Below are 144,179 nucleotides of genomic sequence, written 5' to 3'. Positions count from 1 at the left end.
CGTGGACCTCTCACTGTTGTGGCCTCTCCCGTTGTGAAGCACAGGCTCCGGACGTGCAGGCTCAACGGCCATGGCTCACGGACCCAGCAGCTCCGCAGCACGTGGGATCTTCCCAGACCAGGGCACGAACCTGCATACCCTGCATCGGCAGGCGGACTCTCAACCACTGCGCCACCAGGGAAGCCCCGCACACTATCTTGATTACTGTAGCTTTGTACTAAATATTGAAATTGGAAAGTGTGAGCTGTTCAACTTTGTTCTTCTTTTCAAGATTGTTTTTGGCAAATCTCAGTAGTTGGCATTCCCACATACATTTTAGGATCAGTTTGTCACTTTCTTTAAATTGTGTAGAAATTGTGTAGAATCTATGGACCATTTGGGGGATTATTACCCTCTTAACAACATTTAGTCTTCCTATCCATGGACATGGGATATTATTTAACTTATTTAGGCCTTTGTTTTCTTTCAATATTGTTTTATAATTTTCAGAGTACAAAATCTGCACTTTTCTTGTTAAATTTGCTCCCAATTATTTTATTCATTTTGAAATTTTTATTAAAAGTGTATAAAATACATTTTTATACTCACCCTTTATCATGCAATTTTATTGAATTCATTTACTAGTTCTGAGGGATTTTTGTTTGTATTTTAAAGTTTTTCTCTATATGAGAATATTTCATCTGCAAACAGATATAATTGTATATCTTCCTTTACAATCTGGGTGGTTTTTTATTTCTTTTTCCTTGCCTAATTACCCATGTTTGAACTTTCAGTACAATAGTAAGCATAAACGGCAAGAGCAGGTACCTTTGTCTGTTCCTAACCTTAGGGGAAAAGCAATCAATCTTTCACGATTAAGTATGATGTTAGCTATTGGTTTTTAATAGATGCTCCTTATCAGGATGAAGAAGTTTCTTTCTATTCCTAGTTTTTTTTAGTGTTTTTATCATGAAAACGTGTTGAAATTTGTCAAATGCTCTTCCTGCATCATTTCTGGGATAAATATTTCTCCATTTATTGCATGTTCTTAAGACAATTTCCAGAGGGGTGTGTGTGTATGTGTGTTGTGTGTATGTTTAAATTTTTCATCTGTTATGATTGATTTCTGGGGAGAAGATCCAGGAAGTTCATCACATCACCATTCAGAGTCTCTCCCTCCTTGTATGCCACTTCTTTTTATGTTATCATTATACATTTCTTTGCATAATTATCTAAATCTTTCATTAAGGTATGCCTTCTTTTACAGGTAGGTCAACATTATGGATCTACCAAGTTACATTGCATTTGACCTTGAATAGTGAGTTAGTTTCTTTGAACATTCATTATTTGATCAACAAAGTTGATAATTACACTATTTCCTGAACAGAGATTTTACTAGAATTAAATCACTTCGTTCTCCTCCTCTATAATCCACTGGCTTTTCCCAGCTTACACTATTTTTCAATAGTGTAACTTGGTAGATCCATAATGTTGACCTACCTGTAAAAGAAGGCATACATTAATGAAAGATTTAGATAATTATGCAAAGATATGCATAATGATATCATAAAAAGAAGTGGCATACAAGGAGGGAGAGACTCTGAATGGTGATGTGATGAACATCCTGGATCTTCTTGTAAAGTTCATACTTCTTGGTTTAGAATATAATTGTAAATGATCTCTGGTCCAGGCCTGTATCTTCAGTGGCATTTTTAGCCTCTAGCTTTCTTTTTTGAATGTATGTGCAATTTTTCATAGTTTAGTGCTTCTGGAGATTTCATCCCTTGCCAGTAATGCATATCCTCTATGTATCTTTAATCCCCATCAACTTTCAGACTTCAGCATAAGTATAAACTTCCTGGAAGCCTGACTAAGACTTCCAGTCTATCATAATCTGATTAACTTTCTCTCCTCTGAAATTTTACATTATGCTATTGAGGAATAGCTCCATCACTTTTCATAGTTTATCAAAATCTTTTATTCATTTTGTGTCTCATTACTAGACTATAGTCAAGAACATTTTAATCTTCCAACTCTATAACTCTTCCTTCAACCTCAGAGTTTGGGTCATTGTAGGTGCAAAAAACAAACAGACAAACAAAAAAAAAAACAAACCTTATTCTCCCCACCAAACCCTTCTATACACAGAGCGCCTAATGGCTCTCAGTGCTTATTTTAGTGCAGTACTTTTCCTTCAGTACAGGAAATCAGATACTGAAAAGTTATGGAAACATAATTCCTTTCTTTTTGGTTGTTCAAGCTGATCCCTGGTTCCTCTGCATCTGCAGATTTAACTAACCATGGACTGTGTAGTAATGTATTTATTCTTGAAAAATATCTGCTTATAAGTGGATCCATGCAATTCAAACCCGTGTTGTTCAACTGTCAACTATATAAGTATAGAGTTTTATAATTTATAAATAAATTTATCTTAAGCCACCTAATTTGATCCTGCACTAGACCTGAAGGGTTATTGTTATGGTCTAAATATTTGTGTCCTCCCAAAATACATATGTTGCAATCCTTACCCCCCAAGGTGATGGTATTAGTAGGTGAGGCCTTTGGGCAGTGTTAAAGTCATTAGAGTAGAACTCCCTTGATAGGAATTAATACCTTATAAAGGAGTCACCAGAGAAATCCCCAGCTCCCTCCACCACATGAAGATACAAGGAGAATTCAGCAAACCAGAAGAGGTCCCTCACCTGACCATGCTGACACCCTGATCTCGAACTTACATTCTCCAGAACTGTGAGAAATAAATTTTCATTTATAAATTGCTTATAAGCTACCCAGTTTTTGTTGTTTTGTTATAGCAGCCCAAATGGACTAAGACAGTTATAATTTTTAGTAATTATTAACCAATTTTATATGTAAGGATATCAACAATGTTAGGGATTAAATGCCTTTTCTAAAGTTTATGATACCACCTGACACAGTACTACTCCATTATACTCATATGCACCAAGCATATCCCAATCTTTCTTCTCCAATATTGAAAATACCTATTTTCTTCAAGCTGTATCTTTTACATTGCAAAACAAGATAACAGGGAGAAATGACAAATTAGAGCAGTGGTTAACTGATAATAAATCTTATTTTTCACCTAAAGGGCTTTCTAGCATGGAGAGAGTCCACTTGATTTAGGTTTGTTTGACACACTATGTCATCTTTACATCTTTCAAAAGCCAGCAAGAGTCTGTTAGCATCTCCCCTTCACAGCAAGAGACATTCTTTTAGATAATCCTTAGAACAAACTAATGCTGAAAAACCTGAAGGCATGAGGGAAGAGACCCATGTTGGAAAGGGAATAGGGGTTGTTTACTAAGGGAAGAAATGCCAGTATCATGTGCAACACTCATCTAACAGTAGGGATACTTGTTATATTAGCAAGATTTACTGACAGACTACATCTGTGTCTTCTCACCAAACAAGGTCACTCAGTCAGGTACTATGGAGCCTAATGAGGAAAATGCCAAGTCTCTGGAGTGATAATGGAGGTTCGCTCTGACTTACGCCTCAGGCACTGGCAATATTTTTAGGTCTAGAAAATAAAATAAGGTACAGAAAAAGGTCATAATTTTTATCGAGCTGACCCACCTTGAAAAATAGCTGTGCATGTAACTGAGTATGTTTAGTATTTTCTTTTTCTCTTTCCTGAGACTCAAGGTTACTTTTCTATTCTTCTTCAAAGAGGTCCTTAAGGGTTTTAATACTTTACCTGAACATTAAATTTATATATGTTATTGGGTTAAAGGGTCTCTTCCACAGTTTTAAAAATTTTTTATGTCTAAGAAAGGGAACTATCTACAAAATGCTAAGGGGCTGGTTGTGTTCTGGGAGGGTTCTATTTTGGGGGGGGGGAGTACATATAAAATATTATTACCTCTTTTTTTTGCAGAAAAATTCTCAAAAAAAATTTTGTGCTTTGGATATCACAATATTTTTTAAACTTGGGAATTAGATACGTGGATTCATGTCATAGCAATGGCTTTTAAATAGGTTTTTGACTTGGGCAAATAGCTTATCCTCCCAGAGCCTTCATGTCCTTAATGGAAAAATAATGGATTTAGGATAAACAATAGTGGAGGTCCCTTCCAATGTCAATATTCTCCAGACTCATTAGGTATACATGACTTTATGTACTCTCAAAAGAATTTCACTTCACCTCTCCAAATATACATTTTATTTAGCCCTGGTTTGTTCACAATAACTTCATGATGTTAGGACATAACCAACTTCTTGATCTGTTTTTATCATCCTTGCACTGTATCCCCATGCCACTTACTAATTTATTGTTTCATATATATTTATAAAACCTTGAAGCATTTACTTCAACTTTCTTCATTATTTCCAAATTTCATTATAAAAATAAAGATAAATACAACTTTTCTTGATCTGCCATCTATTTCAACTCCTCTCATATAAGAGTCCTTCATTGAAAGCAAACCAAATAAGCAGAAACCCACTGTGATATTACTGTCACAAAGCAATCAATTGCTTCATTTGCTATGTATCTGATCTTACACTTAATGGAAAGAAAGAATTTTCACGAAGACTAGGTTATAGATGATCCAGATTGCTCAAAAACAAATCTAGACTCATGAATTTGCTGACCTACAGCAGTTTAACTGTGTAGAGAGCTTCCTAGAACAATTTGAAACTTTTTTATTCAGCCAATATTTCTGAGAAGCTACTGTATGTCAGATGTTGTGTCAGGGGAATCAAAAGACAATTATTGGTTTGGTCAAAAAGTTTGTTCATTTTTATCCGTAAGATGGCTCTAGTAGTGCTTATTTGTCTTTAACTTCATTCAAATAATTTTGTTAGATTGTATTGTGACAGCTGTCATATCAGCATACACTTTAAAAAACTTATCAAAATTGGTGAATTTTTGTGTAGCACTTTTAATATTGATGATGGAAGAAAAAAAGCAACATTTTTGGCATATTATGCTTTATTATTTCAAGAAAGGTAAAAACGCAAAAAAAGATTTGTGCAGTGTATGGAGAAGGTGCTGTGACTGATCGAACGTGTCAAAAGTGGTTTGCAAAGTTTCATGCTGGAGATTTCTCACTGGACGATGCTCCACAGTCAGGTAGACCCGTTGAAGTTGATAGCAATCAAATGGAGACATTAATTGATAACAATCAATGTTATACCATGCGGGTGATAACCGACATACTCAAAATAACCAAATCAAGCATTGAAAACCGTTTGCACCAGTTTGGTTAGGTCAATTGCTTTGATGTTTGTGTTCCACATAAATTAAGTGAGAAAAACCTTCTTGACCATATTTCCTCATGCGATTCTCTATTTAAACATAAAAAAAAACCTTTCCATTTTTAAAACAGATTGTGATGGGCAATGAAAAGTGGATACTGTACAATAATGTGGAATGGAAGAGATCGTGGGGCAAGCGAAATGAACCACCACCAACCACACCAAAGGCCGGTCTTCATCCAAAGAAGATGATGTTGTGTCTATGGTGGGATTGGAAGGGAGTCCTGTATTATGAGTTCCTTCCAGAAAAGAAAACAATTAACTCCAACAAGTGCTGCTCCCAGTTAGACCAACTGAAAGCAGCACTTGACAAAAAGCATTCAGAATTAGTCAACAGAAAATGCACAATCTTCCATCAGGATAACGCAAGACCACATGTTTCTTTGATGACCAGGCAAAAACTGTTACAGCTTAGCTGGAAAGTTCTGATTCATCCACCGTATTCACCGGACATTGCATCTTCGGATTTCCATTGATTTCAGTCTTTACAAATTCTCTTAATGGAAAAAAAATTTCAATTCCTTGGAAGACTGTAAAAGGCACCTGGAAGAGTCCTTTGCTCAAAAAGGTAAAACGTTTTGGGAAATTGCCTGAAAAATGGCAGAAGGTACTGGAATAAAAGGGTGAATACGTTCTTCAATAAAGTTCTTGATGAAAATGAAAAATGTGTCTTTTATTTTTACTTAAAAACCAAAGGAACGTTTTGACCAGCCCAATAATTTAAGACATATTGAATCTGAATTATCTTTGATCTAGAAGACACCACAGAGTTTGAATGAGAAGTGATAGATTAATTGTATTTTTAATTTTTTTGGACCATTTCCTTGAAATTGTGGAGCTAATAATGTTGGCTAAAGAAACAATATGCCTGAAGATAAAATATGAAAATACTTATTAACTGTTAAATGTTATGAAGGAAACAAAATGATCAGTGATAGAGAATAAGTGGATAATGAGAGGGGACAGGCATTAGGCCCTACTGACAGAGGGTGGTCAGAAAAGCCTGCCTAAATAGGTGAGAATATACCAAAACATAAAGGTTGAGTAGGAGTTAGTCATGTGAAAAATAGTGAGAAGTAACCTCTGCAGAAGTGAATGTGAAGGTCTAGGTCAGGAAATAGTAGAGTGTGACTCTTTTTCATCTCAAGGACTTTTTAAAAATGTCACATAACAAATTAATCATTTTGATAGAATGAATTTAGAATTTCTTTAATTTGTGAAAATTCTCTCTGAATATCTCCAATTGTGTCATATAAAAGTTAAACTGTATTTCTTATGTCCATAAAAATTATTATTCTTACAAGAAGCATCTCAAAAGTCAGTATTTTGGGACAGATTTTCATGGACTTCTTTTTTGTCACCATGCCTTAGGCAAAAATATTGTATTCTCTGTACTCTTCAGATTTCATGATGCAGTTATCTGATATTTTATTAATTTTCTCCAACCTTCCCACTCCCAGCTTCTCCATATATAGACTCACATATTTTAAGCTATTATCGTCTTCAAGGAATGACTATTTCTGGAATATGCTCTTAATTTCAAGGCTCTATCCTACCCTTGTTTTCTAAAGAGTACATTCTTCATTCCACTCTTGATTCTTTATCCTTCAACACTAAAATAGGGTCAGTCCCTCCTTTCTCTTAGCATGTTGACAATAATTCTATTGTCCACAACACATTTTGTCATAATTATTTTCCAAAAATAATTTGCCCAATATTGAGCAAACCATGCATGACCCAAATATCAACCTGTAAAATGAGGGAACCACAGAATCATAAAGTATCTCATTCACATTTTTCCACCTAGTATTTATTCCATTCATCTCTTTATTCTAGAACCTCATCAATAGAGGTTGTTAGTAAAAGCTTGTTGAGTGAATGAATTTATCTAAAAATGTGAAGAAATATGAGATAAATATTTTGTTTACTGTTTATGTGTCATTTTGATTTGACCATGCTTTCTGAAAATGAAGCATTCAAATCACCCTAGATGGCTCAGAAGTCATTATATTCTTATAAAGCTCAAGGAGAAAGAATGTCTAATCCTACGTAGAGAATTTTAAAAATTTCTGTTTAGTCACAAAGTATTTCAAATTTAATGAAGAAATTTCTTCAAAAAACAATCCCTCACTAGGGAAATATGATTAATGCATAAAGTACAAAAGCACTAACACCCACATAGAGTATAAGTATAAAATATTTAGGGATCAGATTTAGCTTTTAAAATTCTAAGGTCACTTTTAACTGTAACACTATTTCCTCAAATACGTGGCTGTCACTTCAAATCTTTTTCTCCAACTGCAAATGCACACAATTAATTAAGAAAAGCTTAGAATAAAATAACAGGAACTGATACCAAACTTAAGTATAAATAATTATAAACATATATACGATCATAGAAAGCTGTTTGGTCACACATACATGTTTGTGTTTGGTGACACATTATACACACATACATGTATATAATGTCATGCAATTCATTTTTAATAATCAGAGTTCATTTAACCTAAGATAATTCTTATACCATACACATTCTGTTAAAACAAACAAACAAAACTCCAGGAAGCCAGTTTTTGAGAAAGGAGGAGCAAGGAAGTGCAAAATAACACCTGTCACAATAAGACTGCATTAGAAGATTTGTAGATTTGCTGGTTTATAAACTCTACACCACTTAAAATCTGTAAATAAAAAAAATTCACTTTGATTCTTAATTCTCATTTATAAAAGCACAATACACAGAGTAAGCTTTGACCTGGCCATACAGAATCTTAACAGGATGGCTCTTCCTCAAGCCAACTAATTTTGGAAATCAAGTTAGTCAACCTCTTGGTGCAATTAGCAGAGTGTTGATTATATTTATATATTTTAGGCCTCTCCAGGTTTGTATGTATGGTTTCCCACTTGTGATATCCCTAGTCAAGGATATTGATGTAAGCAATTGATATCTCTAATTCATCATGAGAACTATATTGAAAATAAAACTATTTTAAACTGTAAGATGCATGCTCATAATGAGGCAGCTCAATGTCTTTACTAACACACACTTATAATTGTGTGTATAAATGTAATATATATTTTATTTGAGACAGAATTATTATTAGTGTGAGATTGGAAATACTCTTATTAAGATGCACTGTAATCGTGTCAAGGCACGGTCCTAGACCTTGCAAAGAAGTCTTAAACCAGCAACATGTTTTGTGATGGAATTAGTGATTAAGTTACTCAGCTCTGCTTTTCTCCCTTGATTCCTCTTGTTTAGCTCTGATGATTCTTAAATTTGGCTTTCACTCCAAACCTTAATTCTTGAACTGGCCACATCAGATTTGGCAGATTTGCCCTACAAGGGCAGAGTTGAGGAGCAAAGCTTATTAGCAAAACCCATTCACACAATTATGTTCTCTCAAGTCATTTAAATAGCATTTCATGCTTGATATTCAAAGCACTAAGTATTACACCTAGTAATTGCATCGTTAAGTACAATAAAAGTCTTATGCCTGGGTTAAATGTCATAATAGTATATAATGATTAGGGCAGCTCATTGTCTCTATAATCACATTCCATTTGTATTGTTAAAAACTATACCCTTCCAACAGTCCCCCATGGTCATATTTTAATACTACGTCAAATTTTTTGTGTTATTTTCACTCAAATCTATTTGTTATTGTCCTAATGACCTCAGTCTTGGCCTGAATCATCTATGATCCTGACCTCAGTACTCCATGTGAGTTTACCCAGGGTCATCATAATTATTTATACAGCAATTACATACTGTCAGTGCATTTTTTTCATGACAGCCATTTTTTTCATGTAACTCAATAACCATGAACACTGTGAGACTCACTAAACAAAAGTTAAGGTAGACCATTTTGATTATGTAGGGTTTTAATGATTTATTTCTACTTATGGTAATAATATGTATTTTAAACATATAACATTTAGAAAAGTATAAAAAGTAGGCAAAGATGATTCTTCTGGATATTTTTGTCTATTTCTTTTAAGGGAAATGATAAAAATTAGCCAATACTAGTACTATAATAACTATGTCTATCATTTAATGAGAAATTTTGTATGTCTGGCACTTTTCGCAGTTTTCTATATATTTACTTCTTTAAACTTCCAAACAATACTACAGTTAGGTATTGTTTATCTCATTTTACAGATAAGCTAATGATCAGAAAATTTAATCAAATTATCATAGGGCACAGAATTATTTAATATAGTGGTCAAGATTCAAACTAATATCTCTTCGACTCCCCAAATGAATATGTTGATAACTATATTTTAGCAAAATAATGGAATGATTAATGATATACACTTTTTAAAAATTATTATAAAGAAGTGAGGAAAGTTGGAATGAGGATTTAAAAAAGACAACAAAGAGTACTGCTTTAGGCAAATGAGATTAAACCTGCGGAGGACTTTCTGGGCACATATGTAAGCACGAAGTGGCTTAGGACACAAGTTGGTTGATATGCAAGGAACAAGTCATCCAGTATACAACTACCCCTTCTGTAAGGGAGGCTTTCTGATGAACATTGATATGAGTCTCCAGTTAACTAAATACTCTGTGCTCAGTAAAATAGGAATAGCCATATGGATGGTAGACAGAATAATAGCTCCCCCAAAGAGGTTCAAGTTCTAATTCCTAGATCCTGTGAATATGTTAGGTTATACATCAAAGGAGAATTAAGGTTGCTCTTCAGAAGACCTTGAGGTGAGGAGGTTATCCTGGATTATCTGGGTGGGCCCAATGTAATCACAGGGTCCATATATAAGTAGAAGAAGAAGGCAGGAGAGATTTGTAAGAGTGAAGCAATGTGGGAAAGACTGGAATGGCTGTTGCTGGTTTTGAAGATGGAAGGGGGCAACAAGCCAAGGAATGGAGGCAGTCTCTAGCAGTAGAAGAGTCAAGAAAAACAATTCTCCTTTAGAGCCTCTAGAAGGGAAGGTAGCCCTGCTAATAATTTGATTTTAGACCAGTCATATCCATTTCAGACATCTGACCTCCAAAAAATGTGATACTTTTGTGTTGTATTAAGCCACAGTTTGTGTACTTTAATAGAGCAACAACAGAAAACTAATACAGTGTGACTTTCCCTCAGATCTCCTTTTTTCCCAATTATCTAATCATATTTCCTTTAGACTCTTGACACACATCTAAGCTATCAGCCAATTCCCAAGCAGACCACAATTTCCTCCATACCAAGGAGATAACCACATGCATTACTCCACAACTATTTTGGACTACTCTTGGATTAGACTGTAGTGAGGCAACAGTCTATATTCAACTCAGCATCGTATCAAGGTGAATCCATGAACTGGGTTTGATTTTTGCCTTCTTCTACCGACATGCCATAGGAAAATTCTCCACAAGGGCATAGGTTTGAGCTGAGTAAAAAGGGTTAGTGCAATAGAAGCAAATGGCATGATATTGGAACCACTTGTTTGTATAATTTATTTAAACCCTCTGGACCTGCTCAGGCCAAATCCTGAATAAGCTTTTGCCATCATATTATGAACTTTTGACTTGACTGATTTAAAAAATCCAGCTCACGATTGTTAGTTCCTATTATGTGGTCATCCGAAGTTTCATGATTAGCTACTCTCTCTGTCTGGGCCTAGTATCCCAGGAGAAACTTTTCTAGTTCTAAGTAGTTCACTGCTGTTCAAGGAATTTGTCATGAACTCCATAAACATCTGTATCTAGAATCGTGGGATCAGCGTGGCCTGAGTGGCAAAGCAGATTGTGGGAGAGTCCCAACCTGCTACAGAGCCCTCTCTTCTAAGGGCACAACTCAAAATTGCAAGCCTTTTAGGCCATTATATATACATATATATATATATATATATATATATATATATATATATATATACATACAAGGACATCCAAAGTACCTGCCCTTTTCTGCACATTAGGTCCAGCAAGCAGAATGTCATCAAAAGAGTGATGTTTGCAGAATGTCAATCAAGTCAATCAAGGTCCCTTTAGACTTTACTGTAACAGCAGAATTAACATAGCTCTGGGATAACCTACAGAATATGAACTGTTCCCTTTCCCATGTGAATGCAAACTATATTGATCTTTCCTGATGGGGATTAACAAAATGTGTTCACCAGATCAGCAGTCACATACCAAGTTCCAAAGGAGGTGACAGTTTGTTCCAGTGTAGAAATTACATCAGCACGGCAACTATGATTAGAATTATCACTTGATTACATTTTTAGGAGTCAACAGTCATTCTCTATTAACCATCTAAGTTTTCCAACGGTCATCCTGGTGAACTAAACAGACTATTACGAGGACCACAGAGCTTGGTAGGGTGTCAATTGTTTCTGCAGTTCCAACCAGGATGCAGTGTTACTTTTGACTTAACTTGTTTAATGCTGGACATGGGAGGGGGATTGTGAACATTTTCAAGAGCTTGCATTTGACCTTTCTACCAAGGTGACTTTTGCTCTATAGACCAGAAAACTAATGGGAGTGTTCTACATATCCATTCTGATTATGCTCTCAGGACCAGGAAACTAATCATAGGGTGGTCCTTAGCTCCATTGGACCATTAGTAAAATTTTTTTAAACCAGAAATCAATTTAGTATCTTATTATCTCCGACTCTGTATCCAATAGCTCTGAAAGGGTCTGAATATCCTTTTTTATTCCCTGTATACAGTTACTCTAGCAAATTGCCATGGGTCCATTTGAGAAATGAGAGAGAAATGCAGCAACTTTTCAGAGTCCTTGCTCAAAGGTAAAGGGGTTTCTCTTCATTCGATGTCCTCTATGTCTAAAAAATGGCTCAGATCTAGAAAATTAGGTGAGAAATTTTCCATTTTGGTGGCTGACACCAGCCTTCTGTTCAACAGATTTTGATAGATTTTAGTCATATAAATCAAGGAATAAAATTATTTGCTGTTAACATATCCTGTCTTTTGAACATCATGGTCTATAAGCCATTGTTACAGATTTCTGCAGGTCAGTGATCTCTGGTTGCCATTCTGGCCTTACTAGCTATTAGGGTAAATAGGTCACTTTCTCACTCAGGTTTAAATCATGCTTACTAGACTTTGCTCTTTCAGATTCCTATACCATTATTAAATTTAAAGAACCCTTTTCATGGCAACAACACCTAAATTCAACCCTGACAGAAAAGATGGTCATCACTGAGATTCTCAATGATGCCATTAATTCTTCAGTAGTACATACCTTAATGCTTTACTTAAAGAAGTATCCTTGGGTCATTTCTAGGAACCAGTCAAAAAAAAATAATAATAATCTACTCTAATACATTCACATCCACCTCTCACAGGCACCAGACTTCTTTTTCAAAACTTTGTCAAAGTGGTTCTGACAAGTCCTTCTTATTTCCTCTAAGCCACTGTTATGTCCAAGCTTCAAGATACCATACCCACCGACTCATGGGAAAGAGTCCCCTTGCCATAGCAACTGTATCTAGCCTATATTTTTTTTCTCCCCAGTGTATCATCCTCAAGATCAACCCTCTTATTGTTTCTCTTGTTCTCACTATACATATTAGCCAGGTACTGCAGCTCTTTTGTTGAATAAGTTATTTCTGTAGAGGGACTGGACTTCTCTACTCACATTATATTGTGACAACTATAGTTATTAGAGGCAAGAAATGTAAGCATGAGTGGAACTTGAGGGAAACAAACATCATCTTGTGAGGCTTTTATCTCACAAAGCCTTCTTTGAATCGTCTCCAAATAATGGGAGGCTGTTAAAATCTTATGAGATGGAAGCAGCAACTTTTACTGGTCTGGAGGGAACAATAATTTGGGGTCTCAAGTTTATCAGGTACATCTATCCAAATGCCCTTAACCTCTTTCTCTGGGACCCACTCCTTTTCCCAAGGCCTTAGTTTAACACAGAAGACCATCTAAGTTTGTACCTTCAGTACCGTTTATAACTCTGTAACTCTTAAAACCAAATTTTGGTTCTGATTTATCATACAGTCTTCAGGTAGTCTGAACCTGGCTGGTGAAGTAGACCTATATTGTCATACTGGATGTTCAAAATCAGAAATTAATGAAGCCAAGTGCTTACATCACAAATTCCCTTAAACCTGTTCCAGATGGCCTGTAGGTACCTCTTAGTGAGCACACCATGTAACTTAGATTTCAGGACATTTCTAACAGGTGACTGACATCTTTTCCCCCAGTCTTTTGCCTGACTCCATCCACTTTGTTCTCAATCCAAATGTCAACCACGCAAGGACACATTTCCTGACCTTTCCATCTAGAGAAGGACTCCTAAGTCTCCCTTTCTCTCTTTCACATTTAGTGCTTTTTTCGAATAAAACTTTTCATTAATTGAAATCTCCCTGTTTATATCGTATTTGCTTATATTAGTCTTCTTTCAATGAAGAATGATTTCACAAGATCAGTGATTTTTCCAGGTTTTTTTTCCTTTCTGCATCTTGAATTCCTAGAACAGACTACAACATACTAGAACATGTCACTTGCTAAAAACAATTTAAAAATGCATCTCTCTGAGACTCAGAAAATCTGATTTCCCTGAAGGTTGCAGTTTTGTTAGTCATAACTTTATCTATAGAAGAAGAGATGGTCAGCTGGAGATAAAAATATCAACATTAGTCATGATTAGCTGACTGGAGGATATGCAGACAAAGGGTTTGCTAACATTCCCTGATTTAGAAAGACTCATCCACTAAGTCTCAGGAGCAACTGGACAAGCACAAAATTCCCCTCAGGTGCAAGCTTTTAATTTTGTAGCATAGAGAAGTCTAGAATGAGCCCTCTTTATCTATAGGCTGAACTTAAGAATAAAAGAGAGACCAGAGGACCTTAGTCTTTCCTGATCACTTCTATGAGAACAAACAATTATATATGCTAATCTTCATCCAGTGCAGAGGTGAGAAAAAGGATAAGGAACTTCTACTTCAGTGTCCCCCATATGGAAACCTGATATCAAATAGATGACATTCTGCCTCTTGTCATCCCCAGGACTGGTTTTGGCAAAGCTGTATATTTCATATTTTATTAAAGACTCTCAAAATTTGAGTAAAAGTATATTGGAGGGAGAGATAAATTAGGAGTTTGGGATTAACATATACACACTACTATATATAAAATAGATAAACAACAAGGACCTACTATATAGCACAGGGAACTATATTCAATATCTTGTAATAACCTATAATGGAAAATAATCTGAAAAAGAATATATATGTGTGTGTGTGTGTGTATATATACATATATATATAATCTGAATCACTTTGCTGTACACCTGAAACTAACTCATTATAAATTAACTATACTTCAATTAAAAATGGTTAAAAGTAAAAGTATATTTGGAAGTCGTTAGAGGAATGAGAATTCTAATCAAATTATAGTTTTAGAACAGCGAAGACTTCATAATAAATTGAACACTGAAATGCTTTATTGAATCCCCAGTATACTAATCACAATTATATTGTAAATTGAACAGGTTCAGTAATATTAGTCCTGACTGATTTTTCTTATGATAAAACCCCCATTTTTCTACCTCTAACTGCTGCTTCTTGATTTCCTTCTGCCAGAAAAAAATATCTGACATTCCATTCCTCCCCTACAACCTCACCCAGCTTCTTTGGTCAAATCAAAACTGAGCTCAAAGATGACTTTCTGTACTCAAACTCTCTTAACCTCACTTGTGTTAGATTATTCCTGTGTATTGCCCTTATTTTGTATAAGAGCATTATACATTTTTGCCTGGGACCTTGTGATTTGCAGTGATGCACATGTGGGAGTATACTTCCACTCCTCATTCCCCTTGGGCTTAGCTATTTGCTTTGGCCAGTAGGATATGAGCAGACCTGATGTAAGCCATGTTTTAGCAGATACTTGGAGCTACTATATGGTTGGCTTTTGCTCTCTTTCCCTCTGTTTAGTGAAAATCATGTCTTAAATAGGGGATGCTTCTTATCCTGGGTCTTAGAATGAGAAAACTTATGGAGTAAATCTATATTAGCTGATCCACAGCCCCTCACATACAATGTGTCAAGAAATAAATGTGTGTTGTTGTAAACTACTGAAATTTGAAGTTTTTTGATCCCATAGTAAAGCTGGCTAATAAAATTGCATATGGATATGTTTCATTTTATTTAAGCCTTAGAACAATCTGTTTGTGGATATGATAAATCATATATTCTGTATGATTTACCTATTTTCATCTGTTTGTGTATGATCAATGTATTTATCCCAAATCCTTTGGGATATGGCTTCAGAAAAAGAGAAAACACACATATCTCTATTATGTCACCCTTTTTTTTTTTTTTTTTTTTTTTGCGGTACGCAGGCCTCTCACTGTTGTGGCCTCTCCCGTTGTGGAGCACAGGCTCTGGACGCGCAGGCTCAGTGTCCATGGCTCACGGGCCCAGCCACTCCGCAGCATGTGGGATCTTCCCGGACCGGGGCACGAACCCGTGTCCCCTGCATTGGCAGGTGGACTCTCAACCACTGTGCCACCAGAGAAGCCTAAGTCACCCATTTTTTAAATAAAGATTTGAAAATCAGTCCTAAAAGAAGGCTCACATAAGCAAGTCCAGATGTAATGTATCTTTATGTGGCATTTTCCTATGCCTCTGTATTTCCTATGAAACTTGCTGCTGCTAAAGAAACTCTATTTACAGGTAAGGTGTTGGGAAGCTGATAAAAAAAAAAATTCTTCCTTGCTGTTGTTTTTAGTTCTCAAGCTTACATTTTCAATCAAGAAAGACACACTAACAAACAAGCAATGGTATAAGGAAATGTTTGATATTAGGCCTTTCTTGTTCTTGGGTCAAATTTAACATCAGCAAAAGCGCATCATTATCCAAGAAAAAGGATAAAAGGAAAAGTCAGTTTTCTAACATCCCTGAATATTCCTGCCTTTTACCTTTAATTGGCCCAGAAAACCTGTATTCCTACAAAGACTATTTCATAAAAAGATTTGACCCAGCATAATATGCATTGTCTTAACCATTTCTGAATTTATATACTCCTTGAGGGGAAGAATCAAATCTTACTCTTCTCAGAATATCTACCTAGTGCCTAACTTGTTACGCCTAAAGCAGTGGGCATTTGGAAAATGCATGTGAAATAAATATATAATGTTAGTTTAATATTGTTTGTAAGCATAGTTAATATTTTGTAAGGAGGGCAATACTAACTAATATTTTACATATACCAAACTAAAAGGATGGTTAATGGAACAAAATTCTGTACTATGACGTATATTAGTAAATGCTGCTTGAGTAGCCAAAAGGATGGGTCTAGAAATTATACAAAAATTATAGAATGGAATTTTTTTCCAAATAATAACTATGAACTTTTAGAAAATATTCCAATGGCGAATCAATACAGCATGCTGACATGCAACAATTTTGTGGAACTACCTATGCAGACAAATCTTCAGCAAAGAAAACACTTTCCTGCAGTTCAAAATTGCTGCCCTTAATCATGAATATTTCTCTCAATAGGGATATGGGTCATAAATTGGTTTTGTGGCCCTTGTGCAAATGTGCATTCAAACATTGTCAAGCTGACATAGAGGGGTGGGATGGGGAGGGTGGGAGGGAGGCTCAAGAGGGAGGGGATATGGGGATATATGTATGGATGTGGCTGATTCACTCTGTTGTACAACAGAAACTAACACAGCATTGTGTAGCAATTATACTCCAATAAAGATGTATAAAAACAAAAACAAAAATAAACATTGCCAAGCATGAAAGTCATCAACAGAGTGACATTTGGATAAAGGAATATGTCTTTAGAAATCCTGTGTTCTCTATGATGAAATGGTGCTAAATTGTCATAAAAAAAACTAATAATATTTTCTTCAGTAACAGGATGATAGAAGGGAAAAGAAAGGCTTTCTTATTAGAAATGAGAAAGGATGGGCTGGATAGTTTTAAAATTAATACAAGAGCTGTTCATATTTTTAACCAAATGTAGAAGCCAAGGAAAGGTAAGTTAGAACTTTTTTGAATTTTTTTCCACAGATAACTCCATTGATACTATCCTTATTAAAGGAGTGTAAATTGCATGTCCCCAGACATTTTTGATTAAATAACCAATAAAACTGAGATTATTGGCCACTTCTCTGAGGCATTGGAATACTACTAACAGACTGAAAATTAACTCCCCAGTGGCAAGGATATTTTTGTTTTATTAAAGCTTTATATAAAATATTGCTGCCTGATATTTTATTTATTCATCTTTAGAGTCAACTTTATAATATTTTTAAATGCTAAAACAGAAATCTGAATTGCCATGGCATGTGGTAGAAAGTTTTGTTTATCACACACTGTAAAAATATTATTCTATTTTTTAATATGTGGTAGTACTAACTTCTGTTTTATTTAATTGTATCCTTTCTAGTATGCTTGCTTACAAACAGATTTGCCATTAGATAATGATTAATTTATGATGATAAACAGAAATTTAGTATACTTTGAAGGGAATACAAACTATTGAATATCACATAATCTAATATTAACATCACTGTTATTAGAAAGGGAAAATATGACTGAGAACCTCAAGTTACTTAAAGATAAGTTGCACTTACTCTGCTGTTATCACTACAATATATTGTAATATATAAAGAGATAGAAGGATACATAGATATAGATAGATAATTGCAATTTCTAAAAGTGTGTATGAAAACTACCTTATTTTTACTTTTATCTTTGATACCTTTTCATTGCTGTTATATTGTATTTTCAAAGATAACATCCAACCCCAAATAATTTAATGAATATTTAGAATTCTTTATAGAGGCCAATTATTATTTATATATTTTATACTTCTATATTTGAATTCAAGTGTAAGGGAATAAAGTATGTCAACTTTCACAGCGTAGTCTAAAACAGTGAATTTGGAGCCGATAAGAAAGAAATAGATAGCTGGCATATATGCCTCTTTAATATTAAGAACGAATATTCATTTGTACTTTGATCACTTTTTGAAAGTATATTTTGGTGTGACATACTTAATATTGGTATAAAATGAAAACACCTTAAGATGGCATGAATGACTACATAACATGACCCTCTTTTTTACAAACTTTTGTTTCTATTTTAATTTTTATTGTTTTATCAAATAAGCTACAGGGAACACAAGAAAACAAACATTCAGAATATTCCTATTTTACCATTCTCTTGTCTGCTACAGTGGATCACTAGAATTTAGAAAAACTAAGCATATTTTAAGTACATACCAAGGCAAGTACCTTTATTATGTCCATGATAAAATGGCCCAGTCACATGTCTATTTTGCTCTTTTCTAAAAGGAAAGCTATTACCTCACCACTATAACTTCATCACCTTCAGCTTGTGTTTAATTTAATATTCTCCCTAATGATCTGTAAGGCAATATCTGCAGCACTTTATTCAAAAATCTTTAGTTATACAATTATGCAGATATAGAACTTTTTTAGAAAGGTTAATATTATGAATAATGATTTCAAATTTAATAAAGGAAATAAACAACTACTTCCCTATAATCTGTGTGGGTTGCTTCTCTCTTTTTGTTTTTTTGAATAAGAGAGAAAATCATTCGGTGATTTCAATGTATCCTGTGAAAGTGAGTAGACAAAATTACACTATATTACTTCCCTAAAGTAGTTAATTAAAGTAGGTTGCTCAGTGACTCATTTTTGCAAAATGATGTTTTATTTAAATGTGAATGAGCAAGAACCTTTAAACTACAGAAACCAAATGAATTCAGCCTAAGGACTTGAACTGTGATTTGATTCCTTCCAGGAGACTTATAAAAGAGTGGGCAAGATAAGACATTTTGGAAAAACTCAAATCTTAATAACGTCTATTACACTAGATGACTAAAAATATATAATCCTCTTTTCATCAATAGAAGACAAGATTTGGGTACTAGGGTTTCATTGATTAAGATGTGGCAGTTTTGATCTGTCATTGGTGGTGATTGTGTGTGAGGGTCGGGAATTTGATGGGATTTGAAAATTCTAAAACTTCATATATCAAAGCTACTGTCATTCAGAGAAAAAATATATTTTTCACAGGCCCCTCTCACTACATCAGAAGCCAGGGCAGATATATTTTAAAATAATTCCCTACAACAAAAATAGTGACAAAGGATAGATGTTTAATTCTCACTTAAGAAAAAGGCATATTCAGTATTCTTTATTGGTGGGTGGCTCTCGTACTCTCTTACAAGTGGTGATTCTGGGAACAAGACCACTGCTATCATCGTCAGCATATGAATTCCAAAATCTCAGTTTGTCTGCAGTGAACCAATGGAAGAAGGAAAGAGCATGGAGGATTGTAAGTGGGAGATTTATTTTTACAAGACCACAGCTGGATATAGTGCATTCTATTTCACATGGCTCCCAATGACTACAAAGGAGACTGGGAAAATGCAGCCGTGTGCCAAGAAGAACAAGAAATGTGTTTGTTGTACAGTTACTCTCAACCTATGAGGATTTATATCATATTGCCTAAATCCTCGTAAACTAAAATTTAAAAAGTAAAAGTCTGACTACTAATTGCTCAATTATTTTTCTATTTATTAAGGAAATAAATTTAAAAAATGAAAATGTTCCTTGTTTATTTACCACTAACAAACTATTCTCCTTTTTTATATATTTAGAGCCAAATTATACTTATTAAATAACTTTATGTCTCATTACATCCTTTGTTACTATTTTTATAAGATGAGAAATACATGAATAGCTAATTACTTCTACAAAGCTTACTATGTGTCAGACACTGTTCTAAGTGTTCTACAGGACTTAGATATTTAATCTTAACAGCAATACTCTGATGTAACATCTATGCCATCCCCAGTATACAGATGTGACAATGGCCCCAGAGAAGTTAAGTGATATCTAGTAAGTGGAAAATCTTGTAGCTGAAGCCAGGATGTTTTGCTCCAGGGCCTATACTTTTAACCGCCTTATTATAAGTTCAGGAAACTAACATTTTTCTTTTTTCTTTTTTCATTCCGACTTCCAAGATAGTAATTGTTCATAGATTGTTTCAAGTAGGAGACTTGTGAGCCACTTAGAGACCACATTAGCTTCAAACACTACTACTTGTTAAATATACTCATGTTAAAAATGCTTAGAAGTAATTTGTAGATCGTTTCCCTATATATTTGTGGAACTAAATGCAAACTTTATCTTAAGATTGCTATTTGACTTCTTTACACAGTAGCGTTTTGTCATGTCCTGGAAGATAACACATCATCAGCACAGCTGCGTGATCCCAGGAAGTTTTAGATGCATGAGCAATGTTAGCATATTGTACGACCACACAGCTGGCAGGCCTCTCTGGACTGAGGAACCCACGGTTATTCATATCCAGGGTGCTAGTCCTATCATCTCTCCTGTTGTCAGGGAAAGACACTTTGGAAGAAACAAGAGATGATCACTAATCTTATTTTCAGGAATTGCAGAGGGAATTTTGTCAAGCTTCTTGTCTCATAAGAAATAAATACATTTTTCAGAGTGTTTTCCTGTTTGTTTGTTTTGGCTGCATTGGGTCTTCATTGCTGCGCACAGGCTTTCTCTAGTGGCGGCGAGCAGGAGGAGCTATTCGTTGTTGTGGTGCACAGGCTTCCCACTGCAGTGTTTTCTCTTGTTGCAGAGCATGGGCTCTAGGTGCTCCGGCTTCAGTAGTTGTGCCACCAGGGCTCAGTAGTTGTGGCGCGTGGGTTTAGTTGCTCCACGGCACGCGGGATATTCCCAGGCCAGGGATCGAACCCGTGTCCCCTTCATTAGCAGGAAGATTCATAACCACTGTGCCACCAGGGAAGTCCTTTCACAGTGTTTTCATTCAGTCCCTGGTAAGTTTTCTGTGATTTATATTGACACATACATTTTCTTGCCAAGTTTTACATGATATATATATATATATATATATACACACATATATATATACACATATGTATATATATTCTTTATATATATATATATATATATATATATATATATATATATATATATATATATATATATGTAAATCCTTTCATTTCTGGCATTAAAGGTGAAAATTACTCTTGCTCTGCATAACGGCTACTTGAAAATAACTTACTTTGAAAATATTTACTCCTGCCATTGAGGACATTCATGGTAATAAGCAAATTTTGAAAGAACAAATTACTATGTGTTCTTTAACTGTAGGCACCATAAATTGGTGATTCTCATACACCATCAGACAAAGTTGTAAAAACATTGTTTCTTTCCAAAAACATGAAGAGGGGACAGCGAGAGATGTTATTAGAGTTTACTACATAATTGTACACCTGCATATGACCTTACACAGTATGTGTATGTGTTCCTGTAACTGTAAGTGTCTGTGTTAACAGAAATTATTAGCCTTGAGGATATGGCCAAATGACAGAAAAAGGGTAGGTTTTTATTTTCATAACAATCTATTTGGCTACACGTCATCATCTTGCACTTTTATTTCTTAACTCAAAAGAAGGAAGAAAACATAACCATTGCTTACAACTTTGAAAAGAAGCATATTTTATTTTAAAATATGCAAAAAATATTTTATTCAACTCAGTTCATTGTCATTAGAGGCCTAAATAAACTTACAAAAATAACAGAACTAATGGTTCAGAGTGAAAATCTAAGAATGTCTCCTAGTGTGCATGATGAATTCAAATCATTTAATTTTAAATATGAGAGAAGATACTTATATGAGTTAGTGGGAAGGAACTGCTGCAAGACTTACTCTAAACAATACTGTCCTCATACATTTTCAGTATTTAGTCATAATGAGACCATTTCTATGGAAATGAGGCTATCACTTAGTAGTTTCTTACAATTGATTCATTCATAATAGTTCTTCTAGATCAATGATATATTTTAGCGCAAATTCCCAGGAACTTCCTTTGTCATAAGAACCAAAGGCAGCAAAGAAATATTTTATAGACATATTATTCACCATGCTCACAAACCACCTTCACATTTTCAGATCGCATTAGAAAGTTTAAAGATGGAATTTTATGTAACTATTATAAGAATTAATAATAGTAAATACCTCTTGGGACTCAACATGTTTCTATCATAACTCTATATAGAGGGTATTCCATACGGTCTGGGTATCAAAATCAGAGCAATAACAACATATGGATGAACTTCATCAACCTGATACTACAGTTATGAAGTCATTTACAATTAAATTGACAGGCAGACTCTTTTAAATTAATATTTTGTTTATGTGTTTCTGTCAGTATCAGTACAGAAAAATGTTAATAAAATGGGTTTTTTTTAATTTTTATTTTATTTTATTTTATTTTTTTGTGGTACGCGGGCCTCCCACTGTTGTGGCCTCTCCCTTTGCACAGCACAGGATCCAGATGCACAGGTTTAGCAGCCATGGCTCACGGGCCTAGCCGCTCCGCGGCATGTGGGATCTTCCCGGACCGGGGCATGAACCCGTGTCCCCTGCATCGGCAGGCGGACTCTCAACTACTGCACCACCAGGGAAGCCCTAAAATGGGTTTTAATCAGATAGAATTGGATTTGAATTTGGCTTTATCTCTTCACAGGAAAAAATTCTGAATGTCCTTTTACCTTATTTTTTTTATTTATTTATTTTTTTTGCGTTATGTGGGCCTCTCACTGTTGTGGCCTCTCCCGTTGCGGAGCACAGGCTCCGGACGAGCAGGCTCAGCAGCCATGGCTCACGGGCGCAGCCGCTCCGCGGCACGTGGGATCCCCCCAGACCGGGGCACGAACCCGTGTCCCCTGCATCGGCAGGCGGACTCTCAGCCACTGCGCCACCAGGGAAGCCCCCTTTTACTTTATTATCATTATTATTATTATTGCCTTTACCAATGTGTTATTTATTTATTTATTTGTTTTTGTGGTAAGCGGGCCTCTCACTGTTGTGGTCTCTCCCGTTGTGGAGCACAGGCTCCGGACGCGCAGGCTCAGCAGCCATAGTTCACAGGCTTAGCCGCTCCGCAGCATGTGGGACCTTCCCAGACTGGGGCACGAACCCGTGTCCCCTGCATCGGCAGGCGGGCTCTCAACCACTATGCCACCAGGGAAGTCCCTATTTTTTACAGCTTTAATGACATAATCAGCCTATAACATAAGGTGTATAACATAAGGTGTAAATTTAAGGTATAGAACATGTATTTGATAAACATATATTGCAAAATGATTGCCACCACAGTGTTAGCTAATACCTCCATCATGTCACATAATTATCACTTTTTGGTCATGGCAGTATTTAAGATCTATTTATTTAGCAACTTTCAACTATATAATACAGTGTTATTAGCTATAATAACCATGCTTTAAAATAGATCTATAGAACTTAGTCATCTTAACACTAGAAGTTTGCAATCTTTGACCAACATCTCCCCATTTCCCCTACCTCTCAGATGTTGGTAACCACCACTCTACTCTCTGTTTCTATGAGTTCACCTTCCCTAGATTCCATATATAAGTGATATCATACAGTATTTGTCTTTCTCTGAGTTATTTCACTTAGCGTAATGCCCTCAAGTATTATACAAGTTATCACAAATGGCGGGACATGATTCTTTCTCATGACTCAATGATATTGCATTATATATACATACCAGATCTTCTTTGTCAATTAATCAATTGAGGGAAACTTAGGCTTTGTATCGGGTTGCTTTTTATTTTCATATATTTTCATGTTACAGTTAGTGTGCTTTATTTTCAGCTTGAAGAACTCCTTTCAGCAATTTTGTCAGGCAGGGCTCATGGTGATAAAATCTCAGTTTTTGTTCTGGAAAGTCTTACATATTTATTTATTTATTTATTTATTTATTTATTTATTTATTTATTTATTTATATCCTTTTACCTTATTAACCTTTGTTTCACATGTAAAATATGGTTGATAACACTCCCCCCATAGGTTTATTTATGGTAATATATGCCTGAAAATTCAATGAGATAATGAGTCCAAAGTACATACCAGAATGCCTAGAATATATTAAGTGCTTGATAAATAATGTTTTTATTAGTATTTATTAGTATACTAAGATGGTATATGTATTCCTGTTTTCAATCCAGAAAAATATTATAAAAATAAGAAAATTGTCACTCAATTCAAATTGTCTTTTTTGTTCTAAAATAAAATTTCATTAAGGAAAAATATATAAATCATCTAATTCTCCTATCAATAAAAAATACTTTCAAGGAACATGTTAACAAAATTAATTATTTAGCAAAATCCTGGGAGGGACCTTTTTACATGCAGCAATACATTCTCACCTTCTTATTATCCACATCCTCTAATCATTGCAGGCCCTTTAGCCATAGAAAAACTGATTTCAATGAGCATATCAAGTCATTTCTTTCTCATAGCATTTGGAATTAAAATATAAAAAGAAAATAAAAATATCCAGTTTATGTTAATACTCTATATCAATTTAATAAAATTGAAAAATGCATTTATTAAAATTGTTTAATGAAATTGCATGAAGGTTTTCAAAAGGTATACCCTTCCAGTCACAAGGTAAATAAGTGCTAGGGATGTAATATACAACTTGATAAATATAATTAACACTGTTGCATATTAAATATGAAAGTGGTTAAGAGAGTAATTCCTAGGAGTTCTAATTACAAGGAAAAAATATTTCTTTTTATTTTTCTTTTATTTTGCCTCTTTATGAGATGATGGATGTTCACTAAACCTATTGTGGTAATCGTTTCATGATGTATGTAAGTCAAATCATTATGCTGTACAACTTAAGTTTCTACAGTGTATATGTGAATTATATCTCAATAAAACTGGAAGGAAAATTAATTAATTAATTAATTAAGGCCAGTTAACATCTATTTAAGAAGATAGTTTATTATCAAATTTAGTCAAGAATTTATTAATCCATTTAACCATAGTATTAGAGGTATTTTTCTATATTTTGCATTAAATTATTTCACATTAAATTTATATCCAATATTTACATTAATTAACTCAGAGTAATATAGAAAATAAATGTTAAGCTGTAATACTGTGGAGCAAAATACTCCAAATCTAGAATTTGCAAAAAAATTTATATTATTATGAATAAGGTTTTGCAGAATTGGTATGGTATTGGGTAGCATGACCTACAATCACAGCAAGATCTTTTTGATACACCTCCTAGAGTAATGGAAATAAAAACAAAAATAAACAAATGGGACCTAATGAAACTTCAAAGCTTTTGCACAGCAAAGGAAATCATAAACAAGAATGAAAAGACAACCGTCAGAATGGGAGAAAATATTGGCAAACGAATCAACGGACAAAGGATTAATCTCCAAAATATATAAACAGCTCATGCAGCTCAATATTAAAGAAACAAACAACCCAATCTAAAAATGGGCAGAAGACCTAAATAGACATTTCTCTAAAGAAGACATACAGATGGCAAAGAAGTACATGAAAAGCTGCTCAACATCACTAATTATTAGAGAAATGCAAATCAAAACTACAAAGAGATATCACCTCACACCAGTTAGAATGGGCATCATCAGAAAATCTACAAACAACAAATGCTGGAGTGGGTTTGGAGAAAAGGGAACCCTCTTGCACTGTTGGTAGGAATTTAAATTGATACAGCCACTATGAAGAACAGTATAGAGGTTCCTTAAAAAATGAAAAATAGAATTACCATATGACCCAGCAATCCCACTACTGGGTATATACCCACAGAAAACCATAATTCAAATAGATGCATGTGGGCTTCCCTGGTGGCGCAGTGGTTGAGAGTCCGCCTGCCGATGCAGGGGACGTGGGTTCGTGTCCTGGTCTGGGAAGATCCCACATGCTGAGGAGCAGCTGGGACCATGAGCCATGGCTGCTGAGCCTGCATGTCTGGAGCCTGTGCTCCACAATCGGAGAAGCCACAGCAGTGAGAGACCCCCATACTGCAAACAAAAAAAGAAAAAAAAAATAGATGCATGCACCCCAATGTTCATTGCAGCACTACTTACAATAGCCAGGTCATGGAAGCAACCCAAATGCCCATTGACAGACGAAGGGATAAAGAAGATGTGGTACATATATACAATGGAATATTACTCAATCATAAAAGGGAACGAAATTTGGTCATTTGTTGAGATGTGGGTGGATCTAGAGACTGTCAAACAGAGTGAAGTAAGTCAGAAAGAGAAAAACAAATATCGTATATTAACGCATGTATGTGGAACGTAGAAAAATGGTACAGATGAACCGGTTTGCAGGGCAGAAGTTGAGACACAGATGTAGAGAACAAATGTATGGACACCAAGGGGGGAAAGCCACGGCGGGGTGGGGATTGTGGTGTGATGAATTGGGCTATTGGGATTGACATGTATACACTGATGTGTATAAAATTGATGACTAATAAGAACATGCTGTATAAAAAAATAAATAAGGCCTTCCTGGCGGCACAGTGGTTGAGAATCTGCCTGCTAATACAGGGGACATGGGTTCGAGCCCTGGTCTGGGAAGGTCCCACATGCCGCGGAGCAACTAGGCCTGTGAGCCGCAAGTACTGAGCCTGTGCATCTGGAGCCTGTGCTCCCCAACAAGAGAGGCTGCGATAGTGAGAGGCCTGTGCACCGCGATGAAGAGTAGCCCCCACTTGCCACGACTAGAGAAAGCCCTCGCACAGAAACGAAGACCCAACACAGCAAAAATAAACAAATTAATTAAAATAAATAAATAAATAAAATTTAAAAAATTTTTAAAAGCTAGTTATAAATTATATATGCTCTGAGTGATAGCTTTTGTGAGATACATTTATGCACAGTTATTATGTATGTGTATATGTATATATAGCTTACATATTTTATATAATTTATCTACATATGTCATAGACATGGGCAAAAGTTTAGAAGGATTGACTCCAAAGGCATGATTCTTCTTGGATATTGGTATTTTAAGTCTTTTGTGTTTTCTTTCATTGAGCTTTTCTGTTTTCTTTGTCTTCAGAATCAAGTAGAACTAGTTAATTAAATATACAAATATTAACTCTAAATATTAATAAAAATCTGTATCTAAACAAAACAAAAACAAACTATTCCTCAATTTACACTGAACCATTCATGCAACTGTCTCATGTACAAGTATATCTATACCTTCTACTACAGAATTAGAATGCACATAAAACAAATTTCTTATAAAGCTTATTTGTTTGAATAAGGGTTTTTCAACCTCCGCACTATTGGCATTTTAAGCCAGACAATTATTTGTTATGGAGAGACTGGCCTGTGCATTGTAAATGTGCAGCTGCATCCCTGGCTTGTACCCAGTAGATGCCTTTTACAGGCTCCTCTCCCCTCCCCCCACCCAGTTGTGACAATCAAAAATGTCTCCAGATATTTCCAAATGTCCCCTGGTATAAAACTACCCCTAGTTGAGAACCACTGGTTGGAATTAAGTTCCAATATAGCCAATAGATAGTAATTGGTTGACAAATCTCGTTTAATATATAGGTTCTTATTCACCCTCTCCATTCTCTTTTCTTGTAATTTACTTGTTAAGGAAACCAGTAGTTTATCTCAATAGCATTTTCCACAGTCTAATTTTTTGCAGTTGACTTTTCTGCAGTTGACTGTGGTGTAATGGAACACATTTCTTTTCCCCTTCTATTTCCTATAAATGGGCCGTTAGACCTACAGAACCGTGGTAAGATTCTGGGTCATTTTTTCAGTATGAGTACTTCAGAGTTGTTATTGTGTGCTTCCATCAGAAGGCACATATGTCAGGTTATTTCTACACTTATGATATTAGATCATTAAACTGAACCAGCATCTTACTCAAAGTTGCCAAATTGAGATATTTTAATGTTATGATTCCTTTTTAAAATATACGACCTTTATTAATGATACCATAAGAATATATTTTCTCTCATCAACAACTTGGTCACCTTAAGGTACAACTCATATAGAAAGATGCAGAAGAAATTCTGGATTTTTACCCTTTATTAAATGATTTTCAAAATATTTAGTAACTTCATATAGCATTCTCCAAAATTGACCAATAATTTTTTCCTATTTTAAATTATCTTTTAACTCAAGGAGTTAAACATATTTGATACCTTTTAATCCATCACAGATATTATTCTTATTGATGTTCATGTTTTCTATTTCTGACTAGGAAGAGATTTTCCAAGTGGGAGCCTAAGTCCATTTGACATGATCACTGTAATATTTGTAACTTCCATGCTTTGTAAACTGGCAAGATGTTTACACTACATGTAAAATAGATCCTTGCATTATATGTATATTTATACAACATTATTGGAAGATAGACACTGTCTAATGAAAGATATATATTATAAACCCTAGGGCAACCACTAAAAATGGTAAGAGAATGAGGTCATATTGTATATACACTCTGCCCTCTCCAAACCATACTGAGTCCATTCTACCTATTGGACTATTGTTGCTATTCAGTTGCTATTAAGCAGTATTTTCTTTTTCTTTTTTTTTAAACATCTTTATTGGAGTATGGTTTCTTACAATGGTGTGTTAGTTTCTGCTTTATAACAAAGTGAGTCAGCTATACATATACATAGATCCCCATATCTCCTCCCTCTTGCTTCTCCCTCCCACCCTCCCTATCCCACCCCTCTAGATGGACACAAAGCACCAAGCTGATCTCCCTGTGCTATGTGGTTGCTTCCCTCTAGCTATCTATTTTACATTTGGTAGTATATATAAGTCCATGTCACTCTCTCACTTCATCCCAACTTACCCTTCCCACTCCCCGTGTCCTCAAGTCCATTCTCTATGTATGCATCTTTATTCCTGTGCTGCCCCTAGGTTCTTCAGAACCTTTTTTTTTTTTTTTTTAGATTCCATATATATGTGTTAGCATATGGTATTTGTTTTTCTCTTTCTGACTTACTTCACTTTGTATGACAGACTCTAGGTACATCCACCTCACCACAAATAACTCAGTTTTGTTTCTTTTTATGGCGAGTAATATTCCATTGTATATATGTGCCACATATTCTTTATCCATTCATCTCTTGATGGACACTTAGGTTGCTTCCATGTCCTGGCTATTGTAAATAGTGTTGCAATGAACATTGTGGTACATGACTCTTTTTGACTTACGGTTTTCTCAGGGTATATGCCCAGTAGTGGCATTGCTGGGTCATATGGTAGTTCTATTTTTAGTTTTTTAAGGAACATCCATACTGTTCTCCATAGTGGCTGTATCAATTTACTTTCCCACCAACAGTGCAAGAGGGTTCCCTTTTCTCCATACCCTCTCCAGGATTTATTGTTTGTAGATTTTTTGATGATGGCCATTCTGACCAGTGCGAGGTAATACCTCACTGTAGTTTTGATTTGCATTTCTCTAATGATTAGTGATGTTGAGCACCCTCTCATGTGTTTGTTGGTGATATGTATATCTTCTTTGGAGAAATGTCTATTTAGGTCTTCTGCCCATTTTTAGATTGGGTTGTTTGTTTTTTTGAAATTTAGCTGCATGCACTGCTTGTAAATTTTGGAGATTAATCCTTTGTCAGTTGCTTCATTTGCAAATATTTTCTCCCATTCTGAGGATTGTCTTTTCATCTTGTTTATGGTTTTCTTTGCTGTGCAAAAGCTTTGAAGTTTCATTAGGTCCCATTTGTTTATTTTTGCTTCTATTTCTATTTCTCTAGGAGGTGGGTCAAAAAGAATCTTGCTGTGATTTATGTCATAGAGTGTTCTGCCTATGTTTTCCTCTAAGAGTTTTATAGTGTCTGGCCTTAAATTTAGGTCTTTAATCCATTTTCAGTTTATTTTTGTGTATGGTGTTAAGGAGTGTTCTAATTTCATTCTTTTACATGTAGCGCTACAGTTTTCCCAGCACCACTTATTGAGGAGGCTGTCTTTTCCCCACTGTATATTCTTACCCCATTCATCAAAAATAAGGTGACCATATGTTAAGCAGTCTTTTCTGTAGAGCTATCTTTAAGTTTTGGTAGCTGCTCTCTCTCCTTGCCCTTTACTCAATTTGGAAACAGTCTTCTAATTAAATTCTTCTTATTAACCACTCTGAATATCATATTGTAATCAGGATATCAAATAATTCAATGATTATCCAAGTATTTATTTGGAGAGGAAGTATTACCAAACCAAACTTGGATCTGCTTGCCCAATGCACAGCAAATACAATCTACTGACAGTGGGTTGTGTTGAAGGAAGTTACAGTGTTTATTGCAGGGCATCAAGCAAGGAGAATGGGCAGCTGGTGCTCTAAAGAACTGAACTCCCTAATGGCTTTCAAGGGTGAGTTTTTCAAGATTGTGTGAGGGAGAGGGTCACAGGGTATGTGATCAGTTCCTGCACAATTCTCTGATGGTGAGATAACAGGGTGGTGGTTCAGGAATGTCAATCATCAACCTTCTGGTTTCAACTGTTTTGGGGTCTGTGTGCTGGTTTTCGGCATTCAGTTAAATTCCTCCACCTGGTGGGGGTTTTAGTATTTGCAAAACAAACTCAAGGATATGGCTCAGGATATTCTTTATAGCCCTTGAGGAGGAATGAAACTAAAAGATCCTTGACTTTGTTTTATGGCTAAATTATTATTATTTTGTCTTTCTTGACTGCTTTCCTTTGTTTCTGTATTTTCTCACTTCTCTGATTAAATTTGCTCTTTGGAACTCAGGGAAGGCCTAGGAGGCTAAAGATTTTCTACAAACAAGAAGCAAGGGATGTGGGGTGGGGGTGTGTGTGTCTGTTCCTGGGGAAGGTCCCACAGGGTCCCATTCGGTTTCAGAAGTTGGGCAGGTAAACTCAGTGATGGAGAAACCTAAATAGAAAAATTAAAAGCTAAAAAGTTCAAATTAAAACATAATTCTAAAAGAAACAGAAAAGATGAAAGAGAAAGAAGAAAGAATAAACATTAACTAAAAAAGAAAATGAATAGATTGAAATAAGAGGAAGAAAAAACAAAAATTAAAGGGCAAAATAAAGATTAGTAAGGACTATTATAAATAAAATAAGCATGAAAAATTATGCCAATAATTTTTAAAATATTTAATAACAAAATTGCTCTTAGCTATCATACACAGTTAGATATTTTTCTCTGATTGCATATAAACCTAGGAACAGAAGAAAACTAAGCTAATGATCCAGGGTGGTGTGTTAAAGAAGGAAAAAATACATGGACCAGAAAAAAAAGAAAAGAAAAGAAAAGAAAAAATCTAAAACAAACAAAATATAAAACTAAACAGGAATTTCTCTGCAATTAAGCCTAGGGAAAGACTATAAAGGTATAAATGAAAGCCACAAAATTACTAAGTAAAAGAAACTAATCTTAAAAGTCTACACATTATATGATTCTATTTATATGACATTGTTGAAAAGACAAAACTGTAAGGATAATAAATATATCCCTGGCTGCAAGGGTTTTATAGATGAGGGAGTGTTGAACAGATGACCAACAAAGGATTTTTAAAGGCAGTGAACTATTCTGAATGAAAATATAGTTGTGGACACAAGGCACTCTGCATTTGTCAAGACCCAGATAACTTTACAGAATAAAGAGTGAACCTTAATGTATGCAATTTAAAAAATCATTTAAGATGTCAGGGAATACCAAAATGAAATGTAGACTATGAGAAACTAATCTAATTGTATTACAAATGTACTAAGCTCATTAAATGGAATTAAGGGGAAAATAGCTGACCTAAGTAATTTTAGAAATAAGTGGAGACTGTAAGACTAAAGGCAAAAGGAACTGAATATAAGCACTGTACTGTAGTGGCAAAGTTCTTGACCATGGGGGCATGGGTTAACAATTTGAACTCAATATTCCTGTGTGCTGAAATTAAACAAGTTAATGGATGGCAGATGCTAGGAGACAAGTTTCTCATTGTTGGTGTGGTGATTACAGAGAAGCAAAGGAGGACGTCTTTCATGATCCATTTGGTACTAGATAAGAGTTGGGGACACCAGCATGAACTCATGAGTAGCTTAATATAGGTCAAGATCTATATTATATACATGTCCAAATGTTTATAGCTATGTGTCTATACACACGTTATTATGTACACACTTATCTCATTGCTGTCTCAGGTGAGAGGTCCTAGAAGCAAGGACACTGCAGTAGCAACAAGCACACTCATCACCCAGATCTTGATTTCTAAGACTATTCTTCAATAAAAGGAACCAGGCCCCCTGGAGAAAAAGGAAACGGCTGATACTAAGGCTTAAGGGTGGTACAGGGAATACACAAGATAAGTTTAGAGAATCTTGCAGTACCAGAAATCAAGGAAGTGTTAAAAAACAAAACAAAATAAAAGCTGTCAACCAAAAGAACCAGGAACTATAAAGAGGCAAAATGGCAGCTTATTTGAGGTCTTAGAATTACAATTCAGGGACAGAGCACAGATTCTGGAGGAACCCAGAAAAGTCTCCCACTGGAGGAAAATGGGCACAGGTTTTTTTGTTTGTTTGTTTGTTTTTTGTGGTACGCGGGCCTCTCACTGCTGTGGCCTCTCCCGTTGCGGAGCACAGGCTCCAGACATGCAGGCTCAGCGGCCATGGATCATGGGCCCAGCCGCTCTGTGGCATGTGGGATCCTCCCGGACCGGGGCACGAACCAGCGTCCCCTGCATCAGCAGGCAGACCCCCAACCACTGCGCCACCAGGGAAGCCCGGGCACAGGTTTTAATGAGAAAAGGGAGGCAGTTGATGCAGGCTACCGAGAATTTGGATTGGAGGGTAGAATTGTTCCATACATATGATTGGGTTATGGAAAGCATCTTCTCCGTTACTAGGAAAAGATTTGTTTTCCTTTCCTTTTCCAGAAAATGTCCAGTTATCAACAAATATTCTTTCCTTTTGGCAACTGAACAACGATTCAGCAGTTTTATTTCAGAGTGTTCAACAGAAATCCAGCATGGGCAACAAACCCGATGGTCCTCAGATCATGTCTCAGTCATTGCTGACATAACTCGTTTCACAAAGGAAAACAAAACTATGGAGGCATGTCCAAGGGACACTCTCAGTAGGCAAGAAAGAACAGTTTGAGCAGTAAAATATATAGTGTAGTATTGGGTTATAATCAAAATGATAAAATAAATATCCATGAGTCCATATTGATATAAATAAATGACCACAACAAATAAATGGAGAGAACAGTCAAAACCCATGCTACACATTAGTTTATTCTGTCTCCAACTATAAGCCAGTACCACATGGATCAGTGAAGAATTCCAAATAAAATTTATATCTTGTCCTTTCATAAAGGTGGAATATAACTCTCCACCTCATAAGTGTGGATTGTGCATAGTGACTTCCTTCCAATGGGTATGGTATGGAAAGAGTGAGGGTCGAAAGAGTAACTTTATAATAAAGAACCTTGATACACACTACCTCATTCTTATCAGTGATATAAAATAATTTGACATGAGAATGGGACTCTACCTCTGTGATCTTTTTCCCCAAAACCTTATCCCCAGTCTAATCATGAGAAAATCATGACCCAATGAGGGTCATTGTACAAGATATCTCAGCAGTACCCTGTAAAACAGTTGAGGTCATGAAAATCTGAGAAACTGTCAGTCTAGAGAAGCCTAAGGAGATATGCTGACTAAATGTAATGGGGTGTCCTGAATGGGATTCTGGAACAGAAAAGAGACATTAGGTAAAAACAAAGGAAATCTAAATAAAGGGTGGATTTTAGTTAATAATAATATGTCAATATTGCTTAATTTATTTTAAAAAATGTATTTCCTAATGTATGATGTTAATAATAGGAGAAACGAGATGTGAATATGGATACTCACTGTTCTATGAATCTAAAAGTATTCTAAAATATAAAAGTTATTAAAACATACATACTGTATGCTAAACACTGTATAAATTTTGTCTGCACTCCTACCTCCTGGATATATTTTTTTCCCTAAATTTCTACATGACAAAACTGAAGTTCAAGTGAAAGTTCAGTGACATCCTCAACATCACACAGTCAGTATGTATCCCACCAGGATCCAAGATAAATTATCTACAAATCTAAAGTCTGATCTCTTTTCACTAGTGTACTGTAATTAATAAGCTTGTGCCTATGCAGACATCTTTATTTAAAAGGAGTTTTTGTTTGCCCTCAATTTGACACTGTGGGTGGAGCACATAATCAGATTGTGAGACGATGTAATAAGGAAAATGATAACACTAAAAAGTTATAAATTAATGAGTAAGATAAATATGTCAGAGTTACCTTTCTTGTTTTACAGGATTATTACAGTTCATAGGAAAAAACAATGATAGGATTCCCAAATTTATCAGTTTTAAATGTTCCATGAGACATGAAGCACGTAGCTGGTACTCATATTTTTAGAGTTGAAAATTCTGCAGTTTACTTAGGCTTTTAAACTAGATTATCTGATCTATTCACCATTATAATGTGAATGAAATTATGTTTGACATCTTTGAATTGTTATTTTTAAAATATTTTTAAGTGCTTACAAAATTTAGAAAACTTATACAATCAGATTATTCTCTACATCCTTATTTTTACATGAGAAAGTGTAATTAAGGAAAGAACTGTGGATCATTATGACTTTTATGCACCTAAGAGCATTGGTAAATTTAAATACATGCCTTTTACTTTGCCTTTTAAGGGAAAGCAATCCACTGATTAATGATCGTTGAAATTTCTTTTCTCCTTGTGTCACTCTAATTCCTGAAAATTATAGCAGGTCAGAAAACATCTGAGTGGTTTGTTCAGGAGCCAATTACTTCTATGAATACATTAAGAAGGAAAAATGTTCAGTATATCACCAGAATTTAGTGGAGCACTGAAGTGAAGTTTTCAAATGCTTCCTTCCTAAGTTGTCCTTATAAAAGCAAAATAAACACTTAAATATTTATATTACTGGTGATAATTTTCTTCTGAATTTTGAGATACAGTGTATATTTGAAACTAGTATCTCATAAAAAATTTAATTGATGCATGGATGTGTACATTAAGCTACAATAGATGCCAACATATTTGAGTTAAATCCTTCACATAAGCTCAAAATTATAAAAAAATATTTCATATAAATTTGTCATTCTTTGCTACTCCACTTGAAAGTGATAGTAGTTAATTTACTTACTTTTATAGCCAATAAAATAGCTAATAATACCGAAACATAAGAAGGGTAAACAGTTTAAATTTAAGGATTTTTAAAATAGTATTTTCCAATTGATTTAGGCAAAGATTTTTAATTTTAAAATTTCAGATGAATTCATAGGAAGCATAGGAACATAACACACATTTACAAAGTCTTCCAGTAAAACAGCTAAGAAAGTCATGTCCCTTCCTGAGGCTAATTCATTATCACTTCACCTATGACAGTCACCAGCATTAACTTTCAAATGAACTTTCCTAACTGCTAAAAATAGTAGGAACAATTTATTATTCCTGGAATAGTTTTGGATGTTGAATATTCGTTTTAATATCCAAAATAATGCATTAAAGATACACACAGATATAAACGAGTATACCCTGATAGTTTTGTGTCCAGATATATTCAGAGATACTTGTTAAAGATTCTGAATAGAAAAATCAAATAATTAAAAACCAAGGTAGGCTTATATGAATGATAATCGTCATAAACAGTGCTGCTAATTAATCACCATGTGAAGTTGCCATTAAATTTTGAAGAGGCAAAATCCATCATTTGTCCTGTCATTTAAGTCATTCATTAATTGTGACCTCCATGTCAACACAGTGATGTTCACAATGGCATGTACAATTAGTTACATATGAGTTTTGTTCAATACTTTCCCCTGAAAGTGTTGTAATTTCCAACTGTACCAAAAGATTTAAATCTAGTGAACACTTCATAGGATTGAATATCTAGAAAAAACTTATAGATGGATAAATTCAATATTTTATGGGAGTAAAACATTGTCATTATATTACTTTTCATTTGTACAATGTAATAAGGCTTGTCAAACTGTTTTTACATTGTGTAATACATTTAAAATTGTGAGCTATGCAGTGGGAGGTATTGCTATTTCTATTTTAACAAATTGAACAAAATCATAAGGAAAGTGGTGGAAGAAAGAAGCAAAAAAGTAAAAGAGTTGAATAAGCAGCATAATAGGCAACCTCTATTAATGAGGAAATATATGTGGAGCCACAGTAAAATTGGGGGGAGCTGGATAGACTATAGAGACTAATAACTGATGTGGTCTTACTGAGATTAATCCAGTGGATATTGTTTTTCAAGGCTTGATTTTTAGGTCCCAGCTTTTTAAAATTTAGTATCTTGTTTGTGAAGAAGAAAAGAAGCATCCTAGTGATCTCAAATGAGCGATATTTGCCATGTGCCCATGAGGAGTACAAAGGGGAGCATGTGAAAAGTGGGGATACAGCAATCTTGGATTATCATCCCTCGAGTTATAAATACAGGTAGTTAGCATTTATTAAGTTCTCTTTCTGCATAAAGCGCTGCAGGACTAATGTAACCCTTTGTTCCATGCTGCAGTAAGGAGTTTACAATTTAAGATTACCAAGCTTTCAATTTACTATGTAGTGAGAGATATTCATCCTAATTGGTAAAACCAACTAATGGAAAGACAATGCAGTTGTCATTAATCAGCATTAACAAAAACGTTTCATAAAAAGTACAGAATCTTGAGCAGAAGCAAGAAGAACTACAATTCTGCAGCCTGTGGAACGAAAACCACATTCACAGAAAAATAGACAAAATCAAAAGGCAGAGGGCTATGTACCAGATGAAGGAACAAGATAAAACCGAAGACAAACAACTAAATGAAGTGGAGATAGGCAACCTTCCAGGAAAAGAATTCAGAATAATGATAGTGAAGATGATCCAGGACCTCGAAAAAAGAATGGAGGCAAAGATCGAGAAGATTCAAGAAATGTTTAACAAAGACCTACAAGAATTAAAAAACAAACACCTAGGGCTTCCCTGGTGGCGCGGTGGTTAAGAGTCCACCTGCCGATGCAGGGGACACGGGTTCGTGCCCCGGTCTGGGAAGATCCCACATGCCGCGGAGTGACTGGGTCTGTGAGCCATGGCCGCTGAGCCTGCGCATCCAGAGTCTATGCTCTGCAACGGGAGAGGCCACAGCAGTGAGAGACCCATGTACCTCAAAAAAAAAAAAAAAAAAAAAAAAGACCCATATATATGCTGTCTACAAGAGACCCACTTCAGACCTAGGGACACATACAGACTGAAAGTGAGGGCATGGAAAAAGATATTCCATGCAAATGGAAATCAAAAGAAAGCTGGAGTAGCAATACTCATATCAGATAAAATAGACTGTAAAATAAAGAATGTTACAAGAGATAAGGAAGGACACTACCTAATGATCAAGGGATCAATCCAAGAAGAACATATAACAATTATAAATATAGGACCATGAAAAGACCGAGGAGAGCTCCAAGTACCTCAAGTGCCTGACCCGCCAGCCATGGCCTGCAGCACACCATGAACAAGATCTACCACATGGCTCTAGCACCAACATCTCGCCCCTCAAGTTCACAGCCCCCAGCATGGCCAGCGTCTTGGAACAGCTGAACATTATCAACAGCATGTTCTTCATTCCTGTCAGCAGCCAAAAAGATTTGGAGAATCTGAAACCCGAGGTGGCATGGCGGCACCAGCTCCAGGAGGCCAGCAGGAACAGGGATAAAGCTGAGGAGCCCATGGCTACTGAACCAGAGCCAGAAGGGGCCTCAGAGGATGCGGCCTCCCAGCCCCCAACTGCCAAGACCCTTCTTCCCCAAGCTTTCAGGGGTAGAAAGGGAGACACAGAGGGACAGTCAGTCAGCTGCCCCATTACCCAGTGATCCAGATTCCAGGAGAAGGGGGCATGCCCTGCACATCAGAAGAGGAAACAAGTCCCTCTTCCTCCATGTTTCCAACCCCAACACCACCCCAGCATCCTTCTGGGACCCTGGCCTGGCCTGCCTCACCCTCTGAAAGATGTTCTGGCACTGGTTCAATGAATATAAAATGCAGAGGCCTAATTGAAGACACGCAAATGGAGTGCATGGGGATCAGTTCCCAGCTGGTGGACCGGTGTCCCCTTGGTCCCCCCATCATCAAGCAGGTGTGCACGAGTGTGTCTGTGCCTGCAAGTGTCCTGATCCTCCCTTCCTAACTTGTACATAGCCCCAAGGCAGTTCTGAGTGGATGAGGTACAGATGAGATTTCTCAGGTCATTTTTATGTTTGACATTATGGCTGCTGCTTTTGCTGCCACTACCCCCAGGCCCGATCTGGCTGAAAGTCCAGTTAGAAGCTGAAAAGAAGGGAGCTTTCCTGTGTCTTGGGATGGGGAACTAGAGCTCTGTGGCAGCACTGGAGGGTTGGGGAGCACTTTAGCTTTGTGGCGGGGTGAGGGCCACAGCAGCTTTGTTAACATGGTTGTGCTGGCCTGGCTGTGCTCAGCGTGGGGAAAGGGGTGGGCAGTGGTGGTTCCCCATACACCCCTGTGCCCAGCCCTGGCTTGTCGTCCCTTGTGTCCCAGCAGGAGGTGCTGCCTTCCCGCTCCCTGCACCACAGCTGGGGTTAACCTTGGGGTATAGTCTGAATGTATCCTTTTCCTGGTTGAACCTCAGCTGCCTAAGGCACAGTGGGGTGGGGGGTGGCTAGGGGAACCCGGACTGAGTCATGGATTCTGGGGGCGATGTTACAGATACAGGAGTGATTGTCACTTGTTTGTGGAGCCTAGCTCCCTACCTGATCCTAGGACACACAAGCACCTTCTACAGAGAGGAGATCTGACAGTAGAAGAGAGGGGGCTGCAGACGGTGGTGGCCCCCACATGCCCCAGCTACCCCTACACCACCTGCCTGTGCCACTTCTCTGTGCCTGCTTTCAGAGCCCTGGCAGGTGGGGGGACATGGTCCACCTTGTGAGCTGGAGGGAGCTGTCCTGGCTGGGGCCTCTGCATGGTGGCTTTGTGGTGAGCTGCTTCCCAGTATGGTCTGTCTGAACACCTTGTTTCAAAGGGAGTGGGTATGAGCTAGCAAGTGAGGCATTCCCACAGCTGACCAAGAACTTTCTCTTGTTTTTAAACTATCAGTTTTCATTACACTTTGGAATAAACTGAGTTTTTAAAAAAATAATAAATAAATAAATAAATATGTACCCAACATAGGAACACCTCAATACATAAAGCAATTGCTAGTAGCTATAAGAGAGGAAATTGACAGTAACACAATAATAGTGGGGGAATTTAACACCTCACTTATACCAATGGAAAGATCATCCAGACAGAAAATTAATAAGGAAACACAAGTTTTAAATGACAAAACAGACCAGATACATTTAATTGATATTTATAGGACATTCCATCCAAAAACAGTAGATTACACTTTCTTCTCAAGTGCACACAGAACATTTCCCAGGATAGATTGCATCTTTGGCCACAAATCAAGCCTTGGTAAATTTAAGAAAATTGAAATCACATCAAGCATCTTTTCCGACTGTAATGCTATGAGATTAGAAAACAATTGCAGGGAGAAAAACATAAAAAACTCAAAAACATGGAGGCTCAACAGTACGTTACTAAATAACCAAGAGATAGCTGAAGAAACCAAAGAGGAAATCAAAAAATACTGAGAGACAAAAGACAATGAAAACACAATGATACAAAAGCTATGGGATGCAGCATAAGCAATTCTAAGAGGGACATTTATAGCAATACAATCCTACCTCAAGAAACATCTCAAATAAACAATCTGAAATTACACCTAAAGGAACTAAATAAAGTAGAACAAAGAAAACCCAAAGTTATTAGAAGGAAAGAAATCATAAAGATCAGAGCAGAAATAAATGAAATAAAAACAAAGAAAAAAATAGCAAAGATAAATAAAACTAAAAGCTCGTTCTTTGAGAAGATAAACAAAATTGATAAACCTTTAGCCTGACTCATCAAGGAAAAGGGGGGGGGGCTTCTCTGGTGGCACAGTCATTGAGAGTCTGCCTGCTGATGCAGGGGACACGGGTTCGTGCCCCGGTCCGGGAAGGTCCCACATGCCATGGAGCGGCTGGGCCCGTGAGCCATGGCTGCTGAGCCTGTGCTCCAGAGCCTGAGGCCACAACAGTGAGAGGCCCATGTACTGGGGGAAAAAAAGAAAAAAAAAAAAAGAGGGAGAAGACTCAAATCAATAAAATTAGAAATGAAAAAGAAGTTACAATGAACACTGCAGAAATACAAAGCATCATAAGAGATTACTACAAGCAACTCTGTGACAATAAAATGGACAACCACAAAGACATGGACAAATTCTTAGAAAGGTATAACCTTCCAAGACTGAACCAGGGGGGCTTCCCTTGTGGCGCAGTGGTTGAGAGTCTGCCTGCTGATGCAGGGGACACAGGTTCGTGCCCCGGTTCGGGAGGATCCCACATGCTGCGGAGCGACTGGGCCCATGAGCCATGGCTGCTGAGCCTGTGCGTCCGGTAGAAAATATGAACAGACCAATCACAAGTAATGAAATTGAAACTGTGATTTTAAATCTTCCAACAAACAACAATACAGGACGAGATGGCTTCACAGGTGAATTCTATCAAACATTTAGAGAAGAGCTAACACCCATCATTCTCAAACTCTTCCAAAAAAATTGCAGAGGAAGGAACACTCCCAAACACATTCTAGGAGGCCAGCATCACCCTGATACCAAAACCAGACAAAGATACTACAAAAAGTGAAAATTACAGACCAATATCACTGATGAATATAGATGCAAAAATCCTCAACAAAATACTAGTGAACAGAATCCAACAACACATTAAAAGGGTCATACACCATGATCAAGTGGGATTTATCCCAGGGATAAAAGGATTCTTCAATATATGCAAATCAATCAATGTGATACACCATATTAACAAATTGAAGAATAAAAAACATATGATCATCTCAATAGATGCAGAAAAACCTTTGAAAAAATTCAACCCCCATTTATGATAAAAACTCATCAGAAAGTGGGCATAGAGGGAACCTACCTCAAAATAGTAAAGGCCATATATGACAAATCCACAGCAAACATCATTCTCAATGTTGAAAAACTGAATGGATTTCCTCTAAGATCAGGAACAAGACAAGGATGTCCACTCTTGCCAGTATTATTCAGCATAGTTTTGGAAGTCCTAACAATGGCAATCAGAGAAGAAAAAGAAACAAAATAAGTATAAATTGGAAAAGAAGAAGTAAAACTGTCACTGTTTGCTGATGACATGATACTATACTTAGAGAATCCTAAAGATGAAACCAGAAAACTACTAGAACTAATTAATGAATTTGGTAAAGTTGCAGGATACAAAATTAATGCACAGAAATCTCTTGCATTCCTATACACTAACAAAAAAAGATTGGAAAGAGAAATTAAGGAAAGAATCACATTCACCATTACAACAAAAAGAATAATATACCTAGGAATAAACCTACCTAAGGAAGTAAAAGACCTATACTCAGAAAACTATAAGACACTGATGAAAGGAATAAAAGATGACACAAACAGATGGAGAGATATACCATGTTCTTGGATTGGAAGAATCAACATTGTGAAAACGACTATACTACCCAAAGCAATCTACAGATTCAATGCAATCCCTATCAAATTACCAGTGGCATTTTTTTACAGAACTAGAATAAAAAATCTTAAAATTTGTATGGAGACAAAAAGTCACTGAATAGCCAAAGCAAACTTGAGGGAAAAAAACAGAGCTGGAGGAATCAGACTCCCTGACTTCAGACTATACTACAAAGCTACAGTCATCAAGACAATATGATACTGGCCCAAAAACAGAAATATATATTAATGGAACAGGATAGAAAGCGCAGAGATAAACCCATGCACCTATGGTCAACTAATGTATGACAAAGGAGGCAAGGATAAACCATGGAGAAAAGAGAGTATCTTCAGTAAGTGGTGCTGGGAAAACTGGACAGCTACATGTAAAATAATGAAATTAGAACACTCCCTAACACCATTCACAAAAATAAACTCAAAATGGATTAAAGACCTAAGTGTAAGAACGGACACTATAAAACTCTTAGAGGAAAACATAGGAAGAACACTCTTTGACATAAATCACAGCAATATCCTTTTTGACCCACCTCCTAGAGTAATGGGAATAAAAACAAAAATAAACAAATGAGACCTAATGAATCTTAAAAGCTTTTGCACAGCAAACTACAAACAAGACGAAAAGACAGAATGGGAGAAAATATTTGCAAACTAATCAACAGACAAAGGATTTATCTCCAAAATATATAAACAGCTCATGCAGCTCAATATTATAAAAACCAACAACCCAATCCAAAAATGGGCAGAAGACCTAAATAGACATCTCTCCAAGGAATACATACAGATGGCCAAGAGGCATATGAAAAGCTGCTCAATATCACTAATTATTAGAGAAATGTAAATCAAAACTACAATGAAGTATCACCTCACACTGGTTAGAATGGGCATTATCAGAAAATCTACAAACAACAAATGCTGGAGAGGGTGTGGAGAAAAGGGAACCTTCTTGCACTGTTCGTGGGAATGTAAATTGATACAGCCACTATAGAGAACAGTATGGAGGTTCCTTAAAATACAAAAAATAGAATTACCATATGATCCAGCAATCCCACTGCTGGGCATATACCTTGAGAAAACCATAATTCAAAAATACACATGTACCACAATGTTCATTGAAGCACTATTTACAATAGGCAGGTCATGGAAGCAACTAAATGTCCATTGACAGGTGAATAGATAAAGAAGATGTGGTACATATATACCATGGAATATTACTCAGCCATAAAATGGAATGAAATTGGGTTATTTGTAGAGATGTGGTTGGATCTAGAGTCTGTCATACAGAATGAAGTAAGTCAGAAAGAGAAAAACAAATATCATATATTAACACATACATGTGGAATCTAGAAAAATGGTACAGACGAACTGCTCTGCAAGGCAGAAATAGAGACACAGATGTAGAGAACATACTTATGGACACCAAGGGGGGAAAGTGGTGGTGGTGGGTGGTGGTGGTGGTGAGATGATTTGGGAGATTGGGATTGACATATATACACTAATATGTATAAAATAGATAACTAATAAGAACCTGCTGTATAAATAAATAAATAAATAAATAAATAAATAAATAAAAATTTAAAAAATGTACAGAATCTTGACTCTAGTACATTTTTAACCTAATCCTGTCATTACTGGTTCTAAAGTTCTAATATCTTCCTTTTATTAAAAATTTAACATTATGTACTTGTTATTTTGCTATCCTTCCTGATTTCTGAAGCTAATGATTGACATATTAGAGTACTAGAAAATGAATTCAGTCTTACCATTGTGAATTCTTGGCTGGAACTGCTGTATCATCAGTCAGAGACGGTGTGTAGGTGTAAAACAAAGAAAGTTAAAGAGTAACCTACAATTTATTAGCATTACAATTACTGATTTAATTTTTTTTTTTTTTAGAAAAAGAAGCCTATGAGTGAAATACATGACACAAAGTCATAAATGCCAATTTGTGTTAACTCAAATCCTTGTAACTCATTATAGGTAGCTATTTTATAAGTCTGTTCCCAGAATTTGCTTATATTTTTATGGAAACTTTTGCATCCTTTCACACAAAGGTCTTGCAATGTTTATTGATTCTAAGGTACACACATTCCAGGGAGTAGTTAACTTCAAAAGAAGACTGTCTATGCCACAGTAATCAAACAGAAAAAAAAAATTGAAGAGCATCTACACTAAATACCTACTGTTAATCATTGTGACAGTCAACTAGCAAATTCAAATTCTGTATTACTAAAGTGCAGAGATATATGATAAGCTCTTTATTTTCTATAATTTTAGCTATAGATTTATTTTAGGAAATGTTATCACTGGTTTTTCTATCTTTAACAAGAAGAAATCAAATTTTCTCATGTTTAAAACGATGAGTATAGGACTTTTTGGAACATGGTGGCAGTGACAGAAGATTAATTTTGAATCTTCTTGAATCTTCATAAAAACACATAACACATTCATGGGAAATATTTAAAACAAACTTGACTGCAATGTATCTCTTTAAAACAGAAGGAAGTAGGGCCAAATCACAAAGATTTACAAGACCTGCCTGGATCAACATCTGAGCAGAAGCAGCAGATGAAATTAATAGGACAAATGAAGGACCTGAGAACAGGAAAACCCCAAAAGAACCAACAGATATTCATTGGAAAGTGAACAAAGGTGAGCTGAATAATTACAGACCTTATTCTTAGAAGGACACATCTGCTTCCACAATGTGAATAAATGAAAAACGTATTTAGATTCAGTTAGCAAGAGGTTTTGTGTTTCTACGTCACTGTTGATAAGGCAACCTAACAATAGCTTTATCATTTTTCTCAAAAATGCCTCAGTGAACATCCTTCTAAATAAAATTTTGTATATTTACATCATTTTTTAAGACTAGGTTCTTAGATGCTATATTCCTGAATCAAAGATATTCAAAATTTTTGATACACTGTCTTTCAGGAAGTTTAAACCAATTTATACTTAATCCAGCAGTGCATTGAAACTCCATGCTCCCAGAACACTCCAAAGAATTCTCAATACATATTAACTGACTAAATATATAGTTAAATGATAGATGGATAGATAGATAGATGATAGATAGATAGATAAATTAGTTTCAGACCAGCAACTTTGGGAATCATTTCAGTCATAAAATTATATAACACTACCAATTCCAGAAACAATGCCAACACAAATATCCACTTTCCTTCTTTTTTATTTTCCACTCAATTAGCATATTTATTTATTTTACTTTTGTTGTTTTCTGATTTTTGATTTTTATTATATGTTTCAGGTGTATAGATTATAATTTGGCATCTATATTCACTACAATGATCACCACCACAAATCTAGTTACCATCCACTTCCTTCTTAATCATTGACGATTAGAAATTGCAGATTTGGCAAATCTTTGCACAAAATTTTTGCTTTTTAGTATTTGTTATATTGAAGTTTTGATTTTGAAGTTACCACATAAATGAAATTGTTATCATTTAATAGACCTATTTTAGCTTGAAATCGAAAATTCTGGTATTAAAATTGATTTTTTTCATAATCCAAATGAGTCAGTAATAGAAATGAAACCAAGATTTTGCAAGTACTAACATACTAACAGTAGAAGATTTTGAGACAAAGATTTTAAGGATATCAGAACTGATATAATCAGATTTGAAAAAAAACATTTTTCAGTAGTAGATTTGTTAAAGCAATATTTCACAAGCCAAATTAAAACATGTTAAATTGCTTTTATAAAACAATTTTTATGGTTTTAGTACAAACATGAATACATATTTCTCTCTAGTTCTTTTAGATGGTTGATTAAGCTAAAGAACTAATATATTTCAGACAAGTAATGCAACATGCTGAATTTTCTAGATTTTCCTACTATTGATGAATGGCATAAAATGCTATATAAAATTAAGAATTACTGATAATCTATAAAACCTATGATATCAATCATTTTTATGGATTATTCCTCTTTCTCAGTATTAAATATAATACCTACCAATGTAATTTGAATAACAGAATTATTCCATTTCTAATTTAAATAATGCACTCGACATGATATATAACAAACCCATTTATAAATATTACTGGTTTTTAGTACTAGTTATGTGACAGTGTTAAAATGTTATTTCTATATGTCTTATCTGAAAAATTGTGCAGTCCATTTTTCTGTTCCTTCAGTGGTCAAGGAGCTGTAGCTAGAAATTTTCCTCAAATTTTCCCTTTTGAAACATAATGGGTTTATTCTTTCAAAATGAATCATACCTTGATAGCTTAGGCCCTAGTATTGAAACTGGGATATCACTGGAGTTAAACTGGAATCTTACTAAATTGAAAATTCCTAGTCCCCTGCCTCATGCTTCCAACTGATTTAATGGGACTGGAGTAAAGATAAGAAATCAAGCTAACAGAAATCCAAATGGTATTTGCTGGTCAAACAGATTTGGAAATCACAGACTTAAAAGACTACAGTAGTCCCCTCTTATCTATGGGGGATATATTCCAAGACCTCCAGTGGAGGTCTGAAACCTTGGGTAGTATTGAACCCTATATAAACTATTGTTTTTTTTCCTATACATACAATGCATATGAATATAAATTAGGCACTATAAGAGATTAATAACAATAACTAATGATAAAGCAATATATCAATACTATAATTAAAATTATGGAAATGTGGTATCTCTCTCTCAAAATATCATATTGTGCAAGTTTAATGCCTTTTCCATCTTAACTAAGCACTTATCACATACTGTGGCCATAGCATTTGCAGTTTGAGGCATCACAGAAAACTAGCACAAATTTCTTTTTCCTTGTTCACAATTTCATGGATATGAGATTCGTTCATAATGTATACCTTAGCATCCTCAGCATATGATTTTTTTCTTTTCTTATTAAGTCAAGAATTTTCACCGTTTCATTTAAACGAAGTATTTTACAGATTCTCTTTGGCATATCTGAATTGCCAGCATTATTACTCTTGTGCTTTGGAGCCATTTTTAAGTTAGATAAGGGTTACTTGAACACAACCACTGTGGTACTGTGACAGTTGATCTGATAATCAAGAGGGCTATAAGCAAGTGAAGGGATACACTGGACAAAGGCACAGTTCACATCTGGAGCATGACACAGCTGAACGATGAGAGATTTCATCACACTATGCAGAATGGGTGTGCAATTTAGAACTTATGAATTGTTTATTTCTGGAATTGTCCAGTTAATATTTCCAGACTGCCATTGACCATGGGTAACTGAAACTGCACAAGGCAAAATCGCGGATAGGGGGAATTACTGTATATATAATAACACACGTGTGCCAAGTGTCTCTCTGTATTTAAAAAAAAAGAAAAAGAAGGACCAATAAATCCTTTTGCTGATGCCCTCCTCCAAATCGAGGAAAAAGGAAGTAAGTAAAAAAAAGAACATTTGTCCAAAATAAATGATTGTTTGATATATAATTAAAATAAAGTACTAAACATAGAATATAGTTCACAACGCTAACCATTTTATAGTAAATAAGTGACAAAGAAAGCAAAAAAAAATGTACAAAATAACTTACTCTTGAGAAATGATTTTGATTAAATGTTAAGTGTCATAATTTGGTTTGATTACATACAAAATATTGCCAATAGTCAAAAAACATTTCATGAGAAATACCCTGTTAATTATAATGACTTTCCTAATGATCAGTCCCAAATTCTGGAATGTCATCCTTTGACATGAGTTCTAAGTGTAAATTAAAAGTAACTGAAGGTGACAATTATGAACAAGGTTACTTGTCAATTTTCCTAATGATAATTAATCAATTAGGGACTTTAATCAAAGCATCTTGACATTTTTAGTGTGTATTTTTAGAAAGTAATCAAAATCATGTGATACTCTTTTTATATAGTCAGAATATTGAGGAAACATTTACTAAAAAGATTACTAGGTACAAGGTGACTTTTTAAGTGTGAATGGGAAAAAGAATTGTCCTAAGGCAACTTAAAATCTAGTAGTGGAGATTATGCAACAATATACAAGTTATTAGTAACAAACATAATGTAAAGAATGGTATACAAGCTAAAAACATTTTAAAGATATTGGTATGAGTGGACAAATACTTCCAGTCAGAAAATCAGGGAAGATTTCGGGATAGTTTTTATTTTTGAGGATTAAAAGACAAAGATTTGAACAAATTAGAAAAATGTAAAATCTAATTGAAAGAAATGAGGCAGGATGAATTGAGTACTTCCTAGAAAATGTCTATATAGATGGATGCACAATGATAAAAGAAATGGCATGAAAGACACTTTGTGGTTAGACTGTGGTCTTAGGATTTTCTATCTAAATATTATTTAATAGAGACTGTGGGACTATAAACATGGGAGAAGAGAAATGATAGTTTTTATTTAATAAAAAATTATTTTTGTTTAATTATCCTCATATCATTAGCCTCTCTGTGACCTATACACAGAAACAAATTATTTCATGTTTACTTGCAGGGCGACTTCTGCCTACAACTTTTAAAGTCTGCTCTTTGCCAACAAATAGGCAGTGTTTCCAAGCATGATCATTTGCAGAGAATATGGAAACACATTGTTCAACAATTTACAAAATGCCATAGAGACTTTCTACTTTCTGCTTTCAAATTTTCATACTAAAAAACGGCAGGTTTGAAGTGAGTTAAAGTAGTTTCATCCTTTGCTATAGATTTTTTAGTCAATAAAGAGATCCAGGGGCAATTCTGGATTACATTTTTATCACTACCTCTTTAAACTCAATTACTTTAATAAGTACTTTCAAATTTTACAATACTTTTCAAAACTACTTCTAGGTCCTTACATTTCTAATCAACATTTATCCTGAAATATTTGTAATTTTTCTTGAACTTCTGAAGCTTTCCACATTGTGCCAGGAATGATATGTTAGAGAATATATTTCCTTTTTCCCTCTAGGTTTATTCAACTTAGGCTTATGAGAAGTAACCTGAATTTTGAGGTTTTATAAGGCTTCACATAAAATGTAGTGATGGCTATAATTTTGAGACATATTGGTTGGAAATTATATTCCTGTAATTGCACAAATGTGTGATCAACAAGTAGAATGGCATATATGAATCCCTCTACCTACTTTCTATTTATCTCTTACTGTACCAATCCTCTTACCTTCCATTCCACTTCTTCATATTTCAAACAACATAACAGTTTCAAGAGAGACTTTTAGTTCTCAACAACACCATATTTATATTGAATACTTCCTCTTGATAACTACTATAAGTATCTCTATTCTTATCTTTGCAGAACAAAAATTTAGCATGATTGCTTTACTCTGTAAAGCTCTGGGTATAAGATTGAAGTTTAAAAGGGAACAAATGGGGGTATAAATTTGGCATGAAAAAAGCACAGGAAAGATATTCCGTGTATTTGGGAACAACTAGTGTTACTGAAATGGATAGATCTGAAATTCAAGAATCAGCTGTTTTCTTTATTATAGGCACTCAGCAATTACCGGAAACACAAACTCTTTATACCTAGAGGCTGTGCCATGCATGCCATTCAAATATGCACGGTCCACTTGCTGTGGACTGTTTGCTCTTCATGCTTTTTAAACCTCTAGGTCAATAATAAATTCTTTTATTTTTCCAAATTGTTATTTGATGTATGGAAAAGAAGAGTCCTTCTTAATATAACTTAAATGTTAACCAGATTCTCATGTAAGATTTCCACATGGTAGGTACTAACTATAAAAGTTATAGATTCACAACTCTATAAACCAGGTTATTAGTGGTTTAAAAGAAAAAGACAATAAAATGAGAAGTAAGTATGTGTATACGAAATGATAACCAAATGCACACTTGTTTGTGGCAATGGGAGTTTAGTATTAAACCAAAGTCCCAGCAATCCTCAAGGGGTTTAGATTCTTATGGAACACATTGAATTCAAGATAGATTAAGAAGAACCCTGTTCAGTCACATAGTGCTGATCTGCTTACTTCTTGAGCTAAAATGGTTATTCTTGAGCTAAAATGGTTATACAAGTCTATCCAGAAAATGTATTTTCTATTTTTATGGATTTTCCTAACACACAGCACTTCCAATGAATATTGTTCTGATAATTGCTTCCATTAAACCAATTTAGAAATCATATATTTTACGTATGAATAAGAAAAGGAGCAAATTAGATTCAAATGCATACTGTGTTAAGTTCTGTGGCTACGTATGGAAATTAAGGAGTATTGAGAAACGCTACTTTCTTTTGGATGCCATTGTCAAGTGCGTGGCTCTCCTAAGAAAATAACAGTGAGAAAGATCTGGCTTCACATCTTGAACAACAGCAGCACAGTGGTCTTCTACTAAACAACACTGCAGGAACAACATTGTACTGTAAATATTTTCTGAAACCACAATTCATTTTCTTTCCCTGAAAGATGTTTGCAGCTTTTCTTGTGAGTCAATTCATACTATTAAAGAGAAAATAAAGTTCAAACTTTGTAATATGACTGAACTAGGACAGTAATATATATATTACACTGGTTAAATTGCTTAAGTCCCTACTTAAGAACTTTGGATTTAAATTTGAAGTTCAGTAATTTTGTAGGTATTCCTTTTTCTATTATTCCTTTGCTTTGGTCTTGATGATCTTCCTTTCTGTTACTGTTTAAACAAAAAAAAAGTGTGTTTTAGAAACCTAAACATTATTATGACCTCAATTTGAAGAAAAGGTGTTGTTTCATATAAATCTGAGATACTGTTTATAGATAATGTTCTCCCTCATTTCAAAAGAGCAAGTACAAAATAAGAGAGAAATGCTAATGTTTAGAGAAACTTAGAGAACAAAGGAGAGAGTATCTCAGTGGTGTTTGAGTCTCCTCATTCAGTTTACCTCTGCCTCTCCAGTAGTTTGATCATTGACTCCTTCCTTAGACTCCATGAGACAATAAATTTCTTTTGTTTGTTCAAACTAATTTGCATTTGATTTTGTCACTTGTGACCAAAAATCTTAAGGAATAGACTAACATGTTTGTATCTTATGTTAAAGGCAGGTGAAACACTTGCTAATAAGGCATTTGATTGAGGATTAACACCATAATAAACTTTTAGCTTAAAAAGGAACCTAGATGTACCATGAAGTGTGGCTCAAAGAGGACATTTAACTTGCAGTTAAATGTGATGCAATGATGTAGCTGAGAGAAGCAAAGCAACAGAGGTAAGGTAATGACAGTTGGGATAGAGATGAGGAGGCAAAACCTGGAAATATTTAAGTGAGAGAGTCCACAGAAGTTGACAAGTTGACTGTGATGAGGCAGAGAATGGAAGTGACAGAGAATAGGATACCTGTGACTTTTCAGGCTTTGGCATACAGAAGAACGACAATAGTGTACATTAAGTCTTGGGTTGGTGAAGACTATTTGGAAGATTAGATGATGATTTTTACTTTGTTTAGGATGTTATGAGATTTCCCACTACTACTACTACTTCCAACTTCTATTACTAGAAATATCTAAGAGATGATTATTTGATTCAGGAAGACAAGGAAAAGAGATCACCTTGGGATTTAAATTTTGGATCAACTATCATATATAAAATAGGTGAATGATTTGAAGTATATGGAATCACCTGAATTGTTACAGAATATGAAAAGTGCAGGAGAATACAAACAGAGCCTTGAATAATGGCTAGATTTCAGGAACCAGTAGAGAAAACCGAGTGGTCAGAGATGTAGAAAAATTAGCATTTAGTGGTATTTTTGAAACCAAAGAGTAGCTTCCTACAAAAATAAGTGATTAACTATAAAGACCTACAGATAGAAACATAATACCCACATTATTGAGAAAAGGGTAGAAGAAATGTACACAGTCATGGTAATAAGACCCAAACTACCAATAGCACAGGCACTAGACTGACTGGGAGGTAGAAAACCTTACTTTTTGTCCTTGTTTTGACTTTAACTAATGGCATGATATCTAACCTTTTTTTCTTTCTGAGACTTGATTGGTAATAAAAGGATGACCTAGGAGACTTTAAGATTTATTCCAACTTTAAATTCCCATGGTTTCTTTATTATTTCTCCAAAATGTACCACACTAGAGAATTGCAACAATATTTGAATGTTAAATCTTTAAACACATGCTAATGTTTAGCCCCCTACTAGTTTATTCAACAATAATTTTCTTTCCCATTATGAGTTAGCCCAGTGCCAAATACTGGGAATAAAACAAGGAACAAATAAATTTTCTGGGTTTATATTCCTTAAAATCTGGTCAGAGATAATGACTATAAGCTAATAATTATGCAAATAACACTAAAGTAAAAATGGTATAAATAAAAGTTACTCAGAACACTGTGACATGCAAAGTCATAACAGGAAAAAAATCTGTAATAAGTAATTTAATATAACAGCATTTGATCAGACAATGGGTAAGAATTAACCATGTGAAGAGGCTGGGAAGAGAGAAGGTATGGGGATAGTAAGATACATGTGGTAGTGGTGGTGTGAAGGAAGCAGAATGAACAAAAAGAATGTGGCTTGAAAAAGTTGGAGAGATACTCAGGTACAAGAACATGCAGAAATCTGTCAGTCATGTTTAAGATTCTTAATATTATCCTTAGTTTATTACAAAGCCATTGGGGGATTTTAAAACCAAGAATAATGTGATCCAATTTGTATTTTTAAAAATAACTCTGGTTAGTTTAAGAAGCAAGGTCTGAGGAAGATAAGAGTAGATGTTGAAGGAGGTATTGTCAGGCTAATGAAGTAGCAGAGATAAGAAGTGATGACAGCTTGGGCTAACGCAATAGCAGTAACAACAGGGAAAAGAAGATTACTTGACATACAAACAGAATTAAAGAAAATAGCACAGCTGGTGATAGGTTGTACATAGACAGTGTGTGTGAGGGAGATGTAAATGATGACACCCAGATTTCTAGTCTGAACCACATGAGAAATGAAAATGTCATTTTCTATGATTGGGGGCATTAGGGGAGGATCACATTTAGACAAGAAGATCATAAGTTCAGTTTTGAATACATTAAATATGAGAAATTAATTGGATCTTGTCAATTCTGTTGCTTATCTAGTTTTTCTAAATATATTGCCTTGCACCAACAGTGTTGCACTTCATTCTTTTTGTAACTTTTCATTAATTTAATATCCTAAACTTTGGGAAATTAACCTTATCCAACCAGTGATTTAATGTGCATTTTCTTTAATTAAAGAAATTTTCTCTAAATTTCACAGATCAAAAAGATGATGTGTATCAAAATATAGTCTTGGGGGGCGGAGTCAAGATGGCGGTGTGGGAAGATGCTGAGTTAGCATCTCCTCACAACTAGGGCACCTGTCAGCTGCTAGTGGGGGACCGTGATGCCAAGGAGATGGGAGGAACCCCCAAGTGAACCTGTAGGATGTGGGGAGAGTGAGGAGGGAGGAGAAGTGGAGGCCAGACAGGACTGGCTCCCCTGTGGCTGGGGAGATCAGGAGAGGCAGTCAGGAGGGGCCCTCCAGGACAGGAGGAGCAGGAGAGGAGAAGAGAGCATTTGCCCCACCCACTCAAGCCCAGGAAGCCTTCTGTGCTCCCAGGTGAGGTCCCCCACTCTCTGAGGGGGGGGGCATGCCTGGGCTCTTTCTCTTCCATTGAGCCTAAGTCCAACCCCCCCACAGCACCCAGGGCCTTTTCCAGCTCTGTGAGCCCTAAGCATAGGCCCTACCCACCACCCAAACCTCACCTTTGCTTAGGCCCCACACTCCACAACCAAGTCTTATTCCATTTATTTATTTGTTTGTTTGTTTGTTTATTTATTTATTTATTTTGTGGTACACGGGACTCTCACTGTTGTGGGCTCTCCCGTTCTGGAGCATAGGCTCTGGATGTGCAGGCCCAGTGGCCATGGTCACGGGCTCAGCCACTCTGTGGCATGTGGGATCTTCCTGGACTAGGACACGAACCCATGTCCCCTGCATTGGCAGGCGGACTGCCAACCACTGCACCACCAGGGAAGCCCCCCATTCCGTTTTTTCAATTTTTTTCTTTTCCCTCCTACTCATTTTTAGTACTACGGTACTGTTGTACCTTCCAATTGTTTACTCATCTATATTTTTATTTTTATATTTTTTCTAACATATCTGTTAGTTTCCTAGTCTAATTTTATTTTTTACTTTGTTATTGTTCTCTACTTATTTATTTTTGGCCCCCCCATGTGGCTTGTGGTATTTGGATTCACAAGCCGGGGATTGAGCTGAAGCTCCAGCAGTGGGAGCTCTGAGTCCAAACCACTGGACTAACAGAGAACCTCAGACTCCAGGGAATATTCATCACAGTGAGGTCTCACAGAGGTCCTCATCACAGCAAAAAGACCCAGCTCTACCCAACAGCCTACAATCTCCAGTGTTGGAAGCCTCAGACCAAACAACTAGTAAGACAGGGATGCAATCTAACTCATAAAAAAAGAAAAAAAGATGAGATGTCAGAAACATATGTCACACATGAAGGAGCAAGGTAAAACTTAAAGAACAAATAAATGAACATAAATGGGCAATCTACATGAAAAAGAATTCAGTGTAAAGATAGTAAAGATGACCCAGAATGTAAGAAATAGAATGGAGGCACGGATTGAAAAAATAAAAGAAATGTTTAACAAAGATCTAAAAGAACTAAAGACAAACAAACAAAGGTGAACAACATAATAACTGAAATGAAAAATACAGTAGAAGGAATCAATAACAGAATAACTGAGGCAGAAGAATGAATAAGTGAGCTGGAAGACAAAATGGTGGAAATAACTGCCAAGGAGCAGAATAAAGGAAAAAGAATGTAAAGAATCAAAGACAATTTCAGAGACCTCTGGGACAACACTAAATGCACCAACATTTGAAATATGGGGGTCCCAGAAAAAGAAGAGAAAAAGAAAGGTCTGAGGAAATATTTGAAGAGATTATAGTGGAAAACTTCCCTAACATGGGAAAGGAAAAAGTCACCCAAATCCAGGAAGAGTCCCATACAGGATAAACTCTAGGAGAAACACACCAAGACACATATTAATCAAACTAACAAAAATTAAATTCAAAGAAAAAATATTAAAAGCAGCAAAGGAAAAGCAAAAAACTGTATACAAAGGAATCCCCATAAGGTTACCAGCTGATTTTTCAGCAGAAACTCTGCAGGCCAGAAAGTAGTGGCAGGATATATTTAAAGTGATGAAAGAGAAAAACCTACCACCAAGATTACTCTACCCAGCAAGGATCTCATTAAGATTCAATGGAGAAATCAAAAGCTTTTCAGACAAGCAAAAGCTAAGAGAATTCAATACCACCAAACCAGCTTTACAACAAATAATAAAGAACTTCTCTAGGCAAGAAACACAAAAGAAAAAGACCCACAAAAACAAACCCAAACAATTAAGAAAATGGTAATAGGAACATACATACCAGTAAAAACCTTGAATGTAAATAGATTAAATGCCCCAACCAAAAGGCACAGACTGGCTGAATGGATACAAAAACAAGACCCCTATATATTCTGTCTACAAGAGACCCACTTCAGACCTAGGACACATACAGATTGAAAGTGAAGGAATGGAAAAAGATATTCCATGCAAATGGAAATCTAAAGAAAGCTGGAATAGCAATGCTGATATCAGATAAAATAGGCTTTAAAATAAAGACAGTTACAAGAGACAAGGAAGGACACTACATAATGATCAAAGGATCAATCCAAGAAGAAGATATAACAATTACAAATGTTTATACACCAAACATAGGAGTACCTCAATACATAAGTCAAATGCTAACAACCATGAACGCAGAAATCAACAGTAACACAATAATAGTAGGGGACTTAAACACCCCACTTACACCAATGGACAGATCATTGAAACAGAAAATAAATAAGGAAACACAAGCTTTAAATGACACAATAGACCATATATATATATATTTTTTAACATGTTATTGGAGTATAATTGCTTTACAATGGTGTGTTAGTTTCAGCTTTATTACAAAGTGAATCAGCTATACATATACATATATCCCCATATCTCCTCCCTCTTGCATCTCCCTTCCAGTCTCCCTATCCCACCCCTCTATGTGGTCACAAAGTGCCAAGCTGATCTCCCAGTGCTATGTTAGATCAGATAGATTTATTTGATATTTATAGAACATTCCACCCAAAAGTAGCAGAATACACTTTCTTCTCATGTGCGCATGGAACAGTCTCCAGGATAAATCATATCTTGGGTCACAAATCAAGCCTTGGAATATTTAAGAAAATTGAAATAGTATCAAGCATCTTTTCTGATCTCAACACTATGAGATTGGAAGCCAATTATAGGATAAAACAGTGTAAAAAACACAAAAACATGAAGGCTAAACAGTGTGCTCCTAAATAAGCAAGATATCACTGAAGAAATCAAAGAAGAAATTTAAAAAATACATAGAAACAAATGACAATGAAAACATGATGACCCCAAACCTATGGGATGCAGCAAAAGCACTTCTAAGAGGGAAGTTTATGGCAATTCAATCTCACCTAAAGAAACAAGAAAAATCTCAAATAAACAATCTAAAACAATAGACACTTAAAACAATTAGAGAAAGAAGAACAAAGAAAACCCAAAGGCAGTAGAAGGAAAGAAATCATAAAGATCAGAGCAGAAATAAATGAAATAGAAACAAAGAAAACAATAGCAAAGATTAATAAGCTAAAAGCTGGTTCTCTGAGAAGATAAACAAAATTGATAAACTTTTAGCCAGACACATCAAGAAAAAAGGGAGAGGACGCAACTCAATAAAATTAGAAATGAAAAGGGAGAAATCACAACTGACATTGAAGAAATACAAAGGATTATAAGAGACTACTACAAACAACTCTATGCCAATAAAATGGACAACGATAAAGACATGGACAAATTCTTGGAAAGGTATAATTTTCCAAGACTGAACCATGAAGAACTAGAAAATAAAAACAGACCTATCACAAGTAATGAAGTTGAAATCATAATTTAAGATCTTCGAACAAACAAAAGTCCAGTACCAGACGGTTCACAGGTGAATTCTATCAAACATTTAGAGAAGAGCAAACACCCATCCTTCTCAAACTCTTCCAAAAAATTGCAGGGGAGAAACACTCCCAAATTCATTTTATGAAGCCACCATCACCCTGATACCAAAACCAGAAAAATATCGTACACAAAAAAGAAAATTATAGACCAATATCCCTGATGAACATAGATGCAAAAATCCTGAACAAAATTCAAGCAAACAGAATCCAACAACACATTAAAAGGATCATACACCATGGTCAAGTGGGGTTTACCCAGGGATGCAAAGATTCTTCAACATATGGAAATCAATCAATGTGATACATCACACTAACGTATTAAGGAATAAAAACCATATGATCATCTCAAAAGATGCAGAAAAAGCTTTTGTCAAAATTCACACCCATTTATGGTAAACACTCATCAGAAAATGGGTATAGAGGGAACCTACGTCAACATAATAAACACCATATATGACAAACCCAAAGCAAGCATCATACTCAATGGTGAAAAACTGAAAGCATTTCCACTAAGATCAAGAACAAGACAAGGATTCCCACTCTCGCCACTCTTATTCAACACAGTTTTGGAAGTGCTATCCATGGCAATCACAGAAGAAAAAGAAATAAAATTAATACAAATTGGAGAAGAAATAAAACTGTTACTGTTTGCAGATGAGATGATACAATACATAGAAAATCCTAAAGATGCCACCAGAAAACTACTAGAAATAATCCATGAATTTGGTAAAGTTGCAGGATACAAAATTAATGCACAGAAATTTCTTGCATTCCTCTACACTAATGATGAAAAATCTGAAAGAGAATTTAAGGAAACACTCCCATTTACAATTGCAACAAAGAGAATAAAATACCTAGGAATAAACCTGCTTAAGGAGGCAAAGGATTTGTACACTGATGAAATAAATCAAAGATGACATAAATGGATGGAGAAATATACCATGTTCTTCGATTGGAAGAATCAAAATTGTGAAAATGACTGGACTACCCAAGGCAATCAACAGATTCAGTGCAATCCCTATCAAACTACCAATGGCATTCTTCACAGAATTAGAACAAAAAATTTTACAATTTGTATGGAAACACAAAAGACCCCGAATAGCCAAAGCAATCTTGAGAAAGAAAAATGGAGTTGGAGGAAACAGTCTCCCTGACTTCAAACTATACCACAAAGCTACAGTAATCAAGACAGTAAGGTACTGGAACAGAAACAGAAATATAGATCAATGGTACAGGATAGAATGCCCAGAGATAAACCCATGCACATAAGATTACCTAATTCACAACAATGGAGGCAAGAACATACAATGGAGGAAAGACAGCTTCTTAAATAAGTGGTGTTGGGAAAACTGGACAATTACATGTAAAAGAATGAAATTAGAACACTACCTAACACAAAAACAAACTCCAAGGACTTCCATGGTGGTGCAGTGGTTAAGAATCCTCCTGCCAATGCAGGGGACACTGGTTCAACCACTTGTCCATGAAGATCCCACATTCTGTGGAGCAACTAAGCCCATGTGCCACAGTTACTGAAGCCTGCACACCTAGAGCCCATGATCTGTAACAAGAGAAGCTGCAACAAGAGAAGCCACCACAATGAGAAGCCCGTGAACCGCAACGAAGAGTAGCTCCTGCTCGTCGCAACTAGAGAAAGCCCGTGCAGTAACGAAGACCCGACACAGCCAAATAAATAAATTTAAAAAAAACCCCACAAAACTCCAAATGGATTAAAGACTTAATGTAAGACCACACACTAAAACTCTTAGAGGAAAACATAGAAAAAACACTCTTTGACATAAACCACAGCAAGATCTTTTTTGACTCACCTCCTAGAGAAATGGAAATGAAAACAGAAATTAAAAAATTGGACTTAATTAAACTTAAAAGCTTTTGCACAGCAAAGGAAACCATAAATAAGACAAAAAGACAACCCTCAGGATGGGAGAAAATATTTACAAATGAAACAACAAAGGATTAATCTCTAAAATATACAAGCAGCACATGCAGCTCAATATCAAAAAAACAAGCAACCCAATCCAAAAATGGGCAGAAGACCTAAATAGACATTTCTTCAAAGAAGATATACAGATTGCCGAAAAAGACATGAAAGGATCCTCAACATCACTAATCATCAGAGAAATGCAAATCAAAACTACAATGAGGTAACACCTCACGTTGGTCAAAATGGCCATTATCAAAAAATCTAAAAACAATAAATGCTGGAAAGGGTGTGGTGAAATGAGAACACTCCTGCACTGTTGGTGGGAATGTAAATTGATACAATCACTATGGAAAACAGTATGGAGGTTCCTTAAAAAACTAAAAATAGAACTACCATATGACCCAGCAATCCCACTACTGGGCATATACCCTGAGGAAACCATAATTCAAAAATAGATATGTACCACAATGTTCACTGCAGCATTATTTATAATAGCCAGGACATGGAAGCAACCTAAATGTCCATTGACAGATGAATGGATAAAGAAGATGTGGCATATATATACTATGGAATATTACTCAGCCATAAAGAAAATGAAATTGAGTTATTTATAGTGAGGTGGATGGACCTAGAGTCTGTCATACAGAGTGAGGTAAGTCAGAAAGAGAAGAATACCATATGGTTACACATATATATGGAATCTAAAAAAAAAAAAATGGTACTGATGAACCTAGTTGCAGGGCAGGAATAAAGATGTAGACATAGAGAATGGACTTGAGGACATGGTGGGGAGGGGTAAACTGGGGCGAAGTGAGAGTAGTATCGACATATATACACTACCTAATGTAAAATAGTTAGCTAGTGGGAAGAAGCAACAGCACAGGGATATCACCTCGGTGCTCTGCGATGACGTAGAGTGGTGGAATAGGAAGGTTGGAAGGGAAGCTCAAGAGGAAAGGGATATGGGGACATAGGTATGGATGATTCACTTTGTTGTACAATGGAAACTAACAAAGTATTGTGAAGAAATTTTACTCCAATAAAGATCTATTAAAATAAATACATATATATAGTCTTCAAAAATAAGGATACATTTTCTGAACATAAATGGATATTCTGTATAATGTTCATATTGACAACCATTTTTGATTTATACAAATCTATAATGGACCTCAAATTTTGGGGTTAATATTGTGAGAACATTAATGGGAAAAAACTGTGGAAAAAATGCTTATTTGCTAACATCATGAAAAAAAAAAGCAGAATAATGACAGCTGTACCAGCAAACATTATCTGAAAATGCTTTCATGTAATTTCATATAAACAGGTTTGTTTTCTTTCAACATCTTTATTGGAGTATATTTGCTTTACAGTGTTGTGTTAGTTTCTGCTGCATAAGAAAGTGAATCAGCTATATGCATAGGTATATCCCAATATCCCCTCCCTCTTGCATCTCCCTCCCACCCTCCTTATCCCACTGCTCTAGGTGGTCGCAAAGCACCGAGATGATCTCCCTGTGCTGTGCAGCTACTTTCCACTAGCTCTCTATTTTACATTTGGTAGTGTGTATATGTCAATGCTACTTTCTCACCTCGTCCCAGCTAACCCTTCTCCCTTCCTGTGTCCTCAAGTGCATTCTCTACATATGTGTCTTTATTCCTGTCCTGACACTAGGTTCTTCAGAACTTTTTTTTTTTTTAGATTCCATATATATGTGTTAGCATATGGTATTTGTTTTTCTCTTTCTGACTTACTTCACTCTGTATGACAGACTCTAGGTCCATCTACCTCACTACAAATAACTCAATTTCATTTCTTTTTATGACAGAGTAATATTCCACTGTATATATGCACCACAATTTCTTTATCCATTCATCTGTTGATGGACACTTAGGTTGCTTCCATGTCCTGGCTATTGTAAATAGTGCTGCAGTGAACATTGTGGTACATATCTATTTTTGAACTATAGTTTTCTCAGGGTATATGCCCAATAGTGGGATTATTAGGTCACATGGTAGTTCTATTTTTATTTTAAGGACCCTCCATATTTTTCTCTATAGCGGCTGTACCAATTTACATTCCCACCAACAGTGTAAGAGGGTTCCCTTTTCTCCACTCCCTTTCCAGCATGTATTGTTTGTAGATTTTTTGATGATGGCCATTCTGACCCGTGTGAGGTGATACCTCATTGTAGTTTTGATTTGCATTTCTCTAATGATTAGTGTTGTTGAGGATCCTTTCATGTCTTTTTTGGCAATCTGTATATCTTCTTTGGAGAAATGTCTATTTGGGCTTTCTGCCCATTTTTGGATTGGGTTGTTTGTTTTTCTGATATTGGGCTGCATAAACTGCTTGTATATTTTGGAAATTAATCCTCTGTCAGTTGCTTTGTTTGCAAATATTTTCTCCCATTCTGAAGGTTGTCTTTTCATCTTTTTTATGGTTTATTTTGCTGTGCAAAAGCTTTTAAGTTTCATGAGGTCCCATTTGTTTATTTTTGTTTTTATTTCCATTTCTCTAGGAGGTGGGTCAAAAAGGATATTGCTGTGTTTTATGTCATAGAGTGTTCTGCCTATGTTTTCCTCTAAGAGTTTTATAGTGTCAGGCCTCACATTTATTTCTTTAATCCATTTTGAATTTATTTTTGTGTATGGTTTAGGAAGTGTTCTACTTTCATTCCTTTACATGTAGCTGTCCAGTTTTTCCTGCACCACTTTTTGAAGAGACTGTCTTTTCTCCATTGTATACTCTTGCCTCCTTTATCAAAGATAAGATGACCATAGGTGTGTGGGTTTATCTCTGGGCTTTCTATCCTGTTCCATTAATCTATATTTCTGTTTTTGTGTCAGTACCTTACTGTGTTGATTATTGTAGCTTTGTAGTATAGTCTGAAGTCAGGGAGCCTGATTCCTCCAGCTCTGTTTTTCCTTCTCAAGATTCTTTTGGTTATTCGGGGTATTTTGTTCTTCCATACAAATTGTGCAATTTTTTGTTCTAGTTCTGTGAAAAATGCTATTGGTAGTTTGATAGGGATTGCACTGAAACTGTAGATTGCTTTGGGTCATATAGTCATTTTCATAAAGTTGATTCTTCCAATCCAAGAACATAGTATATCTCTCCATCTGTTTGTCTCATCTTTAATTTATTTCATCACTGTCTTATAGTTTTCTGCATACAGGCCTTTTTTTTCCTTAGATAGGCTTATTCCTAGGTATTATATTCTTTTTGTTTCAGTGATAAATGGGAGTGTTTCCTTAATTTCTATTTCAGATTTTTCATCATTAGTGTATAGGAATGCAAGAGATTTCTCTGTATTAATTTTGTATCCTCCTACTTTACCAAATTCATTGATTAGCTCTAGTAGTTTTCTGGTAGCATCTTTAGGATTCTCTGTATAGTATCATGTGATCTGCAAACAGCGACAGTTTTACTGCTTCTTTTCCAATTTGGATTCCCATTATTTCTTTTTCTTCTCTGATTGCTGTGGCTATCACCTTCGAACCTATGTTGACTAATAGTAGTGAGAGTGGGCTTCCTTGTCTTTTCCCTGGTTTTAGAGAAAATGGTTTCAGTTTTTCACCATTGAGAACAATGTTGGCTGTAGGTTTGTCAAATATGGCCTTTATTATGTTGACATAGGTTTCCTCTATTTGTACTTTCTGGAGAGTTTTATAGCAAATACCTGTTGAATTTTGTCACAAGGTTTTTCTGCATCTATTGAGATGATCATATGGTTTTCTTCCTTTAGTTTGTTAATATGGTGTATCATATTGATTGATTTCTATACATCAAAGAATCCTTGCATTCCTGGGTAAAACCCCACTTGATCGTGGTGTATGATCCTTCTAATGTGCTGTTAGATTCTGCTTGCTAGTATTTTGTTGAGGATTTTTGCATCTATGTTCATCAGAGATATTGGCCTGTAGTCTCCTTTTTTTTTGACATCTTTGTCTGGTTTTGGTATCAGGGTGATGGTGGCCTCATGGAATGGTTTTGGGAGTGTTCTTCCCTCTGCTACATTTTGGAAGATTTTGAGAAGGCCAAGTGTTAGCTCTTCTGTAAATATTTTATAGTATTCACCTGTGGATCTGTCTTGTCCTGGCTTTTGTTTGTTGGAAGGTTTTTAATCACAGTTTTAATTTCAGTGCTTGTGATTGGTCTGTTTATATTTTCTATTTCTTCCTGATTCAGTCTCAGTAGGTTGTGCTTTTCTAAGAATTTGTCCATTTCTTCCAGGTTGTCCATTGTATTGGCATATAGTTGCTTGTAGTAATCTCTCATGATCCTTGTTTATTTCTGCAGTGTCAGTTGTTACTTCTCCTTTTTCATTTCTAAGTCTGTTGATTTGAGTCTTCTCCCTTTTTTTTCGTGATGAGTCTAGCTAATGGTTTATCAATTTTGTTTATCTTCTCAAAGAACCACCTTTAATTTTACTGATCTTTGCTATTGTTTCTTTTATTTCTTTTTCATTTATTTCTGATCTGATCTTTATGATTTCTTTCCTTCTGCTACCCTTGGGTTTTTTTTTGTTGTTGTTGTTGTTGTGCTTTCTCTAATTGCTTTAGGTGTAAGGTTAGGTTTTTTATTTGAGATTTCTTCTTTCTTGAGGTACGATAGTATTGCTATAAACTTCCCTCTTAGAACTGCTTTTGCTGCATCCCATAGGTTTTGGGTCTTCGTGTTTTCAATGTCATTTGTTTCTATGTATTTATTGATTTTCTCTTTGATTTCTTCAGTGCCCTCTTTGTTATTTAGTCTCGTATTGTTTAGCCTCCATGTGTTTGTATTTTTTACATTTTCTTCCTGTAATTATTATTTGGTCTTGTAGCGTTGTGGTCACAAAAGTTCCTTGATATAATTTCAATTTTCTTAAATTTACCAAGCCTTGATTTGTGACCCAAGGTATGGTCTATCCTGGAGAATGTTCCATGAGCACTTGAGAAGAAAGTGTATTCTGTTGTTTTTGGATGGAATGTCCTATAAATATCAGTTAAGTCCATCTTGTTTAATATGTCATTTAAAGCTTGTGTTTCCTTATTTATTTTCATTTTTGTTGATCTGTCCTTTGGTGAAAGTGGGGTGTTAAACTCCCATACTATATTTGTGTTACTGTCGATTTCCCCTTTTATGGTTGTTAGCATTTGCCTTATGTATTGAGGTGATCCTATGTTGGGTGCATAAATATTTACAATTGTCATATATTCCTCTTGGATTGTTCCCTTGATCATTATTTAGTGGCCTTCTTTGTCTCTTGTAATAGTCTTTATTTTAAAGTCTATTTTGTGTGATATGAGAATTGCTACTCCAGCTTTCTTTTGATTTCAATTTGCATGGAATATCTTTTTCCATCCCCTCACTTTCAGTCTGTATGTGTCCCTAGGTCTGAAGTGGATAGCAGCATATGTATGGGTCTTGTTTTTTTTATCGATTCAGCCAGTCTATGTGTTTTGGCTGGAGTACTTAAGCCATTTACATTTAAGGTAATTATTGATATGTATGTTCTTATTACCATTTTCCTAATTGTTTCGGGTTTGGTATTGTAGGTCTTTTCCTTCTCTTGCATTTCCTGCCTAGAAAAGTTCCTTTAGCATTTGTTGTAATGCTGGTTTGGTGGTGCTGTATTCTTAGCTTTTGCCTGTCTGTAAAGGTTTTGATTTCTGTATCGAATCTGAATGATATCCTTGCTGGGTAGAGTAATCTTGGTTGTAGGTTCTTCCCTTTCATCACTTTAAATATGTCCTTCCACTCCCTTCTGGCTTGCAGAGTTTCTGCTGAAAGTTCAGCTGTTAACCTTATGGGGATTCCCTTGTAAATTATTTGTTATTTTTCTCTTGCTGCTTTTAATATTCCTTCTTTGTATTTAATTTTTGATAGTTTCATTAATATGTGTCTTGGTGTGTTTCTGCTTGGGTTTATCCTGTATGGGACTCTCTGAACTTCCTGGACTTGATTGACTATTTCCTTTCCCATGTTAGGGACGTTTTTGACTATAATCTCTTCAAATATTTTCTCAGACCTTTTCTATTTCTCTTCTTCTTCTGGGACCCCTCTAATTCAAATGTTGGTGTGTTTAATGTTGTCCCAGAGGTCTCTAAAACTGTCTCCAATTCTTTTCATTATTTTTTCTTTATTCTGCTCTCTGGCAGTTATTTCCACCATTTTATCTTCCAGCTCACTTATCCATTCTTCTGCCTCAGTTATTCTGTTATTGATTCCTTGTAGAGTATTTTTTAATTTCAGTGATTGTGTTGTTCATCATTGTTTGTTTGCTCTTTACTTCTTTTAGATCCTTTTTAAATGTTTGTTGTATTTTCTCCATTCATTTTTCCAAGATTTTGGATCATCTTTACTATCGTTACTCTGAATTCTTTTTCAGGTATATTGCCTATTTCATCTTCATTTATTTGGTCCTTTAGGTTTTTACCTTGCTCCTTCATCTGTAACAGATTTTTTGGCATTTCATTTTTTTTTTTTTTTTTTTTTTTTTAGATGTGTGGTGCTGTATTCCTGTCTTACTGGTTGTTTGGCCTGAGACGTCCAGCACTGGAGTTTGAAGGCAGTTGGATAGAGCTGGGTTTTTGTGCTTAGATGAGGACCTCCAGGAGGCCTCACTCTGACTGATATTCCCTGGGGTCTGAGGTTCTCTGTTAGTCCAGCAGTTTGGACTCAGAGCTCCCACCACCAGAGTTTGGGCCTGACCACCGTCCTGAGATCCACAATCCCACAAGCTGGTCACTGGTGGTTCCTCCCATCCTCTTTGGTGTCCGTGATCCCCCAGCAATGCCTTGTAGGTGCCCTAGTTTTGAGGAGCCACGAATTCTGCAACTTCCTAGTACACCATCTTGACTTCACTCCAGCTATATTAGTTTTAAAAGGCATTCTTCCAGTTCATACACTTGTACAGTAAGTCAAAATCCATATGTAAATTTTGATATATTTAGGATTTACCCTCACAAACAAAAGTAGCTTAGTTTCTCTATTGGCCTGTCAGTTTAGTTTCCATTTTTATTTTGTTGTTGTTGTCATTTTCCTTTGTATACTATCAAAATTTGTAATCCAAAGTTGGACAGAATTTGTTTCAAATTTTTGCTTTATTTTCTCCATTAGGCAAGAAGCTGTTTATTCGCTATAATACTGAAAGTTGCTGCTTGCTTGAGTACATTAGATATGGGCATGTACAAACCTTAGGGTTTGTTTTGATTTCAACATTTGGTCTCTTGGTTGAAAGGCAAATAAAAATAAAATTAGATACTTTTTTTTTTAATTGTTGTCAAGCTTTCTCAATCTACTTTATCCCCGGTCCTATCCTACCTTGTCTGTAATATGAATTTGTTATTAGTTGACTGCCAGAAGCTAAATTAAAAAATGAAATAAAAATTTAATTGTTTTATTGTGTCTGTCTGTTTCAATTATCTTGAATCTCTACTTTGTGTTGTTAGTTGAAGGAAAGTACTACCATTTTTTTCTGTTCTTTTTCTCACTTCTGTACCTCACATGAGTATTGAGACTGAAATAAACACCAAACAAAAAGAAACTGAAACTCATGGTGTGTCCTGCCTTATTCAAGAAAATTGCTAATGCATGACATTACTACACAGGGGCAGAAATAGTGAAAGTGCATAGGGAACAGAAAGCACTGGAATAAAAAGACAGAAAAAAAGAATAAAAATGAAAACTATACAAGCAAATGAGTATAGTGCCTGATAGATTTTGTTGAAAGTAGCATGGTGAAATAAATTAAGATGATGCCAGTTATAAATTGATAATATATGGGAAGCCATATCATTTAGAAAATATGCCATTACACTTCAAGATAAGTCACAAAGTCCTGATATTTTTCATTGCCAAACACAAGCCTTTGTGTTTTACTGATGACCTGATTTTGTGGACAAACAAACAAAATGTGCTACTTAAGTCAAAAAAAAAAAAAAAAACTTTAGACATCCATTTTTCTCAATAATTTAATTGGTAAATAAGACTTCACTTTAATTTTTCCAGTAGATAAAGTGTCAGAAAATGTCTCCAGCTTATTTTCCTTCATAGAATGAGATAAAACATGCTCCTTTAGAGTTTGAGAAAGATGGACTTTGGGATTTTTATTAAATGGGAGAGATTGAGATATTTTAGAGCTAATTTACTATACAAATATTTTTATTGTAAAAAATCTGTTTTCAATCTATCAACATTCAGTACTCACTTTTCTCCATGTTAGGGGAAATATCCTAGTACATGTGGATATGGCACAAACATCACAATTTGACTCCCATTGATTGATGATCTTGTATAATTCCCTCTTTTTGAGTTTTGGTTGTTCTTATAACTTTCTTCTCACCAACCAAATATGACAAAAGTATAGACATATCACTGCCTTGATTGTGTTATGCTATATGGCAAAGGTGATAGTGTTAGCTTTATATATGTGTATATGTATGTGTGTGTGTCTATATATGTCTATCTCCACTAGAGAATCTCTCCTACTGGCCTTGAAAAAACAAACTGTCATACAGTAAACGGCCTTAAGGAGAGAGCAATGTGTGTGGCAGGAAAATACTGCATGAGTCATCTAGAAGCTCAGCGTGGCCTCCAGCCAATAGCAAGTAGGAAGATGGACCCTTGGTCATACAAACACAAGGGAATGCATGTTGCCAATGGAATGAACTGGAAATTGATTCTTCCCCAGTACAGCCTCCAAATGAGAACATAGTCTGACCAATACCTGGATTTCAGCCTTGTGAAACCAAGAGCAGAAGACTTATCTAAACCTTGATTGGAATTCTGACCACAGAAACTGTGAGATAGTAAATGTGTTGTTTTAAACTGCTAAATGTGTAGTAAATTTGTTACATAACAATAAAAAATTAGTTCAGAGGATATTATAAAACTAGCATGGTTCTTGTAAATAATCATAAACTTTAAATACTATTTATATGCCAGAGTTTTTCGTGAATATTTTTTCACTTGGAAAGCTATATATGCTCATTTTAGTGTAAGCCACCATTGATTAATAAAATCTGTTGTTTGTATCTTCCACAAAGTTCTCATTAAGTAACTTAGTTTCCTATGATGTCATTTGCACAATCATTGATTTTTAGTTGTAAGCCATTCTTCTTTTATTCTCTCTCTATAGAAATCATGGTGATATTGTTTGCTAGGATTTTCCTATGATGACATTTGGTCAACTGACTTAAGAATAATGGAATCCTGATATAGAATACATGTATCACTAGCTGCAGAGTTTAAGTGAAAACAAAGATCATGTTTTATTGTTAATGTTGGCTTTGGTTGCAGAACCCTACACAGAGAATCCTGATAACTGGGCTGGGACATTTTAAGGATGGAGGTTCATTTAAAGAAAACTATGAATCATATTTCATAACTAATATTGACTTTAAAAAATACATATTGTGATTGTGACTGACCATTTCTGAATTTTAAAATTATTTCTGCTGATTTAATGGAGGACTTTCAAGATAGGTGTGTGCATGCCTCTTCCACTTAGTCTTCTTTTATGTTTTGTGGATAACTTACCACCCCTAATACATTGAAATATAATCTGTTTGTTAATGAATAACCTTTATATACATGGTTCTATAGTACATTCTGTAAAGGTTAGTTCCTACCACCAATATATTTGTATATATACATATACATAAACATATATAAGTATATATTTACAGATAACTACATGTAAGTACATATATATGCATATATACGTAAAATAGATACACATACATACTTATTTCGACAAAAAAATGATAAAAATATGTATGACTCTGGGTAGAAGATTTCAATGAAACAAAAATGTTTTTCTTTTTTCTTAGATTTGGTATATATTTTCTAAATAAGTCTGGATATTATCAGGTCCTAATTCTATTCAATGGGGCAGTATTATGAGGAAAGGAAATCTATTCAAGTGGTTTCATCTCAATGGTTCCTTCTTATGCAACACTCAGAGTCAAATATATACTAGCCACCTTGCTAGGATAGTACAATGAATAAATGAGTGAGAGAAAATGATTGCCCTCAATTAGTTCAATATGGATCTAAAAACAAATGGTTGAACTATAAAGTGCTAAGATTATTAACTAAGGTTATGTATATATATGGTCCCATGGAATTGCAGGTAGGCATTGAGGAGGCAGAAACTGATTTCTGGGAAGTATCTGCAGAGAAAATGCAGAGCTCAAAATGCACAACTCAAAAATCTAAAATTGAAACAAAAGCAAAGCAAAAAAAACCTCCTCATAAGTAAAGGAAATCCCCCCCAAAACATAAACATTAATCACGATATGCACACTGTTTTGAATGTTCTGAAGATTCATGTAACTTCAAGCTACAATATTAACATCATCCTGGGTAACTGAGGCAAAGCCTTGGGAACGTACCAGGAAGATAGATGAGAGACACCAGCATAGATCCATATGCCTCAAAAGACACACTCAGGGAATAAGCATTCTATGAAAGTCAACCCCACAAAAGTGGGCAGTAAGGAAATGCATTTTTTCATATCTTGTCTCTGAGTAAAGGAGGAAAATGTCTCCACTGAGAAACACAACCAGCCCTCAAGTGGACTGCTAGCCTGAATCTATACTGGCTGCATGGCACAAAATCCTTCAGGGATTTTTTAAGTCTATTTCTGCACTATTTTTGGTAATATATTTAACATGGAGAATCAGTAATATGTGAGATTACTGGAATAAATATGTCTAAGAAATTCCTTTGTAAAGTAGCATGCTGGAAACAGTCATCCGTGTCTAAGGGGCATACAATTTCCTAACAAATTAAGTTATTTCCTTGAAGGGGGATAGGGGGTACCTAAGAGATATCCTTCGGCTTCTACTGTGCTTTACTCACTCAGTGGAGATTGACCTTACCATTATTTTACAGGATGGGCTGTGGACCAAGTAAATGAGAACTATCCAGGATAATTATTTTTCAATTGCATACCTCTGTGCCCTATTCCAGGCCTGAGGATATAAATTCTTAATATCAAAGTTTGAGAAACTGGACCACAGAGTGAGGCTGCTCTTCATAAAGCTTTGGAGAAGCCAATAAATATTATGTTTATTATGAAAAAGAGGCATTTATAAGAAGTTCAGCACCAAAACTAAAGAAGAAAATTTAAACTGTGGTTAGAAAGTGTCCCTAATTTTAAGGTGGGAGCAAAACCAATTATTTAGAAGTTGCCTCCTAACAGAATGTCACAAGAGAAAGAGCTGCTGGCTCCTCTCAAACTTAACCCCTGGAGGTGGCAGGGAAGTGAGAGGGAGTGTGATAGACTCCAGTGGCAAATAACAACTATAAAATACACACACCGGCAACGACCATAATGAAACCTTGGCAAACCCTCAAGAAGACAAAATGTATCAAGATACTAGTGTGTGGGGGGTAAATGAGAGCCTAATTAGACAAAGGACAAAGCACCATAAATGTAGGAGAGGTGGCATGCCAGATTTCCAGTTCTGCTTCTCTCTCTCTCTCATACCCTAGGGGGTATAATGATACCTGGCACACTGCCACCAGTAAAGGAGCTGTATGAGACACAGACTCTGAAGGCATTGCAACATTAGAGGAGTTGGGACGTGGCTTAGGTTAAGAGGTATTTTAACAAGTGCCGTCCAGCTTGCCATTATTGATGCTGATATTTCCTTTGCTACCCCAGTAGGATAGATTAGCTCAATAGCAGGTAGTCCTTGGAAAAGAGCAGGATGTGGGTTAACTTCCTAAGATCAGAAAAGATAAACCCAGACTGCAACATGAAAGTTTATCTAACTCTGAGGAATTCACCCTCCTGTAATTCACCAGTGGGGTCCAAACCCCACTGGCACAGCATGTCATAATTTTCAGATGATATGAACTAACAAGAAAGCATGAAATCTTTGAGGAATGCAAGCACTAGAAAAAAATAGATGAATAAAACTCAACCTCATAATAAACTAAACAACTTAGAGCAATCAGAAGAAAAAAACTCCCAGAAAAAGAACTCAAAATATGCAAAATAAATTTCCTTAGACGGGGGGAAAAAACAAACACAAAAACAGTATTGGAAGCTTAAGCAAAGGGAAGCCATTTTAAGGAACCAATTGAAAACAATATTTGGCTTGAACAACAAATGAAACACAAAGAATGAGCCAGAGAACTAAAAAATCGGTAAATGTTCTATTCCAAAAGCCATCTAAAATTGATAAAGATGTGGAAAACATAAAACAAAATGTAATATCTATGGAAGACAAAAGTAGTGTTCAATACTTACATGAGTTCCAGATGGAGAGGAAAAAAAACAATATATGAGGAGAAACAGTTGAGTAAATAATGGCTGGCTGTCACCTAGAATTAAAGAGATATAAATTATCAGATTGATGGGTTGCAGAGTCAATAGACAAATAAATAAGGAAAACAAAACAAAACCTCACAATTAGGTATGGAAACAGAAAAATAAACCATTAGCAACAAACCCCAAAAATGTCAAGTGTAGAATAAAAGAGCAGGTCAAACACAAAAGAACAAACATCAGATTGATGACAGATTTAATATAAATGCTATATTATAGAATAAAATGGACACATATTTTCAAAATATTTAAAAATATTTTTAAATGCTTTAAACTTAGGTAAAACATTATCTGGAATATGAAGCCTTTTAAAATTTACCAAAGAGTCTCTTTAACTGCTGTCTAGAATTCTGTCAAGAATTTTTTAAAGGTGAAGGTGGGAGATCCAAAAGGAGTCAATGAAATATGGAAAGTAAAGTGAATGAACAATATAATAAAGTGTGTACTCTAACATGGATGTTGGGTTGATTTAATAGAAATTCCTTTTTATTCTTTGCCTTTTCAATGTGACTTTGCAGCTTCACCCAACAAATTTTTCTTCATCTCTTGAGTTGGGCTAGCCTTGTGACTTGCTTTAGCCAAAAGAATGCTGCAGAAATGGCAGGCTTCTTTCCTAGCCTGGGCTCAAAACACATCCCTACTTGCTCTCTTATCCTTTTAATGATGACACCAGCCTGCTAGAAAAAAAAAAAAAAAAAAAAAAGACATGTGCCCTGGCCTTGAATGAACCATTGGTTGCCTGCTGACCTTATATTTTCTTTACATACTCCATCACCTTCACAAATGGATGGCTCCAATTCCTTGAAGAGTCCATGACAGGATCATCTGCCATAGTTTATTCTCAACCACTCTTTAGGCTCAAGTTTTATACAGAACATTGTAGACTCTTAGAATTGAAAGAAAACTTAAAGGTCATCCTCCTGTCGAAGCTTTCAGATGCTCCTCTTAATCTAGGGAATTTATCAGTTTGCCTGTGAAAGATCACAATGTTTCCCAGGTCAGATCTTGGTTCCTGTTCAGAACTCTTCTCTTTACTTCCACTCAATCTATTGTTTATTTAGAAGCAATAGATAGAGGCTTTAAAAAAACTACTTTGGTTTACCTTTTTTTCCCCCAATATGATATATATCAAATGCCTTGAGTACCTTTAAACAATATACCTACAGAAAAGATGAAATTATTGTGTTTCAATGTGCTTTAGGGAAATAACAGGTAATTAGCTTGAAAATGTCCATCCTTTTCATAATTTGATGTTAATATGAATGTTTATGCACAAGAACAGAAAAGTATAAATAGCACAAATTTTCTTAGGCAACAAAAATAAGATATAGTTATTGACTTACAAACCCAAACTCCAGGAAGAGTAAAGATAAAACCAGCTGGTTGCCACTTTTTTTTAAACTAATTTTTATTGGAGTATAGTTGTTTTACAGTGTTTTTTAGCTTCTACTGTATAGCAAAATGAATCAGCTGTACATATACATATATCCCCCCTTTTTTGGATTTCCTTCCCATTTAGGTCACTGTAGTGCATTAAGTAGAGTTTTGGGGTTTTTCTTTGTGTTTTTGTTTTCAGTTGCCACTTTTTAAATAAAAGACTCACTGTTTCCTTTTAGTCAAAAATTAATTTATTTACTCAGAAACACCAACCTAATAGGACTATGACTGGGCCAAAATTCCCATAAATCAGTCCTGGAGGTAGAATCTTGTAAGGAGTTGGCATGGGTGGAAAACAAGCTCTATGCTTCCCCCAGGGTTCTATTTGTGGGTAACCACAGGGCATCAGGGTGTTGGTATCACATTGCAGTAAGCTAATAGGTCTGTACTTTGGATATCATTTTCCAAACACATTAAACAACCCTAATGCACTCTAGTGGGTCTTTTATTACCGTCTGTAACTATCTTAAAGCAAACAGAATCAGATCCCTGAAAATCATTGTTATTTATATATTTACCAAAAATCTATGCTGCTATAAGTAAATGGAAGTTACTGGTAAAGCAAATCTGATATGTTAAGGCATGTCAGCTCTGAGAAATTCCACAGGGAAAGAGTGATTTTAAATTAATACAGATTGAAAATCTTTACAGTGTTTGCACTTTTTTAAAGCCTGAGCACTTTTAAGTATTTCAATCTAAATTGATCTGTTAGTCTTGAGTGTTTCTTGCAGGAAATCTGGTGAAAGTTAACTACATTTTAAATACTAAATTTTACACGAACAAATAGTACATCTGTTAATGTTACCAGCAGAAAAAAAAGGAAAAAATATTAGGTAAAATGAAGCTTTTAAATTAGAACATTATTAATATAAAAGCAGAGTGTTTATTTTAACAGCAGAACCATATTGTCATATTAAAAATAAAAATCATATTTCTAGACCATTATGTAAACTTGACATATTAGTGAAGACTTTAATTTGTCTTTGATAATTATATTATCTATCAAATTAATTTATTTAGATATATTTTAAGTAATAAGCTGATAACTAGTATAATAAAAATGTAGGTGTTGTGGCTTTAGACATTTCAATTTTGAACAAAGAGAATAAAAATGTTTAGACTTCTCTTGACACCACAGTAACTGAATTGTACGTTTCATGTGGCCTTCATAGGTATAAAACTCTTAGAAGTAGAATTTAAAGTTTACAAAAAAAAATGTACAGTCATGCTTTTAATTACATGACTAACTTTTCAAGGAAAAGTCTGAATTCAATGACTAATTTATTAGGAATAGAAGGGGAAATCGTAGCATGAAAATCTTATCTGATATGATAAAAAAAAAGTATGCATGTGTCCATTTTTATGTCTTTGAATATATATTATTCTAGAAGAATATCCCTTACAGAGGGAAGTAGCAAAATATGCATATGATGATGATATTGAAGTAAGCTACTCATCAACTAACTTATCTTACTTTTTAAACAGATGCGTTACACACACACACACACAGAGTTTTGTTACTTTTCATTTTTCTTCCTTTACTTTGCAGAAGCTAAATATATTTCATTAATACTGTATTAAAAATTATCATATATCCCAAATCTTGGAAGGGATAAAGGTGCTTCAATTTAGGAGAAAAACTTTGCCAATATTGATTCCTGAGAATAGTCAAGACCAAGTCAAAAAATCCTAAATCGATGACTGTTAATCTCTGACTTTCCTTTTTACTGTATGCATCCATGAAGGCTTACAAAATTATACTGGGAATTGTATAGTCACAAACAGCTTGTGTTAGCATTTTTTAAAGATAAACAAAAAAGGAAGCATGTTTCTTCATAAGAGTAATAACTTTGAAAGCTAACCCATCACACTTCTAAACCACTGATACTGAATTTAATTGAACTATATTATACCCCAGGAGTGTTTATTTTCAAACATATGTTTATAAATCTTAATAAATAAATATTTATTGTTCAAATGACCCATTACTAGCAGTGAAAATAAGGATGAATTAAAAAATAGGGTTGCATTTTATACCCTTGACAGTGAGATAAGACAATGACTCTTGTCATTAAACAAGCTCTAATAACTAGGGTGAAAGTAGAAGATGAATTTTTTCTTTTTTTTTTTTTTTGCCTACTGACCATTGAAACCTGGCTGTTTCACACCTTTAGGAGAAATAACTAAATTTCAGTTAATTTCCCTATTTTTTTATTATGTTCAGTCCACCACTGATTATAAAACAACCGAACAAATATCTAAGTGAAATCAGGATCTCAAAGAGATATCTGTACTCCCATGTTCTTTGGTGCAGCATTATTCACAATAACTGACATATGAAAACAACCTAAATGTCCTTTGAGTGTGAATGGATAAAGAAAACGAGGTAGATGTATACCTGTACCTCGGCCAGGATTATATGAGGATTGGGATTTGTGTGACAGGTGGTGTAAACCAGACGCCTTACGAACTGGCGGCCTCCAACACTGTAGTGTTTCTCATCCCAGGACTCCCTTGCTGGTCCTGTAGATCCCTCGAGATCCCGCGAGATCAGACTACCTCTGGAGAGTGGTTGCAGCTATAGCTCCTTGGGCCCGATACCGCCATTCTCTGAGCCACCCTGACATTCAGCGCATCCCAGCCCGTCCTCTCCCCATCTCCCTGCAAAAGGACCTGCACTTACTCCCTGCACACTCCTGAAGCACGCAGCACACACTTCGGTTTCCAATTGTGCCTTGTTGGCCTTTCCGGGAATCCCCACCCTCCATCCACCCAGAGCAGACCCCTGGCTCTGGCACGCAGGTGTCCCCCTTGGTGTTAAAGAAACAAAAACAATGCAATATAATTTGGTGGGCATCTGAGTTCAAGGGCATTCGGTAAAGGGGCATATCATCTGAACATATCACCAAAACCGAAGATCAGAACAACACAACCCAAGTTAGTAATATAGAAGGGGGCACCAAGGAGACAAGAGAGGAAACTGAGGTGAAGAATTAGTGAGGAAAAGCCTGAAAATTTGTCTGAAGAAATTGTGTTTTCCTTGGTCACATTCGTTGTTGCTGTTGCTCCTGCTATATTATGGGGTAATTTGGAGTAGGGTTTTTTTACTCAGATGTGATAAACCAAGTTTTAAAATGTATATTAAAGAAGCCATAATGAGATTTTAAAAAACATTACAAGGTTGGACCATATGATTTTCTGTGTATTTTTTTATAGTGCTACAGGTTTCCTATGAACTAAGTTTAGCATTTATTTTGAGCACTACGGATTGTTTTGATTTTTTTTTAAAGCAGTTGTTTCAAATTACTACTATCAAACAATCTGGAGTTGTAGTACTAAAACAAAAAAGATTATTAAGAGAAGACTTGGTAACTCCTTAACATATTATGGGTAAGCCACTGGCTGGTTTTCCTTCTACAAACCTGTAAAGTGAGGTCCTTGGTTACTGATATAGATGATTCTTCACTTTACAATTTTGTAAAACATTAAAACTTCTAATGCTAATTATATTTTACCATTACTTTGATTTCTTACTCACAGAAATCTTCCACATCTTACATTCAAATCAAAATTTAAATAGGATGTAAATTTTATGATAAATCAGTTAAATTAACATTACTTTCAATTGGTTTGCATGGTAGCATTTTGAAGGAGCAAAACATCATCTCAGTATCAAAAAGCACATGCATTTTACTGTTTTGATTTTCTGTTAGTAATTGTACAATCAGTTAAATTGATCACTCTGGCATTAATTCTGCCAAGGTATCCCAAAGAGTGCTCTGATAATTCTCATTCATGAAATTTTACAATGCTCTGATATAATGATAAAAATTTGTCATAATTGCATTTTGCTGCTAAAAGACATATGTGCGTTTTGTGAGCTTTTAAAAAGCAACAGTCTGCCTCTTTATTGATACTGTAAATTGATGCATTAATTTTTCTCAGAACATTACAAGTATTTCCCCAAATAATTAGAGGATAGACTAGGCAATTATTGTCTAGCACGTTGAGATACACATGTGTAGCTGCACCAGCAACGGCAGGCTTTTTCAGCAACACAGAACTAAATAAAAATGCCACCTTACTAAGCATCCCTGATTTTATTTATTTAGTTAGTTAAATTTCATTTATAGAAACTGAAAGTTACCTCGATTTATGTATAGATTAAATTTGTTGAAGTAAGAAACAAATTCTGTATGTTTGGCAGAAAAGATTTATATTACAACTTCTTTTTACACAAGCTAAAATATTAGCAATGTCTTAAAAAATTTACTTTGTAAAACAGGAATATTAATTCTACATGTTTTAAACGTTTTCTCTTCCTAATAAATTTGATACGTTTTCTCAAAACACACTTTTGGGTCAGAGGTATCACAGCTCAAGTAAAATACTCAGGTATGCAATTCTTTAGTCAAGGACAATTCTCCCATAAACTCTCTGAATCTTATTTTGATCTTTTGTAGCATATACACTTGTTCTTAAACACACCCATAAATTATTGTTGTCAATATAATTTTTAAAATATTCCTGGATTTTTATTAAAATAGTGATAAAATGGCTACCTAAATATTTCTAGGACAACAAACACGTAGAAACATTGATTTCTTACAGAAACATTTATTCCTCACATATTTCATAAAGCTATTTTGAAACTAGAAAAGAGAACAATGGATTTATCCGCTCAGGCTTAATTTGTGCTTCATTCAACATAGAGAAATTTTGGGGGAGCCAAAGGGTACCTGTGAAGATTTAGCATATCACTAGGAAAATAAATAAAATGCACCTCTTTTTAATTTGGTTCCATCTTTATAGCAAAATTGCAAGCTTTTCTGAATTTTGTTTATTCCACTTTCATATCACTCATGGTAACCCTGATAAGAAAAGGCACACACACATGACACACATACACACACACACACACGAGCTGGAAGAGTCTGAATGTCTGATTAAATGGAAGCATTTATGGATGTTTAGGTAATATTTCCAGAGATTCTCTTTTACTAGGCTCACCAATGTTTATGTTACCTAATGAATAAACTTGTCCAGAAGTGGCCCCATTTGCTCAATCTGAATCCCCTGTGCTAAATGGGAACAGTGTCCTCTTTCTCCCAGCTGAAGGGGGCTGTGAGTGAACTCAGCCTCCCTTGGGTCAGGGTGGCTTCCTCACCCCTGTAGGAGGGCACAGTAATTTACCAAAGACCCCAATTTCTTCAGGTACTTTAAGCACTAGCTCATTCAAATAACATATATCTAAACTAAACGGCATGGTTCTCAAATAGTTCTTCAAGTAAAAAAGTATTTTCACACTTTAATGTACAATGAAAGAAACAGCATGGTGGTCTCTTGTGTGGTGCACAGGCCCCCTGAATGTTTGATAGGGCCTGGTCACAGCAGGTACCTTGCAAGCTGATGGAAGGATTGCAGGATCTGGTCCTTTCTTTCTTACCTGTGCCTTGTAAGCACTCTCAATAAATACTATTTCTTAAACCATACCATTAACACTGTGGATTTTACACCAAGTTCTATGTTATTTTATTGGATGCATGATTGTTTTTTAAAAATACAAAAAAGTTATTTTCAAAAACCTATAAATCTTTACAAAGATCAATAATACATGATTTTAAAACTAAGATATTTTTATCTGTCTTAGATACTCTCTGAATAGATCAGAATAATTCATAAAAATGAAAATAATTCTAAATATGTTTGACCTTTTATCACTGTACAGGAAATAAAATATCTATCAAATTTTCTTTGGTATAAAATAAATTAATCTTCAGAATTATGCTATCTATAAACCAAATTAACTATTTATTAGAGGTAAAAGCTTTTCATTATTTTTCTATTTGTGTGTGTGTGTGACATTCCAATTTATATATTATAGCCCTCTTTTGTACATGGAAATTTACATAGTACATTAGTAGTTTTAACCTTTCCTTTTTTGTAGCAAAACTTTGTTTCAAATAAAGTCTTAACACACCATCACAACACATTAAGCATTAACCCAGTTTGAAATTCATTTTATAGAAATCATTCCCAATTTATGACCATATATTTATTCTGTTCTCAAGTTTCTAGCTACAGTTTCTATAATATTTTTGGAGATAAATTATAAAACTTTCCTAAATGTATTGAATACTTATTTATTCATTGTTGCAAAAAACATTTGAAGACTTCTCTTGTCAATATTGGGGCACTAAGGCAGAGCCAGTGTAAAAGGGAGTCAGCTCTAAAGCTATGTGTCCCGGACTCCTATTTCAGCTCATCTACATGCTCACCTGCTGAATGAGGCAAGAGATTTAGTTTCTCCGAGCCTCTGATTTATAATCTGTAGTAATAATGTAATAATATAGGTTTCTTTATAAATTATACTTTTTATAAAAAAGCAATGTTACCAGTTTGAAAATAAACCACAAATATTTTTGAACTGTGATCATCTTTTTGTGTTGCTGTTCATATTAGCATTTAGACATGCTCATCAATAAAATCTCTTTGGGGCAAAGAGAACAGTAAATTGTGAATTTGGTTAAGAGCATTAGCCCTGGAGCTGTACCACCTGGGTTTAGATAAGAGGCGAAATGTGTATTAACTGTATCATCTAGGCAGGATACTTAAGCTAACTCTGTCTCAGTATCCTTACTTGTAGAATGAAAATACCAAGAGTACTGACCTTGCAAAGTTGTTGTGAGTGTTAATACAGGTCTACTAATGTGACCATTAGAAGCATGCTTGTGCTTAATAAGTGTTCTCTGAGGGTGGCTATTATTAATGTAAGTATGCAATCAATGATCCAAGTCATGACACTTTTGAGATGAAAGCGTGCTCCATTAAAATTATCCCTGAAAATTAACCAAGACTCTCCCAGGCAAACCAGGATATATGATCAACTTAGCTAACAGACCCTTGCTGATCTGAAGATGTCTAAAATATCTAACAAAATAGAAATATAATATTAATCAATTATAGAGTTATTAAGAAAAATAGTTAAAATATAGGAATTTGTGATGAATTCTGATGAAATTTTTGTTACAGAAACGTTAGGATTAAAAGTAAAGTAATTGAAAATAAAGGTATGACAGAGTTGGACAAATAACAACGAAGAATAGAAAATCTACAAAGAAAATTATAAAATATACAAGAATGTATGTTTCAAGAAAACATACATTCTTGTTTGTCAAAATTGATAAAGCCCTTAAACATTTCTTATAGGAATTTTTTTTTGTAATTATACTGTGAAAGTAAAATGAGGTAATGAATGTCATGTTTTGTTGTATATTACTCTAAAGATTGTGCCAAATATTATTCAGTCTGGGAATTAGCATAGTGGCAATTACAACCAACCTTTCATTAAATGAAAGGCAAAATAAACATTTTCATTGGCAATTATTTTTATTTTCAAGATAAATTCCCAATAGATTTTTAATATTAAATATGAAATGTTGCTTTCGGTTTAAGTGGATTTTCTTTAACTTTCCATTTTCCATTTTCCAATGCCAACTATCCTTGAAAAACCCTGGCCCTTCCTGAATAAGACCACTGGGAAGATTAAGTAATATGAGACAACAGCCATACTTATCAGAGTGCTTGGTGCATGCAATAAGTCTTAATACAGTTTAAAATTTATTATTTATACTTGCTCCCATGCTAAACAGTGAGATTAGAAAAGTGAATGAAATACAGATGCTGCTCTCTGAATGTCTACTTAGTATAGGTGGAGATTTTGATATTCCAAATACATATTACTAAACCATCTAATAAGTACTATGATGGAGATTAGCTCAAAATTCTAGGGGTGTGAGGGCAGAGAACTTACAGAGCAATTTAAAACCACTGAAAACCATCCAAGTGTGATTACTAAAGGGCCAGTGAGAACTGCAAATCTCTCAACTTTGTCCAGACCACCGCACTAAAAACGTGACCAAACTCTAGCAAGATTTCTTTCATATCCTTAGAATGACCCCAGGTCTCCTTAAAATACCTGTCAGGAGGATTTATCATTCGTTCCAGCCAAAATCTGGTGATAGGCAGATAGGCTCTGAACCCCTTCTTAGAGCAGTTACTTTAGAAAGTTAGTAATTATAAATCCTTTCTCTGCCCTTTGAGATGTAAATCTACCACCACTAACTGTTTCCCCAAGGACGTGAGAACAGTTTTTTGAAATGTGAACATTCAGAGAGATAGCTCTCCCTCTCTCTCCCAGGATAAAGGCCTGAATTAAGGGGAGCCTTGCTCTAACTTAACAGGACTGCCTCCTGTCCTAAAGATAGGAAGTTTGTTGTCTTCTTTGGATGAGTGCCAATTAACAAACCCAGATGGTTTAGTCTATTACATGGACCAATCCCCTTAATACACCTCAGGGTCTTTCCCTTCACACATTTCAGCCTTTAAAAAGTCTCTAGCCTTTTGTTTCAGCAAAACTGATTTTTGTACATGCTGGACCCTGTTCCCTGTTGCAAAAGTTATTGAATAAAATCTATCCTCCCTACTTTTTGCTTTTATTGAAGTATAGTTGATTTACAATGTTATGTTAGTTTCTGGTGTATAGCAAAGCGATTCAGTTATACATATATATACACATATTCTTTTTCATATTCTTTTCCATTATGGTTTATTACAGGGTACTAAATATACTTCCCCATGCTATACCTAGTTTTTTAATCTATTTTATATATAGTAGTTTGTATCTGCTAATCCCAAACTCCTAATTTATCCCTCCCACAATCCCTTGCCCCTTTGGTAACCACAGATTTATTTTCTATGTATGTGAGTCTGTTTCTGTTTCATAAATAAGTTCATTTGTGTCATATCTTAGATTCCACATATAAGTGATATCATATGGTATTTGTCTTTCTGTCTGACTTACTTCATTTAGTATGATAATCTCTAGGTCCATCCATGTTGCTGCAAATGGCATTATTTCATTCTTTGTGGCTTAGTAATATATTGTTGTATATATATACCAAATCTTCTTTACCCATTCATCTGTCAATGGACATTTAAGTTGCTTCCATGTCTTGGCTATTGTAAATAGCACTGCAATGAATATTGGGGTGCATGTATCTTTTTGACTTATAGTTTTCTCTGGATATATGCCCAGGATTGGAATTGCTGGATCATATGGTAACTCTATTTTGAGTTTTTTGAGGAACCTCCATACTGTTTTCCATAGTGGCTGCACCAATGTACGTTCCCAACATCAGTGTAGGATATCCTTGCTACTTTAACTAGTGCCCAGCTTTGTTTATCCTTTACACTGAGTTCCAAAGAGAATTTAAGAAAACTTCATATACCTTAACTTCTCTGAATGGCTTTAAGAAAACCTATCATCTTATCTACTTATTATCTGTAGGCAACAGAACAGAAATAGCTTGTGAGTATAACTAGGTCACCTGAACTTTCTTGTTGAAGTGATCTAATGATTCTGCTTAACGTTGTGTCATTAAAGAGAAAGAACATTAAGTACTCAGCTCATATACTATTATTTTTTAATTTCTTAGAAAAATATTGTCTTCAAGGTGGAAAGAACTGTACCTCTACGTCATTCTGAACATGAGCCTTTCTTTACAGAAGAGTCAGAGCAGAATTAGAGGCGTCTGCGCAGAGGGAAAGTGGAAGCGCACTGGGACATTGTGCACATCCCGGACCTTCTTGTCCTCCTTCGTCTGCTCTACCTCTCAGGGTAGCTGGTCCCTTTCTCAGACACTGTCTGCTTACTTTCAACAAAGGCATTTAGCAAGATGAGAGTGTGGAACCTAGGCAAAGCCAGGGTTTTTCTCCCCACTCCTCTCTTGCCCAGGCAGTGTCTCTCCAGGGTCTGGCTGTGGAGAGGAGCGCACCCTGGTTCCTTCCTCCCCACAAGGCCCAGGCCCTGGCCTCCAGGAGCACTGTGTCCTCCTTGCACTTCATCTAGGGAGACGGCTGGCTTAATGTCTTCCTGCTTTTGCTAATGGCAAGTGTGTGCTCAGCTTTTCCAAGACGGTGTAATCAATTGCCTGTATTACATTTTCACTCTTTTAAAAATGTAAAATTGTGTCTGCTTTTCTGCCTAAACCCTGATGGATACAAAACCCCCCACAGGAAAAATGCAGTTAATAATGTGAGCAATCAGCAGGAGATAGAGGTATCTTAAACTGTAAAACAAGTCAATCCTTGTTCTAAAACAGCGATTTGTGTCTTATAGCTTCCTTATAATTATACGATAAATCTCCATTTCTGTGCCATTTTAATAAAATGAATGCAGTTAATTTTAGAAGAGAAAAATATAGAGTGAATCCATGTTTCTGGGACCACAGTTCAGCTTATCATACATGTCATGTCATCTAAAATAACAATGCTAATAATAACCATGATAAGATGCATTTAGTAGTTCTCCATCTGGGAGTTTCAGGAGTTCAAAAACAGCAATGACAACAACAATAAAATTACACATAGCTTAAACTGTCATTCCCCTACCCAAATCAGTTTCTAATTCAGCTTCTAATTAAAGCTAATTATTTTCAATTTTCCCCTCAGTACAAACACATTTATATAACCATTATTCATTCATAAATATGTATTGTCACCCAGAGCACATTGGAAGAGCTACTTATCACTTAAAAAAACATTATAATTTGTATCTTATAAACTACCAAATATAAAATCTATTGTCTTATAGAGAATTATTTTATTTATTTGTATTATTTAACAATTAGCCAACCTTATATAATGATTTCTAAAAACAAACCAAATAAACCTACGTCTTTTTTCTTTCTGAAGCATCATTATCTAAAATCTAAAGATTTCTTAAAGTATAGCCTGCTATTGACCTCATGTAACAGAATCACTTGAACTGCTTGATAAAGTTACAGATTCGTAGGCCTGATCCTACAACTAATAAAACAGGGCATCTGAGAGTGGGCCTAAACAGATGCATGTTTAACAGGTTCCTCCAGACATTCTGACACACATTCAAGTTTGAGAACACCAATACAGAGAAATGAAATAAATGTATTCAGTTTCAGTTGTAGCTTATTTCACAAAATAGGCTATAAAATATTTGGGAAAAGCCAATGTGCATATATCAATGTAGAAATTTAACTTAATAACAGTGAATAGTGAAGGACTTGTGGATGTAACAAATGCTTTGCATAGAAATATAAAAACCTTTGATATGCCTGTTTGTGAAATCAGATCAGAAATTTAAAAGATGGAAAATAAAGAGCAAATGCAGGACACAAGACTGACACAGAAACTTCTATTCTCAAAAGGAAGCACAGTGTGTGAATGGACATATAATAAGCTAAACTGGGCAATAATCAGAGGGAATATTCTAACATAAGTTATTACATTAGAGAGGCAGTTGGAATATTTAGTGCTGATATTATGTAGTGCCACATAAGGACTACACAAAACAAGTTTCAACAGAAATAGCTTCTGCTTTATGTCAGCTTTCAGTTTTAGACTGTTCCTGGCAATTCACCTATCCAAATGGTGCTGAAAGTTTTAGTTTGGTCATTTGACCATGGAGCCTCCCTAAGGGATCAATATAAGGCAAAGCAAGACTTTAAAAGATTGTAAATTAGATACACCACAGTTTGCAACTCAAACGAAGGTTTAGTCTATTTGTTAATGGTTTTAAGAATGAAAGTTTACTTCATAACCCACTGTGCGTGCCTCATCTTTGTCTGTCACACTCACCCTTGTTTCCATACTAAACTCCAGTAACATGGTAGTAATTGTAATTCCTGAAAAAAGTACAGTTCTTTCAAGTAACCATTCATTTCCACAAGCACTGTTCTAAGTGAAGTTCATTTCTCCCTTCCAGTTGGATTCCTCATGAACTCTACCTCTTCTATGATCACTTTACTAAGACACAAGACCACAACTAGCATTATTATATTTTATCATATTTCTTGGGGTACTCAAAGTATCTTCTAAAAAAAAGAAGAAAATAGTATTTTAAGCATAATTTAGGACACATTATAACTTTTTATTTGTTCTGTACTTGTTGAAGGATATGTCTTTTCATTTTCCTTTCTGCTTCATGGTACTTACAAATAAAGCATGGTGAAGAATTCACATTTGATAATATCACCCAAAATAATGCTTCATGATCCCCAATGACATCTTCTATGCTGTAATAATTAATTTGGTTTAACACTTAAAAAAATGAAAAATAAGATATGCGCATTTGATGAAATGAAGAGTAAGAAGGACATCGTAGAATTTGCGTATCATGAAGTGTCAATATTTTTGCAAGATTTCCTGGTAAAAGTGAAGTTACAGTAGTGTTCTAATTTATGTAAATGGAGTACATTTGTGAAACATGACAGAGATTAATAGTTATATATTAGTTGGAGAAGTGATATATTAAATATCTGAGCTAAGTTGATTTTGTTAAACTGATACAGATACTAAAGCTAATATTATGATGAAAGCATAGCAAAAAGCATAATTCCATTGACTTTTTTGAAAGAGAGACAAATATGTACATATTTTTTAATGAATAGGAATGATAATCAGATAGAGTTGAGTTCACCAGTGAAACATTATTTTTTGTAGGCCTGAAGGATGATCCCAGTGCAATGATCCCAGTGCAACAAGTACATAAAACTAGATAGAGGGTTTTACCATTTATGTCAATAACTTAGTCCATGAGACTGTATAGCCTCTGAATTTTATTCAGAAATTTCTGGTCTATTTTCAGGCACAAAGTGGACCTGTGTAATTCATTTCCTTCTTAATTCCCTCAGGCAGTATTTAGATGGTGCTATTGAAATGAATCAATTTTTTAAAACAAGAATTGTCATTAAGTATCACATGCAAATTTGCAACAAAATGGTTTGCCAGCATTTGGGATATTTAATAATATATATGTGAATATATATATATATATATATATATATATATATATATATATATATATATATATATATACACCATTTAACTTAGAAATTGTTTTAAATAAGAATGTACAAAACAGTTATGATCACTGACTTCTCAAAACACCTACCGTGTATCAATTAACTGTATTTCACTTGTTTTAAGTGCAGCAGTCAAATGTTTCCTTATAATATATACTTTCAGTTTGCAAAGACAGGACATTTTTAGAGAGTAATGATTTCTCACCCCATTTGTACTGATTCCTAAGAGCCTGATGTCACTCAGAAGTAGTGAGCTAAAGAATGTCAAAATAGGGCTTCCCTGGTGGCGCAGTGGTTGAGAGTCCGCCTGCCAATGCAGGTTACATGGGTTCGTGCCCCGGTCCGGGAAGATCCCACATGCTGCGGAGCAGCTGGGCCCGTGAGCCATAGCCGCTGAGCCTGCGCGTCCGGAGCCTGTGCTCCACAACAAGAGAGGCCACAACAGTGAGAGGCCTGCTTTCCGCAAAAAAAAAAAAAAAAAAAGTCAAAATATGTTGGGATAATATAGATAGTTCTTTCCAAGTAGTACTTTAAATCAGTTACTTTTTCTACTTTCTTGCAGATAATCTGTCAAATATATATTCCTTTAGGAATCAAGAAACAAAGTATATTAAAAAGTATCAAATTCAAGTTTTATCAATGTGACATTTAATACTTGAATTGTCCTTCAGGAAGTGTGAAATAAAGCAATTTTAGATTCAGTTAGATATTTCATAATACTATATAACTCTTCTAAAAGTGAAGCACTTTTAATTTTTAGCTAATTTAAATAATTTTATTTAAAAAGAGAATAGAAAATTGTAAATCTTTTAAAATAATGAAAAGAATCTTAAAATTCTTACACAAACCTAATGAAACTTGTATTTAATTCTTACATGTTACAGTACATGTAGATGGAAAGTTTTATTTTGTTGCATTTCCTTAATACACTGAGCTCTTTAAGAGCTTAACAAATATAAATATTTGTGTATTTCTACAATGTCTAAACTATTTTAACTACTTCATATAGAATTAGTGGATCATTTTGTTTTGTTTTGTATTTCATGCATGGAAATTCCAACAAATAAATGAGTAAAAGATACTACTAGACAATGTACATAAAGAAAAAATAATTTTTACTGGTTTATTTAATGGACTGTACTTAACGGATCTCAAACAGAAAATGATTTCAATTTGTGTTCATAGTATATCCTTTCCCTTTTCTTGTCACATCTTTCTACCATGAACATGGTAGGCATTTGAAACACAGCCCTTACACTTTCAGGTATGAGCAGTCTCATTTTAACTCCCAAAAATGAATGTGAAAACTTCAAATCACAGTATTAATCTGTAATCCATTTCAATGACCACACTACCAGCAGCAGCAGCAGTTTAAGCCACCTGGAGAATTCTGAAGACCAGCAGTGAAGCAGTGAGTTAATGTCTGTTCTCTCATTCTTCTGGCTCCATACCCTCGCTTACTTACTAGGGGCTCTAGTACTCTCTAACTCCATCCTTCCTATTTTTTTCCCTTACTCAAATTTCTTCTTTTACAGAAATACTTAAGGAAGAAAGATGGGAGGAAAGGATGCCTTTTACTTATATTATGCTGTGTGTTGATTCCTCTTAGCTTTTGAATGCCTGTTGTCATGCTATGAGATATTCTTACGGGTTCTTTAGTGGACTCCTATAGTTGTCCCAAACAAGTTTCATGCAGTACTGTTCCCACATAGGAAAGACAGCTATGCTTGCAAATGTTGAAATATGACCCTCATTAATCAAAAAATTATCATCATCAACTACATGATTGCTGGTTTACCACTGGGGCAGACTTTCTTCTATGTCTTTAGATAAGTAAACATTGATTATCTGAACAATGTGTATAGCTTTTCTTTCAGTCAATTTTTATCTATGGGGGCCATTTTTTCCATACTGTGGATGTACTGGTTAATTGCAGAAGTGGAATTGAGACAAAGAACTTGTTCTCTTTATGGGTAAATCTCTCTAGCAAAGTGCTGGATATGAACAGAAGAGGTATTGTTATCATGGCTCAATGGTCTTCTTATCACCTCTGATTTGAGTGGTCTAAATCTGCACATGTGATTGGACATAAAACTTAGATATTGAGATTGGATGTCCCTGAAAATGCAAAAGAATATATCGAGCTTGGTAGATTGGTGGTAATGCTGGATCTGTGGGAAAAGGTCCATGTCCACTTGACACTCTTGGTAAATAAGGCAGAGAGGAGTCCCTTCAATGAGCCAAGTTATTCACAGTGTGTTTTTGACTCATCCGGCTTTACTTTCTGAATCCCTTTTTCAAGCATCCTTCAAATCCAATCCCAGCTGTATATGCATTTGTATGGCCACCACAGCAAATGCAAATTCAATTGGAAGAGACAAAGAGTTTTACTTCACTCTAATAGAGTTTCAGTATGTACCATTGTCTATGATGCAAACTGCTATAACAGATAACCTAGCAAATGTCAGAGGCTTATCAGAATAAAAACAGATATGATATCACAGAATAACACAATAGGAGAAAGATAAAGTTGATTCTAACCACGTGTAATGGTTCACCGCAAGGGTTTGATGTTCGGCATTCCATGCTGTGATACTGGGTACCTGATTTCTCCCATTTTGCAGATCTGTAACATGAAAGGGCATTGGAGTTTTCTGCTTCTAGTCAGGCCATAGCAAAAGACAGTGGGAAAGGCATATCATCTTTACAACTATGTCTCTGAGGGGACAGAGGGGCTCTGTCCCTATAAGGAGGGGCTCTGACTCCTTTCCGTTAGTAATAATTAATTACATGGCTCCTCTTACATGCTAAAAGTTCTGGAAAATGTATTTCTTGGATGGGCATCTGCTTTTTAGCAAAAAATCTATACTATGAAAGAGAAGGGAAACATGACTTCTTGTATACCCTTAACTTTCTATGGTCCCTAATAAATGTGCACTTAAAATAGCATGAAAACATAACAAATACAAATGTAGGTATAAAGAAAAAAACAAACTCTGTATTTGAATTCTTACTATATCACACAAAGAATTGATGCAAAATTAATGGTTGCACAAAAAATTGAGTATATATTACACATATATATATATGCAAATGTTTTGAAAAGCAAACTTCCTTATCTAATATTCATGAAATAATCATGAAAAGCAAAAAAATTCAGGTTATTCTGATAGATAACATTCTTAGATAACAAATTAAAATCGAATAATATCTCATATTTATAACATTATTTTATGTGCTTTACATACAATATGCTATAAAAATCTTAGAACAAGCACGAGATTCTGATAATATTTCCATTTTACCAAAATGAAAAGTGAAGCCAAAGTGGATGACTTTCTTTCTTTCTTTTTTTTTTTTTGTGGTACGCGGGCTTCTCACTGTTGTGGCCTCTCCCGTTGTGGAGCACAGGCTCCAGATGCGCAGGCACAGCGGCCATGGCTCACGGGCCCAGCCCCTCCGCGGCATGTGGGATCTTCCCGGACCGGGACATGAACCCGTGTCCCCTGCATCGGCAGGCAGACTCGCAACCACTGCGCCACCAGGGAAGCCCTGGATGACTTTCTTTTAAGTGATAAAGCTAAATTTGAATTCAACCTGTCTGATACCACAATATTCACTTTACCCACAATACTGTGTTGTCTAATTTACATATGATGTTAAGTTAAAATCAAAAATTTTAGAACCACAGTTTGGAATTTAAACAAATGATATTTTGAGCAGACCAACTATTTTCAGATAGTGGTATATTAATGTTGCATACATATTTTGTTCTTTTCAACCCAAACTACACAATAAATGCCTGAGATCAAAGTAAGATACCACAAAGGACAGAGAAATCCTGATGACAATCAGAGCTCTTACCAAGACCGCTAATCAAATCAAGAGGCAAGGAGAAGTCCAGATCCTCAGATTGGTTTCCAGGTTCTATTCTTTCACATCAGATGCATTAGGACTAGGCTGATGTTTTTAAGAGAGATGTGCAGTCACCTCATTCACATGAATGAATCTAAGTATAAATGTCATTTTATACTTAGACTTTTACATAATTTGTGTGACATTTTCCAGGGAGCCTTTCACCATAAACCATAGATTCCGAATATTTTTACCATAAGTAATCCTATTTGCTGTAAGTAGTCCATTGATGAGCATTTTTCTGCCAGATTTTTTTTTTTCTAGGTGGTCAGCCATTAGCATGTGTTTAAGAAGACAGGACTGCTCTCCAGAATTCTTTCTTTCCCTGGAGCACTATTCTCACTCTTCCAGATAAAAAGAGTGAATGAATTGTATAGCTGCACTTTTAACAATTTTGTCCCACAAATTATACTGCTTACACATTCAAATTTTAGTTTTGAATACACAGTTATTTAACAAATATGTGTTGAGTTATCATTAAAGTTAAAAGTGTTGAGATGGCATGAAAATCATTCTAATAACATTTTGCTAATTTGGAAACTCACAGTTAAAAATTGTTACATTAAGCACATTTTTAGAAACCTACATTAATAACAAGACTTTTCCCCCATTATTCTGGCTTATTATATATCATAACTCAGTGTCATTACATCTGTACACTCTTCTGCAGTTGAAAAGTTCAGTATAATCAGTATGTGATTTTTAAAAAAATTTATAGAGCATATGACTATTTCAACACAGAATACCTAGCAATACTGATATTTAGTATTTAGTAGTTCTTATAAAATATAAATAGTTTGTGTAACCTAACATGATAAAAGGGCCAAACAAATAATCATATTTGTTCAATTTATTTTTCACAGTATTCTTAGTTGTTTTATTCCTTAGAGATTGTAATTCAAATTGTTTTTGCTACACAAGACACCCAAATTATTGTAATTGTAAATGTAACACAGTATACATAATATGTTAAGCATGTATTATATTAAAGTTATTTGTATAATTTCAGATGAATTTCTCTTTTTATTTCTCTTAAATATTCTGTTTGATACATTTTTAATATTTTTTCATTTACGAGAAACTAATAATGATTAAAGCCTCAGTTAATTCAATGATACCTTTGCCAAATAACTTATTTTTATTTAGTGTGTATATACTAAACAGTGTACCATTTTTTTTTTGTATATTGCCATCTTTTCTACTCTTTTCAGTGTCTGTTAGTGGAATATAAACAAATGATTCAGAATAATCATTTTATATTTTCTTCTCATGATAATAATTAAAGGTCCCAAGTCATTCCCAAACAACTTCTTGTTTTCACAATACCTTTGCAAAGTATATAAAGGATCTAAGGGTAAAGGATCAAACACAGCATCTAGCTATTTTACTTTTTTTGCATACAAAACAGAAAAGAGATACAGTAGATAGAAATCAGAAGCACATTTTCTGACCCTCATAGTTACTCTTTTATTATTGTTGGTTATGTAGGGGAGTAAAACTTGCCACCCCAAAGTATTTCTTTGGCATGAGGATTAATTTAACCTGAAAACAATCATGACACAAAAGACTGAGGAAGAAACATTGACCTGACCCCAAACTGCTAAAAGAATTTAGATAGAGGCCCTGTTCCCAGAATAAAGCTATCACCAGGGATATCAGCAAAGAATAAGGGTTAGGTGTGCTGGGGGAAACTCTAGGCAGAGCCTAGGGATCAGAGTCCACTCTGTGTCCCAATGTCTCTGTAAGACCCAGCAAGCCTTTATTTACCAAGCATTTGCTTTTCCATCTCCATGGGAATTGCCTTTTTTCCATTTGAAGTCCCAACCCACTACCCACAACCTCCCTGCCCAACGTCCTCTTTGGTTTTTAGCTGAAGATGGTATTTAAGGTGAGGGTTTCAGCCCTTTTGGCAAGTTACTTAGTTTTGCTGGGTCTTCCCCATGTATACATTTTATCAAATTTTAGTTCGATTTTCTACTGTTAATCTGTCTCATATAATTTAATTTTTAGTCCAGCCAGAAAAACCTAGAAGGGTAAAGAAAATTTTATTTCTCCCTAACAGACATTAGGGAACATAATATAGTTAAATTTTGAAAATTAAGCTTTCATTTTATTCTGTAATGGCAGATAGGTGCAACATTACTTGAATTAATTGTTTGTGAAGGCAAGCAGAATTTCCCAACAATTTAGTCTTTTGCCTTGTAAATAGATAAGACCTGTTATTTCATATAATGCTGCAAAATTCAACTAAATTTTTTAAAAAGTGTTTTTGCATAACTTAAAAAATTCTAACTAAAATGTAAAATCTTACGGCTTACAATGTCTTCAAATAAATCGTATATTTTTTCTTTGTACTGTGTGTATAAAATGATGCATGTGATGACTCCAGGTGAATGCTCTCACGAAAGGAAGACACGTGCTGGCTTTTTATACACTGGAGCATATTATTAACCAGGCCTGCAGCTACAGAACTGTGCTGGGGTTTAGAGATACCAAATAGAATTCAGACAGCATGATCTTGAACTGCTCTTTGACTCATATAAAAGATATATGAATAAGTATACATGCACATACATATACAAACATAGATGCATACACACACACTCACAGATATATATAAACACATGTACATACATAATATTTTAGTCAATAATTTTATTGACTTGTTCTTGTAACAAGAAACATCTTCACTCCAATTTCTCTCCTATACAATTCAACCATTGTTTTGCTAGGTGTATAATCCTCTTTGAACAGAAATTAACTTCTGCTCCTCAACCATCTATCTATTTCAATTTCAAATTTTACTACTGTGTCTAATGAGCATAACTAGATCTAAGTCTCATGGAAACTTTGGTTTGGTTCTGCACCCTGTGGGTTCATCTGTCCAAAAACCAGAAGCTACCTTAACTCCAGAGACCTACCAGTTGCAGGCAATACTATTTGTTTCTGTACTAGAGGCTATAAATAGCAATTTCCTGTCCTCCATGCCCTGTGGTGCTGCCATATGTTGTTATATTCAGAGAAGGCCAAAACAACGATGACCCCTCTATTGTTTATCAACACCCAACTGACAGAGATGAGACCATACCAGCAGTTACTGTGCAAAAATCCAATAGATTTGCAAGACACTCCACTGACCTAGGCAGCTTTTGCTACAGATGCCATTTATTATTGTAAACTAGTTTCAAGTTTTGGATAGTATAGCAGCACTGTTAGTTGCCTATTCAACACCGACTTTCCTCTTCTTTCTTTTTAACTAAACCACAGACTTTTACAGACTTTGAGTAACTCTATTTCCAGCTCAGAGGTTAAAGTCAATCCTGGCCATCTCATTCTCCTTGCTAATGATGGCTTTAGCAATTAGAAAGTGAAGCAATTCCAGTCAATTAGATAAAAGAGGACACTTGCTGGGTGCTTTTGGAGAAGGTCCCTCATAAAAAGGGACACACACAGGAAAAGAGTCTCTTTTTTCTCAATGAATGCTATTGTGTCAGCAAATGATTCCTGAAGCTGCAGTAGGAGTTTTAGTACTTTAAGAGGGGGTAGCCTGGGGTCAAAGCTGATAGAGGCAGGACAGAAAGATCCTGGATCCATGATAAAAGAGTCATCAAGTTAATCACCCTGCCTCTGGACTCCTTCTTAAAGAAGATTAATAATATGTTTTTTTTTTAAATGATGAAAGAGGTGGTAGGAAAATGTCTGTTGTAGTTTCTGTTTGTTGTTGTTTTATTTATTTATCTCCTTATCTCTTTCTTGTCTACTGTCTAATTGGGATATAAAACAATTGATCTTGTTACCCAGATGCCCTGAAGGTTCATGAATGTTATAATACAAATTCGTAAATTAAATATTTGATACTCTACCTATAGGGTCTAATACCACAATCCATTGACTATGGCAGCTATCAGTCTTGTTATATATGCCCAATATTTGTATGCAAAAGTTGAGTGGAAAGAAGCATTAAAACCAGTTCTGAAAAAAGTTCAGGAGGCTGCTTTTTGATAAAATGGTCAAGGAACTTAATTTCCTTACACTTCTTGAACAATTAGAAATTAGACGGAAATCAGAGACATGTCTCCATAAATATCTACCCATTCCCTAATGTTCTAGTAAAACTGGAATCTGTGTTACTGCTATTGGTTGATGATCCTACTTTATTTAGAAGTCTCAGATTGGGTGGAGGCCAAAACTCATTTTATATTGTACTTGTAAATTAGATGTAATAGGGTGCATATAGAATCTCTTTCCATAATTCTCACCATTCACCTCTTTAATATCCTCTCTATTTGCTCATTTATTGTGGCAAAAAGTCTCAAATTTCTTTGTATAAAAAGTTTTTTTTTGGGTGGGTTGGGTTAGAGTACTCGGGGTGTAAGCTGATGGAGTTCAGGTCAGGCCTCCACAGTATATTCCACTTTAGCTTATGGATTATTTTGAGCAGAAGACAATCAAGGCCCAATAGACCCAGGTAGAGCTTATTATTTCCCCCCTACACTGGCTAGAAGAAATTTAGATAGGGAGCCTGTGCCAGGAAGAGAGCTATTACCAAAGATAACATTTTTTACATCAGAAAGACTTCTCCCCATGTCATGATAAACATCTGTTTACGAAATTTTAGCTCTTCACCTCTTCCTGTGAAATGTCTTCCTTTCCTTTAAAGTCCCAGACCCCTACCCCATTCTCCATAACAGGACGGCATATAAACCCCAATTGCCTGACTGTCCAAAAGCCTCATATCTTTGGGGTTCCTGTATGTACAAAATTAAATATGTTTTTTTTCCTCCTTTTAATCTGTCTTATGTCAATTTAATTATTAGGCTAGCCAAAGAACCTAGAAGGGAAGAAGGGAATAGTCTTCCCTCCTCACAAAGCTTTAGAATTTTTTTACATCTTTCTTTGAAACTTAGTTTTTTAAAAAATAACTTATCTCCTTTAATTAATTTCTACCTAGGACTCTATGTGAAGACTCATATCTTCCTTCAAGATAGTTTCTTTCTATTGGTATTTAACATTTTAAATTATCACCTCTGTTCCATTCTATCATCTGTCTGCTTCTTATATATAGATAGAAACTCCTAGAAATGTTCTTCACTTATTCAAGTTTAACTTCCTGTGTTATTTTTTTTGAGTCCTAGCTAACATGTTCTACTTTTGTTCCTCAGTTTTCTGTACTAATCAGTCTACTGTTTACTGCTTCAATCAAGGACTGCATTTACCAACCAAGTTTTCCATTTACATGTAATTACTCTTTATTTTAAATCGATTTTTCTCCATAACTGCTTTCTCTATTTTTATGGATAAAGCATCTTCTTATATCTTTTAGGGAATATAAAACAGAAATTTTCTATAACTGCCTCCTGTTTTCTTACATATGTTTGTTTGAGGGGGAATAAAGAGAGTGAAGGAGAGTAAAAGAATGACAGATTAATTCTCTGAAATTTAAATGTTTACCTACGACCTGCAATATTATTAATATCTTTAAATGTTCTTGTGCTCTTTTGCTGTTTTCTCATTTGCAGAATAGTTCAGTTTCTTGTTCTTGGAGGAAGCTAAAATGTGCTGGATTTACTTAACAATCTATTCAACAAATACTAATGGAATACTTTCTGTGTGCCTGGAACTCTTTTAGACTCTACATATGACAGTGAAATAATTGGAAATATTTCATCTCTTCAAGCTAACATGAGATAGAGCAGCACTCTCCAATAGAACTTTCTGCAATGATAGAAATAGTCTGTTCAATATAGTACCCACTAGCCACATTTAGATATTGAGGTAGAAAAGTCTTAAATTTCTTCTTTTCTTTTCTTTCATTTTTTATTAATTTTTATTGGAGTATAGTTGCTTTACAATGTTGTGTTAGTTTCTGCTGTACAGTAAAGTGGATCACCTCTATGTATACATATATCTCCTCTTTTATGGATTTCCTTCCCATTTGGATCACCACAGAGCATTGAGTAGAGTTCCCTGTGCTGTACAGTAGGTTCTCATTAGTTATCTGTTTTATACATAGTAGTGTATATATGTCAGTCCTAACCTGCCAATTCATCCCATTCCCCTTTCCTCCTCCTGGTATCCATATGTCTGTGTCTCTATTTCTGCTTTGCAAATAAGTTCATCTGTATCATTTTTCTTTAAATTTCTTCTTAATGTGGATAATGTGACAAGGAAATACACTTTAAATTTTATTTAATTTATATTTAAATTGAATAATCACAAATAGTTACTGTCTATGTGTAAGACCATCCATATAGAGAGAATGAGAGATAGATAATAAATAAGAAAAAAGAAAAAAAGTTATTTTTACATAAGGAGGAGTTTTGAGAGCAAGATTAAACAGTGAAAGAAGGATGAGAATGACTTGGGTGAAACACACTGTCTTTAGATTGTGTAATAAGAAAAGCTAAGAAGTGAGTTGACACCTGAATAATATGAAGGGGCCACCTATGCAAAGATTTACTGTAGAGATTTTAAAGCAGATCAAAGAGAAAGAGCAAGAGCAGCGATCCTGAGGTAAAAGCAAACAGATATGCATATATATATATGTATGCATAAGGGTGTGTATATATATATATATATATATATATATATATATATATATATATACCCTTCTTACACATATATTCTTACACACACACACACACACACACACACACACATATATATAAACTTCTTTCAAAATTTCTAATGCATGGTTGTGGGAAAACTATTCTAACAGCTAGCTTTCATTATAATCATGTCCAAGTGTGTTTATCGTAAATATACTCTGTTCCTCAACTATGGAGCCTCATCTTAAACAAGTTTGCTACATAATTATACAAGTATTTTATGAATTTCATCTCTTCATATAGGTGATCTTTCATAAGGGCAATACCCAAATATGGGTGTTATTTTTGTTAGGTACTAAGGTTTATAGTTCTAGTAATAAATGACTCTCATTTGTTCCTACACGTATTATCATATTCACCCTTCTTTTCCTACATGTATTATCAGTTCATCCTTCTTTCCATTAAAATCTAGGTATATGGGACCATAAGATTATATAATTTGGGGAACTCTTTTTTAAGATAAATAATAAGAAATTATGGACAAAATTAACAGCATGAGTGAATATTTATTTAAAATAAAAATTAAATTAAAACCAAATTACACACTTTTTAAAAGCTGGAAAACACCTTAAGCATCAACAAAACACAAAATATATTAAACATTATAATTTATTACACTTGATATAATCTTAGAATATTTTTATCCTAAAACTGTTGGTTGTATGTATATTGTTTGCTTCTTCCTATGTTAACTATTTTGTAATTTCATATTCTGTTGAATAAACAGAAAATAATTCAAGTGCTCTCCTCTAGCTTCGTTTATTTTTTTAGCTTTATTTATTTATTTACATTAAAGGCAGTATAGGAAAAACCAAGAGCATCATGATTTGTTTTTGTCAAAGCTACATTCTTAACTTACTCTTTCAGTTTTTACTCAGAATGTACTTCTTTTGGCCTGGCCCACAAATCTCCTTTTGAAGAAACTCTACCAGCTGGGCTAGGTCCTCACCACTCACACTACCCTTACTACTTTTCCTCTGTCGTGAGCTAGGTGTGGAAATGAGGGTGACAGGTTAACGGGAAGCAGAGAGGTGGCTGTTGAGAGCCAGGCAAGTATGAAAGTAATTTGAACAACCTACCAGCCTCTTTCTTTGTCCAAGACAACCACGAACCTCTGACACTTGCGTGGAGCTTCTGCCCTCTCCTGGAATATGATGGAAGAGAACAGAACTAGCCTTGCGAGTAATGTATGTCAAGTGAAGTTCCTCACAGCTAAAGTTTCATCAATTTCATGGTTTACATTTTTGTAGTCATCAAAGTCTGTTCCTTCTTGTCCTGAAAGATGATTTGGACTTCCTTGATTTTGTATTTTCATCATTTTTTCACCATATTTTTATTTCTCAAGAGATTAAAGGCGGGACTTCCCTGGTGACACAGTGGTTAAGAATCTGCCTGCCAATGCAGGGGACACAGGTTTGATCCCTGGTCCAAGAAGATCTCACATGCTGTGGAGCAGCTAAGCTCATGTTCCACAACTACTGAGCCTGTGTTCTAGAGTCCGCGAGCCACAACTACTGAAGCACACATACCACAAGTACTGAAGCCCGCGTGCCTAGAGCCCCTGCTCCACAAGAGAAGCCTGCACACCGCAACAAAGACCCAATGCAGCAAAAAATAAATAAATAAATTTTAAAAAGAAGAGAGATTAAAGGTAATATTTTTCAAAGCTGATCAAAGCTATTTTATTCTTGTAAACATAAGAAGCATGGAGTTCAATGCTGAATTTGTGGGCAGTGGTGGCATTTGTGTTTTCTTCAAAGTTTGTATATTTTTTCTTGATTTCTGGTATCAAGAGGGGTAAAATGAATGACTAAAGTAATAATTTTGTGATCAGAGGAAAGATGGGTGGATCAGTGAAGAACAAAGAAGCAAGAACAATTTCCTTGATTGATTCTATTATGATCTGGTGTTGACTCCCTCTGAGCATAGATGGTATCCAAAGCTAATGCTTTCTCCTGTGGGGTTGCTAGAGGAGGTTATCAAGAGGACATGGCCATCACTTGACCTGCTAGCTGGACCCAGGCAATCAGAGACTCCTTACCTTCTACCCTGTCCTTGGAATGTACATTCTGCAAACTGTTACCATAGCTGGAGCTGTTTCAAGGACAAAGCCTTGAAGGAAGTTAAGTTTTGTTGAGACCATCCAGACTAAATACACGACTGAACCATTTTAAGGCCTCTATATTAACTCAGGATTCTGGCAGGTGGGTACGGAGATCTATTCATCTTGTGGCCACCCAAGACAAGCCTAGTATATAAGTTACCTTACTTATTACACCAGCCATCTGACAATCTGGAGGGATTTGCCTTTTTTCTTTCGTCTCTCCTTGCCCTTTGTTTACTCAAGCTGGTTTTATACTTCACCTGGGAACTCTCAAGGTTGGAAACCAACAAGGGTGAGCTCACAATTTTCCTAAACATTTCCCCACTGGAAAGTCCTCAAGTACAGTGTACCTTGGGCTTTGTTTTTCATCTGGTTGCTTAATTCAGACCATTTCCCCCTCTGATTCTATACACAGTAGTAACTTTCAACTTCTTTCTGCTGATGTCACCTCTCACCCTTGGATGGGATTCTTTTTTAAAAAATTCAGTCTGATCCCTATTTGCAGGGTCCACTTCTAGTCCTCAGAAATTAGCCACACACTCTTGTTCCAGGACTTTACCCCACTAATAAGGCCACTTCAGCCATGCTCTTTCCTGAATACTTTTTAGATATAAATTGGATATATTAGGCTCCTTTGTAACCCAAATTTCATGGGAACTATATCAAATTCTCTCTGGTGTTATTGTAAAGTCAAATGCCATAACATTCTCATAACTCTCATAACAGCACTCTCCCAACTTTTCTATAAGAAGTTAGCTGTCTGCATCTTCAGCTTTTTCTGTTTTCCCATCAAGATGCAAGGTGTTGGTCTAAGAATCTCAAAAGTGATTTATATTCATTAGTAAATTTGTTTGATAGTTATTCAGGTCTTCTATATCCTGATTGATTTTTTAATCTATTTATTCTATCAATTATTAAGCTAGAACTTAATTCAATATTTGAATAAAATTATGAATTTGTCTGTTTCTTTTTTCAGTTTTAACATGTTTTGCTCCAGGTATTTTAAACTCTATTATTAAGTGCAAGAACAATTCAGATTGTTATCAAATGGATCAAATATCTCTTTTATAAATGAGAAATGAGCTTATTATCCCTGACAATATTAATATACCCCAATAGCTTTCTTTTTTTAAATAAACTTTTGTTTGGAGTAATTTTAGATTTACAGAAAAGTTGCAAGGACAGTGCAGACTCTTCCTCTACACTCTTGCTTCAGCTTCCCCTAGTGTTAAGATCTTATATCATTGTGGTACGTTTGCCAAAACTGAGATCAACACTAGTTCATTACTATTAACAACAAACATTTTTGTGGTTTCACCAGTTTCACAAGTAATGTCATTTCTCTTTTCCAGGATCCAATCCAGTATATCATGTTGCATTTAGTCATAATTTAGTCTCCTCAGATCAGTGACAGTTTCTTGGTCTTCCCTTTGTTTCCATGATCTTGACTCTATTGAAGACAGTTTAGTCTTTTATTTTGTAAAAAATATCTGATGATTTCTTTGCATTTCTCTGATGATCTTTTTAATGTTTAGACAGGGGTTATAGGTTTTGGGGAAGAAGTTCACAGAGGGAAAGTGCCCTCTTCATCATATAATATAAGAGGGATACAAAAATATCAACATGGTATCACCAATGATGTTACCTTTTATCATGTAAGGTAAGGTAGTGTTAAGGTGTATCTGCTAGGTCTATTCACTTCAAAGTTACTATCCTTTTCTTTTCCATACTCTACTCTTTGGAAGTGAATCACTTAGTCCAGCCAACGCTCAGGTGAGGTGAGGAGTGGGATGGGTGATTGAGCTTATCTCCTGGGAAAGAAAATTATCTAGATATATTATTTGGAAATCTACTCTAAGGAAAACTTTTCTCTTTCTCTCTTTTTATTCTTTATTCTCTATTTTTATTCTTTCTCTCTTTAGTTTGTTCTAATAATTTTAGGCAATCATTTATTTATATCAGGATGGACTCATACATTTAAGTTGTACTTTGTGTTACAATCAATACTATGTTGTTTATTTTGTTGCTCAATTTGTTTTTCTTTAAGTTCCTTTGGTAATTGGTTTCAAGCCTTTCTTCTTTCCTAATATAGGCAATTTACATAGTTATCTTTATCTTTTAAAGTAATGCTTTAGGTGTGCTTCACAGATTTTGATATGATGGTTTTTCATAATTGTTGTTCTAATTATATCTCTAATATCTCTTGAGACTTCTTTTTAATTAAAAGGACATCTTTTACTTTTAATTATTTGGGGGATTTTCCAGATAATTATTCATTATTGATTTGTAGTTTAATTCCATTGTGGTCAGACATAATGCCCTGTATGATTTCAATCCTCTGAAATATATTGAGGCTTATTTTATGGTCCAGAATATGGTTTATCTTTGTAATAGTTTCACATATGCTTGAAAAGAATGTCAACTGGAGTATAATACAAGAATCCTAAATGTCAGTTAGGTCAAGTTGGTTTTTATTGTTCTTGAAGTCTTTCACACTCTTAACTGACTTTTTGTTTACTTCTTCTACCAACTACTAAGAAAGGAGTATTCATAAGTCTAACTACACTGTGGATTTATTTACGTTTTCTTTTCAATGACATCGGGTTTCCTTGGTGTATTTTGAGCTCTGTTATTACACTCATACATGTTTAGTATTGTCTTCTTCATAAATTAGCCCTCTTTTCATTATTTAATATACTTCTTCATCCCTATTAATCCATGTTCTAAAGGTCACTTTCTCTGATATTAATATATGAACTTCAGCTTTCTTTAGATTAAGATTGAACTTAGTGTTATTTATCTTTTAATTCATCTTTGTCATGTTATAAAATTTCAACTCTTCTGTAGACAATATAGTTGGATACTGCATTTTAAATCTCTCAGATGATCTTTAGCTTTTCATTTGCATGTTTTATAAATATAATACCATTTAGTGGGATTATTGAATGATTAACTTTATTTTATTTTATTTTATTATTTTTTTTTTTTTTGCGGTACGCGGGCCTCTCACTGTTGTGGCCTCTCCCGTTGAGGAGCACAGGCTCCGGACGCGCAGGCTCAGCGGCCATGGCCCACAGGCCCAGCCGCTCCGCAGCACGCGGGATCCTCTTGAACCGGGGCACGAACCCGCGTCCCCTGCATCGGCAGGCAGACTCCCAACCACTGAGCCACGAGGGAAGCCCGAATGATTAACTTTAAATCTACAGTCTTGGTATTTGTTTTTTACTTGTTCTGTGTATTTTTTTTAAGCTCTTCATTGGAGTATAATTGCTTTACAATGGTGTATTACTTTCCGCTTTATAACAAACTGAACCAGATATATGCATACGTATGTCCCCATTTCCCCCACCTTGCGTTTCCCTCCCCCCCCCCTCCTTATCCCATACCTCTAGGTGGTTGCAAAGCATGAGCTGATCTCCCTGTGCCATGCAGCTGCTTTCAACTAGTTATTTTACATTTCGTAGTGTATATATGTCAATGCTACTCTCTTACTTCATCCCACCTTACCTTCCCCCTCCTTGTGTCCTCGAGTCCATTCTCTATATCTGCGTCTTTGTTCCTGTCCTGCCCCTAAATTCTTCAGAAACTTTTTTTAAATTTTTTTTTAGATTCCACATATATGTGTTAGCATACAGTATTTGTTTTTCTCTTTCTGACTTACTTCACTCTGTATGACAGACTCTACGTACATCCACCTCACTGCAAATAATTCAATTCATTTCATTTTATGGCAGAGTACTATTCCATTGTATATATGTGCCACATCTTCTTTATCCATTCATCTGTTGATGGAAACTTAGGTTGCTTCCATGTCCTGCCTATTGTAAATTGTGCTGCAATGAACGTTGTGGTTCATGATGTTTTTTAGATTATGGTTTTCTCAGGGTATATGCCCAGTAGTGGGATTGCTGAGTCATATGGTAGTTCTATTTTTAGTTTTTTAAGGAACCTCCATACTGTTCTCTATAGTGGCTGTATCAATTTACATTCCCACCAACAGTGCAGGAGGGTTCCTTTTTCGCCACACCCACTCAAGCATTTATTGTTTGTAGATTTTTAGAGGATGGCCATTCCTACTGGTGTGAGATGATACCTCTTTGTAGTTTTGATTTGCATTTCTCTAATGATTAGTGATGTTGAGCATCCTTTCATGTGTTTGTTGGTAATCTGTATATCTTCTTTGGAGAAATGTCTATTTAGGTCACCTGCCCATTTTTGGATTGGGTTGTTTGGTTTTTTGATATTGAGCTGCTTGTATATTTTGGAGATTAATCTTTTGTCAATTGCTTCATTTGCAAATATTTTCTCCCATTCTGAGGCTTGTCTTTTCATCTTGTTTATGGTTTCCTTTGCTGTGCAAAAGCTTTTAAGTTTCATTAGGTCCTATTTGTTTATTTTTGTTTTTATTTCCATTTCTGAAGGAGGTGGGTCCAAAAGGATCTTGCTGTGATTTATGTCATAGAGTGTTCTGCCTATGTTTTCCTCTAAGAGTTTTATAGTGTCTGGCCTTACATTTAGGTCTTTAATCCATTTTCAGTTTATTTTTGTGTATGGTGTTAGGTAATGTTCTAATTTCATTCTTTTACATGTAGCTGCCCAGTTTTCCCAGCACCACTTATTGAAGAGGCTGTCTTTTCTCCATTGTACACTCTTGACTCCTTTATCAAAGATAAGTTGACCATATGTGTGTGGGTTTATCTCTGGGCTTTCTATCCTCTTCCATTGGTCTACATTTCTGTTTTTGTGCCAGTACCATACTCTCTTGATTACTGTAGCTTTGTAGTATAATCTGAAGTCCAGGAACCTGATTCCTCCAGCTCTGTTTTTCTTTCTCAAGATTGTTATGGCTATTCAGGGTCTTCTGTGTTTCCATACAAATTGTGTAAGTTTTTGTTCTAGTTCTGTGAAAAACACCATTGGTAGTTTGATAGGGATTGCATTGAATCTGTAGATTGCTTTGCATAGTATAGTCATTTTCACAATGTTGATTCTTCCAATCCAAGAACATAGTATATCTCTCCATCTGTTTGTATCATCTTTAATTTCTTTCATCAGTGTCTTATAGTTTTCTGCATACAGGTCTTTTGTCTCCTTAGGTAGGCTTATTCCTAGGTATTTTATTTTATTTTTTTGTTGCAATGGTAAATGGGAGTGTTTCCTCAATTTCTCTTTCAGATTTTTCATCATTAGTGTATAGGAATGTAGGAGATGTCTGTGCATTAATTTTGTATCCTGCTACTTTACCCAATTCATTGATTAGCTCTAGTAGTTTTCTGGTAGAGTCTTTAGGATTCTCTATGTATAGTAACATGTCATCTGCAAACAGTGACAGCTCTACTTTTCTAATTTGGATTCCTTTTATTTCTTTTTCTTGTCTGATTGCTGTGGCTAAAACTTCCAAAAGTATGTTGAATAATAGTGGTGAGAGTGGACAACCTTGTCTTGTTCCTGACCTTAGAGGAAATTGTTTCAGTTTTTCACCATTGAGAATGATGTTGGCTGTGGGTTTGTCATATATGGCCTTTATTATGTTGAGGTAGATTCCCTCTATGCCTACTTTCTGGAGAGTTTTTACCATAAATGGGTGGTGAAATTTGTCAAAAGCTTTTTCTGCATCTATTGAGATGATCATATGGTTTTATCCTTCAATTTGTTAATATGGCGTATCACATTGATTGATTTGCATACATTGAAGAATCCTTGCATTCCTTGATAAACCCCACTTGATCATGGTGTATGATCCTTTTAATGTGCTGTTGGATTCTGTTTACTAGTATTTTGTTGAGGATTTTTCATTTATGTTCATCAGAGATATTGGCCTGTAGTTTTCTTTTTGTGTGACATCTTTGTCTGGTTTTGGTGTTAGGGTTATGGTGGCCTCATAGAATGAGTTTGGGAGAGTTCCTCCCTCTGCTATATTTTAGAAGAGTTTGAGAAGGATAAGTTTTAGCTCTTCTCTAAGTGTTTGATAGAATTCACTGTGAGGCCATCTAGTCCTGGGCTTTTGTTTGTTGGAAGATTTTTAACCACAGTTTCAATTTCAGTGCTTGTGATTGGTCTGTTTATATTTCTTCCTGATTCAGTCTTGACAGGTTGTGCATTTCTAAGAATTTGTCCATTTCTTCCAGATTGTCCATTTTATTGGCATAGAGTTGCTTGTAGTAATCTCTCATGATCTTTTGTATTTCTGCAGTGTCAGTTGTTACTTCTCCTTTTTCATTTCTAATTGTGTTGATTTGAGTCTTCTCCCTTTTTTTCTTGATGAGTCTGGCTAATGGTTTATCAATTTTGTTTATCTTCTCAAAGAACAACCTTTTAGTTTTATTGGTCTTTGTTTCTTTCATTTCTTTTTCATTTATTTCTGATGTGATCTTTATAATTTCTTTCTTTCTGCTAACTTTGGGGTTTTTTTGTTCTTCTTTCTCTAATTGCTTTAGGAGTAAGGTTAGGTTCATTATTTGATATGTTTCTTGTTTCTTGAGGTAGGATTTTATTGCTATGAACTTCCCTCTTATAATTGCTTTTGCTGCATCCCATAGAATTTGGGTGGTCGTGTTTTCATTTTCATTTGTTTCTTGGTATTTTTTTGATTTCTTCAGTGATCTCTTGGTTATTTAGTAGCATATCGTTTAGCCTCCATGTGTTTGTATTTTTTACAATTTTTTCCTATAATTGATATCTAGTCTCATAGCATTGTTGTCCAAAAACATACTTGATACGATTTCAATTTTTATAAATTTACCAAGGCTTGATTTGTGACCCAAGATATGATCTATCCTGGAGAATGTTCCATGAGCAGTTGAGAAGAAAGTGTATTCTGTTGTTTTTGGATGGAATGTCCTATAAATATCAATTAAGTCCACCTTGTTTAATGTGTCATTTAAAGCTTGTGCTTCTTTATTTATTTTCATTTTGGTTCATCTGTCCATTGGTGAAGGTGGGGTGTTAAAGTCCCCAAATGTTATTGTGTTACTGTCAATTTCCCCTTTTATGGCTGCTAGCATTTGCCTTATGTAATGAGGTGCTTCTATGTTCGGTGCATAAATATTCACATTTGTTATATTTTCTTCTTGGTTTGCTCCCATTATCATTATGTAGTGTCTTTCTTTGTCTCTTGTAATAGTCTGTATTTTAAAGTCTATTTTATCTGATATGAGTATTGCAACACCAGCTTTCTTTAAATTTCTTTTGCATGGAATATTTTTTCCAACCCCTTACAGTCTGTATGTGTCCCTAGGTCTGACATGGGTCTCTTGTACACAGCATATGTATGGGTCTTGTTTTTGTATCCATTCAGCCAGTCTATGTGTTTTGGTTGAAGAATTTCAGCCATTTACATTATAGGTAATTTTTGATATGTATGTTCCTATTAGCATTTTGTTAATTGTTTTAGGTTTGTGATTGTAGGTCTTTTCCTTCTCTTGTGTTTCTTGTCTAGAGAAGTTCCTTTAGCATTTGTTGTAAAGCTGGTTTGGTGGTGCTGAGTTCTCTTAACTTTTGCTTGTCTGTAAAGATTTTAATTTCTCCATTGAATCTGAATGAGAGCTTTGCTGGATAGAGTAATCTTGGTTGTAGGTTTTTACCGTTCATCACTTTAAATATGTCTTGCCACTCCCTTCTGGCTTGCAGAATTTCTGCTGAAAAATAAGCTGGTAACTTTATGTGGATTCCCTTGTATGTTATTTGTTGTCTTTCCCTTGCTGCTTTCAATATTTTTTCTTTGTACTTAATTTTTGATAGTTTGATTAATATGTGTCTTGGTGTGTTTCTCTTTGGGTTTATCCTGTATGGTACCCTCTTTGCTTCCTGGACTTGACTATTTCCTTTCCTATGTTAGGGAATTTTTGACTATAATCTCTTCAAATATTTTCTCAGACCCTTTCGTTTTCTCTTCTTGTTCTAGGACCCTTATAATTCAAATGTTGGTGCATTTAATGTTGTCCCAGTGGTTTCTGAGACTGTCCTCAATTCTTTTCATTCTTTTTTCTTTATTCTGCTCCCTGGCAGTTATTTCCACCATTTTATCTTCCAGCTCACGTATCCATTCTTCTGGCTCAGTTATTCTGTCATTGATTCTTTCTAGAGTATTTTTAATTTCAGTAATTGTGTTGTTCATCACTGTTTGTTTGCTCTTTAGTTTTTCTAAATCCTTGTTAAATATTTCTTGTATTTTCTCCATTCTTTTTCCAAGATTTTGGGTCATCTATACTATCATTACTCTGAATTCTTTTTCAGGTAGGTTGCCTATTTCTTCTTCATTTATTTGGTCTTGTAGGTTTTTACGTTGCTCCTTTTTCTGTAACAAATTTTTTTTCCTTTTCATTTTTATTTTTTTGTGATGGGTGGTGCTGTATTCCTCTCTTACTGGTTGTTTGGTCTGAGACGTCCAGCACTGGAGTTTCCAGGCAGTTGGTAAGAGCTGGGTCTTGGCGCTGATATGAGGACCTCTGGGAGGTCTCACTCTGATTGATATTCCTTGTAGTCTGAGTTTCTCTGTTAATCCAGTGGTTTGGACTAGGAGCTCACACCACAGGCGCTCAGCCCAACCTCCAGCCTGGGAACCAAGATCCAACAAGCTTCATGGCATGGTAAAAAAAATAAAATAAAATAAAACAGTAAGAAAGAAAGAGAAAAAGGAGCAGTACAATATCAAATAATAAAAAACAAAATAAAATTAGGAGATAAAAAATATATTAGGAAAAATAAAAGTATAATTGAAACAACTGAAACAAGGTAAAACAAAACCACAACAGAAAAAAGAGAAGAAGGAAAAAAGGGGTTGGGAGGGGAACAAGACAAAAGGAGAGGTCACTAACAAAGTTAAAGAGTAAAATAAAATTAGAGAGATAAAAGATTTATTAGGAAAAATTAAAATATAAAAGGATCAACAACAATGAATCAACAAGGTAAACAGAACCCCAATCTAAAAGAGGAAAAAAGAAAAGAAAGAAAAAGAAAGTCTTGGCTATGGGGGTGGAGTTTAGGTGGGGGTGGAACTTAGGCAGGGGCAGGGTTTTGGGTGGGGCGGTACCTAGGCTGGTGAGGAGGTGACGTTTGATCATGGGGTGGGGCCTAAACAGGGAAACATTCAAGCGTGTGGCAGGTCCTCTGCTTAAGACCTGAGTAGAAGGGGAGAGGCAGCATGTGGAAAGGAGGGCCTCTGGAGTGTGGAGTTCCGGAGTTTGGAGGTAGGGCCTCAAGTGAGGGTGTGTGGGTGGGGTTTAGGCCCAGTGCATTGGAAAGGTTCTCCAAGTGTAGAGCTGGGGCCCTGTGTGGGGGTGTAGGGGCGGGGCTTGTGCTCTGCACAGCAGTAGGGAGGCTCCAAGGGCAGAGGATTAGGCCCGGGAGCCCAACAGGGTCCCCGGTGCCTAAGTGGACATGGAAAGCACTGACTCTGTTCCCTTCCATTCCACTGTGCCCCTCCCCCACTGTCTCCCCCAGGGTCAACCCCATTGCTGCTGGACCCCCTAACTGTGGGTGGGTCCTGCTGGGTGTAGAAACTCTTCCCCTCCCCCAGCCACCCCTCAGGGGTGCCGGTCCCAGAGGTCCAGCCTTTACTTTTGCTCCCATTCCCTCCCTCCCACTGCCTCAGGACCTGCTGATTGGAGACAGCCTCAGTGGGCAGAGAATCAGGCCTGGGATCTCAGCAGGTTCTCGTAGGGGCCCAAGTGGGCAAGGGAAACATGACCATGCTCCCTTTTCATCCTCTGCTCTCCCAGTGGTTCCCCAATTTCCCCCTTCGGGCATGGGATCCCTTCCTCTCCCCCAGCCACCCCTCAGGGGCACCAGTCCTGTCCCGCCTCCACTTCTCCCCCTTCACTACCCCATGCCCCATACCAGGTTGCTGGGGGTTCCTCTTAGTCACCCCTTAGGTGTCCGTGGTCCCCCACTGGTACCTGGTACATGCCCTAGTTGTGAGGAGATGCGAATTCCGCATCTTCTTAGTATGCATCTTGACTCCACCTCCCTGTTCCATGTATTTCTGTTCCTTATTTCTCTTGCCTAGGTCTGTTTTGAATTAATTGATTTTCTTTTTTTGGCTGCATTGGGTCTTTGTTGCTGCGCATGGGTTTTTCTCTAGTTGTGGGGTGCGGGGGCTGATCTTCGTTGTGGCGCACAGGCTTCTCAGTGTGGTGGTTTCTCTTGTTGCAAAGCACAGGCTTTAGGAGTGCAGGCTTCAGTAGTTGCAGCACATGGGCTCTAGGGTGTGCAGGCTCAGTAGTTGTGTCTCGTGGGCTCCAGAGCACAGGCTCAGTAGTTGTGGCACAGGGGCTTAGTTGCTCCACAGCATATGGGATCTTCTGGACCAGGGATCGAACCCATGTCCCCTGTATTGGCAGGTGGATTTGTAACCACTGTGCCACCAGGGAAGTCCCTAATTGATTTTTTAAAATGATCAATTTCATCATCACCGTTGACTTTTTTTTTTTTTTTTTTTTTGTGGTACGTGGGCCTCTCACTGTTGTGGTCTCTCCCGTTGTGGAGCACAGGCTCCGGACGCGCAGGCTCAGTGGCCATGGCTCACGGGCCCAGCTGCTCCATGGCATGTGGGATCTTCCCAGACTGGGGCACGAACCCACGTTCCCTGCATCGGCAGGCGGACTCTCAACCACTGCACCACCAGGGAAGCCCACTGTTGACTTTTTAGTGTTTTATTGTTAATGTTTGCTCTAGGGTTTATAATACATATCTGTAACTTTTCAGTCTACCCACAACTTCATGCATAGTATTAGAAATACAGAATATACTTACATTTTCCCCTCCAAGTATTTTGCATTTTCATTCTACACATGTTATAAACCACACATTTTACTATTAACTCAGTTATCCTTGTAAGAGATTTAGACATAAAATATGTTTATTATATTTACCCATGTGTTTTCCTTTTTGAGGCTTTTTTATTTCTTTGACCTCTATTTTTAAGATTATATTTTATCTTTATTTTTTAGCCATTTGATTATGACATGCCTGGATATGATTTTCTTTATTTTTCCTCTGTTTAGATTTAGTTGACTTTCTTATGTCTGTGTTATATAGATTTCAACATATTTGGAAAATTTCTGACCATTACTTCTTTAAGTAATTTACTATTTTTTCCTCTCCCTTTTCTCCTTCTAATAGTCCAATTACATGCATACTTTACTGATTGATATTCCACTCATAATAGAAGCCATATTTATTTGTATTTGGTTTTCTTCTTGTCATGCTTCATTTTGTATAAATCCTATTGCTATCTCTCTAGGTTCACTGGTCCTTTTTTTCTGCAATTTTTAATCTTCTTTTAATATCATATAATATATTTTTCCCAGAGATTATATTTTACATTTCTAGAACTTCATTTGGTCTTCTTAATATCTCTCATTTATCTCCAAATCATGTATATATTTTATTTTATGTTTTTGAATCTATTTATGAGATTTATTATGTCTGCTCATTTCATCATCCTCACCATTTCTGGGTTATTTCTATTAATTGCTATTATTTTTATTCCTGATCATCAGTCATATTTTCCTGCTTCTTTGCACATTGACAGTTCTTTTATTGGATTCCAGATATTGGAATTTTACATTATTGGCTGCAGGAGTTTGTTGTATCCCTTTAAAGAGTATTAAGTTTTATTCAAGTTCAGTTCAGTTACTTGCAGATGTATTTGATCCTTTTGAGGCTTGCTTTTAAAGTTTTTGTTTTTGTTTTTATAGTGCTTTCAGAGCAGCCTTTATTCCAAGTCTAATTTAACCTTATTCTAAAGTTATATTCCTGAGGAGTCTACCCAGTGCACCTTACATTTCAAGATCTCTACACTTTAGGAACACAGGTTATTCCTAGCTTTTTTTGATCTCTTAGAATTGTTCATCCTGCTACTTCTCATGGTTCTTTGCCCAGCTTTGAGGGTTTCCTATTGCACATGTTCTCATCAATACTCAGCCAACATCTTCAGCAAGCCCTCTGGGAGAATTCTAGCACTTTTTCACTGTGTAGCACTGTCTTTTGTTACTTTGCCATGCAAATTCTAAGCACTCCTCAATTCTGATCTCTTTCTCTCTCCTCAACCCAGCTAATGCCTCAGGGCTGTGTTTCAGTTCTCCTTACCTGTGCTGTGGCCTGGAAACCACCTTCAGGCCACAGATGGGCACGAGTGGTGTCCATTTTATTCATTTCTTTTTTCTCAAGTTGCATACTGCTGTAGTGTCTTCTGTCTATTTCGGCAAATCTTTACTTCATATATTCTATCTAGTTTGCTATTTGTTTATGGGGGGGCACTAATTCCTATAGTAGTTAATGATTCATAGTAGAAGCAGAAGTTATATCCAGTTCATTAATTTTTAACAGGCAGTTTATTTAGAAATAAAGAATATTTTTTTAAATTACAAATTCATCTAACCAGCCAAATAGGCAAGACAACACAAAACTAAACTTCACAAAAATATTTGGATAAAATTAAATATTGTGTCATATTGTACCAAAGAGTATTTCATCACTTTTATTTATATTAGGTAAATATTTCCAGTTAATACTTTTTCACTGTAATTTCCTTAAAACAAATTAACCATAATAAATGAATAACAGAGCCCATGTAGAGAGTTTTCTTAATACTTTAGTTAGCCTGCTTGTATTCTCACAAAACTATTTTTGCACACAAGAACATAAGGGGAATTGCAAATATGTATATTTCTAGAAATTGCCCTCATCTTATAATATTTATCTTTATTTCTGGATGGCATACAACAAATTAATTTAGAAATGGAAGATTTTTAAAAATCAGTAACATCCACCGATATTGAGATTTTTATTTGTGGCTTGTGTGTATGTGACCTTCAATATGTCCAAGGTTTTGATAAGGAGTTGTTATTTTTCCACATGCTCTCTGCACATTTAAAGACATTCACTTTCTAAATGATAATTTGCCCTTGTCTTAGTCTGTTCAGCTTGCTAAAATACCATAAAATCGGAGGCTTATAAACAACGAACATTTATTTCTCACAGTCTGGAGGCTGGGAAATCAAGACCATGGTGCCTGCAGATTAAGTACATAGATTCTGTGTCTCCTGAGGGACCCCCAGCTAGAAGGCTGTCTTTTCATTTCTTTAAGCTCACAGCAATGGAGATTTCTCTGGTCTCTTTTATAAGGGCACAGATCTCGTTCATGAATATTCTGCCCTCATGACCTAATCACCTCCCAAAGGCTCCACCTCCTATTACCATCATCCTGTGGGCTAGAATTTCAACATATGAATTTTGGGGGGGAAACAAACATTCAGACCATAGCAGCCTCTAAGAATATAACTTGAAACTAGCTCCTTTTTAAAAAAATTGTTGTTGTAAGTTTAAGATGTACAACCATTGATTTGATAAACATATATTGCAAAATGATTCCCACCACAGCATTAGCTAACACATCTTTTTTGTGATGAGAACATTTAAGATTTACTCTCCTAAGAACTTTCAAGTATATAATACACTATTATTAGCTACAATCACCCTCCTGTACATTAGATCCCCAGAATTTTTTAATCTTATAGCTGGAAGTTTATACCATTTGACTAATATCTCATTTCCCCCCACCAGCACCCAGCTCCTGGTAACCACCACTATATTCTCTGTTTCTCTGATAGCTCTTTTTTTAAATTAAAATAACAACAATTATTATTGAAAAACTTCCCTATTTTTCATTTAAATACTGAATTTTTTTGATTTAAAACTATCCAATGACATGGAGATGTATGATTGAATGTAATCTATTACATTCTAGTAGTTATGAAACTTTCTGTCTCCTCATTTACAAGGAAGAAATCCTGGGACACTATATTGTTAGCCATAGTACATTTCAAAGTTCAACATGATTTCTAAAAATTTCTGGGAAACCAGATTTCAAAAAGAGTTTCCTTAGAACTTATTTTTACCATTGTTATCTTTACCCCCAAGAAAGAGGGAAATAGGTCTTTCTGCTTCTCCAATCCTAATGGAAGTGTCCCTGTGGCAGCCTGCCTGGAAGATTAGAGACAACACTTAACAAATGTGAAATTTACAACCTCTGCCAGGACAGTGTGCTCCTGGAAGGAATCCTTTCTCTGTTCCATCATCAGGGATGACTATTTACAATGTCACTTCTGTGACTTGTATTCTCACTCGCTCCTTCTAGTAATGAAGATACAATATATTATAGTGGCAGTTTCCAAATAATTTTCTTTGTCAGGATTAAGGAAAAAACGAATTGCCCCCATTAACCTACTCCTCATGGTAGGCTAAAGAAACCTTTTCACAATGCCACAATGTGTGCTAATGGAATTCCATATTATTTCAAAAATGATTCCTAAGATATGGGGAAGGAATCATATATGCAAAATACCCTCAGTCTGTGAAGAAAAAGGAATGAAGCCTATACAAAAACATCTCACTCACAATAATTATAAGATTAACTTTATGAAGTCCCTGCATCTTATGAATAGGTAGACATACATCTCAGCGTGGTTTTCTTTAGATGTTTCAGCAGACAAAGTAAAATGCTCAAAATAGGCTTCTTCTTTGGTTGTCAGAAGTAAAATAGAGTGCTGACTTTGCAATCATTGATGGAAACATACATGGATCAAAACTTGATGACTATCATGTAGAGTAATAATGTCAGATAATTTTATCCTTTATTTAGCCAATAACTGTCTAGGAGAGAAGTGAGTTGAGATAGCTCTGGTCCCTTTAGTCTGGGCCCCATCCCAAACAGGAAGCCCATAGTAATTGTGATATGAAAATTTTTTTCTATCGCTTATAAAGCAGGGACTTGAAAAAAAACCCAGAATGAAATGGTTACAACTCTGAAACAAGGAACATAGAATATGATATCATTAATTTTATTTGCTTTTCAGCTGTTGCTCATTACAAAATAGATGTTCCTATGGAAAAGAAATGCTGTCTGCAAAGTCAGTGATGAAAATGAATTACTGCATTTCACAGATGTTTTCACTTTAAAATGGAATATTATGATGGCACTAAAACTTTTTACCACCATTACTGTAATTTGCATACCATTACTAGTGATGTTTATATTTAAAGAAGTTGAAATGTTTTTGAGTTCATCATAACCTAGTACTAATGATTCTCCGTACATCTGTGGAAAACCAACATCTAGGCAGTTTTCTCTAGCTCAATCATCTTTGATGAGTTGGTACTGTCTTCTAAAATATTCAACTAGGATTTTGTATGTGCTTAAAGATTCTGCTGTATGTATACACAATCTGCAACTTAAACAGAAGGTAACAAATCAAAATTATGTGGCAACATATGCATATACTTGGATTCTGGCATCTGCTTTAATAAAAGTATTTTAGTGGACTTATGCTATATTTTCAGAATAGCCAGACCATTTTAATTCTGGATTCATAAAGAGTGATGCTTTGCTTGCAAACAATGAAGTGAATTAGCCTTAATTTAGAGTCTGAGGTTTAGGAAAAAAATCTCAATCCTGCAGGTGCCAATGAAAAAGGACTCAAAAGAAAATAATTTCAAATGTAAAATATTTCTGGAAAGAAATAATCAGTAAAATTGATGTAGAAATTCAACAGTGAAAACCAAAGGTAATAAACAATTAGCAGATGTAAGTATTTTTTTTATAAATAACCATAAAGTGGAACGAGAGCTCTCAGTGTATAGTTTCATTATCCATTATCTTCAAAATAAGGATAATTTTCAAAGGCCTCTGAACCATTCTGAGTGCAACTACATTTTTCAGTTTCATATTTTCCACATAATCATGAAAATATCTTACCATTAACCATACAAATAATAATAATGCTAACATTATCCAAGGAGTAGCTTGCATTATGCAGCATTTCCTGTATAAACAAAATTTCAATTGCATGAACCTTCTACTTCAGTTCCATATGAGGGTGTATTTGATTAGCTTCAAGCAAAATACAAACTCTAGCTTAAATAAGTTAAACGGGAATTACTTTTCATGTAAGAAAATTCAGAAGAAGGCTGTCCAGGGCTAGTATGGCAGCTGCCCAATGGCACGAAGGACCCAAGCGCACATCTGCTCTATCCTCAGTATATTAATTTTTCTTAAGGTCACCTTATGGGTGAATAAGAAGCTGGTTGCAGTAGCAACCATGCTAGATTTTCAGAAAGAAAAAAGGGAAGAGTACATACCCTCTTCTCTTTACCAGAATTTCCTAAAGTCCAACATAGCATTTTCCCTTACATTTTACAGGTCGAAATGTAATATCATCACATTCAGCTGTGTATGTTGTTGGAGAGAGTGCAAGAATAAAAATTGGACTTTGCATATTAAAGATAAAGGGAAGAATGAATATGAGGATTGCAACTAATAATCTCTGCCACATACCATATTTGATTCTATTATTCTGGGGCTGGAATATTGGTATCCTGACTCTGTAGTGTCAGATCCAGGATCAAAATCTAGAGTTTTATAACAACAAAATAATTTTGACTCTAGACTTTCTAAAGTGCCAAAAGTATTTTACTTCATGATGTTATTTCTTTTATGTATGGGAAAGCCCAAAACAGAGACACAGAAGAACTTAACCTTTTGACAGCCAGTATTCTCTGGTTTAAATATGGTTACTTTCTACCTAAATAAACTCATTTACTGTAAAACTACTACATGCACTTTCTGGTGTAGTCAAACCTGACTTCTCTAATCAGTCTTTCATGACACCATTTTTTGTTATCCAAAATGTTTCTTCCTTTTTTTAAGAGATTTTTCTCCTCTTGCGTATTTTGAGGTTTAGTTCCTGTATTATTTCAAAGCCTTCTTGGAAAATAGTAAACTGCAGTTAAGAATAGGGTCTTGGAAATCAGGCATTCTTGGCTCAAGTTCTAAATCCATCCTAAGCTAGCTATGTTATCGTTCATAAAAACTTCAAGCTTCTATTTCTGCATCTGTAAAATGCAATAATAATAGTACTTAAAATTTAATATCATTACAAAATTTCATCAAAATAATGCATTTAATGTATTTGGCACATTGTTAGTTACATAATAAGTTCTAAATAAATTTATGTTACTATTATCCTTAATGCTCCATCCTTCATTGATTTACCTCTATTATCCCCTATAGACTTTATAACTAGAATTATATAATTTTAGTGTACCTTTATTGTCTACTATGTATTTAGTACTACCTCACATATTAATTTTATCTCCCGAGTAGTCTATGAAGTCTTTGTGAATAAATTTAAGGCATTATATCTTTTCAGCATCTGTCACAGTATCTAGCAAATCATTCAGTAGAATGAGATTTATTCTGTGAGAACATATGCTTTAGAACTTTTGATATGTATGAAATGTTTTATTTTGAGATTATATGAATGGATAGTACATGGTTTCTGATATCAATAAGCTCATAATGTATGAAAGCAATGAGATACACTTAAATATAAAGAAATGTGATAGTGAATAGGTCACCCTCATGACCTAATCATCTCTCAAAGACCCCACCTCCAAATTACAATCACATTAGGAATTGGGACTTAACATATTAATTTTGAATGGATACAAATATTCAGTCTATAGTAACCAATTAGTAATTATAAATAACTTTGGTCTTACTCATCAGAATAATACCCTACACATTGAAACCTGTATTGTTTTATTATTTGCCATTGAGCTGATTGCTGTCAAGCTTGTCATACATTCTCTTAAAGTACCCCAATAATTTTGTAGGATGCTGTTGCATCTTCAGAGCTTATTGTTATTTTTTTACCTAAAGATGAAAAACAATCCCTTGACTCTTTGTTTTTCTAATCCTAAGATTTATGGAATTTAGGAAAACAGTTCATACATAGAATAGGAACTGTGAAATTGGCAGAGTGAGTATCATAAAATTTATTTTTGTACTTTCTATCCTTAACTCACCACTTGTCTCATAGGAGACTCATAAACTATGTTTTTGCATTGAAATAATAAAGACAATCCTATCTCTTGTAATGGTAGTGCACAGTCTTGGATGCATATTGTATGACAAGCAATAGAAATGGGCCACGTCTCAGGGCTAGAAGTTGAGGGAAGGATACCAAGGATATCCTTTTGGTGCTCAAAGTCGGACAGGTCCTACTTTGTAGGTCTAACTAAGAAAGGATGAAGATATTTCACCAAAACAACCTCAGAATTTTATATATTTATTTATTGGCTGTGCCACCCAGCTTGTGGGATCTTAGTTCCCAGACCAGGGATTGAACCAGGGCAGCGAAAGCCCCCAGTCCTAACCACTGTACTGCCAGGGAATTCCCATCAGAATTTTAAATTAAAGGGATTTTTAAATGGGAAGACATTAAGTAAATGTTAGCAAATGCAGGCAGAAATAAAAATTCCTCAACATTTAGGGACTGTATTTTCATGAAATTTATAACTAGCTGATGTCACATGAATTTTGTCATTATTTCAACTTTCCATTAAAAATTAAAAATACCAACATAAGTACTTTTTATGTGATTATACAACAGCTGTTATATGAACGTTAGCAAGGGTTGACAGTTACTGTTATTTTTTTTGATAATTGGACTCATCATAAAGCAACCTGTCTGGGCTGCTTATTACATGCATCCTGGCAACTTTGGCTACATTATTTGTGGTTTTTTTGAAGTAAAACTGTCTTTATTTACACATCGCACAACAGTCTGTATAGAAAATCCAAAGAAATCTATAAAGAAGAAACTAGAACTAATAAGTGAGTTCAGCTAGGCTGCAAGACACAAGATTAATATACAAAAATCAAACTTATTTATTTGTTTTTAAGCTGTGAAGAAATTTCAAAAGTTGTACATAGCATGTACTGCAAGTGTCCGTGAAGAATCCATTAACAACCACTGAAACCATGGTCATACTTGAATTTTATTTTCTTAAAGGGAAGTACACTTAACTGTAACATATTTTCCCCTGAACTGTGTGTGCCTCATCTGTCAGTCAGACAGACATCTCACCACTGAATCTGATGAAATATATAAGGCTTTTTAAAAAAGTGTTTGGGTGACAGGAAAGTGTGTTATATGTAAATCTGACACCGCAGTTTAGTGTAACAAGGTTTTGACTGACAGGTTAACAACTAAGCTACATACCGTTAGCCTGTGTTGCTTTATACCATTTCCAGAATTTAAAAAATAAAAAAAAATTCTAGGATTCTAATTCTTATAGGAAAAAGAAAAAACAGCCTTTTTCTTTTCTTTTTGAGGAAAGCAGTAGAATAAATCAGAAGAAAAAGGATATAAAATTATAAAGTTGAAAAGGAACTATTTTTATCACACTAGTTTGGAAAATTTATTTTATATTGTTTAACATTTTTAGAGTCAGAAAAATCACAAGAATTATTGTATTATAAAAGCTGAAAAAACAAAACAATAACAAAGGAACTGACAAATAAATAAAAAAGAAAAACAAACAGTCCTGATACTACTTAGATATTTACATTATGATTTATTTTTATGATTTATTAGTAATCACCTCATTTTAGCTACAGTTCAGATTTTGGTTATAAAAAATTATAAAAATTTGCTGTAAAAAGTAAGTAGTAACTGCACATAGACTATTTCCACTGTTATAAATTCAGTTTTGATGCAGGTGCTTACCTTTTTAATTTAGTTTTATTACAGATAGAATATGTTTTACTTTTATATTCAATTATGTGCCAAAAGAAGAGTAAATGTTATATATTATATATCAAAATAAATTTCATAATTATCATGCATTCTTTGTGTAAAATCTTCAGAACATAATGATTTCATTTTAATCAACAATTGTGTTTTTGTTTGGCATAACTGAACTGATTGATACAAATCACTTATAATAATAGATGAGCCATGTTAGGACAAAACTTGGAAGAATGAATGTGCTTAGAAAGAAAAACAACAAAAAAGACATGAAGTTACTCTTCCAAATAAGAGGAAAAGGATAAAATTGCCTTGCAGAGTATTAAAATATAATATTTAAAGTTATGATTTAAAGAAAAATGAAAAAACATTTCATTGATTCTTTTGTTACAGAAAAGGGAAAATTAAATTCAGCTTTTTCCCCCCCATACGGCACTCATGTTTTCTATGGTTGCAAAAGTGGAGTTTATTGGAAAAGGATTGGGGCTTCTCAGATTCTGTGCATCACCTAACATGAAGTTCATCTGTGAGAAGTATCAAGCCCTAAGTAACAGTGGCTTATAAAAAAACAAAATCAAGGGTTGTCCTCTGCCCCTGAGAAAGTTTTATCATTGGTTTACCTAAAAACTATTTAAATATTAAAAAAAAAACCTAATAGTATTTACTCAAATTTTCTTAACTCTGGGCTCTAAACATGCTTACCTCCAACAATCATACTGCCATCATTCTCATTCTTTTGCTCTGATGGACACGTGTTCATAATTACACTTCCTAAATTTTGGTACTAAGAACTAGTAAATATAAACAAAAACAAGAATAAACTTCACTCAATTACATCCCTGTATAAGCAGGAAAAAAAGGACCAAAAATCTGAATATTTCCAGGAATACTGCATTATTCCAAGGTATCCACCTCAGTTCTTTTGGTAGGAAGAATTATTTAGCATTAAATACTTGCTAAGTGAATGAATGAGAGTTTGTATCTTTTTTGCTTGGCTGCAACGCTTGGGAGATCTTAGTTCCCTGACGAGGGATTGAACCCAGGCCCTCAGCACGGAAAGCACCCAGTTCTAACCACTGGACCGCCAGGGAATTCCAAAGAGTTTATATTTGAAGGGGATAAAACTCACAGAAAAATGGACCAGAATTCTTAAAGTTCTTTAACCCCAGCTTGACACAAAGACCTGGAAATCCATGCCTAAGCCTTGGGAGAGGTGTCTGTACACAAATCCAAAATGCAGAGTGAAGGGTGGTGGGGCATTGGCAGCAAGATGATGACTAAAATGAAGAGTTGGTCGAGCGTTTGAAAGAATACCCAATTGTACTTCAGAATTTATCTTTAAAAAGTGTTTTCAGGCTTCCCTGGTGGCACAGTGGTTAAGAATCCGGCTATCATTGAAGGGGACACGGGTTCGAGCCCTGGTCTGGGAAGATCCCACATGCTGTGGAGCAACTGAGCCCGTGCACCACAACTACTGAGCCTGTGCTCTAGAGCCCGTGCACCACAACTACTGAAGCCCGCACGCCTAGAGCCCGTGTTCCGCAACAAGAGAAGCCACCGCAATGAGAAGCCCACGCACCGCAATGAAGAGTAGCCCCCGCTCGCCATAACTAGAGAAGGGCCACGCAGCAATGAAGATCCAATGCAGCCAAAAAGAAATAAATTAAATAAATAATTTTTTTTAAAAAAAGAGTTTTCTCTAGGAGTGCTAATATATTAAAAACAAAACACACACACAAAAAAAGTTAACAACTACAACAAAAACTAGCATGTGACTGAAAAGCAGATGATGAGGGAGCAGGCACTACAAGCCAAAGAAAAGAATAAAGAGCATCTATCTTACTTATATACAAAGAATTTTCTCAGAAAACCCTGTCACACTACCCAGAAACAAGACAGATAAATTTTCTCTCTTGCTTCTTCCCTGATCCAAAGCTGTTCTTTCTTTTTTTCCTTAGCTTTCATTCCTTAAGAAAGTCACCTACATTTATAATTTTATCTGAATTTATGAATTAAAATATTTAGACTTATCAGGAGATTAGGAAGAAAGAGAGTGAGAACACATTATGACATTGTACTCCAACAACCCCAGGGATTGTCATAGGTAAACGTGCACTTCCAGGAACTCTGAGCAAGGAGAGGTTGAAATAGCTATTCCTTCTGCTTATTCCTCCTCTATGTTGCCATTGTCAGGAAGGCATTGTGTTCTGTGGGTACAGCTGCAGGATGGAGGCTTATTCCAGGCTCTGTGGTCTCTCTGTCTCCTATAACACTGTCCCTTCAGTTCAGCTGGTGGCACCAGCTTCCCTGTGCAACTAATCTCTGGATAGTTTGCCATCCCTTGCCTGTTCTCTTTCACTCTGCCCACACCTCTGTAAATAGACCCTTAATTAAACTCTCCTCAATTAAACCCCTGGAGGCTGCCATCTACATCTCCCTAAGGCCAGTCGGAACAATTTTTGACATGTACTTTCTTCAAAGCTTAATACTGATGCCATGATTTCTCACATATGTCTCACTTCTTTCTCTAACAACTACAAAAATAGCACTTATTTTCCTGCATGCAATGAGATAATCAAATATGTATTTTTGAAAGAAAGCTGGAACTGACAAAAAGAATAAACAAGTTCTCTTGGGATTGATAGAAAAAGAAAATCATGCACTATTCTCCTAAGAATAATGCCATAGTTGTCAAATGAATTATTCAGTAAAATATATTTACTATGTCATAGTAAGTTTTACATGACTTAAACTCTCTCTAATTTCAGGGAAAAAAAGGCAAGAAGGTAGATATTTAGTGTTCCTGTGTATGGGGTATGAGTGAATATGTGTGAGTGGGTATAGAAAGATCTTAATACTAATAATTTAATGCAATATGTTAAATAATTCTATTTTCATGAAAATCCCAAATCATCTGATTCTTAACAGAGGATAAAAGTTCAATATATTGCAGAACCATTAATGATGAATTGAGCAATTTAATTATTGATATCTATTGGAACCTGTGATGAAGTGTATATTGAACTTTAAATTAATTTATGAGAAATAATAAAATAAAATTGTGTTTTTAGTGCTCCCCCCATTGCATTTGTTTCCCAAATCTTGGTTATATGAGCGTGTCTAAGTTTCCTCTAAAATTTCATAGTGTTTTGAATTTCCATAGGTAAGAGATCTTCACTTTTGAAAAGAGACAAATTATGAAATAGAAAATTGTAATTTTAGTATATATGCATATAAGTACTAATCACCAATCATTTGAGGTTTATAGATTACATTTTCATTAATGTTATAACCTTTATAGTATTGTTCAATAAATTATAAATCTTCTCTTTGGCACCATATATATGTACACAGCTAAATTTTCCCTTAAAAGTAAACTATACTAACAGATGAAGAAATATATTTTGGGTTGATCTTGTTTATTGAGTTCCCAGTTTTTCCACATAGGTATTCCTGATAAGTAGGTTTTATGTCAATGAGAAATGCATTTTTAGGAGTTTTGGGAGGGTTAAAGAGGAATTTAAAATGGCAAATTTATATTTGGCAGGGACTGTCAAACATTGATACTGCTCATTAAATAATTGCAATAATTCAATTTTTAAAATTCCACTACTGTAAAATTTCAGTTTTAAGAAATATTGAAAATTCTGTAGTAAACAGGAATATATAATTATTAGATTAAATAAGTTAAATACTCACAAAGTGATACAGTAAGAGTTTTGAGAAGCAGAAATTAACAGATCATTTCTGCTAAGAGCATACACTTCAAGAATGCTGATGTTGGGGCTTCCCTGGTGGCGCAGCGGTTGAGAGTCCGCCTGCCGATGCAGGAGACACGGGTTCGTGCCCCCGTTCGGGAGGATCCCGCGTGTCACGGAGCGGCTGGGCCCATGAGCCATGGCCGCTGAGCCTGCGCATCCGGAGCCTCTGCTCCGCAGCGGAAGAGGCCACAGCAGTGAGAGGCCCGCGTACCGCAAAGAAAAAAAAAAAAAGAATGCTGATATTGGACAGCAGTTCATGGTTTAGCGGCTTTACATGCTTTGCTTTGATAAGTCCTTTGGAATGAGACAGAGCAGGGAGCTCTTCTAACTTAAAAGGGACAGAAATCGATGGTTGGATTTCAGAATTACTACTGTGAAAAATCACTTCCAGCTATTCTACCCACAGTCCCTAATGCTGCACTGTGGAGCTTCTAGAATCCAGTGTTTTCTACATCTGGCTGAGCATCAAAATCACCTAAAGTGCTGCATCTCAAATATAAGTGCACAGGAGTCACTTGTGGATCTTGTTAGGAAGCAGATTCTGATTCAGTGAGGCTAGATAATCTTTATTTTAAAAACAAGCACACAGGTTTTTCTATTTCAGCCATCCTGCCTTCTATTTGAAAATTAAGGCCTCAGATCCCCTGAATACAAATTGGGGGTCTAGTTCCTTTTTGTCATCTGAATTTCAATCTCCTACTCAAAGGTCTAGTCATAGAATTGCCTCAGTGACACCAGAACATTTAAACGTGTCACAAAAAGCACAACTTGCACACTCTTCCGCACACAATTAATAATAGTTTCCAGAAATAAGACAGCATACATTTTAATACTGAAAAATCTCACACAGAGCTGTATGCAGTTTTAATACTCCTACATTTAGGTATATCTAAACATCAAGGTTACTTTAGGGTTACATAAATGAAATAAATATTGACTAGCTTTTTAGGGCTATTAATGACTATTTAAAATATTTCCATATACATACATATATATGGAAATACATACACACACACACACACACACACACACACACACACACACACACACATATATGGCCCATTCCTTAATTACTGACAAAAATAATTTCCATATGGAAAATAGCATATCATATAACCAATAATATGTTTTCCATCGGTGTTATTCACATGCATTTTGTTCTAGAAGATGTTCTAGAAGATCATCTAGAAGATTTTTTTTTTCCATCAAAGCTGATTTTTATTAAAATCAAAGCACCAGTTGACTCCCCCAAATTGAAAACAACAACGAAGACTACTGTCTCAGATATCCTTCACAATAAGCAAAATCTTCATGGGCAGAGAAATCTGTGATCTGATTGGCTAGCATTATTCTCACTCAAGAGCATGAGCCACCAACCTGTGAATTTTACTAAATTCACACCAAAGATGAAGGGGCAATATAAATAAAAAGACATGAACTCTTAACTTACATAGGGTGAGACAATACTTAAAAAATATGTATGTGCATGGTTATTTAAAATGAGGGCCTCTATTTCAATAATTAGATGGTTGAACTCATGGTTATGTCCATAATTTTAATGGCCAATCAAATCACTCAATTTCTCTCATTCATAACAGATACAGATAAACAGAAAATAAACACATCTTCTATTTAGAACAAAAGGACACATTAAAAAAAGGATTCATGGGGAAGAAAGCACAAGAAAAACTTTTAAATATTTTTAAAAATAATTAGTAACAATTGTGGTTGATAGGTGTAAGTGTTTGAATGTACAGACATCATTCATTTACCCATTCATTCAGCACAGAGTATGCGTTAACTATTTTGTGCCAGGCACTGTTTTAGGCAGTGGTGATTCATAGGCAAGTTAAGGCAAGCAAAATCTCTGCTACCATGAACCTTATATTCTACTGGAAGAAGCCAACTATAAACCAGAAAATGTGATATTAGATTTAATTTTATATATAGAATGAGAAATATAATAAAAATAAAAGTAGTGGAAGCAATTAGAAAAAATGCAATAGTTGGTATATTTTTGAACTGGCAATAATAGAGAGAAGAATGAAGTGAGGGAGAGGGGTATGTGAGTATCTGGGGTAAGATCATTCTAGGTAGATAGAACAGCAAGCATGGAGGCTCCAGATCAGGAATATCCTTGAGGACTTGAAATTCGAAAAGAAAAGCCAGTGCATCTCTGTGTGCATGTGTGTGTGTGTGTGTGTGTGTGTGTGTGTGTGGTTGGGGGGTGTGGAGGTGTGGGGGGATGAGGGGAGTGGATTATATAAAGTCTTCAGGTCATAAGGAACATTTGGTTTCCAGTCTAAGTGAAGCTATTGCAGGATTTTGAGTCGTATTTTTAAAAGACCAATTGCCTTCTTGTGTGGAAAATAAATGAGGAAGAAGAATAAGTAAAAGCAAGAAAACAAGTTAAAAGGCTGATGTATAAAAAATAAAGCAGGAGAGAAATGGTAGTGGTTTATAATAGAGTAGCAGTTGGAGGGGGATTGAGAAATATTCAGAATTAAGATATTTTGAAAAAAAATGGCAGATTTGATTTTTACCAAGAGAAATGGGAGATGACTACTCATCAGTGGTTTTTTCATAAATCTTTACCAGAATATAACTTTTTAATAGCTGTCTGTTGCAAAAGCATGTAGTTTTAATAATTAAATATGACAGCATAGAATATGACAAGTTATATGCCCTTGCTATTTTAAAGCATCTTTGAGTAATTTAGGTATTTATTTTTCAGAAAATTGTTAAAGAAAAATGGACTTTCCACATTGTTTTGATTGATAATGTTTCTAATATCTAATTTTATCCACACAACTTCTGTAGGTAGGAAAATAATTCCCCCCTTAAACTTCAAGGATAAATGGGCAGGGTTTTTACCTAGTTGCTTTAATGATAATAAGATGAGTCAAGTGAAAATTAGTGAGTTAAATATCCTGAGATTGATGAGTGTTTTCAAATACAATTTCCTCTGACAAATATAGTTTCAATTTTAACTGAACACAAATACTATATAAAAAACACCTTTTCAAATGTAATTTCATATGATAAACATTTTAAGAAATGGATTTATAAAAATAGGATTGAATATTATAAAAAGAGGACTGTCTTTTTTATTAAACAGCCTTAGAACAAAATTTGACATTATAATGGCCAAGTTCAGAGAAACTATAGCTCTAACTTAAATTTTCTGGAAACAGACATCTAACTATTCACCAAGCTTGATTCTTATTTTTTCTGTAAACAAAGACAAAGGGATATCATGCTCTTGCAGTACAAAAGTCCTTCTCAACAGCTTTATTTAACTTTCTTTCTCAAGATTTTCTCATTTACTACTAGTTGAAACTTATTGCCCCTGAATTCCACATCATTTTAATTAAGGCTGAAATACAGAATCTGACCCTTATAATAATTTACTTCCACATCATGAATTCATCTCTGAGCTCAAAACCATAAAAAATAGAGAAGAGGAAGCAGATATTAATCAAATAGAGGAAAGCAAATGAAACCAGAACCATGTTCTTCATAGTCATATTCACCATTTTTTTATAATTACTGAGAGATACTCAGGAATATGTTTCATATGAAGTCTCTCAAAAACACTTATGTTTAATATAGAAGGCATAAATCTCAACCCACAAAGAAATAAAAAAAATAGAATAGCCTTTAATTTTCAACATTTCGTTTTTTACTTTTATTTCAAGCCCCCCTTTCAGTGGGATGGCAGAAACTTAATTTCAGTCAATGCAAAGTGTAAAGTCTTTGCATTTTCCTGAGTATGTCTTTAAACTACTAGGACAACGATATCCTGCCAAAGAATTGGGTGAGAGCCTTTTTCATCCATCAACCATCTCTCCCTGTATGGGGGCATTGAAAAGAGCCACATTCCAGTTTCTCTGACTCCTTCAGAAAACTCTGTTACACACAAAATGAAATCTTAAACAACACATACAATTTTTGCATTTTCTTTCAATAATTCTTTAAATTTATGGCTCTCATTCTTTTGCTTAATCATGATTTCTTTATATTGACACCATGGAATCTTGTAACTGTGTCTAATTTTCTAATACAGTATAATGAAAAAAAATCTCACAAAATACCTTCTCTTTCACATATCCATAACTACGAGATAAACCTATAATGTCAGTTGCTGTTATCTATTAAGGACACAACTTTAAGAAATTCCTTCTCAAATGATGACTGAAACTTTACCTGTTCATTTATTATTCAAGGACCACAAGGAGAGATTCTTCTCCATTTCTCCCACTGCCGTGTTTAGCTAGAACCTTTACTATCACAGCCATCAACTGATCTCTAAGACAAGACTTTGGCTACTCGATCACAATTTTCCTCCCCTTTCTTATTCTCTAATTACTCCCTTGGCCCTGTTGATGGCCTTTACAACATCTCCAAATGAGTAGTTTTATAGCCCATTGCTCAACCTCAACACCCCTAATCAATGGGCACAATTGAATCTGGCCATTGTTCAGAGCTAATTTAACCTCCAAGATTTTAAATTCATCCTTGCTTGTTAAGTTTTCTTCCAAGGGAACATGATCTACCTTAAAATACTTAGTTATAATCTCCATATGAATAATTCTAAAACACACCTTTCTGTTCTTATCCTTTTTCCTCAATCATGACATCTCTTTTCTGGACTTATAAGGGATGGCACAAGTAATCTAAAACACAAATGATTACCTTTCTTACCAAAATTCCTTCTCTATTTCTTTCCTATATTTAAGTTTCCTTCCATCTTTTCAGTCATAGGGGTAAGAACTTAAAAAAATATGTTTAACTTTCAGTGTACTTTTCATATTTTTCTCTATTCTATGTTTCCTGAGAAATGAACTAGATTTTTTCCCTATATTTTTCTAGTTCAGACCTCGCCTTCCCTAATCCAGCAATTAGATATTTTTCTAACTTTTCATCTTATTTTCAGTCTCTGTTCACCATACATGATCTCGCACAGTGCTATCATGGTTGCTTTTCCAAACATAGCTACACCCATCACACCACTCTCAAATTTAAAAAGCCAATAAATTCTTCCTCTTGCCATTAGAATAAATTCCAGTTCCTTATGAGATTCAAAGCTGTCTCTGATCTATACCCTTCACTAGTGGGCTATAGCTTCAAACCTCTCAGAACATTTTTCTTAACATTTTATATAATTTCTAACCTTCATAAATCTTTTAGTGATCCCCACTTAGACTGCCATTCCCTTTCCCCACAGCACTGTCTGTCACAGATCATCTCAGTAATTTTATCACTTTGTATTAGACATACACATGAATATGCACACACACTCACACTAGCAATTTTGTATTTTCAAAAGGAGTGTGTGGAATGGCTTCTGCAGTAGTCTAAATTGAAGACTATCATGTCCATCTGTATATGTTAAAATAACTAAAAACTTTTAGTGCAAGCTAATTAAGAAAGTGACCTAATGATTTAGATGTTATGAAGAAAATACATTGTGTTGCATTCTTAATGTCACCACTCTCCAGCCTCTGGTCATATGGTGTGATACTTTCCACTCATGCATCGGGGCTCTAACGATGGTTTTGTCCCCCCTCTCCTTTCCAAAGATGCAGTGCTGTGGTCCCTCCCGGAACAAGACCAAGTTCTGCAGTTCCCTCAAAGTCTGCTCTTGAGGGTGAGGTCTTAGGGACAGGAAGGTAAAGTGAGATTAACCTCCAGGAAACATCCTAACAAAATGCAGGTTTTGAAAAGTTTAGTCGTCTTGCTCATGACTAAAATGCGAACCTTTCTTAGAGTCCCCTCCCTTTTTCTACTTCTTCTGCACCAGCACAAGACTATCCATAAAGCTAGTACTTCCCATTGGTTTAATCCTTCCAAAATACCTGTCAGAAAACTGTAAGTCAAATTATTGTTTCAAATGTTATATCATACTTAGGGAGACATTTTATTAATCAAGACATTCTTTTCTGTAGGTTTAGATGATTTATATAAAGCAAAAGTAAATAAACTCTAAACATGAGCAGTTTTCAGAATGTATAGTTTTCGGAGAAAATCACATCAATAGACCTTAGGACGAAAAACAACAACAACACACATTTCACTTACAGTGGCTAAAATAATAAACAAAGGAACAAACAAAAAATTAAAACTAAGAAATCTTACAAATATCAATACATTCATTGCTATTTACTTAGTGAAGCATAGATTAAATCTCAATAGATTAAAATGTTTGAATCATTAGATTATGTTGCAGTGAATTTTGAGATAGAAAATCAAAAATTTTCAAAGTTCCACATCTTATGAAATGGAGGGTTCAAATTGAAACTAGATCAATACAGATTATATTTATCATTCAATGAGAAAGTAAATTGTTACTTATCTCTGACAGTAGGAGAAGCAAGGAGACAAAAAATTTGTATGTGAATTAAAATTTAGCTGATCTTCTTGACTTTCTTCTCTCATTGAAGTAGGACTATATATGTATACCACTAGGAGAAAAATGTTGTACGGTATATAGACAGATAGAGAACAATAGATATACAGAAAGAAGGAAAATGAGAGAGAGAGAGAGCCTCTGGGGAGTATAATTGTTCTAATACATTTTTTAAAAATATAAGAATAAAAAAGTAAATTGTTTTATTTCTTAGTTAGAGTAGTACTTTATTTGAAGCTGCATTTCCAGTATATCATGTGGAACTTACAATTTGTAAGTCTTCTTATAAATGCCACCAGTCACATGTTACTATTTAAATTTAAATTTAATCAATTAAGATTAATTAAATTAAAAATTCAGTTCCTTCATTACATATTTTGAATTCTCAATAGACACATATGACTAGTGGCTACAATATTGCACAGCTGTGGACAGCATTTGTAAAGACTATTAGATACTACAGAATTCCTGAAAGCACATTGAACTTTTGCATTTGAAACAAGTCTTTGTATTTTTTTTCTTAAAAAGACTTGTAATGAGAAATTTTCTAATTTAATTCTAGTAGGAAAAAAACAAACAATTAATTCAGTTTAAAAAAAAAGCTTCATTGATTTTCAGGTCTTCTCATACATTTTGTAACCACCATACCTCAGAGAATAGGTTAAGGTTAAAAGGGAAGTAATCCCTTGTTCAAAATTGAACATGTCATGAAAAAACTCAAAGATAATAAAAAACAAGAAGACTGTGATGAGCACAAATATTCTTCACTAATTAAAACTTTTTAAAACGTGTTTATGATTTTAAAATACCTGAAAATCTTCCATAATTTACAAATGAAACTACTAAGCAGCTTTTGCATGTTTATAAGATGTTGGTAAAATTGGCTCCTTTTGGATTTTTCAAATGGCATAGGACGGGGCCTCTTAAAAGACTTAACTAATTGGATAAATTGCTAAATTATTATGATCTATAACCTTCATTAACATCACAAATCACTGTCACATTCTCATTAATTCTAGTAATTGCACTTTGAGAAGTAACAACTATACTTTATATTTATTGCATACTTACTATGTAGATTAGCTCATTTAGACCTCATTACAACACTGTGTTTATTATCTCTATTTTCTCATGCAGAAATCAAGATTCAGCATTTAGTTACCTTGATGAAGGTATTTCTAGAAAGTAGGGCAGCTAGGTTTCTAAATCTGAAAGTTTATCAGTATTACTCTACTTGAAACTTTCCATGATAATACTGATACTTCACTCATTTATTCAACAAAGATTTTTCAGCATTTTTTGTGTACATGTGTGTATGTGTATACACATATACACACTAAGCACTGTTCTTTTCTTCCCTGGGAATATAATGAAAACACACACGCACACTTTTGTAACTAAATTAAAACTTTACATTATATATTTTAGTTTATGAGGTTAATCTAGATATGTATTGTAAAATTTAATATTTTTCTGATGGTACTTTTTCAATAAAATGTTTTAGAGCCTAGAGTATTTGAGTCCCAACAATTACACAGCTTGGTTGTAGAGGAATTGCTTTGCTTGTATGTAATTTTGTTTTAAGAGGTAAATCAAAAATAAAATATTTCACTTTTCATAATAATAAAAATAATAAATCAAACTTTGAACAAAATTATTTACAAAGGCAATTAATTACAAATATCTAATTTCACAAAATGTCAGCTTTGCTAAAATTCTGTCACTTGAAAGTGACTCCAATCTGAAAGCCTAGTACCTAATATTTAGTATGCATGTGACATATTTGTGAACACTTAACTAACTGAATAATGCATTTAATCAAGAAGCCTAAATGCAACATGTTTTTCATGTCTGCTGATTAGAACAAACATTATCAGCTCCCTAAAAATTTTAAACTAAGTTCTAATAGTATGCATAATGGTCATTTAGAGTTTAGATTTTAAGTACTGAAATAAAAGTTAAATATAAAAACTCCAGTATGCTTTCTGGTCTAACCCATTATGCATATTTCTCGAACTCCATAAACCCCAGTGAATAAGAGATATCTCTAAATTAATAAAAACAATATGTAAATTTTTAACATAGTTCTTAGGCAAATAAAATCCTTTATTGAAAGACCTGTTTCCTCTTCTTCTTTTCATCTGAACTGTTGAAAGAAGCCCTAATAAACATGAAAACTGCATATGGGACTGTTCTACAGTATAACATGATAAAAAGTTTCCCAGGACACTATATTTGGGAAAGAAAGAGGTCACAAATGTGAATTTTATGATATGCTCCTACCAGTTAGATTATTTGAACTCCATTTCATCCTTTTCTCATCCCTAGGACATTATCCTCCTCCAAACAGTACAAAACATAAGGGACTGAAAATGCCAAATATCTTCAAAATAATTCAGAAGGTGCAATATTGCCCCTGTTCACTGATATAATTGCCTTGGCTGTTGTCAAGATGCCTAATATTTATTTCTCTCCAAGACAGGTCATTCTTTCTGAGCACTTCTGAATGCAGCCTTCAGGAGGGAGCACTTCCTTTACAGTGTGAATTCTAGGAAATCCTAGTACAAGCTACCCCACATAAATAACTCATTTGGTAGAGGTAGATATTTCCTAATCTTCACTCTAGAACTGCAAATTTCCAAGTTTAAGATTTGGGACCTTATTTCTTTAGAGGGATCTAGAGTGAACCTCATACAAACAAAGAGGGAAGCACACTCACTTCTCAGCTGAATTTTCCAGGCAGCTTCTGCTTCCCTCACCAGTATGAGTAGTTAATTAGTTACTAATTAGTAAAATAATTAGTAAGCTAATAAATTAACTGACTTCAGTAAAGATTTACCGTATGACTACCATGTTCCAGGCACTGTGCTTGGAATGATAAATATAAAAGTGAACCAAATCTGCTTTGTCCCTACCCTACTGAAGCTTAGTCCAGTGGGACAGAAACAATAATCAAATAAAGGCACAATTGACAGGGGGGCTTCTTTACTTAGAGGTTTTGCATGTTCTCCTATTCCAAGAAATCTTTGCAGCACTTGCAAAGTTCTGAACAATCTTCCTGCCATTGGATGGAAAACAGAGAACACAAAATTCCTAATGACACTTTTGACAGTCATCTGAAATGTAACATGCTTCCTCCTTGTCTCTTACTGCTCAAACTGTACTGCTGTCAACATATTAAAAAGTCTAGTTGAATCTTTGAGAATGTTAATCCCCTGTGAGTGGAAATGGATTGAATAAAGATTTTGGTGTGTTGGCCAACTAGAACAATCCACATAATAGCCAGTTCCCTCAATCCTTCCCGTGTTTGGTGAATTCTGACTGGACATCCATATATGGAATCCTCTGCATATACAGTCATTGTGCAAAATGTTTTTCTCCCAGAGTACACAAGTAACTATTGGAACCTTATAAAATCATATCTTATCATGTATGTGATATCAAGATTTCTGTTTTCTGACTTCAAAGGAAAAAATTCTTAATCACTACTCCCTAAAGAGGTAATACATCTAAGCGACTGCATATTCTTCGAAGTAAAAAGTACATGGATTTTATAATAATTTTCACAACAAACATATACAGTCAAGTCACCTGAACTCTCTATGCCTTCACTTTCTCATTTACAAAAGAGGAATAACATTTTGTAAAATAACATAATCCATGTAAAACATTTGAAGCAGTATCTTGCACATAATACATATGCAATTATATTGTATTATTTATATTAAGTACATAGTAATTGATATGTAACAAATACTGTGTACACTAATTCCAAGGTTTTGCTTTTGTGATAGTTCCCGAATATGTTAAATAAATTAAATTCATTTTTATAGACATACACCTTTGAAAATTCCCAGAAAGTCCCCATAAACACAGAAGATATTTAACAAGTAAGCAGTTAATATATCCTTGAAAATATCAACTGTATTATTGCAATATGCCTTGTCAGGATAGCATGTAAACCATTGTCTTTTATTCACACTCACAGCCATCATTTATGGGAAATAACTCTTCTATACTGTGAGCTCTACTTCACTTATCTTTCAGAATTTCTTAGAATAACTCCTTAAACATTTTAAAAGAGTATCCCCATTCTGGCTTACCTTGGAGTTACTATGAAAAACATGAGTCAGCAAAGTTTTCAGCATCTATACACGTCCCTTCACACCAGTTTCATTTGCATTTCTCTGTTGGCCACATTTTCCAGTCCTGTAATAAATATTAGAAATACAAATATGAATATATCTCCTCCCTGCCATAAGGACACATCATCCAACAGACAGATACCTATGAAAGAGCATCTAAAATAAAAAGAAGGAATTCTGGATTAGCATCACAAAATGTACACAGAATAAGTAGGATATATTTAATTAAACCCTACTGACTGAGCCAACCATAATGAAATATTGATAACATTGAAGATGTGCTCCAAAGGAGATAAGTTGAAGGGAGAGTATATAAGGAAGAGGGAATAGCTCAGTTAAGGTAAGAAGATGTTAAAGTCTGTGCTGTGGTTGGGGGAGTAGTGAGTGCTTCCGTCTGGCTCAGTGTTGAGCATGTTGGAGATGAGACAGGCAATAAAGCTGCAGTACAAATTGCAGTTGAGTGTGAATCCTATAAGAAAATGCTAATATTTACGAAAAGTATTTTATGTAAATTAATGTGGAAATAGACTACAGCAAAGACAGCATGAGGTGAGAATTTAAATATGGAAATTGCAAATGAAACAGTTAAAATTAGACATCGATAAACAAATAGTGGGAACAGACATTGGATTAATGGGATTAAGGAGAGAGAAAGGAAGATGTTACCAGATTTAGAGGCTGATTGGACCTTGGAAGAGAAAGAAAAGGGAGAGAGAGAAACACGAGAGGATGAAAATTGTGACAGATTGAAATGATTTGGGATGGAATTTTTAGTTCTATATATCTTGTATAATATATAATACCTAGTCACAGATCAGATAATATACACTAACACTATTTCTAAAATAATCAATTTATATTATATGCTCCATTTTCATTCTGCTACAGAGATAAACTTTCATGTATCTTAGTTAATTCTAAAATAATATATCCTTTAGTACAATATTCAATTATATTCATGTATAATTATCTCAGACAATGCCAGAATACATTCAATCTTTCTTCTTTATTCAAGCATTTTTTGTCTTCCTGGTATATTAGTTACATTTCTATTTTCACCAGGGTTTATATGTGTTTGAATTCCTATGATATCAAGAAGTATAGGAAGGTTGAATTGGCATATGGTCATGTAGATTTTAGGGAGGGTTAAACACATGGTGCATTTTTCAGCACACAGGAAGCTCCGAAATTGGGCTCACATGAAAATCATCTCTGGGGGAAATATGAAGTGAACACTTTCACCCATCATCCAGCCAGTGGGTGCAGGAGCTGCTCACACCAGCTTCTAAGGGCCAATTATATGCAACTCTTCCCACCTCCCTGTTTACTGGCTTCATATCAGTAGCTTGAAATCAGCAATGGTGAGACTTTCATGCTGAGGAAATTTTAGCAACTGCTACATGTAAGAGTCCTCTTCCCTTACCCCCAGAGCTGTTTGCTAAACATTTCCTAGCCTCCCCTAGCTATCCTACTTAGCCATTTCTCCATTCTTCTTCCAGGACTCAACAGCAACAAGCATGCTTGTGGGGTCTATCACTCAGAAAACCTCCAGTGATAGGTGGGTAACAGTTCTCTCAATTCATAAGCAATTCCTAAATTTCCCTGAAGTGTTTTCTTACATACTCACCCCTAATCTTTCTACTGGAAATCATTTATGGGAGGAAGGATAAACTTTTCTTAAACTCTCTGTCACAAAACTACTCTCTTCATGAAAACTTCATGGCAAAAGCCAGAGTGCCAGTTCTGAATCTGCCAAACTCTGTTTGACCTAATGAGTTAGAATTTGGTGATGTCCACCCCTCCCCTCACCCATGCTTAATTGTACATGTAGATGAGAAGAAATATATTCCATGTCCCCAGTTTCTGCCTTACATGAGATTTAAGTTTAACCTGATGATGAGAAATGCCACAGAAATATAGAATTCACTTCAGTATACATAATGTATTTTATTTCTTAATCTGTCATAAATGCTATTTATTTATATGTTGCAGCACTTTATTTTTTTAATTTTTGTTTTATATTGGAGTATATTTGATTAATAATTGTGTTAGTTTCAGGTGTACAGCAAAGTGATTCAGTTATACATATACATGTATCTATTCTAAATGTTTTTTTTGAATTTTTATAAAAGCTAGTAAGAAAATCACCCAAATGTTCAACACTTTGAACATGTAAAAATTATTTAATATTTTAATTAAATCTTTTAATTTATTTAATAATACAATTGTACTGAGTACATACTCTATGTCAACTATTTGTTACATGCTGTATGATATGATGAGTGACCTCAAATGCCTAACCATTTAGTAAAGAAGACAAAATTTAACTACCCAAAGTTTAAATAATAAAAGAACTTAAGTAAAAAAAAATTATTGAGAAGTTTAATAGATTAAGATACATATTTGGAAAATATAGGGCTTCAAATGAATAATGAATTATGTTTTATAAAAGTAGAATGAGGAAAGGACTTCATAAATTAAGTCATTAGGTATACATGAAGACAATGAGGACCTCTGATGGACAAAAATAATGGGAGAATAGAGGGGAACTGGGAAATAACAGTTGTCAAAAGAATGAGTGAAAACTTTATGAAGTGTCTTTAAATGGAGAGAATTTAGGGCTTGATATGAAATGCCAAAATGGTATATTATAAATTATTAAGTGGCAGTAGCACTGTGAAAAGTGTTGTTAGGGGAATATTTCTTCTCCATTCTTGTTATTATTTTCTGTGTGGAGGTAGCCTCTTCCTGCCCCTCGCTCCTTTGTTTCAGGGGTGCTGGATTTTATCTCATTGAGAAATTAAAAGAGAACATTTCACGTAAGTTCACCTCTCCTCTGTTCTCTCTTGGCAGTAGGTCCATTTTATTCTCTTTTGTCCTCTGGCTGAAGCTGCTACATTGGGGTCTGTGCCAATCTAGTGCTGCCTCTGTCTGGGTTGGTAAATCTGTCATGCTCTTGGGTTAAGTGTCAGGCACATTTGACTCTAATATTAACTAGATTCTCCAACATTGTCTGCATTATTATATTGATATTTTGCTCTCTAATTTGCATTATGCTTTTGCCAAATTTTAAAATTTGTTGAGAATTTGAGAAGGAAAGAAGGATGCTGTTTTTTGGACCAGATAACAGACCCCAACATTAGGGTGTTAGGAAGAATAGTCTCATAAATTCATAAATTGAGCCAAGTAGGAAATGAAAGGCAAAAATGCAGCTAAGCAGCTAATTAATAAAGTATTTCAGTGTTCAGTGATAAGGAAAATTGGACATTGTAGTGGCTTTAAGAATAAAGATGAAAAAGCATATTTGGAAAAAGAAGCAGAAAAAGAAATTTTATATGAAAGAATATGTAGAATTTTAGTAATAAGAAGGTGATTTTCCCAAATCAGATTGTTTCCTTCTAGTGTTACCTTCTGTAATGGGTGCTTAAATAAATCAGATAGATTTTGTCATGTTAACACGATAACTGAGACCATAAAAACATATAATGATAATAATGATATTTAATTATAACCTATTATGTGCCAGATTTTTTCCTAGGCAATATTACTAGTTTCATTATAGCTAGTTCAAATGTTTCCAACAACGTGTATAAATTAATTACACATGTTTGTATGCACAGTAAGGGTAAGGAGCTCTTCTTCACCACTAGAATAATGATACTAATATATATTTTTTTAATTTGAAGAAACCACTAACAACATAATGTCTGGGTGGAAACATGAATATAGTTATGAGAATACACTGGTGTTTAACTCTCTTCTTACCTTGGCATGCTGTTTTCTAATAGATTCAGAAGAGATAAAAGTTTTAGTTTCATTAAGAAATACTCAGCTTCTCAGTTTCTGACACTTGCAGAATTGTAGTGGTTAGCAAATGAGATGAGTAAATAAATGAACTCTGTGAAGATGAGGAAAGGCCAGGATGAAATGGGAGAGACCGAGTTACATAGTTACAAACTGAAAGAGACTATTGGGAGGCAGAGTCAAGATCGCGATGTGGAAAGACGTGGAGTTCACGTCTCCCCACAACTAGGGTACCTGCCGGACGCTGGTGGGGGACCTCGACACCCAAGGAGACAGGAGGAACCCCTGAGAGATAAGGTAGGATGTGGGGGTGAGAGAGGGGGAAGGAGAAGTGGAGGCTGGACAGGACTAGCGCCCCTGAGGGGTGGCTGGGAGAGGGGAGGGGTTCCCATGCATGGAGGGACCCTCAGGGGCATGCAGAATCAGGGGGCAGCATGCCTAGTGTTTCTCCTGCCCAATCGGACCTCAGGAAGCTTGCTGGACTCCCGGCCTGGGTCCTCCACCCTCCGAGGACCCTCTGGGCCATGCTGACCCTAGTGGCATAGGAGGGAGGCAGGGGGAGAAGAGGAGAGGCTGTCAGGGAGGGGCCTTCTGGGATCGGAGGATCAGGGGAGGCATGGAGGGCATTCTAATTTATAGATTTATTGAAAGAAAATGCAAAAATTGTACGTGTTGTTTAAGATTTCATTTTGTGTGTAACAGAGTTTTCTGAAGGAACCAGAGAAACTGGAATGTGGGTCTTCTCAATGCCCCCATACAGGGAGAGATGGTTGATGGATGAAAAAGGCTCTCACCCAATTCTTTGGCAGGATATCAGTGTCCTAGTAGTTTAAAGACATACTCAGGAAAATACAAAGACTTTACACTTTGCAATGGACAGAGGATTAATCTCCAAAATATATAAGTAGCTCATGCAGCTCAATATGAAAAAAAAAAAAAAAACCCAATCAAAAAATGGGTGGGAACCCTAAATAGACATTTCACCAAAGAAGACATACAGATAGCCAAGAGGCACATGAAAAGATGCTCAATGTCACTAATTATTAGAGAAATGCAAGTCAAAACTACAGTGAGGTATCACCTCACACCAGTCAGAATGGCCATCATCACAAAATTTACGAACAATAAATGCTGGTAGGGTGTAGAGAAAAGGGAACCCTTTTGCACTGTTGGTGGCAATGTAAATTGCAGGGCAGGAATCGAGATGCAGACATAGAGAATGGACATGTGGACATGGAGAGGGAAGGGGAAGGTGGGACGATTTGGGAGATTAGGTTTGACATAAATACCCTACCATATGTAAAATAGATAGCTAGTTGGAGCTATCTATATAGCACAGGGAGCTTAGCTCAGTGCTCTGTGATTACCTGAATGGGTGGGATGAGGGTTGTGGGAAGGAGGTCTCAGAGGGAGGGGATATAGTTGATTCACTTCATTGTACAGCAGAAACTAACATCATTGTAAAGCAATTATACTCCAATTAAAAAAAAACTGAAAGAAAAACCAAGTTGGAAAAAGCTTGTAGTCTGTCACTACAGATACCATTAGCACCTCCTGGACACAGTCTATTTACCCCTTTCACATCCTAGTGTTATCAAGAGAAAAACAGTTCGGCTGCAACATAAAAACATCCTTTGATGGTATGTAAGCCGATTAAATATTCTGCCTTGTACCAGATTATATATCTCAGTCAAAATTGAAATCCATGTCCTGGAAACTTTTTGTTTATATTTTGTGAAATCATAAATATTAAAATATAAGTCATCTTAACCCAAAAGTCCCACAGACAAGAAAAAAATGAATAAAACCTCAGTAAAATTAGGTTGTGAATAAAAATTGTTGCTGTATAATATTGATTAGGGGTACAGACTCTGGAGCTAGACTACCTGAGATTAAATCACAGCTCTGAACTACTCAGCTGTATAACCTTAAGCAATTTACCTCTCTGTTCCTTCATCTCCTCATCTAAAAAAGAAGGGTACCTGCATAGTTTTCTGTTTTGAGTGATTATCAGGAGTTGATTGGCAGTGAAATTCATGCCTCAACCTGAGGCCTGCAAAACAGAACAAATCGAACCAAAAATCTTGTTACAGTATTAAATTGATACCCGTGAAAGTTGAAATGCTGTTGGAATCAGCTCAAAATGATGATTATTTTTTCTGATCACTCTGCTTTCCTGATTTTAGATTTGTTACTTGAGATTTCAATAAGGATTTATAGCACAAAAGCTTTTTTCCTTCTCATATTTTCACTATTTAAAAGCAATGATACAATGAAAAAACATAGAAACTAAAATCAGTGATTGTTAGTAGTACTTGGATCAATTATGGACACTAGGAAAGGAAATAAATGATAAAGGAAGCATTTGGATATACATGCATACTGTATATATATATATATGTACACATATGTACTTTAGTAAGCATTCTTATTCTTTTCATTGTAGGGAGTTGGGTCATTTCACTCACTGATGAGTGTACATGTCAGTATACTCATTAATGCAGAGTAGTCAGATTTAGTGTATAGATTATGCAACTCTTAAAGAATATTATTATAATTGAAAAAGTCAAACTAAAAAAATCCAAATTCTCAATGCTCTTCATGATTCAAAAGGCAGAGAGGATTTATAAATAAATTACATAAAAAATTATGAAATGTTTCTGTGCTGCATAAGCACTTTAAGAAATTTTTTTAAAATTTTACTTCATTGCTTATTGACATGTTTGGTAAATACAAAACTGGTATTTTCTCAACCATCTTGGTCAAGACCTACGTAGGCACATATACAACTGACCAAAAATGTTAATTTTCAGATAAAAGGTATTTATACAAACAATAGCAAAGCATTTGTCCTTAAGTTTTTCCTGTTGAAACGTATATTTATAAATATACATTCTAAAGTTAAAACATACATCAGCAAACTTTATATTAATAGTTATGGGGAAAAAAGTGACTCTTCGTGTTCTCCAGAGAGAACAGATTGATATCATAAACTTCTGATTATAATACTGGCAAAAACACTCTGAAATATCATAGTAAATGAAAAAGTCATCTGATTATTTAGTGAACATATTCTATCTCATGTAACAGAGTAAATGGATATCACATTTGCTAGAATTTAAGAAATAAATTGGAGGAAAGTGACTGCTCTTTTCTATTATTCTTTAACTGTATCTTTAGTAGTAGTTTGTGCTATAATTTGGGCAATTTGCGTGTTTTATTTTCCCTCCATCTCCTGCTTCCAGAGCACTATTTCCCTTTGATTGAGGAGTTACCGTGACAGAAGATAATGAAGCTCATGGCATTCAGTGGGTAGCCTGTCACTGCTGACTCTGGCTGCTGCCTTTTTCTTTCTTTGCACTCCTCTGATTTTTCCAGGCACAATGAGAAACAATTATTAAAGCCATGCACCACTCTAAAATATTATACCACAAAATGGTTATTTTTTAAGAGCCTTTCACTCTTGTAAGTCTCTTTGTTTAGCCTTAGAAGTGGTACATTTTATCATTATTTTCTATTTAGTCTTCAGCACAGGGATGAGAGATTGTTTTGTGCTTTGGAGGAGGCAATCTTATACTGTGCACAATTTATATAACTTCTTATGTTGGTCCTCATCACATCAATCAAAAACCTTTTGCACCTTGTACCTTCTACCTGAAGTCTTCCTCTGTTGACCTGGTATGTTGTGTATTCCTGTGTCAGGAACCACTAACCTTTTTGAGAGGATGATCTCGTAGACTTGATTAGTGTCTACCAGAATCCAGTTCTCATTTTCTTTCTGTCACAGGAAAGACTATACTTTTCAGGCCACTTGCATATGAGAATGGTTCACAAAATTACCCTGACCAATGAATATGAGGGAATATGATATCTATCATTTCTAGACTATGAAAATGTCACAGGTAATTCCCCACGTTTTCTCTCCTCCATGGCAACCAAGGAGGCCAGGTGTACTGACGATGCAACTATACATTTGATACTTCCATCAGCCTGTGTGAAGCTGAGACACATTGCCCCTCCCAGACACACATACCATTATTTACACGTGTAGGACATATAGTGTAAGTAAGCAACTATCTTTTGTTTGTTAAGCCACTGAAATTTCAGCATAAGTATATCTAATACAGAGTAGCTATTTTCCCTTTATCTAAAGAATTAAGGTCACTAGACAGTATAAATGTTATTGAAAACCTAGAAATACTTAGCAAGACATATAGGTATGGCAGGACTAAAACGTCCCACTATTTGTTGCCCTTCCCCTCTCTACAAAGCAAATTCCTAGAGATAACCAAAGAACGAGGGAAAAAAGTGTGTGTCAAAGAGGTATAGATAAGAACTTGACCTATCAATAGATTAAGAGGCAGTGGGAGAATTTGGAAAGAGGACAGGGTTTAGATTCTAACCCTACTAACTGAAGCCTGTGTTCCATTCAACAAGTTTGACAAAAGTACCTGACCCATAGATTGTTGTAAACAATTAAGCATAATGAATGAAATGTAACCTGCAAAAGTGCCTATAAGATAGGGATTAGACATTCAAAACATGATAGCAATTATTATTATTATTAATAATTATTGTTAGTCTAATAGTCCCATTTGTATGTTAATACATATAGGCTAATTAGTATAAAATAACAATACATAAGAACTCTCATCCCTTCCCAATGGTAAGAAGTATTCTTTTCCACTAATTTAAGATTTCTTTTTAATGTAAAAGTTTAGAGTACTCTCAGGTTTGCTGTTTATTTTAATGCTTCCTTAAGGGTCAGCCAGCACATAGTTGAAAAAATGGTGAGTTCTCATTAACTTATTTGAAATCTCCAACAAAATTTCAGCCTTGAGAAGAAACCCAGGGAGCCAAGGGACTGCTTGGAAATCAAACTGCTTGGCTTGCTTCTGGTCCTAACTTACCCTCCAATTTGTGCTGAGTGTATACTAAAATGAGAAGAGGGGAAAAAAACCCTGCCCAATAGCAACTACAAATTCAGGAGACATAAAATCAGATTATGTATTCCTCGAGGATGGAGAGCATACGTTATTAATCTTTGTCCCTTAACATATAACATTGCTCACACATTGTGATAAATAATAAAAATATTGTAAATAACTGCAAGTGCAGTACATCATTTATGATATATTTTTAAAGGATTTATAGGTTCTTTTTCCAAGTACCTCATTTTTTCCCTTTACATACATCTTTAATTCCATAAAATTAAGATGAATTTTATTAATTTCTTTTAAATGCTCTTGACTTTATTTTTGCAATACCTACTTCACATAACCATCACACATAGGGAAACATATGCAAAATTAAAGCATAATCTTTACGTCTTGTTTTCCAAAAATGCAGGATTTCCATTGTGTCACTCATTGTCTCTAGACTCACATTTCATTGACCAATTTCCATCCTGAGGCCTTTGCAATAAAAATAAAACTAACTCCTATATACAGCACAAATAAACATAAGAGAAACAAAAATTAAATATAATAATATATTTCACCATATGTTTTGTATAAGCAGTATTGCTTTAGGTAAGCTTTTTGTCAAGAAACAACAAAATTTTTTTGAAATTAAAAACAACAAAAATTTTATAAATCCCTCTGTATTCTTTGATTTTAACTTAGTAGCAAATAACAACCCTGAGAATCAATCATGCAAGAAAATATGTACTGTATAATCAGTGATTCAAAATTATGACCATTCAGTATCTGTTTGTCTTCTCTGGGAAATGCCAGCAAACATAATTTTACATTAAAGTGCCAAATTCACAACAACCTCACATAAAAAGTCACATTTACTGGTCCTATTTTGACAGTTTTAGCAAAAATTGATTGACTATATTGAAGTACCTTTTTTTCCTCTCAACATAACTTTATTTGTATTTGAGATACTGCAGTAAAGCAATTCTTAAACCTGACAACTGCCTTGCAATAAGAGCTTGTTCCTGAGACTCTGAAAGGAACTCTTTGCAATCATCTCAAATACGATATGAAAGTAACGTGCTTAGTCATCTGACACAACATCCATAACTTACAAAGATGCAACTGAGACATGATAAATTCAGCTACTTCAAAATTTTTCTTACACTATTTATTTTTTGAAAGTTCACTTTGGAAGCCTAGAATTGATAATGATATTAATTTGATTGAAAAAGACTTTTTTGCCAAGAGGACCTTTGTTTCTTACTTGGAGATAGACAGATGATAGATAGATAGATAGATAGATAGATAGATAGATAGATAGATATAGGGATAATATATCTCAATTTTTATCACTTGGGTTCTCTTAAGAGTGTGGACCATAAAGTCATTACATTCAAAGGGTGAAGATTCAAGAGTATTATAAGTATCCTAAGCCATTTTCTGGTCCTAGTTAATCTTATTTTCATAAAAATTGATAAGCATGCCTTTTTGAGTTCTACATTTTCAAAGCATAGCTTTTCTATTAAAATTCATGTGTGTTATTTATGTGTGTGTGTGTGAGTACATAGTGTGTTGAATTTAATGGTAGCTGCAACACTTGATTACTGATTTTCTGCAACTTGCTTGAACTCTATATGGCTCAGTATCTTCACCTATAAAATAGGGTTTGTGAAAGTCACTGATCCAAGAATTTTTCATGAAAATTAAATGAGATTATGAGCCAAAATACTTAATTCATTTCCTTGCAATTGGGAACAATGACTCTTTGCTATCACTATTACCACTATTTCATTTTCTCTAAGTTTCACAACGTATGTACTGTTTTACAATGTATGACAGATGGTTGCTTTTTTTCCAAATGCTTACTCTACCTAGTGATTTAATTTTCTATTCTAAAATCTCCTCTGATCTTTCAGAGAGTTTCAACTTTTGTAATTTTAAAATTCTGAATAATTTTCTGGAACCAAAAAAAGTATTTATATATTTTTATAGCTACATTGTTTATTAGTTCTTGTTAGCTTAAATTTTACAATAGTATTATAACCATTTAAAACATATCTGAGGAAATCTATTGATATAGAAATATTTTTCTTATATTGAAATATGTTATTTACTCAATCTATTTAGGTAAGTTTTATGCAATTTTAGCTGTTAGACTTATCTACCAATTTAGGTCTAAATTTCCAGAAAGTGCAGAAAGAAAAAAAAAGAACTAATGACTAAGAATCTTATATTCACAAAAACTATCTTCCAAAACTGAAGGCAAAAATAAAGATTACCAGATAAATAAATAGAGAATTCACTGCTAGCAATTTACCTTACAAGAACCCCTACAGGATGTTCTTCAGGATAAAGAACTAACATCAGACAATCATCCAAAATTACAGAAATAGAGACAGTAAAAGTATATATTTAGGTAATTATTAAAATGGCACATATAAACACAACCCCTACCAATAATAACATTAAATGTGAATATATCTCTGGCTTTTGATTTAATTGCTTAATATATTTAATGTTATCATTTTTATGGTTTTATTATTGTCTCCCATTTATATATTAGTTTTAGATTCTTTGATGGTTGCACAATTTTGTGAATTTACTAAAAACTAATTAAATTTGGCACTAAATAAGTGAATTATTATGGGAATTCTACCTTTATAAAGCTGTTAAGAATAAATATATGGATAGAGAGGGGGAAGATGGCGGAAGAGTAAGATACGGAGATCACCTTCCTCCCCACAGATACACCAGAAATACATCTACACGTGGAAAAGCTTGTACAGAACACCTACTGAACGCTGGCAGAAGACCTCAGACCTCCCAAAAGACAAGAAACTCCCCACGTACCTGGGTAGGGCAAAAGAAAAAAGAAAAAAACAGAGACAAAAGAATAGGGATAGGACCTGCACCAGTGGGAGGGAGCTGTGAAGGAGGAAAGGTTTCCACACACTAGGAAGCCCCTTCGCGGGCGGAGAATGTGGGTGGCCGAGGGGGGAAGCTTCGGAGCCGCAGAGGAGAGCGCAGCAACAGGGTTGTGGAGGGCAAAGCGGAGAGATTCCCGCACAGAGGATCTGTGCCGACCAGCACTCACCAGCCCGAGAGGCTTGTCTGCTCACCCGCGGGGGTGGGCGGGGGATGGGAGCTGAGGCTCGGGTTTCTGTCGGAGCGCAGGGAGAGGAATGGGGTTGGCGGCGTGAACACATCCTGAAGGGGTTAGTGCACCACGGCTAGCCGGGAGGGAGTCCGGGGAAAAGTCTAGAGCTGCTGAAGAGGCAAGAGACTTTTTCTTCCCTCTTTGTTTCCTGGTGCGCGAGGAGAGGGGATTATGAGCGCTGCTTAAAGGAGCTCCAGAGACGGGCACGAGCGGCGGCTAAAAGCGCGGACCGCAGAGACAGGCATAAGGTGCTACGGCTGCTGCTGCAGCCACCAAAAAGCCTGTGTGCGAGCACAGGTCACTCTCCACACCTCCCTTCCGGGGAGCCTGTGCAGCACACCACTGCCAGGGTCCCGGGATCCAGG

The sequence above is a fragment of the Hyperoodon ampullatus genome (assembly GCF_949752795.1).
Source record: "Hyperoodon ampullatus genome assembly, chromosome: 8".
NCBI lineage: Eukaryota > Metazoa > Chordata > Mammalia > Artiodactyla > Ziphiidae > Hyperoodon > Hyperoodon ampullatus.
This window is presented reverse-complemented; position numbering follows the sequence as displayed.